The sequence below is a fragment of the Tachypleus tridentatus genome, chromosome 3, assembly GCF_004210375.1.
Source record: "Tachypleus tridentatus isolate NWPU-2018 chromosome 3, ASM421037v1, whole genome shotgun sequence".
NCBI classification, from domain to species: domain Eukaryota; kingdom Metazoa; phylum Arthropoda; class Merostomata; order Xiphosura; family Limulidae; genus Tachypleus; species Tachypleus tridentatus.
This window is the reverse complement of record NC_134827.1, coordinates 9,519,917-9,664,095: the sequence shown is the minus strand read 5'-3', so window position 1 is coordinate 9,664,095 and position 144,179 is coordinate 9,519,917. Positions and strand designations below refer to the sequence as shown.

At 32.8% G+C, this 144,179-nt stretch overlaps 4 protein-coding genes across 19 annotated transcripts; 2 read left to right on the top strand and 2 right to left on the bottom strand.

Annotated features, from left to right (window-relative positions):
• Positions 1–5,300: 5,300 nt before the first annotated feature.
• LOC143246320 (cilia- and flagella-associated protein 299-like) lies at positions 5,301–18,748 on the top strand. 2 transcript variants are annotated; one of them, XM_076492854.1, is made up of 7 exons: positions 5,301–5,435; positions 7,034–7,143; positions 8,481–8,611; positions 9,459–9,549; positions 11,777–11,919; positions 16,344–16,473; positions 18,287–18,748. In XM_076492854.1, exons 2-7 carry the CDS (start codon positions 7,036–7,038, stop codon positions 18,383–18,385), a joined length of 702 nt encoding a protein of 233 aa, XP_076348969.1. In that variant the 5' UTR covers positions 5,301–5,435; positions 7,034–7,035; the 3' UTR covers positions 18,386–18,748. The 2 variants fall into 2 exon arrangements, with proteins under 2 accessions (XP_076348969.1, XP_076348970.1); XM_076492855.1 differs by having other exon boundaries at positions 5,311–5,435; positions 7,021–7,143.
• An 8,932-nt stretch (positions 18,749–27,680) lies between these two features.
• On the bottom strand, positions 27,681–44,116 carry LOC143246319 (uncharacterized). The gene is made up of 9 exons (XM_076492853.1): positions 43,541–44,116; positions 39,735–39,886; positions 37,405–37,432; positions 36,800–36,927; positions 32,154–32,251; positions 31,342–31,384; positions 30,006–31,112; positions 29,277–29,334; positions 27,681–28,909 (listed from the first exon to the last, which is right to left on the bottom strand). Exons 1-7 carry the CDS (start codon positions 43,652–43,654, stop codon positions 30,518–30,520), a joined length of 1,158 nt encoding a protein of 385 aa, XP_076348968.1. The 5' UTR covers positions 43,655–44,116; the 3' UTR covers positions 27,681–28,909; positions 29,277–29,334; positions 30,006–30,517.
• A 7,002-nt stretch (positions 44,117–51,118) lies between these two features.
• Positions 51,119–92,094, top strand: LOC143246316 (phosphoinositide 3-kinase adapter protein 1-like). Of its 9 annotated transcripts, none has more exons than XM_076492837.1 (15): positions 51,137–51,277; positions 54,136–54,635; positions 58,035–58,176; positions 58,429–58,698; positions 60,948–61,138; positions 62,342–62,420; positions 63,835–63,975; positions 65,094–65,228; positions 67,943–68,065; positions 69,395–69,570; positions 75,690–75,816; positions 77,414–77,515; positions 79,579–79,676; positions 87,574–87,877; positions 88,667–92,094. In XM_076492837.1, exons 1-15 carry the CDS (start codon positions 51,274–51,276, stop codon positions 89,464–89,466), a joined length of 3,192 nt encoding a protein of 1,063 aa, XP_076348952.1. In that variant the 5' UTR covers positions 51,137–51,273; the 3' UTR covers positions 89,467–92,094. The 9 variants fall into 9 exon arrangements, with proteins under 9 accessions (XP_076348960.1, XP_076348958.1, XP_076348959.1 ...); XM_076492836.1 differs by having other exon boundaries at positions 51,146–51,277; positions 67,940–68,065; XM_076492838.1 differs by lacking the exon at positions 51,137–51,277 and adding an exon at positions 52,353–52,822 and having other exon boundaries at positions 67,940–68,065.
• On the bottom strand, positions 91,504–143,626 carry LOC143246318 (protein FAM149B1-like). 7 transcript variants are annotated; one of them, XM_076492847.1, is made up of 16 exons: positions 143,213–143,626; positions 138,003–138,091; positions 123,607–123,711; positions 121,823–121,925; positions 120,603–120,748; positions 115,325–115,444; positions 112,898–113,065; positions 111,705–111,825; positions 107,396–107,453; positions 104,020–104,182; positions 100,710–100,926; positions 98,257–98,412; positions 97,467–97,568; positions 95,599–95,665; positions 94,806–94,988; positions 91,504–93,992 (listed from the first exon to the last, which is right to left on the bottom strand). In XM_076492847.1, the coding sequence occupies exons 1-16, from the start codon at positions 143,219–143,221 to the stop codon at positions 93,952–93,954; spliced, it is 1,848 nt and encodes a 615-aa protein (XP_076348962.1). In that variant the 5' UTR covers positions 143,222–143,626; the 3' UTR covers positions 91,504–93,951. The 7 variants fall into 7 exon arrangements, with proteins under 7 accessions (XP_076348962.1, XP_076348964.1, XP_076348963.1 ...); XM_076492849.1 differs by lacking the exon at positions 143,213–143,626 and adding an exon at positions 143,031–143,140; XM_076492848.1 differs by lacking the exon at positions 143,213–143,626 and adding an exon at positions 142,824–143,083.
• Between the last annotated feature and the right edge of the window lie 553 nt (positions 143,627–144,179).

The following is a 144,179-nucleotide window of genomic DNA, read 5'->3' as shown; positions in this document are numbered from 1 at the left end:
TGCATATTTATGAGACATGAAATTAATGGATATATTTTAATATTCAGTGTTATTTAGAACAGATTGTCAGTAGTGCGTATACATATATATATATATATACATTTCTTTGGAATATTGAAAAACCAGTGGTAATCGCTTACGTTTATGCTGGACACTGAGCGTGTATTTTAATATACACCCGTCATGTGCTTCCAATTTACTAACAACTATAGAAAAAGAATTATCAGGTAAATAAGAAAAATAGGGAACTTTCTTTGAAAAATTTCCTGTGAGTTTCGCATTTACGAAAAGAACTAGAACTGTTCTCGCCAACATTGCATCATACACACACACACTCATATATACATGCAACGCTTGAAAATTATGATTTAGGGATATTTAACAATAATATATATAAATAATAGTATAAAACAAGTTTAATTTGACAAAACTCTCCTATTATCTGCCAAAAAATACAAGTTTAAAATCATAACTTTTTCAGTGTCTTTTGTATATAGAAACCATCATCCCTAGTCCTTAAAATAGTACTAGTTATTATATCCTTGTATATAGACTCGTAGAGAATTTTTAAGAAGGGCAAAGTTTTCCAAGTAGGGAATATCTAGTGTGATATTGTGAAGTGAATAGAAACTTTATATACATATGCTAAACGAATAAATAAATAATTATATTTTCCAGGAGAGATAAATGCCCTTTGACCCACCTCCCCCTAGCGGATAGCCATGCTCATACACACATCTGCTATAAGTAAGAAACAAAGAATAAGTCCCAACAGCTGTCAAACACGAAGTAGGAATTTTGTCATTCCATCATCCAAATATTTCAAATGTGTTGTCAATTATTGTGAGTAGAATGGATTTTCGTTCTATGTGATATTTATTATTGTGAGTAGAATGGATTTTCGTTCTATGTGATATTTATTATTGTGAGTAGAATGGATTTTCGTTCTATGTGATATTTATTATTGTGAGTAGAATGGATTTTCGTTCTATGTGATATTTATTATTGTTGTTCACTTACCGCTTTTTTTTTTTTTTTTTACACGTTTCGAACTTGTTCTTTTATTCGTCAGAAACGATTGTTTGCTTATTTTGGCCAATAAATACCTGATAAGTATGTGGCAAAGATGCAACTACAATAGTTGATGATTCTGAAACTGTAAATATACTTGATTTACATAAAAAAATTCATTTTCCAGTCCCGAGTAAGCTTCATGTTATATGGTTTATTTATCTCCAGCAGAATAAACTAAGCAATTATAAGCCTAACGCGAAGTGTTTATTTTTGGATTCAAGTAGTTCTAGAACACTTAACAAACACTTCAAGTTTTAGTCCAGGTGAGCCTTATGAAGGGATATTTAATATGTATGTAATTACTCTTGCTAATAAGATTGTTTTCTTGATATGCTTGCAATAGTATATATATTAAATACGAATAAAATTCGTTAGCTAATGTTGCAAGACCATTTTTCACTGCCCGTTTCCTACGCAAGTATAAAATAGTTTAAATTTGTGAAACCTAAAGAGTGGAATTATATATAAATGTCGTTGACCAGCTGCTTTCTGTTGGTATCGATCCAAATAGTTGTGTTATCCAGTTTACGTAGAACGTTTAAATTACAGATACCAATTTAATAGTTAAAAAAAACAAAACAGAATTTGTACGTTTTAGAACTTTCACGCAAAACTACACAAGGAACAGAATCATCTCTAATTTTGATTTGGTAGACTTGAGGAAAGGCGGCTGGTCAACAACACATTACCGCCAACTGTTGGGCTACTCTTCTCTTACCGAATAATGGGATTTGAAAGTCACTCCTATAACGCACTTATGTGCTGGAAGGACTGAGCGTGTTTTATATAGCAACGAAACACGAATCGTAATTTCTTAAACTCGCAGTTCGATCCCTTCATAGAAAAAAGGCTTAATACAAAGTTACATAATAATGGGCTATTTGCACTCTTCCACTGCGGAGAATTGAGCCAAGTTTTGTTTCGTTATAAATCCGGGCCCACTAGAAGACGAGAGAAGATAAAATTAATAGCTATACTCAGTGACTAAATCATGAGACGCCTTCAGCTGTAACCTTGCTCTCTATATACATAAAAATAAAAATTGCGTCAAATGAGCTGCCAGTTCGTGTGCAGAAAAAGAGCTTCGTTGAATATAATACATATTAAGTGTTTTAATTATTTAGTGAATGTTAGTACAGATTTTAAAAGTAAAAATGACAATCAGATTTTTTTTTAAATTCTGATATAATCACGAGTTTGTATCTAGTATAGAAAATATGTTTTATAAATATTATTGGTAAGATATATTTTGATAACCTAAATGAAAAAAAAAAGGTTAAAATGTTCACTATTTCTTAACTGAAATTTACGGATAGCTTGACTTTCGTTAACTGTATCTATCAACTAAATAACTATTTTCCTTTCTTTCTTTTTTGTTTCTTGCCCTTGTATAGAGGTTTTCACATTAGAATATTTTTTAATAGTCAACACCTTCCACCAACAACTGTTAGACTATTCTTTTACCAATAAATAATTAAATATACCGTCACATTATCACGTCCTCCCTGCCTGAAAAAGGCGAGTATTTTCAGTGACTGGGATTTGAACCCGTGTATTGCAAGTCGAACTCTTTAATCCAGATATCAGGTATGTTGAATCTTTATACTAACATTTTGGTTATATTTTCCAATTAGTTTATCAATATTATCAGTGTGTTCCCAGAAAAGCCTTATAGCTGTATTTAAGAGCAAATTATCATCCTCACTTCAGTGTGAAAGCAATTTTAATTTCAGTTGGATAGAGAACGACTGATGTTAAATATCCTCACACGTTTCGTTCCGAGTCCGTTCTCTAGTTTTTCTCTATTACAGCTCATACATTTGTTGTTCTAAGCCTGTAGTGTGTCCTTTATATCTCTTGAGAGTTATTATTTTATAGCCAAAGTGTTAGTCTTTAGTTTTTGGATCAATTTAATAGGATAAAATTTATATAATGTCACATATTATTGTTATTCTTATTTGAAAATGTTGAAAAGTGCTTAATTACAAATAAACAAACAAAGCCATAAAATGCAAAGAGGTCGTATTAAAAACAGTAATTACAAAATATTGCTTTTGCAAATATTATTAATCTTATTTACTTTTTTGAGAATATAATAATAATGACATTAAATAAAATATATTATATTAAACTACAACAATATATGATTTTAAAAAAAGTACCCATAACATTAACACAACTCAAATTTGATTTACTTCAGACAATTGATCTGAAGGAAATGAATCATACAAATGTAGTAGCAGATTATTTTTAGTTATAAACACTAAAAACACCTATAACTGGCTCCATAAGCAAAATCTATGCTTAGATCATTTATATTTATTCACTGAAGATAATCTATATATCTACTATTTGTCTCTCTTTGTAAGTCTGGCATGACCAGGTGGTTAAAGCACCCTACTCATATTCTAAGGGTCACGGGTTCGAATCCCCGTCACACCAGACATGCTTGTTCTTTCAGCCGTGTGGGCGTTGTTATATTACGATCAATCCCACTATTCGTTGGTGAAAGAAGAGTTAGCGGTGAGTGATGTTAAATTAGGGACGGTTAGGGCAGATAGTGATGTTAAATTAGGGACGGATAGCGCAGATAGCTCTCGAGTAGCTTTGCGCAAAATTAAGAAAAAGAAAATTGGTATTGTATTATAATTGTTGTTAAACAATCGGTTATTTGTTTTCTGTATTACAATTGTTGTTAAACAATCGGCTATTTGTTTTCTGCCCAACATACTTTTCGAAACCCGGTTTTCAGCGTCGTGAGCCTGTAAACTTACTGCTAAGCCACTGAAGACTAATTATAAATGACATTTATGTCATTGGCTTAAGTTTAATTTTCGATATATCGTATCCATTTCATTTAGATTATAATCCAATGTTTTGCATTATTTATTCAATCTATTTTTACATCTATTTATTGGTGAAAATTATTTTTTCTCGTTTTTCTTCTTTCAGATAAAATAATTATAAAAAATATAATTATGTTGATTTGATGTATTCACATTATGATTTCATTCTGAGATTCCATTCTCTGTTTGCGACTAATAAACAGTATTTCATGCCATTTTCAAAATATTTTGTTGCCAGCGGTATCTTTAGTATTTTTTTACCATTATTCTATGAATTTACCAAAAAACAAACACGAGAAATTAGTAAAATAAATAAATAAAACTTTTAAATAGTTGAAATATACATAATATGCATATTATGTGTTATCCCGAAATTTAATGATAAAGGAATTTTTCAAAATTTTCGTTTAGTCTTGTTTCTATGCAGTTTCAATATAAAAACGAGGTACAAAAAACCGTTTAAATTGTTTCATGCTGGTTACCAGGCCCGGTATGACCAGATGATTAAGGCAATTTGAGGATCACGGGTTCGAATACCCGTCACATCAAACATGCTCACCCTTTTAGCCGTGAGGGCGTTATAATGTGACGCTTAATCCCACTATTCGTTGGTAAAAGAGTAGCCCAAGAGTTGGAGGTGGGTAGTGATGACTAGCTGCCTTCCCTCTAGTCTTACACTGCTAAACTAGGGACGGTTAGCGCAGATAGCCCTTGAGTAGCTTTGCGCGAAATACAAAACAAACCAAACAAAATCTTTAATAACCATTGTCTTCAACTACCATTAAATGCGTCCAGTCTGTTTATTTTTATACAGCTTAAAATTCAATCATGTTTTTAGATTTTCAAATTGCTTAAGATTTTCCTATACAATTTTTTCTGTTACTAAGCAGAGTTAGCCGATACTTGCGAAGAGTGTTGTTTTGTTTTTCAATTAAACACAAAGCTACACAGCGGGCTATCTGTGCTGCCCACTACGAGTATCGAAACCCGGTTTTTAGAGTTGTAAATTCAAAGACATGCCATATCCAACTGGGGAACGGTTCCAAAGAAATCGGTTTATCGTAAAATTTTATATGGTAACAGAAATGCTATCAATAACACACACATTATATTGTAATTCTGTTATCGCCTTTAATTTGTATAGTCTGTGTGTGTAGGAAAGCGTCATATTCGCTTTTATTATTATTTTTGGCCCCATATAATCAAACCATTTGAAGCTTTGTACTGTCAGTTTAGGTTTGTGTTTTAGTGAAAACCCCTGAAGAAGTTCTAAAATTAGTCGTTGAGTGTTTAATTAAATAAAAACAACAATTTCATATTATAAAGTCGTTTATATCTGCTAATAATAAATTGCTAAAATATTCCGATAGAGGGAAATACTCGTTACCATAACAACGTTTTTACTGATTCAGACAACTTCCTATAGTGCTTGAAAAGTTATTAACCTTAACGTTAAAATCACGAGAGTGAAATTCAACAAAAGCGGATCTAATATTGAAACTGAAGTTATTTAAGGTGAGATTACATTTGTTTAAATCATTCGCTCAAATTTTCAAGGTATTTTCAGAATATAAGCCTAAATGAGTGTCAGCGCAGAAATCACATATTAAACAAATTTTGTGATAGTAATAATATGTTTTTGAACTTCTCTTCTTTACTAAAATTTCGGTGCAGAAATGAAAAAAAAAGCCTATACATCAAAATCAAACAAAATAACATGATGTTTTTAAACTTACAGTGAGCATCTTACACAAATATCTTCACCAAGTTAATTAAGTCACAAAAACAGTAGTTAGATGTGCCACACGTTTTTTGTGTTGAGTTGGTTTTTACGGTAAGAAGAATATATTTTTATAAAAATACACTAAATTTTCGACTTTTGTGATTGTAATTTTTAAGCTTTTTTTATGTTGATTTCATCAAGAAATGTATTTTACATTAGTGTATCTCACACTTTTACTTAAATTAAGGCAAGAAAGAACTAGCTTTGAAAGGTTTATTTCAGGATAATATAAAGTATTTCCAATTTTGTTGGCAAAACAAGTTGTTTTTCTTTTACACAAAGTTATTACACATTTATTTTCATCTTTGCATAACAAATCTCATATAATTAAGTACAATGAAATTCTAGTTTTTTTCTTTTTTAAATTTGTGCAATCTGTAGCATCTCTTTTTTAATATCCATGAAAGCAAAATTTTTTCTGTATATATAGATAGCCATTTACTTGAAACCATTGATGTTTCCTGTGATAAGCATTTACCTACTTGTTTGGCTTTATAGATACATATATAATTGTTTTAACTTTTTGTATATTTAGTTGTAGGTAAACTTAGACTTAAAAGCTCTGTCTAAGCAAAGTACTTCAAATACTTTGACTTTTAAATTCTTGATGATCTTTATTAGCATTTTTCTGTATAAAAGACCACTGGATTTCAAAATAAAAAATAATACTTTTGTATGTTTTTAATTGTTCATGAAGTATTTCTGATGGTTATCTTTTGTATGTAGATCTAGGCTATCTCAAGTTTTATAGTTTCATTTTTTTTGTCATAAGCCAGTTGCAACTGTGGGATCAATGTAACATAGTCTTTGGGAAAGTTAATTTGCTGATTTGTTTGTGTTTAGACTTTTTTCTTGCATAAAGCTACAGTGGTTGTTGTTGGACTCTTAGGAAGGAAGAACAAGACTTCACAAAAGCTGGATCAGTTTTATCATTTTGTTTGTTCACTTTGATTTACATATTTGTTTACTTTAATTTATCATGCATACTCCAGAACATTTCAGCTCTGTAAATTTTAATTTTGATTTTGTTCACTTTAACTCCAGTGTGAGAATGTGTTACTTTCTTTTTTTTTTCTAAATTAGCAATTTTTTTGTAATTAGTATAAAACTATATCATTTAATTTGTATATAAATAATTTTAGCTTTAAAATGTATGTACATGTATGTATTGTACTTCAATTTAGCCACATCACTAGTACACCCTAGTTATAATAAAATATCTTAAGTATGTATCAATATTCTTATCCCACAAACTTTTGAACACGTTTCCAAAATAAACTGGTTTGTACATTATAAGATGTTAACTTTATTAATCAGTTTTCTTGTTTAGAGATGGAAGATGATGTTCATGTTTCTTCAGACCAAATTGTTACAGAATTCAACACTTATGAGGAATTTCTTGGTTCTCAAATTACGTCTTTGGATCTATTTTATCTGGAGGTAAAACACAGTTAAGTAATCTAAAGGTCTATAAATACTATCAGATCAATGAAAGTAATATTTAGAAATTTGTTTTTTCCAGAATGTAAAAAGAAAAGCAGATAAAGTTTATATATGTGTAATGTTCACAGATGAAATGCGTACATGTAATTACAAGTAAAAGTATTTTGTAGCAGATTCTTAGTTTGTTACCATTATAACTTTCACAAGTAAGAATTATATTAAGCTGTTGTTAGAACTATGTTTTCTTATTGAATATATAAGCATAAATATTTTTTTAGAAAATACTGCACTAACCTGAAACACTATCTCATCTGAAGAGAAGTGCACAGTATATTGCAAAGATTCCACTGTTTTAAGCAACTTGTATGTTCAAGTAAAGATTTCCATTATTTAAAAGAGTAGTTTTAAATTCACCTTTTTATTTAGCTGCCATTTTTAATTTATTCAAGAAGAATCTGTCAAGTAAGCAAAGTTTGTTAAGTTAATCACTATTTGGTTAAGGTTCCAAGTTGACATGTTACAAATTAATGGGATAAGTTAAATGCTTGATACATATATAATATATGTGTATATATATATAAAACTTCTTAAATAATGTGTTAGTATTGGTTATTGGAAACCATAGGTAGAATTTCAGATAATGTCATTAGTTCAAACTAATGAAGTATTGCATATACATATTCTGTGAAGACAGAAGTATTGTTAAATTTAAAAATAAAGATCATATGATATTAGATCACCTAGTACAACCAAGTTTGTGAACCTTTGGTAAATTGTTGAAAAGAGCTGCTTAAGATTTCACTGACCTAATGGTGTTATACTCCCTATTATCAGGGATGCTTTTTTATTTCCAAATATTATTGATCAGTATAGAGAACATAGGGTCACTGACAGTCTGTTTAACCTCTTCAATTTTGTTTTATTTTTATCTGGAAATACAACATTGTTAAATTAATCTGGTTTAGTGTTGACAATTTATTTATTTCTTAAGTTATCCAAAATAAATTTCTTATTCTTGCTGATTTTTAGAAATTTCCTTCTCAAATTATATGAATAGAGACTTGTAAGGCAAAGCTTGTTACATGGATTTTTACACTAGCAAGATACACATCACTTTACTTAGGTGTTTTGACCAATAGATCAAATGGAGTGAGATATTGTAGTTACCTTGCCATATGTCTAGTTTCGATTGAAGTGATTTAATCAGGTTATTTACATTGTATAGAAAATACTTAGAGCTTCCACTATGGAAGTAGAAAATTATTAAATCAGTAATTCATTGTAAAATACTCATATAACAACACTAGTTTTATATATGTATTTACTGATGTTAGGATGAAGAAGTAGCTAGGCAGCTCGTAGAACTAGGGTATCGAGGCAGTGGTGAGATTCTTAAACGTGAAGATTTTGAAGCCAAAAAACAAGCTATAGAAGCCAGCAGATTAGCCAATAGAATGCACCAGAAGTACGTGCAAACAAACTGTACACTATTGTAATTTTGCACTTTATTTCATAACTAGTTTAAATTATTTGTGTACATAATGAAAATAACTAATTTAAAATATTAATCATAATAACTACATTTCTTAATGAGTGAATTTCATTGTTCAAAGTCTTGCAGAAATGTTTTTTCAGCAATCATTTGTGATCTTTATATAACACAGTAGTGTATGTATATGATTTTTTACCTAACTCAGCAAAATATGCTATTATGGTTTTGAAACTAACCTACCAGATTCTTTATCATGAGAAAAAAGACACTTTAATTATCTGATTTTTTACTTAATACTTAAAAAATACTATTCACACAAACAAGTATTGTGTTATAGTAATTATCTTTGTGAACTAACCAATATTTTATAAAGATATTTCTAACATCAACATCATGATGCTATATGAAGTTACTTTTAAGACTTGTTAAAACATATTTTTAAAATATTTGCAAATTCATTGCTTAGAAATGTGTTCATTAGAAATATCCATAGCCTGGAATAAATGGCATGAATAATAATATCTTTACAGCAAATCTAAAAGGAAAAAAATAATAATGCACTGATGTACCTCTTCCATATTTTATTCACTTTAAAAAATAGCTATAAACATAATTGTGACATTAGTATCCCTACTAAGACTACAGAGATACTTTTACAATACAGTTTACAAAATAAGAAGGCTCTGGTGAGTATGATAGAATGAAAATTTTTAGTATAAGAATTTGACTTTAAAGAAAATAGGTGAAAAGTAGAAAATTTATCATTTGTAAAAATTAATTTTTTTCTGTTTTCTTTTAAATTATAATAAAAAATGTATAGAACACTTGCAAGTGCTGGAAAACAGCTGCAAGATACTTTTCTTAAGGCTTTGGCTGACAGAGAAGATGATAATCGCAAAGGAAACTTAAATGTAAGATAAGTTATTTACAAGACTAGCAACTAAATATATTTTGTGTTAAAATAGTAAATGCATGAAATCAACTATATTATCAAAGTGGTATTCATTTGTTTTACTGTGTTCTAGATATTGCCCTTTCTGTTAGTTGACAGCACAGAGACATTCAGAAGCATAATTTTTTAATGTTTATAGAATATAACCAACCTCAAGGAAATGAGATGTTTCATGATTTTGATCATTATTAAACTTAAAAGGAATTCACACTGTCAGAAAAATGTACCTTAAAATTCTGCTCTGTTTAACAATTACAAAGTTCAGTAATTCACAGGATTGCTTTGATATAATATGTTACAGAGACCTTCTGCAAAATATTTTCATATGTACTCAGTATATATTTTTGACATATATTCATGCACTAGTGAATGCAACAGTGAAGCTAATGAACCAATTATTTATTTCTGTGTACACATTTGCTATTCCTTGCATGTCTGCCTTTGAGGCTTTACACATGCCACTAGCCTTGAGCTATCTCCCACCTAGGACATGTTGTTATATGAACTGTGCTAGTGCATGATGTAATCAGTAGCCCTTCACTAATAGGAGGATGACCTGTTTTTCATGCACAGTAGATCCACATAAGCACTTGAACTAAAAATTAACCTCATTCTTGTCTTCTGCACTGTTTTTAGCAGGTTTGTTTCTTTAGGTTTAAGCTTTTGAATTTCATGAAATTTGTGTTGCCCTTTCGCACAGTTACCTTTTTTTAGTTTAACTTTGATTTGAGGCTACATTGCCATTAAATAATTCAAAAAATCAGTTGTTCTGGAAAAATGCTACAATGATCATGAAGTGACAATAACTTGAAAATCCTCCCAAGGTTCTGGCAACATTGCTGGTACTACACCTACTTTGTCTGTGGCCACTAGAGGCTTGTTGACTATGGAAGACATCACTATTATAGTTCATAGTTTTGTGGGTTTTTTGATGCTTTTCCTACCTCTCTACCTGTAGAAAACCATTTTCCTCTCACATACATTTTTTTTGTGAATTTGATTACTCAGGTTTGTTCTATACTTTACTTTTTTTATATATCTTTTGATTCTTCTAATTTCTTATTACATGACTCAATGATTATTCCATTTTTTCTTCTGCTACAGGCATACAAGTCCATGTTTCAATATTCCTGTATTAACTTAGCTCCCATGCTCAAATGGCTTGCCCTCCTTGATTCCAGGATTCCTTTTCTGTGGACCATAGCCATTCTCCTTTTATGTTCTTAAACTACCAATCCCCAGAGTCTATTCTATCTTCTTGAGGAACTGACCTTCTGCCTTCAGTAACATTCTATAGTTCCCAGTTTTTACATCTTCTTCGTTACCTACCTTCTGTTCATCTCCCATCTGAATCGCTATACCATCATCCTAATAGTTTTTTTACATTTCTACAGTTGACTCTTTTGATGGTTTTCATCTTCAGCTTTGTCCTTACTTATTTAGTTTGTCTGTTGTTGGCACCTTTTGCAATGTGGCACCTTTCTCCTATTCCTTGACACCTTGAACTTTCCATCTCCCATTTTTCCTTCCTCTATTGCTTTTCACTATCCCTCTGCTCATCTTGGTCAACTGATCAATTTTTACCAAGTTGTTTTTGACTCAAACTCCTCACTTGATCTAACGTTTTTAATTCTTGATTTAGTCAGGTTCAATGCTTACCTCTCCACACATTTCTCAACCCTACTCCCTATTATTGGTGTGCATAAATCTTGCCTCCTCTAAGAATTAAGTTAGTTTTTGTGTATAAGTGCTTATGTAGATTTACTGTTCATGGAGGAAGTGTGCTCTCCTATTGATGGAGGGCTATTGTTGTACAATAATTACATCATACACCAGCACAGTTCATGCTGTTACACATGTTTTAAGTGAGACATAGCAAAATCTGAAAAGCAGATGTGCAAACAATATCTAATCTGTTCAGTGAGGTAAACATCTGTCAGAAATACATTTCCACATAATTAAAATGTTAATTTTGAAGTGTATTTTGTTGAGTTACATTCATTTTAAGAATTTTTAGTATTCAATAAAAGTCTCATTGTGAGACCATGAAGAAGTAGTATATTCTTTAGATATTTTTACATTATTGAAATCTGATATAAAGTAGTTAGTTATAGTCAATGTAATTCATGTAGATGCCATAATTTGCAGAATATTGAAAAACATTCATAAAATACCCATTTTTTCAGACTATAATATTTCTTCGAACTTATAATACTAGAGGGCAGGAAGTGTCGGCTTATATTGATTTTGCTCACAGACTCCAAACTGAAGATTGGGAACTATATTTTTCTGGAAGAAAAAAAATCCTTCCTAAAATTTCAGATCTAAGGTAATTAAAAATATGTTTTATTCTTTGAATGTTCTTCACTTTTTTAGTGACATGAATTTCACTAAACATTCTTGCCTCCTGATAAGAAGCAACTGATATTATTCAGTTCTCTTACACTTTTAATTTTAAGTATTTGAATCTTGTGATCAAAATACTAATTAAAACCTTACACTTATTAATTTCCATATGCTTATTAGCATTTCATTACTTCTTTGAGGGATGTGGGTTCGAATCCCTGTTGCACCAAACACGCTCGCCCTTTCAGCCGTGGGGGCATTATAATGTCACGGTCAATCCCACTAGTCATTGGTAAAAGAGTAGCCCAAGAGTTGGCAGTGGGTGGTGATGACTAGCTGCCTTCCCTCTAGTCTTACACTGCTAAATTAAGGATGGCTAGCACAGATATCTCTTGTTTAGTTTTGCGCAAAATTCAAAACCAAAAACAAACAAGCATTTCATCAGTAAGATACAACTTTTTCCAACCCAGCTTTTTAGAAAATATGTGTTAAATGAACATATGTAGAAAGTTCTTAACTTTGTTATAATTTTCATATGTAAATTTTCTTATTTTACTAACCACAGAAGCTATGCAAATAAAAATTTATTAGATGTCAAAAAAAGATAAATTTCTTAAATATTCAAGCCAAAAAAAAGTAAAATTTTATGTTTTAATAATAGGAATCATCAAACAAAATAGTAAGAAGGTTAATATTTCTTTAATGTATTATTTAGGGTATTAAAACCATATTTCATTATTTGTATATCTTATCTGTATAAACAGGAACATTTATAATATTATGTAATGTTTTATAAGTTTTTGTTTTTCTAATATCATTCAAAGCTTTTACTTTCTGCAAGCATTTATATTTATTAATTATATATTTAAATCTTTGTGTTTTTAGGAAATTTTTTAGTTCTTTTTAACACTTTTCTTGTTTTTGCCCATAAATGTCTGCTAGCATATACCACTACACTAATGTAGTGTAGTGTAGTCAGATTCAATGCTTACCTCTCCACACATTTCTCAACCCTACTCCCTATTATTGGTGTGCATATTGTATTGTTTATTAAGTAAACAACAAATTACTTATCTTTGATTAAAAGCGTAAATACGTCTCAACTTATTTTTCATAGCTACATATACACATATAGATATAAAGATTACACAACAGTTATGTTAATTTTGATATCTGTAGGAAAAAAGCACAGTATGTTATTAATCATAATAATCCTGACATTCATACAATTGATTTATAATGTAACATATTAATTAGTACCTTCTTAAAATTTTTTATAAGACTTAAGAACTCAATATATATACTGTGTATATACACACACCTAAAACATGGTGCAATGGTGAGGGTGACTTTGTGGGAAAAGTTAGTAGTCAAAGTAGTGATGGAAGGAGTGTTTGCTGTTACCTGCTTCTAATGTTTCAGAGAAGTAAATAATAGATGGTCATTGGCTGTAAAAGTGTCTTATGGGCTGAAGTTCAAAAGTCATGGGTCTATGTAGGAAGCTGGTGTAACTTAAGAAACTGCTCTTCATATTGGTCTTATTGTGGATGCTGGAATGGAAACTTCAGCTCAATTCATGTGTTTGCAATAGTGTAAAACATTTTTTTTAATTGCATTCCTTCATGGAGAGAGCTAGTGCACCTTCTGAGATATATAAGACATTTGTGTGCCCTTTCCTAACACTGTGTGTATGTTGTTTTGTAGAAAACATAGTAATTTTTTTAAGTGCAAGGATGTGGTATCATCTACAAACGTAGTTAACATTAACTTACGTCAAAGATAGTAAATGCTCAATAACAGTAATAATAGGGGGTGGAGGGGGCTATGAACTTCCATATAACATGCCTTTGTTTGTTTTAAATTGGCCTAGCACCTAGGAGTAGTTAGATAATGGACAAGCACACAGGCACACAAATCTGTGTACTTTATACCTTAGTTTTATTTATTTGTCTTTTACCTGCAACACTGTTTCTGTCATTGTTTTAAAGGAAGCTAATGATCGGTTATGTAAACATCATTCCCTTTCAAGTTCAGTGCATGTAGGGTAACAGATGATAAGAGCAGGTGCCCAATTATTGTAAAGTTTCTAATGTTACTTTTGTTTCTTAAACGGGGTGATGAGAATTGTTCTGGAACTTATTGGTCAGTTAATCTTACTTCCAAAGTAAGAAAAATTCTAGAATCTGATACAAGAAACTTAATGAAATAACAAAACTAACATGAATTCCCAAAAGGGAAGTCTCACTTTACAAACCTTCTATAACGTTTTTAGAGGATATTGCTTATTTATCTGGGCCATGGAAATGGTATAGACTTTGTGTATATAGCTTTTCAAGAAGTTTTTGATAAGTTACCACATTAAAGGTTAGTTAATAAAGCACATCAGTAGGGGTTGAGGAAAGACTAGTTAATTGGATTGTAGAGTGGTCAGATGGGAAAAGTACAAATGAAGTATCTCAGAATTATGGGTCTTTATTATTTCTTATTTATATTAATGATATTAATAAGGGTATAATTAGTAAATTAGTAATGTGTTTTATGATGTTAAACGTTTTTTTATAGTAAATGCAAGTTAGTACATTCGGATTATTGTAATTTGGATCACCTGTATAATATAGATGGAACAAACTTAGTAGAGTGACTTAAAAATGCTTTTTACATATAAAAAAAAAATTCTTCACCCAAGCCATTGGAGCAGTGCTCTTACTAGTAGTAAAGCTAATAGAATTTTAAGTTGCATTTTGAGGCATATTCATTACAAGTCAAAAGAGGTATTATCTCTGTGCAAGTCACTAGTTGTGCCTCACTTGGAATGCTGTGTATAGAATTAGTCTCCTTATCTAAAAAAGAATATTGACTTATTGGAAAGGGGCTCAGATGATAGCTAGATGGTTTTGGGTTATCTTGTAGGAACAGGTTAAGATCTCTTTTTTTTTTTTTTTGAGAAAAGAATGGTAAGAGGTGAGGATCTTATCTAGAGGATTGATAAAATAAATGCCACTGACTCCTTTGTGTAGTATTCTGAAGATAATAGGATGACATGACACATGTTTAAGATTTTAAATAGACAAGTTAAGCTCCATTTTGAATAGTTTTATTTTTCTAACAGAGTGATTGACTTGTAAAGGGAGTTGTTGTTTGTCATTGGTAGTAGAGGGTTGTGCTTCACAAGACTTTAAGAAGGGAATTGATTATTTCTTGAAGAATAAAGGGTGAATTTAAGTGTTAATCAGTGATGACAAGAAAACCCACTTGTAGAGAAAAATATATATGTAAAAACGGCTTATTTGGGTTGAGAAAATATTAAAAAATATATTCAAACATCTAAGCATGCCATCTACATTCCTACACTCAGTTACACAACCCCATTCAAATATGTGGTCAGCTATCAATCAGTTACCTCTTTCTTTCTTTGTGAACCTGACAATGACTGAAGAAGATCAAAACGTTGTTCGCTCCTCTACATAAAAATTTTCTTAACCCAAACGAGCCCTTTTTACATATATAATTTAAATTTTTATTTTTCTCAAGAGCCAGTGTGAAAGGAGAACCTCGAAGGACCAAGTAGTTCTTTGTTGTCCATATGTTGTTGGCTTGCTTTATAATTGCACACACATATATATAGCATGTTTCATAAGTGATTATCTTACATTCTTTTCATGAAAATACCAAGTGAAGGAAACATTGTATATCATTTTTATTTTCCACCAGAAACTGGACACATAAAATACTTAAATTACTATATAATTTATAGAACTGCAAGGCCTAGAAAGATATTGTTCACTTAAAACATTATGAGATATGCTTTGAAATAATCCCTAAGGGGGAAGGGATAGGATCTGTTACTTAGATAAACATCAAATACTGGAGAATTGAGGTTATTGAATGCATTTTTAATTGTTTAATCACTTCAGAAGGCTTGCACCTGTAGGTTTAAAACTATACATATAGATATATAGCTCCCTCAATACCATACCACTTAAAAATATTAGTAATGCAAGTAAAATAACTTCTTGTACATTTCTTAGATAATTGTTGAAACTCTGATTTATTTAGAAATAAACAGGGAACAAAAAGAAAAACAGAGCAAAATCTTATACAATTCATGAAGTTTCTGTTTGTCACATTAAAACTAAAGTTTTATTAATTCTATGCTCTGTCTTTACTATTATGATTTTACACTGTGTTGTAGAACTACCTGGGACTTTTCCATACATACAAGATAGTTACATGTAGTTTTGTGTGAAAAATCAAGTTTGTAAAACCTGTCAATTTTAAATAATTCAAATATTTCATGTAATATATGAATATATTTGTTTAAATCTGAACACTGAATAATATGCTCATAGTTGTATATACTTGTAGTTTTGTTGTCTAAAAGGTGATAATTTTTATTCATTACGATAGCTACTACAACTGGAAAACTCAAAGAACAACTTTCAGTCCTACTCCTTATTACCAAGTGATTACAGACAATCGTGATGGTATCCTCTTTAAGAACAAAAAAGATAGAAAAATTCTGAACGTTGATCCTAAGGTAGTATAGTTTAACATCAGTTAATAATGTTAAGAAGAGTCATACTGATTTGCAGTTTGTTTGTTTTTTCAATCCATATGTAGCCACAATAAAAGAGAAGTTTTCTGTTTAATACTTAAAGTTGCAGAGTTTCAGGACTCTTAGAAAGGTTGTGAAGCCTTTTTTAAACTGTATTGTTAGTTTGAATATTACTTTAAAATATGCTAAACACACAAAACAGATACCTAACCATTCTGAGGTGCATTAATGCTTGTAAAATCTCATAGTAAAATAGTGTTTTTGCTCGGTAAAATTTAATAAGCTGTATAAGACATAATTTAATGGAAAGTCTGCCATCCAAACAGTGTGCATGTGCTGTAATATTGGGGGGTAAAAACAAGATAACAAAATGATATCAAAGCTATAACTAGATAAACACCTTTAAATGTTCCTTAGATAACTGGGTGGGGGAGTCTAGTGCCTCTCTTGTCCTCTTCTTTTGTAAATGTTCCTATACTAGATACCCACTCTTTCTTTATGTATATATATCACTTTCAGAATGTTGCATCTTTGTCAGTCACTGCATGTTCATTATATTTTCTGTATTTTCGTATGTATCTAAGTACTAATGATTCACTATTATTAAATTCGTACTACTCTGTAATGGAGGGGGATAACTAGTGCGTCTCTCTCGTCCTCTTCTTTTGTAAATGTTCCTGTACTAGATACCCACTCTTTCTTTATGTATATATATCACTTTCAGAATGTTGCATCTTTGTCAGTCACTGCATGTTCATTGCATTTTCTACATTTTCTTATGTATATAACTACTAATGATTCTTTATTATTAAATTCATACTACTCTGTAAAAAGAATATTAAATTATTTTCTTTGAGTACTGCACTCTAGTGGCTCATTGGTAAGTCAGTAGGTTTTTAATGCCAAAAACCAAGTATTGATACCTGTGGTTAGCACAGCACAGATAACTTATTATATATGTTTGTGCTTATAAACAAAAATATAAATATTTTAGTCCACGAAGAATCATGTAAATCTTTTAAATTATAATTCATTTGTCTGTGAAAGTTTATATGAACATATGCTGCCAGAATAGTTGGTCAATGTTTTATATTATCTGTGCATGATGCTATAAAGAGATTGTACCTTTAAGATCCTGTATTACATCATTACATTATTTAATCTTGTATGTGAAGATTAGTAAAATTACTTTTCTGTTGAATTAGAAAATGACTTTTGGTGTTTGATAAAACTTTACTTATTCCTTGAGGATGCATAGTGATTTCAAAATTTATTCAAAATATGATTTTATGTAAACCATTTCTCTTTATCCTATAATATGCATGTAATTATTTCTGAACAAAAATATATTCTTGTGCTTGTACAAGTATTCTGATAATGTTTTGTCATCAGAACCCCATTTTCAAGAATACTTATTTGATAAACTAAAGATACAAGCACAAATTATTGAATATGCAATTTCTTATTACAATTCTTAAGTTCTAAAAACATGTAAGTCATTAAGTCATTGTGTGTGTGTCAAAATTAAATACAGATTTGAGGAAGAGCTTACAAGGAATTACACATCCTGTAAATTTATAACAAAAACTATAAAAACTTAGTTTGATACTATTTGACCCACATAGTTTATTTTTTTAAACAATTCTTTATCCAATTTATAATTACAACTAACCAATGTTTTATTACATTAATATTGTAAAAAGGTATGGTTTTCTGATTTTAATTTGTGTGGATTATTTACAAACGTGTGTACTAATTTTGTTTTTTAATGCTTTAAATTATTTTTATTTTACAGGCCCAAAGCCCAGGAGAAGACTCTGTACGTATTTCTGTTAATTCATCAATATACCTTCAGGTGGCGCTGTATGATCACTTTAGTAGGCAAAAGACGTAAAAGTCATTTTACCAAATTTTGTTCTCTACTTTTAACTTGAATTAAGTAGTTCTGAATTATTATATCAACATGAAAAATAAAACAAGACAAAAAACGTTAAAAAATTAAGAAAACTAAGGATAACAAGTAGACATTGTTAAGTGATAATAATAACAAACAACAGAGCTTTTTTTTATTTACAAACCTCTTGAAGAGGCCTCATAATCACATATATTACATACAAAACAAGTAGAAAAATCAAATACACAGTTATATACAATTGAATGCACCTAATACTGTCTGTTATTGCTCATATCAAAGGACACACAATAATGTAACGTTGTGAACAAGGACGAACAAGTTTAGAATAAAATTGAAAGAAAGAATTGACATCATTACGAATAACATACCTGGAATAATCAAAACTTATTTTCTTTCTTAATTGACCCTTATAAAATGACAACAGATTTAAATGGATATTTTTGGCTAAACAAATTTTCCTAACAGTCATAATACAATATTTAGCTAATGTAGTCAAAAACATACACTGTAGGCTGTCATCTTTTCTTAATCCTTCTAGGAAGCCTTGTACAAGAATTCACCGTTTCTGATTCATTGGTACTGATTTTTGAATGATAAAGGAAACAGTGTCGAAAACTAATATCCGTAACGGTTGAACCATTGGAAACAGGCAATATAAATGTCTCACTGTTTCAGTGTCTTTACCACAAAGAGTACATAAACCAGTATCATGTTTTTGCATGTGAACAAGTTTATTGGTCGTCATTAAAGTATTGTGATAAAATAAATAATCCACATCAGCAAAAACAAAGCCTTTAAATGGGTGATAAGTATATTTATATATTTTTTCCCAGTTAGTATCTATTAAAATATCTTTCCATGCAGTAATTCCTTCAGTAGCGGGGATAGAATTCTGGTATATTAACTTCTTTTAACAGGAAGATCATTTAAGTGGATAACATTTTCGCCATCTGAATCTCACATCTCAAAAATAAATTGTCGTACCTGTAATTGGGGAATTTCTCTTTCAACCAAGTCTTTCCATTCTTCTGAAATAGCATCATATAACTTTTTGTAATACTATCCGACTTGAACAGGTATCACACTTTCAGATACATCCTGACATAACTCGATAATAGTTTTTAAGGGAAGCCAACGAGGGACAAATTCGTAAGTGAAGTCCCTTCAGCGAATTAGTCTCGCGCTAATAAACTTTTTATTATAGAATGTGCTTAATCCCATAGTGGAAACAAAAACATTGAAAAACAGTGGTCGCCGGAAAACAATTTCTGTTATTTGGAAAGATTCGACGACACCTAACGAGCGTTTTACAAAACTCTAATACTTCACAATAAAATGTAGGAACATTCATCATGTGTCATGTCACAATACCACACATCGTGCCCAAGATTTAAATCACCATAGTTGCCTAAAATATGGGCAAATAGGATAAACAGAGATGGAAATGTGTTAAAATCTGATCTGAAGAACCATTTTAACCTAAACGCCGCCTTTTTCATCTTGACATCTGTTAAATTGAGACCATCTTTGTCTTTTGAAGATACCAAAATTTCATAACGCACTTTATGTACTCCACCATCCCATATAAACCGTAAAATATCATGTTTAATTGTCAGATAAATTCTGTTTTCCATCGACAAGACCATAAGATAATACCAAATAGTATTGGAAGCTAACGAGTTCACAACAATAACTTTGCCTTTCAATTACAGACTCCGATATCTCCAAGCAACCAATATGCGTGTTATTCTCTGACACGATACTTCCCAGTTGAAGTTCAGATCATGCATTTCTGCCGCATTTGTATGGAACTGAATACCCAAAATTTTTAAAGGGCCATTTCCAATAGTCAATTTACCCATTTTTACTTCCTGATTATCAGCTAATGAGCCCAACCACATACCTTTACTTTTTTCCCAGTTTACTTTGCTACCAGATGCCCGTTCATAATCATTACACGTTTCTTGTATGGCAATAAGAGAGTCAACGTATTAAATTTTGCATACATTCCGGTTCTAAAGACTTTATCTTTTTTAAATAACACTAAACAATACAAGTGTGTTCTCAGAAAAACTTATTAAGAACATGTATTCACACTAGTGATTTACGACATCTATAAGTACGTTATTTTTCTATGTTTTCATTATTACTGTTACATTTATATTAAACATCTAAATGATGAATTTCATCTTACACTTCAGGAGTTAGGGTTATATTTTGAGTAAATCGCTATTTGTTAAATATAGAACATCAATCCAACATGTCACTGCTGTTATTACTATCATTGTATTCTTCTGAGTGGGAATTGTACCTCATGAGAAGAGAATATTAATTTAATATTTTATTACAAAACATATCAATTCGTTTATGTTAACAGACTGTGATCCTTCAATATGCAAACTGCTGATACAATTTCCTTGTTTTGGCCTACTTGTGGATTTGCAATACAAATTAGCAATTAACAAATTCTACTGAAAAGTTTATCAAATAATTTAAATATAATTGTTCCTTTGAACGCAAGACCACATTAAGCTATTTGTTTTATCTGTCCACGAATTTATGCGTTGTTATTTCATAAACGCGGAAATACACGAAGTCACGAATTTTTGGGCAAAGAATCATAAGGAATCAATAGACATGCTGAAATAAATAACGAATAGATAAATCATACAGAAGTGTGTATATTCAAAGAAAAAGCACAGAGGAAATTGTTTGTTTGTTTTTTTGGAATTTCGCCCAAAACTACACGAAGGCTATCTGCGCTAACGGTCTCTACTTTAGCAGTGTAAGACGAGAGGGAAGGCAGCTAGTCATTACCCCAACTCTTGGGCTACTCTTTTACCAACGAATAGTGAGATTGACTGCACATTATAACGCCCACATGGCTGAAAGGGCGAGCATGTTACGGGGATTCGAACCCGCGACCCTCAGACTACAAGTCGAACGCCTTAACCAATCTGGCCATGTCGGGCCTCACACAGGAAATAAAAATCAGGTTGACAGCTAAAATTTTTGTCTCAAGTCGCAAAAAAATTTGAAGAAACCAGCACTGCAGCTACTAATATGTTGGTTCGAAATTATTATTATAAATTACTTTCTTAATCGTTTGATTAGAGTTAGATATTTCATAATACTGACAAGATTAAAAACAAAACAAAGCACAAAGCCTGAAGGATATTAACGATAATAAATTCGTCAAAACAAGATATCCCTTCATTTGGTTAGTTCCATGTGTGACACCCCTCATTGACACAGTGGTATGTCTGCAGACTCTCACTGGTCGAAACAGGGTTTCGATACCTGTGGTGTGCAGAGCACAATTAACCCATTGTGGAGCTTTGTGCTTAATTCCAAATAATCAGTCTGCTACATACATCTTTATTACTTTAAAAGTTGTTTTTTTCTGTTTCTTAGATCGCATGCTTATACCAGCCGTAGCTAAAAAAGTTTATTTCACTTCGAAAGAATAATTAGAAGTCACATTTCTTGAGCGAGTAGACTTTCTTCGTTGCATTATCTTTTCCCTTGCAGGTCTTTTATTTTTCTCACTTCTTTCTTCTATCTATTAGAACCACTTTCATTGAAGGCCTTGAAATACGCTTGAAAAATAACTTCACGTTCCTCACGTACTCTACCAAAGCTAACGAGCTTCGAATTTTAAGAAATATCAAACAAAAGTAATGATCGTCAACTGAACAAAATGAATCGAACTCAACTAGCCCGGCAGGGCCAGGTGGTTAAGGCACTCGACTCGTAATCCGAATTCGAATCCCCGTCACACAAACATGCTCCCCTTTGGCCGTGGGGGCGTTATAATATTGGTAAAAGAGTAGCCCAAGAGTTGGCGGTGTGTGGTGATGACTAGCTGCCTTCCCTCTAGTCTTACGCTGATAAATTAGGGACGGCTAGCGCAGATAGCCCTCGAGTAGATCTGCGCGAAATTCAAAACAACGAACTCAACTGTATGTTTTTCTTCAATTTTTTTTTTTTTCATTTGACATCGTATCACTGAAAGGGAGGCTAAATGCAGAAAGTTGGTCAAAATGAGTCTAAACTTATGAAACAGATATTTTGCAAATAACTGTAAGAAGTTTCAGTATAAAACTAGACTTGAATCAAAATTTCCTGGAGGCTTTAAAAGTTTTACTGAGAACAGTGGAATTTCGTTGAATATAAAGTTCGGGGGAAACTTTTAGGTTTTATTGAAGCCTGAATTCAGGTCATTACCAAATGTCCATAATATCAGATAAAGCAAAATAGATATTAAAGTAAAATGAATTATTAGAGCTCAAACCAACAGGATAAAATCAATAAAATCTTTCCTCAGCTAATGTTAATAAAATTTTCACATAAGTAATTGAAAATGTAATCATATACTTACAATTGAAATTGGAGTGTTCTATTTAATTTTAAATTAAATATATTTATTGAGTTTAGAGTTACTAGATAAAATGACGAAATCAGAGGTACTACAATGGGCTGGTATTCTCACTGTATGTTCTAGCTTCATAGCTAGTTTTAGCTGCGATAGTCAGGTCACGCTGTGAGGATGCCTGATGGTCATATTCCTCAAGACTTGTTATATGATGAGCTAGCAACAGACAAATACCATTTAAAGATATACGCAAAAGCGATTTAGCATCAACTGACATCAGTCTCGACTAGTGGGAGTCCCCCACTGGGACAGCGGTAAGCCTACAAATTTACAACGCTAAAATTAGGAGTTCGATTACCCTCGGTGGACTCAGCAGATAACCCGATATGGATTTGCTATAAGAAAACACAGAGAGAGAGAGACCTGCTAAGGAGAAGAGCGTTTGGTTCTCTTCCATTAGCAGTGGGCTAAGAGGTCATGGTTGTGAGATGAGGTAGCACAGAAAAGAATCTAAGACGTAAGTCCCTCCCTGAAAAATTTAGGCATATTGGTTACATATTATTTTTTAGCTATTACATATGTATATAATTCATTTTATATCATTTAATAAAAAATAAATAAAACTCCTATAAGTACTATTACATTCGATTTGACTTGTTTTAATGACCATTTTATAAAACATTTAAACCAATTTAAGCTTTTTAATTTATTTCTCCCTCCCGAGCGGCACACCTGGCTACATAACTGAAAAGAACCCGCAAAAAGCTGAGAAATACACTACCACCTACTCCATCTCAGTAGTTTATCTTTAAATGTGATGAATGTACTGGTTAATACACTTGCCGGATACGACTTTTCAAATACCGTAAAAAAGTACCTGAACGAATAAAACCCTTAAGCGTGCGCAGAAAAAAAAAGAAAAATTATTGACTCTCGATACTTACTACTAGATACGTATTTGTATTATTATATATATATTGTAAACATTTTCTATAAATATGCATTTCACGAACAAAGACTCTTCGAATCTCATTTTTGTAACGTAAACTGACAAACTTTTTTATAATTTCACCAGCATTATTGAACTTTTCAATTTTCCATGGTGGATGGAACTCATGCAGCTTTTTACTAAAATAAACAATCATCTTTGATACATGATGAATGTGTATTCATCACTATAATACATTGGAATATTACGGTTATAGTTTCAGACTGGTAAGAACGAACTAGATCAAAGTGTTAAAAGCAAATGAATATCTGAACATATAAGCAATATTTTCCAAATTGGAAGAAGGAAATGTTACATTTGAAGCTTACAATTAAACAGTTCTGAGAAAAATGAACATATCTTATTATATAACTTGTCTTGTTCTATTATTTTTTATTTACTTAAAATGTCCTGCCCGACAAAACAAGTAAGAATGCATATGACATGATTCAAAGGAAATTTGTTTGTTAAAATAATGTAATCAGTCATCTATGAAAATATATTACAATACACAGTACCTTTATTTTTCAATACTTAACAAACTAAAAATACAAGAAGTAGTGGCGGATTTAGAAGGATAGAGTGGCTGACCACATCCGTTTTTATATTGTTTGAAAATGCTATATTGCGTGTTCGAAAAATGTGTCATTAAATAATCCCCTAAATTCGCCATTGACAAGTTATTATTAAAAATATAACTGCACTGATCCTATGATTAGTTGTATTTATGTAATTCATGGTGAGAAATAATATTTTATTTAATATGTTTATATCTTAAATAGTTGAAATGAGAATTCTGATGCCATATGTTACTTGTTCTAAACACTGAAATGAAACTTTCATTAATCTGTTCAGTACCGTAGACGAGATAACTCGTTCAAGCCGATTGGTAACAGAATGCCACGGACGAGTTAATTCGTTTTCAATAATACCTAACTTCAACGCTAGATGTCAGCATCATACGTGCATTTGACCTACTTACAAATTGTTTCACTTTCGATCCAAAATGGCGTCACGAAAAATGTTACAAAATGAAGAAGCATTAGAGTTGTATTTTGAACTTGGTTCGGAGTTTGAAGATAGCAGTGGCGATTCAGAAGATTCGGATTTTGAAGATTTTTTGAAAAATACGGAAATACAAGGCTCAGATGTTAGTGAAGATGATGATAACTGGCCATCAACCAGCACTGGTAAACGAGCGATAACACCAGGGAGTAAACGTAAAATTGCAAGTCGTGATAAGAACAGTTCTAAGAAAACGTGCACTAATGACAATGATTGGAATGCTGAATCCTTTCCTGCTCCAGTTATAAACCCCTTCTCAGGAAATCATGGTGTCCAATACGACGATTTGAGCCAAGACTCAAAGCTCTTTTATTGTTTTCAAAAGTTCTTCCCTCCCACAATTGTCAACCATATTGTAACAGAGACCAATAAATATGCGGAAACTATGATGGCTCGCGCTGATTTGAAGGAACATTCTAGAGTAAAATCATGGAAGCCAACTAATGAGAAGGAAATTTATGAATTTATGGGTCTGATGAAAACCCTCTTCGCCTCACAGAACGTTACTTCCCAACACTTATTTCCCAAACAGAAAAGAAAAAGTACCCCACTAGAAAGTGTGCTCTGACAAATCCACGAAGAGGGAAAGCAGATGTGAATGTACTGATTGCAAAGTGGCTCTACCCCTGCTTCAAAACATTTCACACGAAAGTGAATTATTAAATGTGTCATGTATTTCAATACCCAAATATGATATTTTGTGTATTATTGTTTCATGTTTTGTACATATTTCTTTATTTTGTGTTATACTACAAGTTTGGCTTAGAGAAAAAAATAGTATATTTTGCTTATTTCCTTTGTTTTGGAATTTCGCACAAAGCTACTCGAGGGCTATCTATGCTAGCCGTCCGTAATTTAGCAGTGTAAGACTAGAGGGAAGGCAGCTAGTCATCACCACCCACCGCCAACTCTTGGGCTACTCTTTTACCAACGAATAGTGGGATTGCTGTCATAGTATAGCACCCCCACAGCTTTGACGGGGATTTGAACCCAGGATCATCAGATTACGAGTCGAGTGCCCTAACCACCAGGACACGTCGGGACCCCATTCGCATTTAGGTAATATAGTTGATACAGCCTGCAACACCTAGAAAAATAAATTATGTGGATACATTAAAAAAAAAACATATTTGAAGAGAACGTCACTACTGCTGTGATTGTTGAGTCTAGCACGTTAACAAGGAATATTTTTCGTTATTAAGTTAAATTAGAAGATAAAATATCTACCAAATTGCAGGTAACGAATGAAGCGAAAGCAAAATAAGTTGAAAATAACAAAATATATCAATTATTCTTATGCAAAAGAATAATATCACAAAAGTGGATTGTACGTGTAAAATATAAGCTGCTTATACAAGTGAATTAAAACTTATTTCTTTGTCTATGTAACAAAATCTCTATCGTAAATGATGCAAACCTTTTTATTGAGAAAGAGAAGGTATGGTAAAACGGTTACCTTAAATTTAAATGTAATTTTCATTAATTAACTTAAAAGTCATCAAAGAGTAAAGGGTTTCATAATGAATCCGATTTTATTATAAATACCATTTTTAATAAAAACAAAAATCTGGCAGAGATTTTTTTTAGATATTTCAAAAATGCAATTCTTATAGTTTGGACCACTTTACTTATAAGGCTAGATAAAACTAACCCAAAGATAGGGAAAATGCCTCTCATCTAATTTATGACAACTAAAAATGCTGAATTTAGAAATTTTATTTAAATCATTTAAATTATCCCCGCAAGAACTCGGGCACCCCGCCAATACAGCGGTAAGTATACGGATTTACAACGCTAAAATCAGGGTTTCGATTCCCCTCGGTGGGCTCAGCAGATAGCCCGATGTGGCTTTGGTATACGAAAAACACACACGCAAGAACTGGAAATTACTTATTCATTATCTATGACTATGACGCAAGGAAAGTGGTTATTAATGTGCGCCAATGATGTATATTACGACCGAAAAATATAGTATAGATATACGTAATTGGTGGACGTATTTCTTTTACAGTATCTTTGCCTGTAATTCCTCAGTGCTTGAAACTAAGAGATAACAATTTCCCAAAGTTTCTAATCTTCAACCACAAAAGATTCAAAGTAATTACCTTAAATCAAAATTGTATGAATACTAAAAATGGCAACCGCAATATGACTATTCGAACTCGCACCTATCTGTCAATGTGCTTTTTACATGGGATCATAGGAACAATAGTTGTCATATATTCTCCCTAGATGTCAGCACGTCCTACCTAACAATACACAGATGTTCAGCTGAAAAGAGTCATTTTATCTCTACTTCCTCACAACGTAGGCCCGCCATGTCCAAACGTGTTAAAGCGTTCAACTCATAATCCGAGGGTCGCGAGTTCGAATCACGGTCGCATCAAATATGCTCGCCCTTTCAGCCTTGGGGGCGTAATAATGTTACGGTCAGTCCCACTATTCGTTGGTAAAAGAGTAGCCCAAGACTTGGCGGTGGGTGGTGATGACTTCCTTCTAGTATTACACTGCTAAATTAGGGACGGCTAGCGCAGATAGCCTTCTAGTAGTTTTGCGCGAAATTCAAAACAAACAAACAACCTCACAACATTGTAAAAAATAATCAACAAAACTTCAACGTTCTTCTTGAGGTTAAAGACGTCCGCTTTTGCTTTTATGTAAATACGCTGTTAAAAATACATGTCATTATCAAGTTTTAAAGAAAAGAGTAAAAGAACTACAATAGAAGGGATCCTGGTGATTCTCTTGCCTTACGACGTTAAAAATTGGGGTTTGATACACTCGCTGGGAAGAGTGAGTAGCTTTATGCTCAGCAATAAATAAGTAAACGAACAAACAAATCGTAATTGCGCAAAGTTGCTTATCGACCAAAAATATTTAATGAGTTTAACGTCACTACAAGTTCGCAAATCCACAGTTAATACATCAAAATCCAAACTACATACCATTAGGATAATTTTATTAATTAACATTTATTTGTATTTTGATATTACAATATTTGATAATTGCTGGTTAGTGGAAATTATTAAGCGCTGACTAATAGAAATGTAGAATTCAGGTGCTGTTCATTTTAATCACATTACCTTTAAAGTTACGTAAATTTGATTGCTAGTACAGTTCTTGAAAAATCACCACCTTCCATGGTACGTCAAATAAATTTCTGAAATATTAATTAAAAACTATCTAATGTTCTTACCAAGATTTAAATTTATTATTGAAATTAAAATGAATTTCTGGATATGGAAAATTTATTAAGCATATTGTTTTTAATTCGTAATATGGCAGTTTAAATTAATATATCTCGGAAAACGAAAAGTGTTTGTTGAAAAATTATATACAAAATAAAATTTCACGAAGATTTGTTTATCGTTGGTTTTTGTTGTTGTTTTTGATATTTTTTTATTAAGCAACATGAAGAAAATCCTAATAAAAGTATTTTTATAACCAAGTAACAATAAATAAAACTCCCATTACTTCCAAACACATTTATAAGCACAATTATAAATTATTTCTGAGATGAGAAAACCTTATTAAATATATCGTAACTATGACTGTAACTTTGCAGGCAATGTTCATAAGAATTGCCAATCATTCATAACTGGCGTCAAAATTAAAACAAACCACTATTTTTATGGCTTCAAAACACACAGTGATTCTCTATCATTCTAAAGAAAAAGCAAAATTTCAACAATAATAACGTTAATCACTTAAGTCTACTCCATAGTAGGTTACACCTGATGGATATCAGGGGGTGGACGGTAAGTGCGAGGGAGAGTAACACTAGAGTGTTGAACAATGCATTCCTCGAAGGTACGATCCTTCCTTAAAGGCTTAGATGAGGACTTCTTAACACTTTGTTTTTCAATGGTTTCAGGTGGCCAAAGCAAATCCTTGTTCCTACGGCCTGGTAAAGGAGATCCTCCAGCAAATGGAGGAGTACGAGAAGGAGGTGTTGATGGACGAAGATTCCAAGCACTGGTAATAGCACCAGTACGAGAGGTTGGAGTTGGTGTGACACTACCTTTATATTCTTCAGGTTTTTGGGGTGGCCAAGTCTTAGTCTTCCCATGATTGACTGAAGAAAAAATACTAATATAACACCAAAAAATTAATGCATCTAAACACTCTTACAATAAACTGTAATAAATATTGAAACAGATGCATACGCACATAGTATAAATGATTTAGGGATGATGCTTTACAAAACAAAAATTCCATAATTTCTCCAAATGTATATATATATATTTATTATTGAAAAGCAACCACTTTAGTTGTAATAATAACACACACACATACATATATAATGCCTAAACATATATGTACTGCTGAAGTTTCATGTAGGCAGTCTTGTAGTAATGTACATCTAAGGCTAACTACTGACTGATGTATATTAACATATACTTTACAACGATGTAAAGTCATTAGTCAATTGGTATACTTACTCTCCTTAGTCCATCCAGACGAGAACCCTATTTTTGGTAATTCTTTTGAAGTCGGATTCTGCATAACAAAAAAACATATATAGTTCGTATAGAAATTTGAAATAATATTATAATATTATTTAGGAACAGTCTGATATTTTGCTGTTGTTCTTGAAAATGCATTAATTAATTTTTACATTATGTAACGAATGGAAGAATTTTTTTCTTCTGAAGACGCTGTTAAAAGAAAAACAAGAAAGGTTGCTTATAATTTCTGTTTTATCGTGTATAATAGTCTGAAATTTTATTCATTTCAATTACAATAAATGCATATAAAACAGAAAGGATTTACTCTATTATTACGCCGTTATATATATAAGACTCTTTGATGATCGAAAGTAAATTTCTAGATAAAAAGTTAAAAAATCTTGCATATTACAGCGTAATGTAATGAAATTATTGACAAAATATCAAATTAGCGTAGTAAAATTTTGAAATTAATGTTTGAAAACGTTGGTTTAAAGACACCGATCTAAATAAAAATTTAAAGGTATCAAATTAGAAATACGTATCCTTTTTTGTGTTTAAGAATTCTAAATTGATTTACCCTCATCGTCTTTGGCTTTCATTGTGTTGCCTTTTATAAAATGTCAAATTGTTTTCTTTGTCTGACGTACGTTGCCGTGACTATGAGCTAGTCATACGTTTAACTTATAAAAAATAAATAAAAGAAGCGAGAGAGAGATTTACCTGGGGTGGCCAAATTCCTTCCGAGGTTTTAACTTTATAAGGTGGTGTAGGTGATGCAGTTGGACTAGGTGACGTCCCAGTCGTTCCAGTTTGACTTGATGGACGGATTTGTTCCTGCATTTGTCTCCAAGCAGGTGTTGAAGTCTGAATGGGAGAAGAACTTTGCTCAACATCTTTTTGGTAGTTTTTCTGAACATCTTTAGATGTAGGAGATGATGGGGTTACTTTTGTATGAATGATAACAGTGGCCGTGGAATATGACATTTTTGATGGTTGGTCATATTGTGAGTGTGTGACAGCTTTAGTAGCTGAAAAAGTTGTTTTTTGTGGAGTAGTCACGTGCATAACTCCATCAGTGATGGAGCGAATGGTTGTTTGTTTATAATTAGGTTGAGCATGTGTAGTGGTCGATTGTGGATAAGTTTTCTGATCGGTAACGGTAGACGCTAAGGTTACTATTGGTTGCTGGTTCGATGATTGAGGAGGGTGTGCGTCAGTGACGGGGTCAGTGGCTAGTTGCTTATGCGTTGGTTGTGTAGTAGGTAAGACAGAGATGGTTTTTCCGCAAGGAGGTTGGCTGGGACTTGAAGTAACTGTATGCGTGTTTGATTGTTGACAGGATAATTGAATGGGGGATGTAGCAGCTGGGGAGTCTTCGATTGTTGATATGATGGTTCAGTGGGATATGAAATAGCCGAAGGTACGGTTTGTTGTTGATACGTTCGTTGCACACTAGTTGTTGTGTGTTGATACCAAGGTTGAGAAACACGAGAGGACGTCGTATTTTGTGGTTCATCGAGCATCTGACAAGTTGCTCTTTGTTGATAGTAGTCCGGTATAGTTGTCATCTGGTGAAGTAAAGGCTCGTTGTAACTACTGGGAGAAAAGGGTCGTGGTGTTTGATAAAACTGTTGTTGCTGCTTATAGGTAGGAACATGTTGACCAGAATAAGAAATGTCTTGAGATGTATACGAGGATGAACTAATCTGAGGTTGCTGAGTGAGATAGGAGTAATAAGTTGGGGATCTTTTACCTCCAGGTGGTGACTTCAGGATCTGACTACGAACTGGAGGTATAGGCTTAGGCGGAGGCGGCGGTGGCTGTTTTCTGCGAAATTAAAGGGCTTACATTATAAAAATTCGGTTACATTGCACAATGAAAGATATAACACTTTATGCTAATCGTTAATTAACTTTTACTTTCTTTTAATATCTGTATGGAGCAAAGTTTATACGATATACATAACTATACAACCAGTTTGTTCTACGAGGTCAAATAAAAATTGTTATTAACTAAATATTAAGTCATATTACATTGTACTTAGTTTGTATCTTACTTTTGTACTGGAGGTGTAGACGGGCCATTCATATAGTTTATTCCTGGAAAGACAACAGACAGTGAAAGATTGTTAATAGTAAAATATTTCATCTTCTCTTAAGTTTCAACTTTAAAATTTCGGATATCACTTGAACAGCTCTATGTGCACCTTTATAAAGTTACGCTTAGACAATGGAAGCTAAACCGTTTATAAAGATAGCAAATTGGTTAAAAATTTAAAATGGTGAAGTAAACATTTTGGTGGGACGTATACAATAAATGACTCTGGTGGTTCATACTTTAATGAAACCAATGTATTTAGTCCAGATTGTGTATGTGTTTTTCTTATAGCAAAACCACATCAGGCTATCTGCTGAGTCTACGAGGGGATGCTAGCCCTGATTGTAGCGTTGTAAATCTATAGACTTGTCGCTGTACCAGCGGGGTACCAATTTAAACTGACTGTATATAAATGTATTCATTAAAAATTATAGTTTTTTTTTTTCACTTGTCACTTAGTTTAAGTATGCTATATATATATATGTCATAGTAGAAAACTTAAAGTGTTCTCTAATTCTATTGATTAACGGTTTATTTCTCATTCGTAAAAGCTATATAGAGAAAAGGATCTTTAAATTCACAGGTGAATACAACACCTTCAGAGATACTAAAACGAGAGTGAAACTTATAAAAGCTTCTATATTTATACATACAGTTGATTGAAAAATCAAGCAGATATATACATGTGTACGTTTAAAAGCTAATGTCACCAAATATATTTAAAATGCGAAAATATACTGTTTATTTAAAAAATATATAAGATATTCTAACCTTTGGATTTTTCCTGTTGCAAGGTCTGAAGAACAGCTGATCTCTGGATAACAGGAAGAGGAGATACTGAACCTGCATAGCGAGGCTTGGTATCGGATCTATTGTGAAGAGAATTGTGAAATATGAGAACAGTCTGGCAAATATATATAATCAGCAAAAAATTAATTAACGGTGAACATCAGAAACGTTCTGTTATGTCTAAATGGTGCCTTTGGAAAAGCTGGTGACGTTTGTTGTTACAGTGACAACACCTCTGAAACTATTGTGCTATATATTATAAAAGTTTGTTCTAATGTCGTCGGATCACTGTGTTTGGGAATCCGTAAACATCCATATGACTGGTTGATTTAACTGAACTATCTGCTGTGTCCACCGAAGGAAATCAAACTTCTAATTTTAGCGTTGTAAATCAGAAGGCCTACCACTGTCCCACCGAGAGACGTAGGGAAAGGAAAAACACAAATATGTGCTATTGCTTTGTTCATTGAAGTGTTTCATAACACCAGTACCTGGTAAAGTGAAAAACTGTTTGTTTTTTTTTGAATTTCACGTAAAGCTGCATGAGGGCTATCCGCGATAGTCGTCTCTAGTTTTGCAGTTTAAGACTAGAGGGGAGGCAGCTAATCATCATCACCCACCGCCAACTCTTGGGCTACTCTTCTACCAACGAATAGTGGGATTGACCGTCACATTATAATGCCCTCACGACTGAAATGGCGAGCATGTTTAGTGAGACGGGGATTCAAACCCGCGACCCTCAGATTACGAGTCTAGTACCTTAAACACCTGGCCATGTCGTGCCGGAAAGTGAGAAATAACCCTACAGAATGCTAGTGAAATGTCTTAAGACAAAGAGGCTGTAGAATTACTGATGGTTATACTGTTTAAAAAAATCATAAATATTTATGCTTTTTTTTCTTCCCAAATTCGTTTAAGAATATATTGTAATTTCTGTTCTGGGCACCTTATTCGAATAAATCACGATAAATCCTTATTTGTCACAGTTTAAAGCACTATAATACATATACATGTAACGCATTTACTGTTGTATATTTATTTTAGTGCCTACGCTTTTTTCATTATAGTTTTCTTTTGTGCATGTAAACATATATTTTTGACTGTGTATTGCGCAAGTCCTGCCTGTTCTCAACAATTGTGCAAGGTTCTTGAGCATGAGAAGCAACAATACTTGTCTTACAAAAACGGTGGTGTACTCGATCATTGTTGAAAATTCTATAAATCCAAAATTTCGGATATTTAAAATGGTAATACGTTAATATACGTAGCATAATAAATCGGGGACTCGTCCGAAATAAATTAAAATACATAACATAATAAATTGAGGACTCGTATCTGAGATCTTAATCAGACATAAAATTAGTTTTAAATTATAATTCAAATACTAATTTAATTTATATTTATTAGTACCAATAAGATCTGATCATCTGATTGTCAAGGTTTTAAAATCATCCTCCCTCGAAGACCGAGAAAAATATAAGATAAATAAATTGCTCGAAATTGCTAACATTTTATGATTAGAAATTAGAAAATTAGTGAGAAAAAATGAACTGAAAAGATCTATTGTTGAAATATTAGTCGATTACGATTTATTGTCTAAGGAAGCTTTATGGGGTATACTCTAGTGTTTCCACTAGCCAGTCAGAGTTGAGTGATAAAGATAAGTTAGAAATCTAATTCAAACACAAACAAATTAAGCTTGAGAAAGTTCCAAATGGTGTGCTTCTGAGAAAATTGAGACCACCAGATGTACCAGCTTTCTGAGGACGGAGCTGTAGTTCATCAAATCGTTGTTCCAATAGCATATTATTCGGAAATATTGAAAGCTGCCCATGAACATCCAGTGGAAGATCACATAAGCATCAACAAGATATGTAACAAAATCATGAAACATTTCTTTTAGTCAAAAATTTGGTAACATGTTTCTCACTTTTGTAAAACTTAAACACTCGTATATGTCAATTGGCTAGAACACCTAATAAAACAATTTTTGTTACTCCTTCAAAAGCTATTCCAACGTTAGAAGAACATCTCAGTCATATAATAAATTGACTGTGTTAAGCCAAAAAAATGTGTTTAAGCACTTTCACGTGATGTGTAATTTTATTATCATAAGGTTATTTGTATTAATTTTGTTATATATTGTCATGATTTTTGAAATTGTATAGTTCTTTGACAACGTATTGTATTTAATAAATAGTTATCAGTGTGTGTGTCCAACGCCAATTTTTAATTCTCTAATGAGGGAGGTCTAACAAATTTAGTATTGTACATTTATTTTAGTGCCTACGCATATATGTTCTGTATCGTTTTCTTTCTTTTTTTTTTGCATGTGACCTATATTTTTGACTGCGTATTGCCCAAGTCGCACCTGTTCTCGAAATCTGTGGACGGTTCTCGAGTATAAGGAACAATAATACTTGTTTTACAAAAACGCTGGTTTGCTCGATCAATGATAAAAATTCTAAAAACTCGCGTGATTGATATACTGATATAAAAATTGACGCGCAGAGGGACAAAGATTATTATAATTGGTCAGCTACAGTCAGTGTGTCATAGGCCTAGAAAGCTGTAATTTTGATTAATTCCTATTAATCGGAAAACTATAGAATTGTACTAGAAACGTTTGTAGATTTTGAACATTTTAAACCTTTTAACTTTATGAATTACGTTTGAACTTCTACGAGGACATTAAATATCATCATCGGTAAAAATCAGCGGCGTGAGGCCAATCATGCTAGCTAGCTCAAGCGAAGTGTGCCATCATATCAACTCAGAAGTAATTTGCTCGTGACGGACCTGGATCGTAGATAAAATATCAAGTTTTAGATAGGATATAAGACTCAGTATCATTTGCAATAACTATTAGTAGTAACCGTTATTATAAATTGTATTGTTGTTTGTATTTTAAAGTATATTTGTATCAAGAAAGATAATTGTGTGTATCAATGTTGTTGGTAAATAACATAAATTTGATGCATATTAACAGTTAATTAACTACTAAATTCAAACTTTAAACAGCAATACGTTAACGTAAGTAACATAACAAATCGGACACTTGTCCGAAATAAATTATAACGTGTAACACGCATACATAACATTCACGTCCAACAAACATGTATTTAAAATCATGAAATAGAAAATTCGTTTCGCAGTAAGAAATACAAAACTGTCAACAGTGCTATTCGATAATAGGAACATTGTTTTCACACTTGAAAGTTACTTATTACGCTCTTTACTGTTCTTTTTTTAAATTAACTGATAGAATTAAAATATTTACTGCTATATTTTTGGACGGTAAATAAAAAGCAATTATTGTATATTTAGAGTTTTGATAGCTTTATTAAACATGTTATTACTCCAAATATTCTGGCTTTAACTTAGATCGTGTACATTACTTATCAGGTCTGTAGCCTTCCGTTGTATTGATAATGATTCTGAATTTAAACTAATTTGATACATTTATATTTATTTCTGAACTTATCCGTCCAAAAAGGTTATGATAAAATGGTAGGGAAATATTATGTCGAAAGTAACTAAAAACTAGAACTGCGTAAAGGTTAATATGTTGGCTTATAGTTAGGCACAATGATTAATAGCTCTACGTTATAATACAACTGTACTTATTCAAGTACAACGTACAACAAATGCGATTTATTATCATGATGATCTTACAATAATAAATGGTTTATTGAATTTTGTACTACTCAGTAATAATCACTAAGTCTGGTTTTGCTGTTAAGCGGAAAACTACACAATGTGTTTGTTTGTTTGTTTTGAATTTCGCGCAAAGCTACTCGAGGGCTATCTGCGCTAGCCGTCCCTAATTTAGCAGTGTAAGACTAGAGGGAAGGCAGCTAGTCATCACCACCCACCGCCAACTCTTGGGATACTCTTTTGCCAACGAATAGTGGGATTGACAGGTCACATTATAACGCCCCCACGGCTGAAAGGGCGAGCATGTTTGGTGCGACGGGGATGCAAATATGTTATCTTTGCTTGCCAGTCACGAGAACTAAAACTTAATTTTTAGCATTATAAGACCCCCAGGCTGATGAGTATCTCAACAAAGAAATTTAGTACTTCAAAATATTATGAACTACTTATGTTGAGGATAAAGTATGTGTCTTCACTGATTGTTGTGAATACATATTTACTTGACAATACCTGGTAAGAATGCCTTGACATTGCTTTACATTTGCTGATTTTATATTTCACGAAAAATTATGTTAAAACCCATCTATTTATATTTAGTTATTTTTGTAAAGGTGAATCAAGAATACCCACGTACACTTATTAATAATTAATTACTATATCACTTGACATAGCTGCATATGGCCCGGCATGGCCAGATGGGTTGAGGCCTCGTAATCTGAGGGTTGCGGGTTCGAATCCCCGTCGCACCAAACATGTTCGCCCTTTCAACTGTGGGGGCGTTATAATGTAACGGTCAATCCCACTATTTGTTGGTAAAAGAGCAATCCAAGAGTTGGTAGTAGGTGGTGACGACTAGCTGCTTTTCCTCTAATCTTACACTGCTAAATTAGGGATGTAGCGTAGATAGCCCGCGTGTAGCTTTGCGCGAAATTCAAAAAAAAAAAAAAATTACGATTTTACAAATTAGTTACCCGTCAAAACCATCCGTTATCACTTCGGCGTGTTGTGCCAGAGTGTCAGCTATGTTTTCTTTCGAATACAAATCCATGGGTGAGTTGTATGTTGAGTGAAATACAGCTTTTACTGTTCGTGGTTCTTCCTACAAAATAAAATAAATATCATTGATTGGTTTTCAGACAAATGAATCAAAATTAGATATTAAGATATTTTAAAATAAATCAAGCTCCCCCTACAAAATCGAAAATTTTCAAATACAAGTAGTAAGTGTCTGATATAACGTATATTTCTTTTTGTTTCTTGGTAGTTAAGCACAAAGCTACACAATGTGTTTAGCCTACCACAGGTATCGAAACCCGGTTTTTTATCCAAAGACATACCGCTGTAAGGAATGTACTTTTCAAACCTAAAAATACACAGATTACAATAATGCCCCTCTAACAAATGAACTTCTACCATAATTTATTGATATAATAATTATATATTATATATATATCTTAATAATTCGTAAGTTCTCTAAACACATAAATGCGTTTAGCAGAATTACAGTAATGTAAAATAAATAACAAATTAACAATAAGATATTAACTAGGAGAAACGTGTGCATTAAAACACTTACTTCTTTCGGTTTATTCAAAAGATTTTCTCTGAAACAGAAAAAAAAAGATTGTAAAACAGGTAGTGAAATATTTTTACACTAACACTTTTTTTTAAATTACTGAAAGTTATTACGAAAGCGCACAAGGTGTCGCAAACAATGAAGAATTACAACTACATAGTTGTTTTATTATTAATACAATATATTATTACAGAAATAAATGAAAACCGAATGAACTGCAGCATTTTATATTTACTTTAATTAAGCATGAAAATGTACAAGTGGTTTTTATGTTACAACAATTTAATCAATATACAGTTGAGAATACTGTTCTAAATGCTCCCACAACTAACTCGAGTTATTTGACCACCTGATCTTCTCAGCTTCCGCATAAGCTTATTCATTCTCAATAATAATCATATAGGATTTCATGCAGGTCAAGTCATGGTTGCGAATGTTCTAACGTCTCTCTTATTCTCCGGGTATCATTTCGCCACATTTACCGCATGCTTAAAATCACTGTCTTGGTGAAAGATGAATCCCTTCCTATCAAGTCTTTTTACTGAGGGAATGATATGATACATAAACATTAGACTCTACCTATAAGCTTTTATGATGCCATCAGTTTTGTGTAGACTTACAGCCCCACTGGCCGAAATACAGTCCACACTTGTAGTGGTTCCTCCACCTGATTCACTATAGCTATTGTGAGTTGATCGTGACACCGTTTCTGTTCTTTGCTATCGAACAAACAGTCGTCGGTGTTGTCAAACAAATTTAATCTATAAAAACACCAACTTTGATCATTCTATATTTTGACGCCTTTTGCTCATTTCAGTCTTTTGGTTGGTTATCTCTTCTAAACAATGGTTTTGAGCGGCTACAAGCCCAGTGAGGTTATTCCGAGCTGATGTGTTCTGGCAGTAAGAGATTGGGTTTCACCTCGACCGCCTTTATTAACAATATTAATAGTTAAGAGTTTCCGAACATGAAACATGAAACATCGTCTGAACCAGTACAACAGCTTTAATGAATTGCTTAAATGAAAGATTGATGTAAATTAATCATGCCAACACATACTTGAAACAAGATACACAATGCTATATATGTGTGGCAATTTTTTTAAAACACATAGTTAATCATTTCAAAATTGGTTTAAACTTTACCACGATGTTATTTTGTATTTTTAGGACGGAACAAAAGCACCCGAGTTTCCCTAATGGGCCGCCTCAAATGTGCTAAACTCTCACTTTACGATGGGAGAGTTATGACGAAAATACTCCTCTTTACCGCTCACCTTTTTTTTCGCGAACAATAAAGAATCTTCTTCTCTGAGCAAATCAGAACGTGGATGTCTACCCAAGCAGTGGCGTATTTAGGTAGGGGTTAGAAGGGGCTCAGCCCCAGGACCAGTGGTCTTAATGGGGTCCCATTTATAATTTTATTCTATGTAAAATTACATGGAATGGAGAACTCATAAAAATTAGCTCCTGGGCCCATACAACTTTAAAACCATCACTGTACCTAAGAGTTATGCCCACTAGCTTGGCTAGGATGGTCCATACATGTGAAAAACTGACGCGTTGGCATAAGCCAAGAAGCTAAAGTTATCCGTGTTGCTCTGAATGACGTGACTCAGGATAAGCTACCAGCCTACCACCTCACAACCACCACCACCCATGAGTGCAATGATAATAACTATTAAGGTTGTGGAAACAGGTAACAGACATTTCGAATTGATGGAGACGTATTGTCTAAAACAACCTTAGCTATTTAACCAAATATCTGATACGTGTCAAAGGACTATTAATTAATCAAACATACGTATCAAGACATCAATGTTTCTCAACATTGAAAGAATAAATTGTTTAGAAATTTATGATAGCTTATCAAAAACTACTATTGACATATTAAGAGTGATTAAATTCGATGTCATTGGTTGCAAACGCAAAAAAAGATAATTTCATTTCATTTTAGTAGGCCCGAGGTGGTTAAGGTACTCGACTTGTAATCTGAGGGTCGGGGATTCGAATTCCCGTCACACCAAATATGCTTACCATTTCAGCCTTAGAGGCGTTATAACGTGACGATCAATCTTACTATTCGTTGGTAAAAGAGTAGCCCAAGGTGGGTGGAGACGACTAGCTGCTTTCCCTCTAGTCTTACGCTGCTAAAGTAGGGATCTAACGTAGATAGCTCTCGAGCAGCTTTGCGCGAAATTTAAAACAAACAAACTTTCCTCGTTGTCAGATTAATGGCAAGATATTAATGTTACCATTTTCACATTGCATCCAGCATCGTAAGAACGATTTACTGGATTTTTTAAATGATTTACAAAGATAAAAATTTACCTTATTATAAACATTTCTAATCGGTTTCCACATTTTTGGATAGCTTCCTGCACTTGATCGTGGATCATATCTTGCACATTTACATGCCCTATTTGTATCACCTCATCTCCCTTGTGCAAACCCGCTTTCTCGGCCATACTACCCGGAGCTACCTGAGGAGAAAAAAAAGGTACAATCACATTGATACTTGTATACACTTGAATAATCAGCAGTGACACCTGTTAACTTAAATAACTATACATATAGGAGATATTATATTCTTTAACGTATTAAAATATGATATCTGCGATCGCCTAAGTTTAACTACGTGAAAGGTTAAATACAATAAGTAACACAAATACGTACGTATTATAAGGGAAAAAGTGCTATTGAGATCAGCCGTATTCTACTTCTGAATACGAAAATAATACAGAAATCATTGTTAAATTCACATAACTCCGCATAACAATTTATACCACAAGGGAAAAATACGAATTTGCTTAAAAATATTTATAAGAATACAATCATTAGAGTAATGTATGAATTCGCCTTTTAAGCTATCGCTAATTATTGTTAATGCGCCACTAGAGACAACAAATTTATTGTTTATATATCTTTGCAATCTTATCTAATCATTGTGCTTTACCAAGTTTGCTCATTTTTTCCATTAATTTTTTTAAATTATTTTCTATTCGCATGCGTTTATATATTTTTGTTGTTTTTGTTTTAATTATGACTTTAATAGTTTTCAGATAAATTATGTTGGTTTGGTGTAATTTGTTCTGAATTTAGTGCAAAGCAACACGAGGGCTATCTGCGCTAGCCGTCCCTAATTTTGCAGTGTAAGACTAGAAGGAAGGCAACTAGTCATCAACACCCACCGCCAATTCTTGGGCTACTCTTTTACCAACGAATAGTGGGATTGACTGTCACATTATAACTCGCCTACGGCTGAAAGGGCGAGCATGTTTGGTGAAATTATGTTGGTTTTGTATATAATTATCTTCATGATTTTGAGCATCATAATAAAGTATTGGAGAGCGCGTCTAATTTTATAGTACAATTGGTTTACTGCTGCTGTGTATAAGTAGCCTTTAAGCTTATAAAATAAAAAAACTGTTTAGATAAAAAAACAGATAGCCCAATTTGTAGCTTTACGCTTAATAACAAACAAACAAAGTTTAAAATGTGTATGCACCTGTTTCGTAACAACCTGTAATGAAACAGTCTCGTAAATTTATATTGTGATAAATACACTTTTTTTCATTATGTTAGTGCCAATCCGTTGGTTATTACCAGCATTTCACGTGTCAAGGTGGAGATATGGCTCACGTGCAGTCGTTTTCTGGGAACAAAAGAAAGAGAAAAATGTGGCACAAAAAAAATTAGATTAGGAAGTTAAACACGACGACGAAAATACAACATGAGTCAGTCTATGCGTTTCTGCCATTACATGAAGGTCACTTTGTACGTATTCCTCCTCCCCCCTCCAGTACACAACCAGAAATAGAAGTAATGTATCATACCCGAACTTCTTCCAATATATACAGCTGTCTATTAATATTATCCCAGCATTCTTCCCAAATTATCTTTAATCTGTACAGTCCACAACGCATGTGTATTTCACTGAGAATAATAACAATAGGTAAAAATCAGTCTCAAATAATTACATTTATATCAGAGAAATAATTCGTTTTGATCTCCTGTTGTAGTTGTTTTCTGACAACTCCGTAAATTATGTCAATAACCGTTGAGAAAACGCTTGGTTAATAAACACCTTGTATTCTTTCGCACACTATAATAAACCGGCTCACACTTCAAGATGTTGTTAACACCTGAATTAGAAGGTTTTTTTTAGATTAATGCTTATGGTACTAATAAAAAAAACACGAACTTTTTTCGTACACTTAAGTTTATCACTATTTTGTTTGTTCATTTTATTTATTTTTTGCGTTTAAACGAAAAGGTATACAATATGTTTGCGTTCTGTTTACCACGGGTATCGAAACCTGATTTTTCGCGTATCGACTCAACTAGCTTACCGTTGAGGCGCTGAGTCTCTATGTTAGTATAAAACATAAGTAGTATATTGTATCTTCCATGTTTGTCCATATAAGTTCTTAACTAGATGTAAATAAGTTTCATCAACGCATTTCCTCTCTATTCTTATTTACATATACGATTATGTTTACGCTTTGTTCTTAGGAAACTTTAGAGCATGAAATCCACTATGATATCACCTTTAATATGTACTTGCGTTTTTAATGTGTACTTTCCTTGTAACAGCCTAAGAATGGTACTCTTGGAAGGACTGGTGTTAATAAATAAAACGAAATCATATTTGAAGTACTTTAAACGAGAGATCGTTCGCATACGAGGTCCCAGTGACACAGCAGTAGATTTACAACATTAGAAACCGGGTTTCAATAGCCGTGATAGGCAGAGCACAGATATCCCAATGTGCAGTTTTGAGCTTGATAACAAATTATTTTAAGTTTCAGTAACGTCGATGACGAAAGAGAAAGACTGGGGTAGGAAGATATAATAAAATTTTAATTTTTCAAATACTTAACCACGACTCTAGAGCAACTCGCGAGAATCTGTATTACCAGAGAAAACTATGTTATTAACCACAGAATAAGTATAACATTTATCAGGTTGTGTGGTTCCATAAGATTCTGGTTTATTTTAAGCTTTTGTTACACATATCTAACGCCACAAATTGATAATATCATAATTTTTCTCTCACTTATAGAGGGCGTGTGTGTTTTCTTATAGTAAAGCCACATCAGCTATCTGGCGTGAGTCTTGACGAGGATAGAACCCCTGATTTTAGGGTTGTAAATTCTTAAACTTCCCGATGTCCTACCGGGAAGTATGCCATAAGAAGTAAGTAAAAATGTATTATACAAAAACGATGTACTTACCCAGTAGCTCATCAAAAATGTATTCGTTACAATTAGGGGTAGAAAAAATTAATTTTAATTTTTTTCACACGAAATCTTTCAGATTTATGAAACATCTTTTTTACAATCTTTATGGTGTCAGGTATTATACAACGGTTTCTTTCTCTATGATAGAAGGTTTTCGGATGGAAGTTCGTGATGACGAGAAACCTACTAGAAATAAAAATATATCTCAGAACGGCTGGTATGGGTATTAACACTTTTATTAATAAAGCAGAGAACAACGTTTCGACTTTGTTAACCTAAAGATGACCTTAGAAGGCCGAAACGTTGTTTTTTGCTTTAATAGTAAAATTATTAATACCCATACCAGTCGTCCTGGGATATATCATAAGAATTGGTTTTAGGGGCTTATAATTAGGACAATGTTAAGACCCATGCCAGTCATCCTGAGATATATTATAAGAATTGGTCTTAGGGGCTTGTAATTAGGACAATGTTAATACCCATACCAGCCGTTCTGAGATATATTTCGGATGGAAGGTTCAGAACCTACGCTTTAATTATGTTGCGTCCTTGCTACTGTGTTCGTGTGACAAAGAATAATTAAATTCTACGGGTTTCATATAAAAAAGTAAAGAAATAACGTTGTTAAAGCACTTCTATTTGTCGAACATTTAAAACATCCATAACCTGACGTCTTTCAACCAATATCCATGCTTTAATAGCACATAAATTCCAATTTGTAAAATTATAGGTCAGACTTGAAACGATGAACAGACGAGAAAACCCAAATTTATTCGTTGATTTGTAATCTAAACATCAACTGAATAAAACAAAATTAATTATAAGAGTAACTTAAAGTTATTCAAGGAGTTGTTCAAAACTAAGAACGTTGACTGTAAAGTACAAGAATCAAACCTTTAGTATCATCACGGGATGATCCTGGTCCTTTCCTCCTACGACTCGGAATCCCCACGCCTGTTGTGGATCGGGTCGCTTCATGGAAACCAGAAATGGCCTTTGGAACGACATTTTGAGTTCAGAACTTAGATGTATAATGGGCTAGTGTGTCCAGTCTTTGTTGAAAATAGGATTTCAGTGAACGCAAGTTTCTCGTTCGTTCGTAAACGCTTATACCTTCTATGAGTGGAGATTCGGACTAAGCTGATTACGGACCTTCGTTTTTCGGGGTCTGTTAAAAAATCTCGCGAAATATACTTCGTTGGGGCGTGTACAAACCTTCTTCAAGTGTGACGCAAGTTTTCTAAGATTAACCAAATATCATGCCAGCAGACTATATAAGTCTGGAATAAATCCAAACTGACCAGAAACCAAATTTAAAAAAAAAAATGTTTAAAATAATCTAATCATATCATAAGGCACACTTAGGAATCGGGGATTAAATAAGAATAACAAATGTTTGTTTTATTTCAAAGTTTATGTTTATATTTACTATCTGAAGTGTTTGGCAGTTCTCTAGACATTTCTAGGGCTAGTTTTTTAGTAAAATCCTAGGTGATGAATCTTCCTGAGCGTTACCTAATTTCCAACGTAACTAATCTGTTTCTATCTTGGGATTTATTCAAATCAGTAAAATATGTTATATAATGCAGTGTAAAGTTACATGCTATACAAACTCTAAAGATTTAAATATTAGACAGCAAAAATCCACGACTGAGCTTTAAAATTAAAATTAAAGGATGACTTAGCACAACTTATCAATATAAGTGGAAAAATTCATTTGCATACCCACTTTATATCACGTATTCAAATCAGTAAAATATGTTAGATAATGCAGTGTAAAGTTACATGCTATACAAACTGTAAAGATTTAAATATTAGACAGCAAAAATCCACGACTGAGCTTTAAAATTAAAATTAAAGGATGACTTAGCACAACTTATCAATATAAGTGGAAAAATTCAATTGCATACCCACTTTATATCACGTATATACCAATATGACAATACCCAGTTATTTCAAAACACATGAACCTTTTTCAAACTATAAAAATTCCGCAATCACTACTATTAAACAAATACTCTATTTTTTTATTTTTTTGTGTTTAAATGTCTTCTGGGTGACTAGTGCCAATTTTCTTTTCAGCTGCAGCACTATCAAAACATATGTTGAAATTTTTCTACAAAGACAATCAATAAATACAAACAATAATTTGGAAAATACTCTCTGTAAAACGTCTTTGTAAAAAAAAGTATGAAGTTGCTTGAAAATTTTCACGTATTTTTACATAATATGGTGGTCTTTATTTTTGGCGAGCAATAAAACTATATAAGCTGGTGGTTTTAAAATTACACTTGTTTGTTGCTTAATTACAAAAACTTGGGAAGCTAAGCTTACATCAAACTGCTTCAGAAAATGGTGGAGTAATCCGTTTATTTTTACCAAAATCGCTATGTAACATATAATCTTATGTTAATGTAACACAGATGGCTTTCGTCAATGAACTGTTTAAAGTCTCTATTTCCCACATGAGTTTGTAGCTCTTCAACATTCATCCTTCATAATCAGATAAGTTGAATGGAAGCAACATAGACCTGGAGCAAATTCTTAAACGTTTCTCAATATATACTGGTTTCCAGAGTGCATGAACTAAAAGCATAACAACTTCCTTAGAAAGTAGAACAGAAAAGTGTACAAAGTGTACCTGTCAAAGAAACGAAAGGTTCCTACTACAAAGGATCTGTGACAAGAAGATTTACATTTGAGTTAAAAACAAACTGAAAGTTGAATCATTCAAATATGTAGACGAACCATAGCTGGCCTTTTGGAAATAAACATGCCTTGACAAAAATTTCCATAACAAATATAAACCAGTATATCCTAACATTCCTCCTTACACTTACAAAAACACGTTTTATTAGCTTATCCTAATTACTTAATTATTTTTGTTAAACAACTGCGACAAGATAAACAAGCACCTTTCAAAGAACGCCTTTATTTTCATTCTTAGTTTCTCGTAAGATTGAGCGGTTAGTAACTATATGCCGAACCTTTTTTATATCTTTGTTGAAAGAAGGTGTACACCTATAGGGATAAATATCGTTGAGGCTAGCGTGACTTAGTCCACGCGAAGTTTCGAAGAAGTATGTCGACTTCTATTTTCGGTGACTTCATTCTTTCGGATCGTATTTCCAGGAGTGAATCACCAGAAGATTTCACGTAGCTTTAAATATCATTATTTACGTCTAAACAGACTTGATTTGTTTTGTTGAAAAACAATGAGATCAAATTTGATAGTTATGTTAGTTCAACATAAATAGATTTGTGAGCCAAATCTCAGTTACATGTCTGTAATTTTTTCAAGACGTATCTTTATATTTTTGAGACATATTTTGGACAAAACGCATCACATTAGAACAGTTTTTAATAGTTTGGTTTCCAAAACATGACGCTAGATTACCGAGATTTCTTATCCAATTACTTGATAGCATTAGAAACAGAAAAAAAAAAAGAAATGTCCGTTTTCTTTTCGCAGCTAAAAACTAGATATGAAAGAATTGGTAAAAACAAGAAACCCATTTTATATCAAACAATAGTGTTCGTGCTATAATTTAATAGGGATTTTAGTTTTAACCAGTATGAAGCCTTTTAACTTTACCTCATAAACAACAGATATTATTACAAAATAAAACTAAATCCTTTTTGCTCTGGAGCTAGCAAGACTTTAAGAGTATGTGGATATTTCTGTCTTATTTTAATCAAAAATAAAATATGTAGAGCAAATGTTTAACCTATATAACCCCTTCAGTGGCTCAGCGGTATGTTTGCGGACTTACAACGCTAAAAACCGGGTTTCGATACTCGTGGTGGTCAGAGCACAGATAGCCCATTGTGTAGCTTTGTGCTTAATTCAAAACAACAACTTAACCTAAATAGCTTAAACACCGACAAACTTCGAACACTCGATACTATGGAATGTCATTTATCTACTCCAAATCAGACAACTGCTTTCCCGAACATAAACGATACTGTTTTATTTGTAACGGCCAAAATCAAAAGCATATTCATAACATTAAATATTATAACACTCCAAATTATGAGAACATAGAAAAAAGAACATCAAACAAAACACATAATATTCAAAAAACAAAATGATCCTTTGAAAAAAGTGAACATTTTGTATCAATTTTCTAACTTTATAGCACCTAAATCCTTTATAAACAATTTTTCAATAGTTTCGGTTTGAAACATAAATCAATTGAAAGTCAAATTAACAATTATTTTCCTGTTTAAAAAAACGTTGTTAGCACAGAGTAAATAATACTGTCCACTGAACTTACGGCCCGGCATGGATAGGTGGCTAAAGCACTCGACTCATAATATGAGGGTCGGGTTCGAATCTTCGTCGTATCAAATATCTTCTCCGTTTTAGCCGTGAGGGCGTTATAATGTGACGATTGATCCCCACTATTCGTTGATAAAAGGGTATCTCAAGTGTTAGCGGTAGGTGATAATGACTAGCTGCCTTCCCTCTAATCTTACACTGATAAATTTGGGACGCAGATAGCCCTTGTGTAGCTTTGTGTGAAATTCAAAAACAAACAAACCTACCGTACTTTCACCCTCTATTGGTCAAATGATATAAGTTACAAACAAAAATTCAATCAAGGCAACTTGTGAAAAATGTAAAATCGTCCTTTTAGCTTTGATGTAAATTCCATACAGAAATACGTATACATCAAATAATATCTGTTTTTTCGTAATTAACAAAAAATTAAACATATTACTAATGTACTACAGAGATTTACGAAAGGAGAACATTAGATCTTTTATGTGAAAATATTAAATTCATTATAGGTACGTTTCCACCGTGTCTCTATCTTCTAAGGAATTATTGATTCGACCTATTACATTGTATTTAAAATGTTATTGAACATAAATTTATTTTGCAATATACAAATTGGAAAATCTTATAACTCTTGAAACTTGGCAAAATCCAGTTAAAGTTCATTTAACAACATTTGTGTGCATATTAACGAACTAAATAATGTTTAAAAATAATTCAGTTATCGAATGTTACTGAAATTCAACAAGTCAAGGCAAAAATTCATAGAATTTTCGAAAATTGTCATAGTACATTTTAAATTATCATTGCCTAGGAACGACTAAGGATAATGAGTTAAGGGCTATGTGATTCTGTTATTTTCCTGTGTAAAAAATGTAGAATTTCGAAACCATTTCTGCGGTAAAATGACTATTAGGGTTTTTTTATTGCTGCAGCAAGAAGCGAAACGTAATCCAACAGTTTAATTCAGATAGTCATAGCCACTGTTGTTTCGTTCTAAAACAAACTGTTCTTGTAGAAGTATTTAAAACGAGATGAACATTATCTGAAGCTGTTATCTAATAAAACATTCGTCATGAATTCATGTGCTACTTTTTTCGTCCTTCTCAGTGAGGTTGGGGCTCATTCCATTTACACGAAGAGACAGTATCACTTTAGTGATGACAGACCAAACAACCGTAAATATATATATATATAATATACATCCGGCGTAGAACAGCAGCTTTTTATATCCCAACCCAACTTCACAGTACTGATAAGAGCTCGAGAATATCATGTGATTTTATTTTTACAAAGTTGTATCATAATTATAACTACCATTTAGCTGATTTAGATCGAATGTTGACAAATACTGGAATATGACCAAAACACTTGGCTAATTTTCAAATGACGCAATCGTCCAATATTTTTGTATTGCTTAATTTAGTTATAAAGTTTTAAGGGAAGTCTTATAAGCGCATACGTGCTTTATACAAATAAAGGGTCCGGTTGCATCAGCTAAATATTGACTAAAGAAAATAATCTTAGTAAAATCGTAAAGTTTTTTAAATATATTTTGAAGGTAGTTTTTATTTTGTTTTATTTTACAGTATGTATATATCTTATTGAAGAACCAGCTCATTGCCTAATGCAGGATTTCTATCTTGATCACCACATCTTACAAATATCACAGTGATCTTTACCTGTTTCATGTTTAGATTTTTTATACATTACCAAATCTATTTTACGGTTTTGTCTTGTTCGTTTATAGTTAAGCACAAAACTACACATTGGACTACGTGTGCTCTGCTCACCTCGAGTATTGATAACTGGTTTCTGGCGTTGTAAGTCCGCAGACATAAAACTGGGGGCCACTTTTATCTATATAGTAATTCTCGATTGCACCTTCATATATATATATATATATTGTTTACTCTGTTTTTTTTCTGAACCTGCCCTACGATATTTGAAAAAACAACCTAAAATTTTATCGTGACCACTCCGTGAAAACGAGAGGTAAAATATGTTTTAGGGAGTCTTAGGTACGATTAAATCAAATTCCTTGAACACTGCTATTCACATGTAAAAAGCAACATTAAACAATCATCATAAATTCAAGTTCTGAAAAATTTTATATCTGACCTCTCACAAGACTTGTTAAACAGATTACTGGGTCTCTTAGAACTGTATCTCCAAATTTATATGAAAATTAGCATAAACATCTCAGGAACCATTTAAAATAAGCATATTTGAGTTTAAAGTGTCTAGTTTTTATATTGGAATACCTATGAAAATTACATCATTTAATTTGTTACTGATCTATGCTTTCTAGAGATAGTAACAGCTAATTATATTTTATTCTTTAAACAAGTCGATTGAAACGATTATTCGACTTTTTCCTAAGCCAGTACCAAGCTATGTCAGACATTACGGTTCAACCTATACGTGGAGTCATGTGTTATATACGTTATTGTGTATTTGATACTCAGGTGACAATCTGGGGGAATAGGTCCCGTTTTGAGGGTATAATAGACCTTAATAATGAGGTCAAGCAAGCTTTATCTCAAAGTCTGGAAGAAACAAGAAGAACTTGTTCCAACAGCGTTAAAATAATCAGCTATAGGTAAACTTTTCTCAAGAGGCAATAAAAATGGAAACTTAAGTCTATATTATGAGTTTTCAATGCTTCGTACGGGTATTTAAATAGCACTATCATTATTTCTGAAAATCTCCCCCAAAAAACTTATAAAGATAAATAAATATGTTTTTTTTTTCAAACAACGAAAGTTCTCTGTTTTTAAACACATTTGTCTTTTCTGTTATCGGGCCCGGCATGGCCAAGCGTGTTAAGGCGTGCGACTCGTAATCTGAGGGTCGCAGGTTCGCATCCCCGTCGCGCCAAACATGCTTGCCCTCCCAGCCGTGGGGGCGTTGTAATGTGACGGTCAATCCCATTATTCGTTGGTAAAAGAGTAGCCCAAGAGTTGGCGGTGGGTGGTGATGACTAGCTGCCTTCCCTCTAGTCTTACACTGCTAAATTAGGGACGGCTAGCACAGATAGCCCTCGAGTAGCTTTGTGCGAAATTCAAAAACAAACAAACTGTTCTGTTATCAGGCAAATATTTCTTAGCTCCAGGTTCATCAATGTCAACCTCTTCGGCTATTCAAACACATTTTTCCAAGCTATATGTGGACCAAATTGCGTATGGGTTACTGATTTTGTCAGTTAAACGATTCCGAATGATAAGTGAACTCCGTGAAAAAATATTACAAAAATACAATGAATATTGTAATTAAACCCGCCAATTACAGCTGAAGTACTATTTGTATACCATAAATAAAATAAGTATTTTTTCCCAATGTTATTGTCAGTTCTTTACATGGAGTATTGTAACAGATGACAACTTGTAATTACATATGATGTGATATCTAGACTCCACCGATAATGAACGTTGTAAAAACTAACCTGTAATTTGTAGGTTAAACTAGTACAAAATACATGCTAATGTAGCAAGTTAAAACTTTAATTGTTTATTTTGAAATGCTCTTGAATGTATAGAAAGTTTAAAACCTAGCACACAAAAATTACAATGTTTTAAGAAGGGAAAACATTTTCAATTACTTTTTCTCTGTAGCTCTGTGCTTAATTACAAACAAATAAACAAAGTGTTTTTTTCCTGAGGTTTCAAATCCGTCACCAGTAATATAAAATTACGTGTTTCCTCAGAAATAGGTTTATAAACACGTGAACGTTGAGTGCATTTGGAACCGAAAAAGAAACAAACCTTTAATTTTACTAGTACCGTACGAAATATTCAAAGGTTTGAACATTCTAGAATTCATATTATAAGTCAAGTTAAGCAGTATTTTCTGGCCTACATTTTGCTTATATAACAGGTTTTACGATAAACTTGTTACGGCATTTCAAGTTTTTATGCCTTTAAAAGTAACTTGTGTTGATACTTATTATTGTAGAACATTTTCATGGCGTTGATTTTATGATCCAAAGGCAGTAGGATTAGAAACTTTGAACACAAATTGTTTAAATAAAAGACAGGAGAGCATTTGATCTATTAAAGAAAACGTATTTGTGAGTTATTACCAAGGGTTTGGGTAAAACAGTATAAAACACGAACAAACATCCACGGAGCATTCTCGAATTGTAAGACCGTGACAGAACTACTCTGAAATTTTACCGAAGTTCCCCATTTGCTCATTATTCATTCTACAGGTTGCACCACATAGTATTGCAACACTCGTAAAGAAGGTATAAACTTGTTCATAACTGGAACTAGTCCTTGATTAAATGAGCAGCAACAACACAGACACGTTGTTCAAAAAGGAAACAGCACACTCGTTGACTTAGATGGGTGAGTAGTGCTACTGTTTTTATGTTTAAATTTAAAGCTTTCTAATTTGCTTTAATAGCTAAACGTTACTTTAAATATTTATAATTTAATGGGTCAGGTGCAAAGGTACTAAAAAAAACAAAGGAGATCCTGGCCAAGATAACACAAACAAGGAGAAACCTCTACTTCTCTTGAGTAACCATAAAAAAATCCATGGCGTTCAGTGAAGTTTCATCATCTTGTAAAAAAAAGAAGAAATAATTTAGTAATTTTAATAATTTAAGCAAATCTGTATTTTCTTACTCTGAATATTTTTATACGTCTTTAAAAGTACCATAGCTTAGTCAGATGTTTATTGTCTAATTGGTATATCGCTACAGTGTTGTATAATTAAAATTGATATGAATTCTATCGTAAAATAAGGTAGCATGAACTTGTTTAAAAGAAGAACCTAGGTGTTGTTAAACGTTTTAGATTTTTCGTTAATTGTGTTTTGTCTTCTATCATAAAGAATAAAAAACATTACCCCTAATCTACTGTTGAGTCCCTGCAATTTTAATGAACCAAACATCACTGAGAGAAGGTCTGACTTCTAAATTGCCTTATTATTCTCTATTAAGTCACTTGTAGATTATTTAACGTGGACATTTTATTCACGTTTTTCATCATCCTAAAACTTTTAGCACGTCGGATTAAGCCATTTTCTTGTACTCTGAGGATTAGATGACCAGTGGAAATTATTTCTGAAGACTTTTCAAATCATATGTTTAACAGTTAAATTCTAAACTAGATTAAAACGCTTCTATAGCCACACATAATGTAGCATATTTAAAAGGTTGAAATTTAAGGAAAGCGGAATTTTTCGACTTAATTTGTGTGTATTTTTAATGCTTCCTCATTATTATCCCTAATGTCATAGTTCATGAAAAGCATTATACTCAACGAGATTTTTGTTCGCACTAAAACTAAACAATTCATAGTATTAACTTACGGTTAATAAACTAAACAAACTTTGGTAGAATAACTAAAATAACAACAGCCTTTAAAAATTACTTAATTTTATATAAAGTTTATTTTATTTTCCATTCATATGCCCCCTAGTGTCACGACGGCAGGTCTGCAGATATGTAAAGCTAGACACCTGGTTTGGTTTTCTTCTTTCTGAATTTCGCGCAAAGCTACACAACGGTTTTCTGCGCTAGCCGTCCCTTAGTTAGCGGTGTAAGACTAGAGAGAAGGCAGCTAGTCATCATCACCCACCGCCAACTCTTGGGCTACTCTTTTACCAACGAATAGTGGGATTGACTGTAACTTATAACGCCCTCACGGCTGAAAGAGCGAGCATATTTGATACGACGGGGATTCGAACCCACGACCCTCCGATTACGAGTCGAGCGCCTTAACCCACCTGGCCATGTTGGGCCACCTGGTTTCGATACCCGTGGTGTAAAACACAGATATTCATTGTGTAGATTCTGCTTAACTATAAACAAGGAAACAAACCGTGCAGACCTGTACGATGAGAGGGTGAATTCTCTCAAACTGATGTCCTTCACTAGTACAGCGGTAAGTCTACTGATTTACAACGCTAAAATCAGGGTTTCGATTCTCTAGGTGGGCTCAGCAGATAGGTCCATGTGGTTTTGCTATAAGAAAACACACACACACTCTCAAACTGAAGAGTTCGGGGAATCTGATTTTGGTGTTTAAAATTGTAAAGGGAATTAATTGACAATGTTGATACATTATCTTTTTTTTCATATTTAATAGTGAGAATAATAGGCTTAGGGGACACAAGTACAAATGCTGGCAAGGTAGGAATCACTTTCAGCTAAGACAGTTTAATTTTTTTTAACAGAGTGGTTGGCCTTTGAAATGGGTTGCCTTCGAATTTTGTAGAGGCAGTAAATTTAGTTGAGTTTAAGAAAAATCTTGATAAAACGTGCGAGTTATAAGGGCTAGCTTTAAAGTTGTTTTACTTAAGTTAATTTAATTTAGAGTGTGGAACAGCCAAAATGGTCCAATAGGTCCCACGTTGTCCGAGAATGTTATGTGTATTCTGCTTGATATTTTTATGGTTATTTGCCAGTTCTGAAACAGACAAACTGAAATCGAAGTGTGGGCCATGGTATATAGTAGGTACCATAATTTCTTGGCTGACCCTAAACAAACATTGCTGATAATAGATAATAAAATGATGTTTAACTTTGTTTTCATTTTACAAACAGCTTAAATTATCGACGTCATGAGTAAAATAAGTAATTTATAGTATGTTTATATTAAAGTGATGATTGTATAAAATGACCAAATATTGTTTTTAACTATAACTCTTTTTTCGAAAGTGTCTTTGAGAATCATACAGGCTTACACTTTATCGAACAATCATTAATTAAACTTTTATCATCAACACACATGCATGTGTTTAAAGAGTAAATACTGTAAGAAGGACGATATTTCTTAAACTTTCTATTGTTGTTATCGACTACAAACATAAATAAAACACATTTTATTTTGCGAAAATAAAATAAAAACCAGTGTTGTTTCATTAAAACAAAGCTAATATCTAATTTTTCTTCAAATAATCAAATATTTATTTACACTCAAGCAGCTCATCTGTTGGTTTACTTGAAATTATGTGCAAAACTACACAATCTTGTCCATTATTTTGAACTACATCACTCATCGCTAACTTTTGGACTGCTTTGGTCTGGTCAGATAATGGGATTTGACAGTTACTCTTATAGCGTACCTACCACCCCAAAGAATGGGGAGCATTTTTGTGCCAGTAATGTTTGTTCTCAACTTTTATGTAGTTTCTCATCTCCAAAATAAAATAATTCCAGAAATATGTATGGTTTATCCTTTGCCCCTCATTTCAGTTACTATGGATCCTCCAGACGTTACCATTGTGTTTTGCAATGACGTTGAAGAGTGGGGCGATTATCTCTCAGACTGTTTACATCATGTTTTAGATCCGTTCCTAAACGTGTACCAAATGCGTGTTGAATGCTTGTTTTTCCCTCTTCCTGAATCTTGTGTGTTGAATGTGAGTAAAGCCCAGGTAGTGTTAATCATAATGTCTCAAAGGTTCTTGGATTTTCTGGAAGATATGCCCAGAGCTTCTCAGTTGACATCCCTCCTAAAACCTTCTCAGACTGTCGCTGTGTTGTGTGGACTTAAAGATCACGATATAAATTTCCACCATAAGAAGTCACTGGTGACCTTTGATTTGTGGACTCGACTAAAAGTACCAAAACCAGAGGAGAAATATGTACGTAATATCATTAAAACTGTTAGCCTAATCTTGGAAGAAGGAAGAAATCAAGGTGAACGGATGCAAAAGCTTTGCTTTGAATTGTGGCCTAAAGTAATTCATGAGGTAATATAGCTTGTAAAAAGCCTGTAACGTGTATTAAAGCATAGGGCACAGAAGTTTAATAATTCTATATCTATGTCCTAATTAATGACATTTTAAACTTATATTTCAAATAATCTTAATTATATTGTATTTTACATTTATATATATATATGTGTGTGTGTAAACTTTTGAAAAGAATAAGGCCATAAAATAAGTGTGAAGGCAGTTTATAAAAGTTTTATAGTGCCATGATGTTGACTTTTTGAGAAAAAAACTTAAACATTACGAGTTCACATTATAAGTCGGTGCGTGTTTAGTAACGAAAACTAAATTGTCAAATGGACGGTGAGCACTAACTATTGTAATATTCTAGGTTCTTTTATTTGAAAACGTTAAACATTAGAATCATTTGCTTGACAAATATCACATTTAGAAGTAAGTCTTTGATAACGTCGTGTGCAGCGGAGTTCATATCAACTTGAAATAACTTGTACAACAGATTATGAGTTTTTTGCTAAATAGAGAACACTTTATATATCACGTATCACAAAAAAGTACTTATAACGGAATAGTTATGAAAGTGATGTAATACCGTGCCTTGAATGTAACTTATGTTGTTGTTTTTTACAATACCTCACATTTCAGAGATATTAAATATATCTGTATATCGGTATTAATGGTTTTGACGACTTCAGTATGTCACTTTGTAAAAAGAAGCGATTATCTTCTATCAAAGAAACCGATGAAGCCTCAGCACTTGAGATGCCTTCCTGTCTTAAACTAAAATTCTTTAACATGTTATGATTTCAAAATCAACTCAAAATGCGCAAATAAGCCTCTACACTGCATGAGTTGAAAAACAGTTTCTACACCACGAAATCGCTAAGCCTACTCATGTTATTTAAGTTTGTTAGAACTAATATCATTCATCAAACTACTAACTGTGCAAATATTTGTTGTAAAATACACCACCACTTAAAGCACGAGTTATTTCCTGTATCTAAAGCCTTTTTCTTGCGTTTTATCACTTAATTTATATATATATATATATAATTAATTATATATGTAAAAAACGGCTGGTATGAGTAGAGAAAGCACTATGTAGAGGAGTGAACAATGTTTTGACCTTCTTCGGTCATCGTCTGGTTCACAAAGAAAGAAAGAAGTAACTGACCTATAACTGACCACATGTTTAAAGGCGGTTGTATAATTGAGTATAGGAATGTAGAGGGCATGCTTAAATGTTGAATATATTTATTAATATAGGTATAAAGGTGTTCCTTTGTATTAGTTTATTTTGAGCTTGAGTTGTTATATAATTTTGCGTTTGTTTGTGTTTGTTTCTTTAGTATTTGGGTGTTTTTTTATGGTTATGCTGATGTCGAGAAAATAACCAACATTTGGCAAAACCTTGTAACAAAATATGACATTCCAGTTAACACCAAATTTATTCAAAAACCAGGCACAAAAGTAAGATATATACTATGTAAAAACTATACTGACAAACACAACACCAACATTATTTATAAAATACAATGTGATAACTGCCACGACTTCTATATTAGAGAAAGAAGTAGAAAAATGGAAACCAGATTCAAAGAACACAAAAAGTCACCTTCACACGTTTTCGAACACTGCAAATCAAATAAACACAACATAACCATAGAAAACACTCAAATACTAAATAAAGAAACAAACATAAACAAACGCAAAATTAAAGAAGCCTTACTTATACAACAACTTAAACCCAAAATAAACCAATATAAAGGAACACTTTTATACCTGTATTAATAAATATATCCAACATCTAAGCACGCCCTCTACATTCCTACACTCAATTACACAACCACCTTCAAACATGTGGTCAGTTACCTCTTTCTTTCTTTGTGAACCTGACGATGACTAAAGAAGGTCGAAACGTTGTTCGCTTCTCTACTTAAAATTTTCTTCTCAACCCAAACAGCCGTTTTTTACATATAATATTTTTCTACAAATAGATTTTCTCGTCATCACGGAATATATAATTAATGTTCTTGGTCTTTATTCATTATTTTGTTCACAATAAATGTGTGTAAACTTTGGCATACGTACACCACCAATTCAACTTTTTTGTACTGTACATCTAATGTTGAACTACCCAGCCAAAGTCAGGTGCAAAACTAGGACACCAAGTTAAATTAGACCCCTAACATAAGCTATGTCTGTTCGGTCTATGGAGCGAACTTAATAGCATCATTTGATGATCTCTTCAAATAAAATATAAAATGAACGTACTTTGTGACACATTTATAAGTTTTTAGTGATGTTTTAAATAGGATTTAGATCACTAGTCTCATGTTATAGTGAATAGATCACCTTTCATTAAATGTAATCTTTTCTATCCTTGAACTAGCATATTGTTCTGTCGTGAAATATATGAATAAGTAGTATTAGAAGTTTCATAGAGAGTTTATCATAATTGTTTCTCTTGGCCGTAATCTGTGAATACTATTATATACATATTCTACTTTGCAAACACCAACGACGTAAGGAACTGATAATTTCAACCTGAACAGTACCTTATGCGACATATGGCAAAGGAACCAGATCAAGGATATCTGAAATCCAGACACAGTCATTCTTAATGTAAAACAACTGACCAGAGAGAAAAAAGTAGCCAATAGCACTCGCTGTCTCATATAGCTCACCCACAGAGTGTTTAGCGGAATATCGCGATTCGAACTTTGGACCTAGAGATCAACAGCTCGGCGCAATAATCACTAGATAACGACTAGCTCCACCACTATACGATATAACGATGATGGAAATCGTCAAAAATAAAAACATAAAATTTACTGTAGCCTTTATTTATCACAGTGTTACCAAGGTTACCGTACTTACTTTTGAAATACTCATCAGAAGGAAGTAAGCCACACAGCAGCACCCTGCCACCCATTATCTAGGTTAATTGATTGAGTGTTACTCTGACAAGGCGCCCACAAATTAAAATACAAGGAATATTTTGTGATATCTTACAGATTCGAATGAGGGTCACCAACACAGAGTTCTAACTCAGGACCAACCCACACTCTTAAGATTTAATGCGAAAATGTTATCCAGTTTAAGTGACTGTGTATTAAAAGATCAAGGGCTAGAGTTAAACTTAATTATTTTTAATAATATGTAACATTAGTAACTTTCGTTCAGTTATTTAAAAGTATTACTTACAGCTTAACCCAGGATACATTTTGTAAATGAACGAGCATTTGATATATCAAGATGATTAAAAATCTAGCTCCCACGAATATACTGTATATAATTCAAACAAATAAGTTGAATACACATACACACGAAGTAAATATAGCTTAGGACTAATTAGTGGATATCACTGTGTATATTTGCTACCAGTTTTTGTTTTGATTTTTATTAAATATTTACCAGAGGTCCAGAGAAGTTTTCGTAGTCTTAAATACACCTGTACAGGAAGACCATGACTTCAGAGTTATTCTAATAATTAACGACAAACAACAAGAAGTAAAAGCAAACCGTCGAAATCCATTCACGTTTCTCTTTTATGTTCCTGGTGAGTCTCTGATAATCCTAAGTTCCATGTACCAAACGCAATACAAAGTGGAAACGTTGTATTTGAAAATGCTATATAGAATTCAGATTGAGTAGCATCATTTTTTGAACTGCTAGTGTAAATATTTTTATAAGCAAGTAAAAATTCATGTCATTATTCAATATCAAGACTAAGCAACTTATTCTACGAGTATATTAGTATATCCTGATTTTATTTACTTGAGAAAAATATCTATGGATACTGTTCTTTCAGCTACATTCGCTTCTACGTCATCAATGATATCGGTCCATATTTGGTGTAATACATGTTATTACGGGAAAGAAACCTTGTACTACCGTTCCGCCATGGCTCAGTTATATGAATTATTACACAATATCGTTTCGCCTTATGAGTTCTTACGCCAGAGTCTCAACAAGACAACGAACTTAGAAGCTGACCAACAGCTAACTCAGATTTTCAAGAACAACCTTCCCTCAAGTGGTTTTTCTCTGCTGACTCCTACTTCCGGACCTTTCCTCAGAAGTAGGTTATTTATTTATATGTTAAAACTCGTAGTCTCGTAAATCGCAGCTGCCCTTAATAATTTATGGTGAGGTAATTGTTCTGTTGACCACACAGCATATAAAGAGCAATATGTGTTCCGCCCACTGTGAGTAACAAACCTCAGTTTTTAGCTCTAGACTAATCATTGACCCATCAAGGAAAACAATATTTTAAAACAGTTTATACTGAAACTGTAATTTTTTATAAGACAACGTAGCAATTATACATTGTAATTATTATATCAAAATGCAATAAAGCATGCTATAAGTATCTATTTTTCATTGTCTCAATATAGTAACAATGTGATAATATAAGAAGCTTATTTTTAACTAATAACGTAAAACAACAATGTATTGTTTAGAATATTTACTGTGCTACAGAAATATCTAAGGGTGGCTTATTTGAGTCACCCAGTGGGACAGCGGGAAGTCTTCGGATTTACATTGCTAAAATCAGGAGTTCGATTACCTTCGGTGGATACAGCAGATAGTCCGATATGGCTTTGCTCCAAAAACACACAGACTGACTTATTTAGTAAACAACTATCACCGTTAAACTCGATTATTTATGATAGTAATAGTTTGTTTGTTGTAGAACAAATCCCGCATTAGATTTGGAATAAAGTCTTAAAGATATTTTCAGATTAAACTGGGGTTGAGTAATAACTGTCAAGTTCTTGGTTACATCTAATGTATATAACCAGCACATATCTCAAAGTTGAACATTAAGATACAAAAAGTGTTTTACTTTTCATTAGAAAATTCAGAAAAAATCCCAAAAACTTTATAGAACTTATAAAATCAGAAAAATATTAATCACTTACCTCACGATTACCACCTGTAAAGGTCTGGCATGGCCACATGGTAAGGGCTCTCAACTCGCAATTTTGGAGTCGTGGGTTCTAAGCCCCGTCTCAACAAGCATGCTTGTCCTTTCAGCTGTGGGTATGTTGTAATGTGACAATCAATTCCACTATTCATTAGTAAAAGAGTAGCTCAAGAGTTAACGGTGGGTAGTAATGATTATCTGCCATCCCTCTGGTCTTTGTTTTTTCACTGCTGAATTAAGGAAGGCTAGCGCAGATAACCCTCGCGTAATTTTGCACGAAATTCAAACAAAGCCAATCATCTTTGGAACGAATATCATCTCTCTAACTTCCAGGTCTCCTGGTAGAACAGCGGTAAATCTATGGATTTAGAACAATAAAATACAGGATTCGATTCCATGCAAAGAACAAAACATATAGCCCCAATGTGGCTTTGCTGTAAAATAATCAAGAGGGCCTATTTTTAGTACATATCTCATAATGTCCCGCCATCACAAATGCATTCTTAATGGAGGTATCTTGCTATTTATATCTTATCTCACATAGCGATACCTAATAATAATAACATTCTTTTATACGCCTAACACACTTTGTTTTCTGTTTCTTATACAGAAGAAAACATTTTTACTTTTAATCTTCTTACGACATAAGTTTACGACATAAGTTACCCTGGCTATTGAAATGAATTTAAGTACAGCAATGTTTAAAAGTACATTTTAATACTCGTGTAGAATAATTTTTAAATTTCATTTCTAACTGCAGCTGCACATAACAAACAGCTTCATCCACCATATTACAAAACTTAATTTTAATTATCTATAAAAGATAACGCTTTTGTATAACTATATACGTATGTTATTAATTTCTTGAAAATATAATTAAATATCATTATATTATCTCTCAGTTAGCATTGGATATCCCCCAGATGTACAACGCTAGAAAACGGGTTTCGATGCCCGTGGTGGGCAGAGCATAGATACCTCATTATGTAGTTTCGTGCTAAAAGTTAAAGAAATAAACAAATAGTTACCATTGCATGCCCTCTCCCCAGTGGCACAACTGTATGTGTGCCAACTTATAACAGTAAAAACCGGGTTTAGATACCCATGGTGGGCAGAGCACAGATAGCTCTTTGTGTAGCTTTGTGTTTTGCTGCAAACAAACAGCATCGCCGCCGGTGTTTTATATAGAACTAGAACAATGAACTTTCTTTGGTTCCATTGTTCGTTTTATATTATCATACTCTGTTCAAGTTAAAGTAGTCTGTTCTTAAGCGGTTGAGTCTATCATTTATAATACGAACTTTAGTATAGGCCTGATAAGGTTAATTTGGTTTTGTACACAACATACGCACAGTAGGTGTTTATATAGATATGAGTTTAAAAACTTTATCAACTGATAGGTGAAGATGAACTCCCAACGTTGCTTCATTTCTCTGCTTGCTATGGGATGAAAGAATTAACTTCGGCTCTCCTAAATTCTCCTGGATCTGAAAGAGCTTGTTACCTTGGAAATCGTCAAGGACTTCTTCCGGTTCACATAGCACAACGAGAAGGACACAACGAAATTGCAGAAATGTTGGATTCATTTCAAGTAATTGCTTCAAAGAAGCCCTATATACGTTTTAATATATATTTATATTTTCTTATTATTAAGTTTTAAATAGTTATCATTTCTCAATTATATTTGCATAGGGTTTAATATATAATATTATGATTCATAGAATAATAAATTTTTTAAGCATACAGTTCTTTTCTTTTTTGGCTAATTCGACTGTTGTTTAGTTCAATGTTTTTTAAACAAATTCCTTGTCTCACACCTTTTTCTTCTTTAACCTGTTATTAATTCACATCACAATCCACATTCTTGCAGTGCTCTAACATTATATAATTATGATTGCAAATAATTAGAACCGTTTCACAGAATGAAACGAGTGATAAAGTTTTCTATACAGTGTTATATTCATACATGACCGCTTAAAACTACCAATTCTAAGAACTTATGAGTGATATTAAAAAAGATGTATAACGATATGTCATCAACTCTATGTCTGTTATATCCAATGTCAAAGGTGTTTCGGGCAATATCAGGGTTCATCAGGCCGATTAGGATATGACATGCATAGTAATGGTTGCAATGCTATTAATAACATCAAAATGTGAGCTACGTTAAGTTGGTGACGTGTAATTTACTTAACCCTTCAAAAAACGAATATTGTCGTAATTAGGGCTTATTAAGAATCTGATCTAGATAGTGTGGAATTTTCATTTTTGCTTTGTAATAATTCTGCTTAATGATAAAAATAAAAGTAAAGAAAATAACAATTAATTTGTAGGCATATTGAGTAAAACTTAGTTACGATTTTCAGATAAATTTCCAAGTAGGTTTTAGAATAAAGTTACCACAAAAGACAATAAAAAGGTAGCACGAACTGATCAAAAGTACATCAAAGATAAAATGTGTTTAGTAAATTCTACAGTAGGCTACTTTCTAACAATAATATTATACTTTTGGACACGACTTAATACACTCTATGCATACCACACATTGGTTATAAAACATCGAAATAATAAAATAGTTATTTTCCAAACTTAAACATCACGAATACATTAAAAAAGAATATGAGGGCTAGTAAAGAAGTGTATTTGTTTTAAAATTTGATGAAGTTACAAATATTGTAGTTAATTACAAAACTTTTTATAAAATGCCTTTTCCTTTTGGTTTTAAATTCTATAGTTTCTGTCATAACACTAATTATTTTGGAAATAACATGTGTTTTCCTCAAATAATATATAGAAAAGAGAAGAACGTGAGTTATGCCAAATCGCCAGTTTTGTTCCAAAAATGATAAAATACGAAGAAAATGATATGAATAGTAAGTTAACTTTTCAGCTGTTTTTAATATGCTAATGTTCAGCTTTAATAACTATTTTTGCTTAATATGTAGCCTTCAACCGGTATTTAAAATACTATATCTGAATGAAGCTTTCACGCACAAGGTTTTATGAAAGAATCATCATTTGAACATTGTCATTTCCTCTAGTGGTACGTTTTAACAATAATATATTGTCGGGACCAATTCATAATTTTATTTACTTAACAAAAGCTTTGTTGTTTTTTTTACTTTTATTCTATAAAGTGTAATATTTTACACAACATGTATAAATTATATTTGTTAGATTCAGTGTTTTTCTACTTTAAAACATACTTAATAGAATATAATAAAAAACATTTAGTACATACAAACACCTTTAATCATGTTAAGAAATATTTAGAATCTAGAGCATAAATATGTTCCAATAGCTTATTGAAATTAACAAATAATATTTTGAAATTTAGCTAATATAAAAGTTGATGTGTCACGCTTCATTTCTCAAAGGTCCAGCATGGTCAGGTGGATAAGGCACTAGACTCGTAATCCGAGGGTCGCGGGTTAGAATCCCCGTTGCACCATACGTGCTCGCCCTTTAACCCGTGTGGGCGTTATAATGTTACGCTCAATTTTACTATTCGTTGGTAAAAGAGTAGCCCAAAAGTTGGTGGTGGGTTGTGATGATTTGTTGCCTTCCCTCTAGTCTTACACTGCTAAATTAGAAACGGCTAGCGCAGATAGTCCTCGAGTACCTTTGCGCCAAAAACCAAACCAATCACTTCTCAAAATAGAAAAAGATATAAAATTCAAAGTTTATTTATCTAGTTATAATAGTCGTAATCTGAGGGTCGCGGGTTCGCATCCCCGTCGCGCCAAACATGCTCGCCCTTTCAGCCGTGGGGGCGTTATAATGTGATGGTCAATCCCACTATTCGTTGGTAAAAGAGTAGCCCAAGAGTTGGCGGTGGATGGTGATGACTAGCTGCCTTGCATCTAGTCAGAATTATATTTTTTTTACAATATCAAAATATTTCTGATACAAAACGTATTTTACTAACGTGGCTAGCAAATGTACATCATAAACTCGGAAACATTTCGTACATAATACTGCTATTTGAATACCTCCAAATTTAGAAAAGTACTGTGCAAAGTGGTGTAAGTAAATTTGCTTCGCGTTTATTTATTTTTGTATATGTTTTATTATAGCAAAACTACATCGAGCTATCGGCTGAGTCTACCGAGGGCAATCGAACCCCTGATTTTTAGCTTTGTAAATCCGTAGACTTACCGCTGTATCAGCGGGCACTCACGTTTGTTAATAAAAGTTCCATTTGTTTTTTAGTTTTTTTACGAATATGGTTTTGAATTTTAAATCTAACTTGAAATAAGCTATGTAATTAAATAATGTATGTTTTAGGTTCCTTCCAAAACTGTCCAACCTATGAAAATAAATTCGATTTCTGCTCATTTCCTGATACTTCTCGCGATAGTTATGAGAAAATGAATAAATATAAAGATTACATGCTGATGCAAAGACTTCCAGTTCTGCACCAATCAGGTTAGGAAACGTTATTTTAACTAATGACAGATATGAAATTACTACAAATTAATTTAATGTTTCAAAATTAAATGTCTTTTAATAAAATAAAATGTTAACTATTAATCAGACAAAATATAAAACTAGATGAAAATACTGAAAAACGTTTACCTTTATTATCTCCTGATTCAATTAGCAAAACATTTCTGAACACATTCACAGCATTTGCCCCCTCCCCAATGATACAGTGGTATGTCTGTGGACTTATACCGCTAAAAACCAGTTTTTCGATACCCGTGGTGGGCAGAGCCTTTGTGTAGCCTTTTGCATAACAGAAAACAAATAAGCATTTAAGGCTTAATTAATTACTTGCATTTGATATAATGTAACTTCTCTGTGAAATAACCTTTTATAAAGACACTTAAATAGCTTATGATCAATTTGTTACTATTTTTTCGGAATTATTGGTAATATAACACCCATACAGTTCGTTATTCAAATGTTTTATACAGCATTATATATTTTTGCTCTTTTATAAAAACTATACTGTAACGTAAACATAAGTTTATGCAATTTTTACGACATGAAAAGTAGTGTGGGATCCATGGATCCGCATTTTGTAGAGAACTTGGTCTTTTTCATTTCTTAACCTGTTACGAATGACATAAAAATGAGCAGAAATTTAAAACTGTAGTATTAATAGACAAAGAACATTATAGAAGTTAGTAGTATTACTTATAAGAGCACTTATTGTTTTAAGGACGACTTAGATATTTATAACCTTTAGGGCATCATAAGAGTACATGCGTTAAATTTGACGGGCTAGAGACCCCTAGGATCAGAATAGCTGTCCTTAATTTTTAAACACTGACCAAAAGGAAGACAGAAAGGCAGCAGCATCCTCAGCCAAAAGCTTTTTGTGATTTTTTTCAGATTTGAGCCAAGTATTGTGGCTGACTGTTACTCTTATAATACGCCCACAACTGAGTAACCAAAGAAGAAGGATAAAACGTAGAAAGTCGTGGTCACTTACTAACCACAGAAATATTAGATAATTTTGAATGAAAATTACTGTAAATTTTAATTATTTATTGAAACGTACTTTATTGGAAAAACTATTTAACCGATATTTCTTTTAGAGTCTATATTGAAGCATCCAACTCACCAAGATCAACCAAGATCAATTCCTCTGAGCTCACAGAATAGTTTCACAGAATTGGGAAAATTTGGAGAATACTTATCAATGTCTACATGTCGTGTTCTGCAGCAATCAGGTAAAGAATAATGTTGAAAAATTATTATAATTAGTTAGAGAGATGTGTATTTAGTCACACGATATTTGGAAAAATAAAATGCAAATCTGTTAATAATTATAAAATACCATAACTATTGAACAAGTTCGAAAAACTTCACTTCTCTTTAATTTAATCTTCGTTTTGTTTGTTTTACGTTTATACCAGACGTTTTGTGTCGTTTTGTCACTTTACATTTTTACCAGACGTTTTGTGTCGTTTGGACGTATGGGATCACAATTGAACATTTATTGCATTTCATGTTATGATAAAACTTACTCTTTATTTAATTAACTAAGTACTGATAACATTTTTAAAAGACAGACAAAGTAGATGATCATAAAAAGAAAATCTACAAACTGTAACACCTGCTTCCATTTTTATGCAATGTTAAATTACGTGAAAAAAAGAACATTAAACAAAGTGGCAAATTACCTCTACCGAGTTATAAATTGCGACTGTTGTTGACTTTCGTATTGTTTGCTTGTTGTATTTTTTAATTTCTCGCAAAGCTACACAAGGGCTATCTGCGTTAGCCGTCTCTAATTTAGTAGTGTAAGACCAAAGGGTAATCATTACCACCTACCGCCAACACTTTTACCAACGAATTAACCGTCACACTATAACGAAAAATTGTAACTCAAAAATTGAAGCTTCTTCGACGCGACGAAGATTCGAAACCGGCACCCTTAGATTACAAGTCGAGTGCCTTAGCCATTCAGCCATGCTACATTTTTCTCTAATATTTTCTTTCTTTATTTCTAGTCAAAAGTAGTTTAATTACGAAATCCAACTAGAAGAGAGATTTTCATGAAGTTCTCATACGTTTGTTATTTTTTAAATATCAATGATATATTTGTAAGAGGAATATTATCAGTCGTGTTGTATTTTGTTTCCTAAAAAATGGCGTAATATTCAGGATCATATAAACTACACGTATTAGGTTTATGTAAAATACCTATTTCGAGCAGCAAAAATTCATAGATTTTTTTCTACATAATTTCAAGAAGAATTGTACGTTCATGATAGTTGTCACTGTATGCTTATTTTTCAAATCTATTTTGAATTCTACACGAAGCGGGTAGAAAGAAATTGCAGATGAGAAAACTCTAGACCATAAATAAGGGCTCTAAAATAAAGAAAGTCTATATGAACAAAATAAGTTGTAATAGTAAAAAAAAATATGGATTCATCTTTCTATTTAAAATGCATTAACTTCTTTTACGTCATAGGTTGTTTAACATTTGTTTTTTGTTGCAGTAGTCGTAATTATTAATTAATTAGTAATATTTTAGTTGCAGATAGGTAGAATTATTTTTTGACTCGGTGAAACACAACTCTGTTTATTCATAAGCTTTGATTTTGTTCATTATTAAGAGTTTTCTAATCATCAAACTTATAAAAGTATAATACAATAAATAAATACAATAAATCGTATTACCCCTAAAATGTGTTACTTGGGTATCTTTTTAATATTTATTTATTTTTTTACCTAATTTGACTTAAATATCAACATAGGTTTTGTGATATTCATCCACACACAAAAAACAAGTTATGAGAAATGTTTACATCTCAATATAAATTTGATTAAAGCATTTAAAAATATTCATAAACTACCTGTAAGTCAAACTGATATTCCAATATTAAGGGCTCGGCATGGCCGGATGGGTTAAGGTGTTCGACTCCTAATCTGAGGGTTCCAGGTTCGAATCCCCGTCGCATCAAACATGCTCGCCCTTTCAGCCGTGGGGGCGTTATAATGTGACGGTCAATCTCATTATTCGTTGGTAAAAGAGTAGCCAAAGAGTTGGGGGTGGGTGGTGATGACTAGCTTCCTTCCCGCTAGTCTTACACTGCTAAATTAGGGACGGCTAGCACAAATAGCCCTTGAGTAGCTTCGCGCGAAATTAAAAAAAAAACATTTAGATTTGTAAACACAAAATTAAAGTAAAAATAAGTAATTCTAGCTCTGCAAAGTATCTTCGGACATTCCAACATAACAAATTAAAAATATTAACCTGATCTAATAAATAAAATAAACACTTTAGTGTAAATAGAGATCCCCTAATGATTCGAATTATTGTCAATACCATGAGAATATAAGCGTACCTCTCCATGACCATCTTGTGTCTTATGTTTTATCGCCACACAATTGACGTAATAATTTATAATTAATAAGGTCAACTACGCCAGGCTGTATGGAGTAGCGAGTTCGTTTTTTGTCATTTGTTTTAAATGCTATTCTGTCAGTTAAGCTCTTCAGATTTTGCGGCCCCTGGTGAGACACTGGTAAGTCTATAGACTTCTAACACTGGTTGACACAGCAGATGCCCCTGTTTTTTCCAACAAAAACAAACTTCATCCTTTTTTTGCTCATCCACCAATTGTTAAGATCAAAATAAAAAGTATTTCTTAATCAAAGATTTTTTTTTCAATTTTCCTGGTAATATTGAGTGTCGGTTCTTAAGAACGCTGTCGTGTTTAGCTGAACATTTACCAGTTTCATTCTTTAAATCTACTTCCACTCTTATCATTAAAGTAACTCGTAAAAAAACAACAATCCAATAAAAACTTTAACGGAAAAGAAAGAATATTGACAAACATTTTCAGTAAAACAGAAATGTCCTTGGTCTTCCTAGTTAAAGTATTTTATTCTACTTAATTTATAAAAATTACATTTTTGTTTTGCACAGTAGATCTTCAACCACATCAGAAATTACTTTTCGAGAGCTTTGGAAATGAAAATGAGGGAGAACGAAAGGCAGTAACATGTGAGAACAGTATTTTTTACACACAGTGTTCAACTGACGACGTTTCACGTGAGTTACAGAGATCCCAGCTAATGTTCGTTACGATATTTTTAATTGCTAAACACATTGTATTTGTATTGAGTAATTCTACTGGAATTAATTAAACTAATTGTGACTAAAAATATTCATATGCTTCTTCTGAGAGAATGGTTAATATTTATCTACATTTTTTGTTTACTGAAAACTGAAGTCAGTGGCGGATTTAAGATTGTACGGGTCCAGAGGCTAATAATTTTTGTGGGCCCTACATTCCATGTAATTTTACATATAATAAAATTACCAATGGGCCCCCACTAAAACCATGGGCCCTGGGGCTGAGTTACCTTTAGCCCCTATCTAAATACGCCACTGATTGAAGTGTAATGGAAAAAAAGAAATTCGAAGTTTTAGAGACCAAACGTTTTCGTGTTTCATAGATGCAGGTGTTGTAGTAATTTGATATTTTTTTGTCAAGGAAATTTTCAACAACTTCGTTTCGGTCTTATGTTTGTCTTCCTTCGTTTTATTGCACGAACAAAATTGGTTCGGTGAATTTCTGTCAAATTTTCCATGGTTTTCTAAATGCTCATTTATACACTAGATAGATTTTAGGAAGTCTCTAGGTAGTCAATAAGGGTCTATAATGTTGTATTTACAACATCAGGAAACATTTTAATGGTTTTTTAATGTAACGACACAATAAGAGTGTCTAAACGCTTCACTTGTAAGTAGAGTTCAACACGAAACTCCAGAAGTTATTGTCAGTGTTACAGAATAACACTTTGTTCTACTTCGCCACCAACAAATGCCTATTTAAAGGTTGACTAGCCTGCTTGTTTTTCATAAGGCTTGAGTTAGGAACTTATACACGCTTCAGGTGAAGCAGAAATACTAAAAATAAAAACTCCTAATAAATTTTGAAATTACTATAAAGTAATAAGTGACAAGTAGAAGATTGGAGTTACGTGTCCTAACTAAACCTTGTTTTGACAAACTATTGAGATAGTTGGACGACGATTACTTTAATTGCATGATTCCTATAGAGTAGAACACTAAATATAAATTCAAAGAAAGGCTCTATACAAGTTTTAACAACCCGTCTGAAGGCTGGTTCCATATTAAATTAGTTTTTCTCGTCAATCTAACAGTTCATTATATTTTTGACTAGCTCTATGACTCCGTTTCGTTTCAATTCAACGGCATATATTCATGAACAACGCTTTTACTCTTTCCTGTTTTGTAGATAATGTAAATAAAAAGAGAATATTCTTTTCGCTTATTTGCAATTGTGTTTAAGTCTTCTTATGGAAGCATACTATTTGTATGATATTAAATTTCTTAATTATGGGGCAATTTTAGAGGGAAAACTAGAAGAACAAGAGACGGATTCATCTCAGTATAGTGAATGTTGTATTAACACATCTCAACAAGAATTGATATCCATTATGGAGGTGTACGAAAACGTTACAACCATGACTGAAAGTGAAATGAAAGTAAAGAAGTGGAATAAGAGAAATGATATGTCTTCAACCAAGGTAAAAATGAAAATTTAATTACTTACGCTAATAATATCTTGGGAATTTTTCGTAATGGAATATATATTGGAGCTTCGAAAGATGAAAATAAGAAAAGAGAAAATAAAAACTTTTTTAACATTTAATAGGGAAAATGTGAACACTATGAAATTAGCCTAAATACTAGCTGGTCAAAAGTTTAAGACCATACTGAAACAAAGCGTTAATCGGTAAACACGTAACGAAATTTAGTTATTTGTGTTCATGTATTAGCGTTGCCAACATCTTCCACTGACATCTCCTGTATTACATTGGGTAAAAACATGACAAAGGCGATAAAGTTGACAGAGTTCGAACGTGGCAGAATTGTCGAGCTGCAAAAGCAAGGTCTCTCTCAACGTACCATCGCTGGTGAGACTGGACGTTGTAAAACTGCTGTTGCAAATTTCTTAAAAGACCCTGAGGGATAGGAATGAGAATCTCAAGTGGTTGGCCCAAGAAAATTTCGTCGGCGTTGAGTAGGAGGACTTGACGGGTTGTCCAACAAGACACCAGCCGATTATCGAACCAGATTAAGGCCCTTAAGGACGCAGAATGCAGCTTAAAAACAATAAGACGGAATCTACGAGAGAAAGGCTTTAAAAACCGAAAACGTCTTCAATTCAAAGGCCACGTCTCCTTCCACACCACGAAACAGCGCGGTTAAACTTTGCTGAAAAGCACCAAACATGAGGCGTAGAAAAGTGGACGAAGGTTTTGTTCTCTGATGAGAAAAAATTTAACCTGGATGGTCCAGATGGCTTTCAACGTTACTGGCACGATAAAAATATCCCACCGGAGACATTTTCTACACGACACAGTGGAGGAGGTTCCATCATGATCTGGGGTGCTTTCTCATTCCATGGAACAATGGAGCTTCAGGTTATACAGGGGCGTCAAACAGCAGCTGGCTACATTGCCATGTTGGAGAGAGCATCCTTATTGACCGAAGGCCCTTCCTTGTGTACAAATGACTGGATCTTTCAGCAGGACAACGCTGCAATCCATAATCCCCACAGGACAAAGGACTTTTTCATGGCGAATAACGTGATTCGTTTAGACCATCCAGCGTGTTCGCCCGAACTGAAACCCATTAAAATGTTTGGGGTGGATGGCAAGGGAAGTCTATAGAAATGGATGTCAATTCCAAACAGTGCATGATTTTCTTGAAGTCATCTTCACCACTTGGAATAACATTTTAGCCAGCCTTCTGCAAACGCTTATATAGACCATGCAAGGGAATGTTTGCAGTTATTCCCAATGATGGCCGTGCAACTTACTACTGATACCTCTTGTTGGGCATTTTCTACCCTGTTTAGAACTTCTTTTTGGTATGGTCTTAAACTATTGACCAACTATTATTTAGGTTAATTTCAGAGTGTTCTCATTTTCCTATAAAATGCTAAAAAAAATATATTTTTATTTTCCCTTTTCTTATTTTCATCTTTTGAAGCTCTACTCAAATAAGTGGTTGAGTCTAACAACACAAAGTGCATATTTTTTTATTTATGTTCATTGGCCTTAAGATTTTGGCCAGCAGTGTATATATGCATATAATATAATCAAAAAGCAACTGCTAACAGATAAAACATTTTCTAAATAAAGAATTGGATGTCTTATCTTAATGAAAGTATATTTAGCATTTTAATCATTTCGTTTATTACTGCAGTACTTTAATTGGTATAATGAAATAATGTTTATTTGTTGTTAAGCAAAAAGCTTTACAATTGGCTATTTATGTTCTTCCCACCACAGTTGGCCCAGCATGGCCAGGTGGTTAGGGCACTCAGCTCGTAATCTGAGGGTCGCGGGTTTGAATCCCCATCACACCAAACATGCTCGCCCTTTCAGCCGTGGGGCGTCATGATGTTACGGTCAATCCCACCGTTCATTGGTAAAAGTGTAGCCCAAGATTTGGCGGTTGGTTGTTATAACTAGCTGCCTTCTCTCTAGTCTTACACTGCTAAATTAGGGACGGCTAGCGCAGCCTCCCGCTAGTACAGCGGTATGTCTACGGATTTACAATGCTAAAATCAGGAGTTCGATTCCCCTCGGTGGACTCAGCAGATGTGGCTTTGCTATGAGAAAAACACACACGCCAGCGCAGATAGCCCTCGTATGGCTTTGCGCAAAATTGAAACCAAATCCACCACAGCTATACAATCCCGAATTCTAGCGTTACAAATCCTTAAACTTTCCGCTGACCTAGCGAGAACATGTAAATAAGAATTCAATATAAATATCGCGAGAAAAGAAGAGTTTCACTAATGAATGATCTTTATTTTTATTTTGTTCATGATCGTTTGTAAAAGGCTAAGGAGTGGGTGTGTTTTCTTATAGCAAAGCCACATGGGGCTATCGGCTGAAACCAACGACGAGAATCGAACCCATGATCTTAGTCTTGTAAATCCGTAGACTTATCGCTGTACTAGCGGCGGGCAAAGCCCCGAAGTCGCAAACAGAAAATGATAAAGATAAACACATGAATCTATAGCAGGGGAAAATTTAGAGATGGCTGTCCCATTCTTACTTACCATCTCCTGGAAAAGTTTGTGTACATCAGCCTACTAGTTTTTGAGATAGGCGCGCGGAAACACTAACAAACACAAACGTACATACATGCGAATTTAATTGCAATACTCTCTCCCCTTTATGAGAGAGAGAAGATAATAAGAGTGAAAAAAAAACTTTCTCGTAACTTTTCTAACAGTTGTTTTCGATTTACAGCTGTGTTAATATTTATCAGTTTGCTTGTGTTCATTATAAAATAAAAACTGTTTGTTCGTTTTAATTTTAACTTCAACAAAGTAAACGTTATAAGCCGTTGGTCTTACCACTGACAAATACGAGGAAAAATAACAACACAAAATCAAGTTAATGTGTGTATTTATTGTTTTTCACATGTCTTTTGAACGATCATTTCGAATTTAAAAGTTTTCGCCCCCCAGCCGTCCAGTGTCTAAAGGTTCATTTACAATTCGAGGCTCGATATCCGCGGTGAACATAACTTATATAATTTATTGTGCACCATTCACCAAAAGTGAAAACCAAATCGATTTTTATGTTTAAAATTTAGTTCCGTATTGTCCGAAAGACTTAAGACTAACCGAAAAATTATGCTGTCTTATAATTTTTACGTATGCTTTCATTTAAACCTACAGATAAATAAATCGAGATACCGACAAGAAGACGGAAAGGTAAAAAATACCAGGAAGCAACATTCGAACGTATGGTTTGACATCCTCAACACTTTTACTGGAAAACTCAGGCAAAAAAGGCACTCGTAAGGTATTAATAATTTTATCTAAGCGCTGTAGTATTTTTTTAATTTTCTCATAGTAACTATAAAACATCTTCACGTCAATTTGGTTGATTGTTTTTGATATAAGTCCAGTTCCTCTTTCTATGAATAACTTGTGTTCAGGGTTACGAATAAGAAGTGAAATTCTCCTTAACTGGTATAACCCAGTAACACATGCTGATGAAAATGTAGATTGAATTGAACCTCCCTTGAACTTAGACTTCAAGATTAAGCAATTTTTAAAATACTAAGGTTATTATTATTTCAAGGTTTTTTCTTTCCATTCTTGAAGTTGTCTTCGTATCTTATTTGATATTTACTTATATTAAATTCTCTAATCGTATTACGAAATTGAGTTGAATACGTTTACAATAGGCTCGGCATGGCCAGGTGGTTAAGGCACTCGACTCGTATCTGGGGATCGCAGATTCGAATCCACGTCACACCAAACATGTTCACCCTTTCAGTTGTGGGGGCGTTATAATGTGACTATTATTTAGGTTAATTTCAGAGTGTTCTCATTTTCCCTATAAAATGCTAAAAAAAAATATTTTTATTTTCCCTTTTCTTATTTTCATCTTTTGAAGCTCTACTCAAATAAGTGGTTGAGTCTAACAACACAAAGTGCATATTTTTTTATTTATGTTCATTGGCCTTAAGATTTTGGCCAGCAGTGTATATATGCATATAATATAATCAAAAAAGCAACTGCTAACAGATAAAACATTTTCTAAATAAAGAATTGAATGTCTTATCTTAATGAAAGTATATTTAGCATTTTAATCATTTCGTTTATTACTGCAGTACTTTAATTGGTATAATGAAATAATGTTTATTTGTTGTTAAGCAAAAAGCTTTACAATTGGCTATTTATGTTCTTCCCACCACAGTTGGCCCAGCATGGCCAGGTGGTTAGGGCACTCAGCTCGTAATCTGAGGGTCGCGGGTTCGAATCCCCATCACACCAAACATGCTCGCCCTTTCAGCCGTGGGGACGTTATAATGTGACGGTCAATCCCACTATTCGTTGGTAAAAGAGTAGCCCAAGAGTTGGCGGTGGGTGGTGATGACTATCTGCCTTCCATCTAGTCTTACACTGCTAAATTTGGGACGGCTAGCGCAGATAGCCCTCGTGTAGCTTTGCGCAAAATTCAAAACAAACAAACCTTTGCAATAAACATTATATTATAAAATTTAAATTATTTTTCTAAGATCGTGCTGAGATAATTGTTTTCTGTAAGGAACTCTTGTGTTAAATTTCTCTTTGAATCTGAACGATTTTAAAAAAGGTAAAGTTCGCGACCCATTGGAGCACGTGATTAGATGTTAAACCTGAGACACAGAAGGGGTTATCTTCTGCTGCCTAGAATATAATTGTGTGTAAATATTAGGAATTTTGCATCAACCCGACCTAGAGCCGGCGTAATGTGTTTTCGCGCTTTGTGTAGACGTTGACGTAAGGCTTACCACCCACCCCTCAATTATATTTCCGTGAATCATCTGTAGGCAGCAGGAACGTTATGTTTATAAGTGTTTATTTTACTGAAATATTAGGTTGAGGAATAATTCGTGAGCGTTTTTAAATAATTTCATTCAAGCATTACATGCAAGACTATACAATACTTCAATGCATGAACACATTACACCCAAAACATTTATTATGATACTTTATTTCATGTAATACCTAGGTATATAGTATGCATTGTTTTAAACGAAATTGCAAGAAATTAAATGCGAAAAGCAGTTGATGTCGAAAATGCTCGATTTTGTTCACTTGACATTCCATTTAATGAGCTGAAAATGAAAGCAAAAATTAAAGACATATGAAAATCAAACACACCATCTATTAGAGCAAAAAATTATCTACCAAATGACATGAAATATTTTGCGAAAGCGTTTCATTTATGAATATATTTTTTTAACTTGAAAAAACGCTCACGAATTATTCCTCAACCCAATATGTCGATTCTGCCTGAAGTGGAATTTTTCGGTCAGGGAGCAGCTGGTAACCAGAATCAATTTTATGATATTCATTCTTGTTGTCCCCAAGAACGTAACTCCCTGAGCACGTGGTGCCCTTTGATTTCGCCGACCCATACACAATCTCTTCTAAAGTATATTTAAATATAATCATTCTGTTCATGATGACGAGAAAACCACTTGAAGTGAAAATGTATTCTATTGTACTTAGGTTTGTAGATAGAACCTAAATTGAGATAGAGTAGGTTTCGCGTAAAATTAAGAGTTTTCATCATATTAAAAGAAAAAGCGACAAGGAAGGGGGGCGTTAAGAGTTTGTTTGTTTGTTTTAATTTTTCGCACAAAGCTACTCGAGGGCTATCTGTGCTAGCCGTCCCTAATTTAGCAGTGTAAGACTAGAGGGAAGGCAGCTAGTCATCACCACCCATCGCCAACTCTTGGGCTACTCTTTTACCAACGAATAGTGGGATTGACCGTCACATTATAACGCCCCCACGGTGAAAGGGCGAGCATGTTTGGCGCGACGAGGATGCGAACCCGCGACCTTAAGAGAATGGAGAAATATGTGTTAATAAGGCCTAAGAAATCCCAAAACATGGTATAACTAATAGGATTAATTAGTATATAATTTTAAAGCAAATTAAACAAGTACAATTTCACCTGCAAAACTTCGTGATACGCAAATTAAACTGGTCAAACTTTTCAAAATGTTTTAAGTAAGAAAAATTTATGTGAATTATTATTTTATAACTTCCTTATATGCATTTTTATTGTTCAGTTTCCGGGCGTTTATAGATGCTAATTACGATTTTCTAAACAGATATCGAATAGCAGTGACAAGTTGATGCCTCAGGTCATTAAAATTGTGAAACCAGAGGATTTCGTCAATACTACCAACGAATATTCCAATGTATCAGAGACAACCAGTGCAGAAATAACGTCAAAAGGTAACACACCTTTTAGCCCAAAATCGAAAGTTTGCCGAGTCAGCGATATATCCTGCTCTAGCTGTCCTAGTAAGGCATTACTGGCGAAATAATTTAGTTTGTTTTGCGTATTCTGAAAACACATATTTCATACGTAACTGTTAATTAAAATAAGTAATTTATTACGAAATCCGAAGTATTAGTCAATCAACCCATCAAACGCTTGAAACTATGGTAACAAAATCGTTTCTAACACATTTAATGTTTTTAAGTGATATATGTGCTTGTCAATGCGAAATGTATTATAAATTGCGAATGTCTCAAACAGTTGTATATGAAAAATTATTTATCTAAAATTATTCACTACTCTTAGTGTTGTTGCCTGTACACTAATGAAGGGTATAAAGAGGAGCAAACTAACGTTCATTCCGTACCACAGAAAGGTGTAAGAAGGGAATTTCGTGATTGCCTAAGGCACCTGGTTCAGCAAGGTAGAACGCTGATTCCAGAGAATTTTCTTTCGTTAAAAAATACCATAATAAAGTGAATTATTCTTAACCCTAAGTAAACGTCTGTACGGAGGTGTGTAAAATATTTATGAACATAAAGGCATATCTTTATGAAATACGTTGAGTTTGTAATTCTATCGCTTCTAAAGATTGGTCTTTCTTCATTATTTTTTATCTTCTAGTTTTTTTTACTGTTATAATTACGCTGTGATTTCGTGGTGCTATCTTACATTAAAATGTTTCATTTTATTATGGACTGAGACAACAATCTGATCAAGTTTTGTATTGAATATGACATTACCATAATAACAATAGACAGATACAATGCATGCTTAATAATCTTTAACATGATTTTTTAATGCCTTGGATATAATAATTGTAAAACAAATTCACAAACTCAATTATTTTAACGTGCCCTATTTAGCATCACACATAATGTATAAATCAGATGATGTCGAGAAAACCCACTTGTAGAGAAATATATATACAAAAACGGCTAGTCTGGGTTGAGAAAATATTTTACATGGAAGAACGAACAACGTTTCGACCTTCTTTGTGAACTTGACGATGACCAAAGAAGGTCGAAACGTTGTTCGCTCTTCTATGTAAAATATTTTCTCAACCCAGACGAGCCGTTTTTGCATATATAATAATCTATAAATGATAAAGATACTAGATCTTGGGGAACTTCTTTTTTATTAATATTTATGTAATACCCGATGCGAAATCCATATGTTAAATTCTATATAGGTACTGGCAAGATCAAAACAAAAGTAGTGTTGATATACACTGCAATTTCAATGCTTTATTATACGAGTTTGGCTCGGCATGGTCACGTGGTTGGGACGCTCGACTTGTAATCTGAGGATCGCGGGTTCGAATCCCCGTCACACCAAAAATGCTTGCCCTTTCAGCCGTGAGGGCGTCATAGTTATAATGTGTTACTAAGAGTTACTAAGAAATAGATCAGTATGCGAGAAATTTGACGGCGAGAAAATTGCAAATCGAGGAACAGTTTTTAATCTATGAAAGTCACAAAATGTTGAATTGGAAAATTTTGGTTTAACTTTTCTCCGTATAAATTTTTAACAATTTAATTTTCGTTACAGACTCAGAATCAAGTAACTTGTATAGTACAGTTTGCTCTGAGAACGGCAGTGGTGGTTGTTGCTGTCCTGACACTAATGAGGGTAACAAGGTACTGAATGCTAGTACGTCCATTTCTGTATTTATTAATATGTTCATTAACTTTTTTAGATTTGTGTAGGGGAAAAGTAAATCGGGAATTTTACGTTAATTGTAACTATATGTACGTCAGAATTGGTGTATAATATAATCTGGCTAAAATAACTCAAGAAAAGAATACTTATTTATAAAACTCAATTTTGAAATTAGACTATATTTAAATCTAATATTTAATTATTTAATTATCGATGTAATGACTTGAAAAACATTGAGTTTTAGAACAGCGTAAAAATTAGAATGGTTAATAAAATAATAAATATAATTTCGTAAAATTTATGATAAAACAGGATTACAGATTTTACGCGATATTACATACTTGCGAAACAGATGCATTTCATTGTTAAATGTTTCCGTAATTATGATAATTACTATAGACACCGAAAAATCAATTCCTCAGTAATTAACCGTGTTATGGAAATACTTGAATCATATTTTATCTTAACTCCGTATTTTCTGATTGTAACGAACAATAGTCTTCGATACTCTTTAGGAGGAAATTAAGATTAGTAGCAGCGTGCATCGTACAAAGTCTATGAATTCACGATCAAGCAAGGATACAGCCAAACCCTTTTTGCTTCTACAAAAACAAACTTTTTTTACAATCTGAAAATAACACTTGTCCAAGAGTAGTAACTTAACAGAGACATAGACACATTCCCAACTGTTATGAGATAAGAATTCAAGCGTCAAAAAACAGATGTAATAGCAACATAAAAATTATCTCTGATAACAGACTATCAGAAATGCGACAACACAAGAGGAAATGTCGATATCAACTTCTACACAGTGATAACACCGCAACGGTACGAACAGCATGTAATGTTGTGGATTATTTCATATTGTTGTTTGTTCGGAATTAAACACAAAGCTACACAATGGGCCACCATGTATATCGAAATTTGGTTTCTAGTGTTGTGAATACACAGACATACCGTTGTTGCCACTGGAGGGGGACATAATGAAGTAAAATATATAATTGCATTTTCAGACTGTTGGACTTAACTTGTACACCTCTAAGAAGCATGTTATTACAGAGGTTGAGTGGCTCGTATTAAATTACCTGTTTATTTGTTTTAGAGCGATGTCGCATTGGGCTAAATTCTGTGTTCACCGCAAGTAATCAAACCCCTGATTTTAGCGTTATGAGCCCGTTAAATTACTGTTGCCCTACCTGGAGGTTGTTAAGTTTTCATATCCAAAGCGCACCACTCCTTTCTCGTTGCTTTCCATAATTCATATATTGCACGAGGACTACGGCTTCCCCAAACCTTTTTTAATAGACTGTTTCCTCAAAAATCTATAAGCTCTGCTCTTGGCAACTTGACCAGAATATTTTCGTATATAATACCATGAATACCCGTTTCATTCTCCAGCTGTATGGAGTACAGAAGAATTGAATATATAATGAAGCAACTTGTGAATGCGTGACTTATATCGCTATTCCAGTTGTAATTATTGTCCCTAGCGTAAATCAGCATACAACAAGCAGACTATGCCCTATCATGAGTAATCTAGCCCAGGAAATTTAGCATTGTAAATCCGCAATTTTGTCGTTGACCTATCCGGGGCCCTATTTTCCAGAGGGAGGTCCTTTCTGGTTCTGTTGCATCTTCTTGTGTATGGCACGAAGACGCCTTTTACCATGGACCTTTGTGTTCGTAGAGTGTCAAATTGTTTTCCAAAATATGATTAAGTACAAGAGATATCCCCATCTTGGAAGTTCTTAGTCCCCGATCTGAACACATTTTTATGATCAAGATATATGAATATTTAGTTGGAAAGAGTTGTTACATAACTTTCTAAGAGAGAACAACTTTCGGTAGTGTCACACAACCTACGAAACACCAACAATATTAAAATGTAGCACTTATACATGCCGTTCCACTATGACTTTATATCAGTTCTGGTTGATCCCGTGATTTGCATATTTGAAATCTTTTTATCATAACCCTCTCAAATCTCTGTATAATATTCATCTGTTCTGTTGTTGTTTTTTTAACGGTTGATCCTGGTGGATTTTTTTTCACAGAATCACAAAAAAGTGACGGATGTGGCTCAGTCTTTATCAAGAACTATCGCAACAGTGTATTCTACTGTGAATTAGAAAGCGAAAGAAACAAGTTAAAGGTCAGTATACAAATCTTTGAGAGTCAACCACTTATTTCATGTCTTACGTTTTTATTTCGTTAATTTCTCTAAGTTGGAATTATATTCTGTACACATTCGCAAAACTGCTAATTTAAAGTTTTTATTTATTCACGTCGTTCAAATAATCAGTCAATAAATATGAAACGCAGACGTTTTCGTGACTACCAGTGCTAGGTTAGCACATATATGTTGCAGTGTAAGACAGATTTAATGAAGTTCTCAGGTAACTTATTAGTGATATGGGGAATTTATTTCATCAGGTCCTGTCTATTATTGCTGATAAGTTGACAAAAAGCGTTCCACCAAATAGTTAGACACAAAATGTTCTAATGCTTACAGAAATTTTAAATTGTGCTTTATGTACTACGTAACTATAGATTAAGACATAGAAGTAAAAAAAATGATGAAATCTTCAAAAATGAGAAAAAAAAAGATTCCCAGAATACGTGATACTTTACAGGTTTGTCATGCTCGATTTTCCGTATTTCTTTAATGTGATTTCATTTATAAGAGGCCCAGCATGGCCAGGTGGTTAAGGCACTTGCCTCGTAATCCGAGAGTCGCGGGTTCGAATCCCCTTCGCATCAAACATGTTCGCCCTTTGAGTTGTGAGGATGTTATAATGTGACGGTCAATCCCACTATTTGTTGGTAAAAGAGTAGCCCAAGAGTTGGCGGTGGGTGATGATGACTAGTTGCCTTCCCTCTAGTCTTACACTTCTATATTATGGAAGGCTAGCACAGATAGCCCTCGTGTAGCTTTGCGCGAAATTCAAAAACAAACATTTATAAGTTACCTTTTTCAACATTATTATATATAATTATATTTTAAGAAATCGTTATTATCTCAGAAAAATAAACAAGGGTGATAATACTGCGATTATTTCCTACAGCAAGACTCTAACATACGTGTCGTGATTTCAAAAGTATTAAATCTTTATAACATGTAAAAATATATTTATCAGATATTCATCCCTATTGAAACGTACCATACATTTTAAAGGAGACACTCGTGAAGGAAGTTAGCCCTAAACGTTAATCTTAAGATTTTTCCTATAGGTGTTCTCGCCATTTATTGTATAATTTCATTTTTTATGATTTTGTAGCAGCATTTATTTAGCAATCAGATTAGTTTCGAAAAAAGTAATCGGAAAGTATACGCTTAAGAAACACATGCACAAGTCAAAATTATAGATTGACAAAGTAATAATAATTCATTTACGTTGTTTCTATGTTATGGTACACAATCATTTCACCATCATTTGCCCGTAAAGAATTCCCACTGTTAAAAGTATTGTTTCAAATGAGCCTGTAAATATACTCCAACACTGACAGAAAGCAGATTAATTCGTATGCGACGTCACTTTAAAAGAAAAGGTGAACTTGATCAATAATATATTGTTTTATTTAATTTCTGTAATGCATATTGGTATATACGAGACATTACTACTAGAAATAAGCGACCTTATAGTGCAGTGGTTCTCAACCTTTTCTGACTTGCGGCGCACTTCGACAATCTGAAAATTTTCGATGCACACCTGGAAAGCCTTAACTATTATTTTAGGTACACGTTATACGGCAAGCGTTAAAAGCCTTAGAACGAAAATCACGGCCAAAGCAAGCGATATTAATGTCATCTGCATGTTGACAATACTATCGCCTCTTTGGCCGTGAGTGTCGTTTTTAACGATTTTCTGGTATAGCAGAAAAATCAAAACTTTTTATTTTTACATTTGTTTTTGTTTGTTTGTTTTGGAATTTCGCACAAAGCTATTCAAGGCCTATCTGTGCTAGCCGTCCCTAATTTAGCAGTGTAAGACTAGAGGGAAGGCAGCTAGTCATCACCACCCACCGCCAACTCTACATTTGTTTTCAATGTAACGCTTGTGCCTGCTTCCGAGAGCAAATCAAATTGAAGCGAGGATCTAACGTAAACAAACAAGCTCGCATTTAATCATCGACTGTAAGAAGCCTCTCTCTCTCTTTCTGGTTTTAATTTCAGTCAATGCTGAAAATCCAATTTCGCAAAACCACGAAGATGCAAATGAAAGCAGAACTTTAACTGCTTTTGAACTGATTGCAGGATATGAATTTTTAATGGAGATCCAAAACTCATCCAAGCCCTTTTCGGGAAACAATGACTGATAAGATTTGTCGTTTCATAAATCAATGAGCTGTTCTTCCTCCTCAGTTGTAAGATTTGTTGTCTCGTTGATTCTGAATGGATGGGTCACCCAGTTATATTCGTCGACAGCAAGTGATGGAAAGTAATGTTTTAATGCGGACTGTAAATCGCTTAATGTGTTCAAAATTTGAGGGACAATTTTCTTCTTTGACGGACATTTGTTAACAGAAGGAAAACAATCAAGGACTCCTTTCGAGATCTTATTCTTCCACAGCGTCACCTTTTCATCGAAGGCCTTCAGTTTGGACGTTGCAGTATTAATGTTTTCAGATGGTCCTTGGAGACTTAAGTTCAGAGAATTTAATTTGTCAAACAAGTCGGAGAGAAAGTGAACCTTCAGCCACGAGATCTCATCATGAAAAGAAAATTCAAAACCTGCTTCCTCAACCTCCAAGTAAGAAATTACTTCACTTTTTAGTTGGACAAGACACTTTAACACCTTTCCTTTCGAAAGCCATCGAACTTCAGTGTGATACAGTAGCTTTTTGTAGTCTGAATCCATCGTTTCACAGAGAAGAGAGAAAAATTGAGACTGAAGTGGCCGAGACTTGATGAAATTCACCACTTGAATAACTTGATTCATAACAGACTGCAAATCTTGCGGCAAAGATTTGGATGCGAGCGCCTCTCTGTAAATCATGCAGTGAACAATCCTAATGTTTGGATTTTGTTCGCGCACCAGAGTGACGAATCCATTCTTTTTTCCTTGCATTGAAGGACAGCCATCGGTACAAACGCTGACACAGTTATTCCAATGTATTTGAAGAGCAAAATGTTTTAATTCACCAACTCAAAAATGTCTTGGTCTTTCGATGTACTTTTTAAATCTTTGCAAAATAAGTATTTGTTTACAATTTTTCCATCGTTTATGAATCAAACAAAAGCCAGAACTTGAGCTTTTCCACTAACGTCAGTAGATTCATCAACTTGAAGAGACCATAGCAGAAATAATTCATCTTCAGATGCTTCGAAGTGTTCGCAAACTTGATCTTTCAAATCCGATGACAAGTCTACAATTCTGCGCGAAATTATGTCATTGGACAGTGGAACTTGCTTAACCTTTTGGCGGCATCCGTTCCAAGCATAGTTTCAACGATGATTGCTAACACTGGCGCAATGACTGATTCGACCTCCGTATGCGCTTTCTTGCGTTTTGCCAACAATTGAGCAACCTTATAACTCGCAATCAATCTTTTTTTGGGCAGCTTCATGTAGTTTACAAGCTTCTTTGACTGTTCATATTGTTGAGCCGCGAGATTCTCGAAGTATTCTTTTGGTTTATCCCTCACAGCTGAATGTTTTGTTTCCAAGTGTCTCTTCAGTTTGCTAGGATCAAGCGCCTCGTTCGATAATGCTGCATTACAGAGTAGGCAGATGGTAATTGAGAATGTTCCGATTCCAAAGCTATAAAACCGTATTCGATATATTTGTTTTTGTACTTTTGTTTGATTCCTTGCTTTTGATTCAACACATTCTCCTTTGCAGCACCAGACTTACTTAAATATTTTTCCATGAATAAATGATAAAGCTAATTCATACACGATAAGTACGAAGTTCTGCAGTTGATATAAAATTCCTACCTACAGTGTAGCAGCGTAGCTTACCGCATAATGAGAACGTTTTTCAAAAAGCAGTTTGTTTGAGTTGAGAAAATATTTTACATAGAAGAGCGAACAACGTTTCGACCTTCCTCGGTCATCGTCAGGTTCACAAAGAAAGAGGTAACTGACCGGAAGCTGACCACATGTTTGAAAGGGGTTGTGTAACTGAGTGTTGGAATGTAGAGGGCGGTGTTAGATGTTTGAATATATAATTTTATTTATTTTATTATATTAATATAGGTATAAAGGCGTTCCTTTATATTGGTTTATTTTGGGTTTAAGTTGTTGTATAAGTAAGGCTTCTTTAATTTTGCGTTTGTTTATGTTTGTTTCTTTATTTAGTATTTGAGTGTTTTATATGGTTATGTTGTGTTTATTTGACTTGCAGTGTTCGAAAACGTGTGAAGGTGATTTTTCATGTTCTTTGAATCTGGTTTCCATTTTTCTACTTGTTTCTCCAATATAGAAGTCGTGGCAGTTATCACATTGTATTTTATAAATAATGTTGGTGTGGTGTTTGTCAGTGTAGTTTTTACATAGTATAGACCTCAGTTTTGTGCCTGGTTTTTGAATAAATTTAGTATTAACTGGAATGTCATATTTTGTTACTAGTTTTTGCCAAATGTTGGTTATTTTTCTGCTGATGTCAGGAATATATGGTATACAGCAGTATATGGTTTCGTGATTTTTTGATTCGTGAGATATATTTACTTTTGTTGGTTGATTTTGCTTTCTGTCTAGGTGTGTGCGTATAATGTTTTCTACGGTTTGTGGAGGAAACTTATTGATGTTGATGAAGTATTGTTTTACAAAGAACTACATGACTTACAAAAACAAAAAATGAACCTAGACCATCAACTGGCATGCTGGATTAAACCAGAGATTTTCGGACTTATACAACGAAACATAAACCAAATCAATACTAAGAACGACAGAGACAAAAAGATCTGCCACAACAAAAAACTAGAAAATTAAGATCCAAACAACATAAAAGACACCAACACGACAAACCGTTGACTGACCTCATAATTAACAGATCCGATCGACAATTAAACACAGACGAGATACATCTACTTAACAAAGGACTAATCTTCGCAATAGCACCTAGGTACATTCCAGCCATAGAAATCAAAACATGTTTAGAAGATCTAGCCAGGAGACTTGTGATACTTTCTACAGAGAACAAAAACATGGAAACAACCAACAGAAAGAAGACAACTTAGATAATGTTTTCAAAGAATTTTCTCACAAAACCATCAACATAATTTCACAAAACAGAAAACTAAAAAACAACCTTGCAAAAAGAGACATTAATTCCATTAAAAACCTAAAACAAGACAAAAACATAAAAATTCTGAAAGCAGATAAAGGTAACGCTATAGTCATAATGAACACGAATGAATACACCCAAAAAATGAAGAACATCCTATCAGACACGAACAAATTTAAACCAATACACACAAATCCAACAAAGACACACAAGACGCAACTGAACAAATTACTACTACAAATGAAAAAAGCCAACACAATTTCACAAACACTTTATTCCTACCTACGTAAAACTGACTTACGCACACCACAAATATACGGCATCCCCAAACCTCACAAACCAGATTGTCCATTACGACCAATAATGTCCACATATGAATCGTTTAATTACAATCTTGGTAAATACATAGCATGGGCATTCTCCAAATATGTAACATCAGCCAGCTCATTCATCAAAGACTCTTTTAATTTCAAGTCTAACCTAAATCAACTTAATCATAAAGCCGTAATGGCCAGTTTCGATGTTATATCCCTCTTTACAGAAGTTTCAACCACTGAAGCCTGCAAGATAGCCTTAGAACTCTATATCCGAGACCCTAACCCAACTATAGACATTCCCAGTAACCAATTAGCAACCCTCATAGAATTCACCACGATAAAGACAAACTTCATGTTAAACAACCAAAATTATATACAAACAAATGGCCTAAGCATGGGCAACCCAATATCACCAGTTATAGCCAATATTTTTATGACACAACTTGAAACACAAGCAATTAACACAGCATTACATCCACCACTATACTGGTACAGATATGTTGATGACACGGTTGCGGGATTCAAATCTACAGAACACATACTTAATTTTTTCAATCACATTAACTCTATACATCCCAACATTAACTTCACATGTGAACAGGAAGAAAGCAATCAAATATCATTTCTTAACCTCAAAATTACAAGAACCGACACACAATTCAAAACAGAAATCCACCGCAAAATCACCCATACTGGACTATACATTCCTTGGAACTCAGCACATGAAACAAAACAAAAACTCAACATACTAAGAAACCAAATAAACACAGCCATAAAACTATGCTCACCAGATAAAAGTAACGATGAATTAGACAAAATAAAACAATACTTCATCAACATCAATAAGTTTCCTCCACAAACCGTAGAAAACATTATACGCACACACCTGGACAGAAAGCAAAATCAACCAACTAAAGTAAATATATCTCACGAATCAAAAAATCACGAAACCATATACTGCTGTATACCATATATTCCTGACATCAGCAAACAAATAACCAACATTTGGCAAAAATTAGTAACAAAATATGACATTCCAGTTAATACTAAATTTATTCAAAACCAGGCACAAAACTGAGGTCTATACTATGTAAAACTACACTGACAAACACCACACCAACATTATTTATAAAATACAATGTGATAACTGCCACGACTTCTATATTGGAGAAACAAGTAGAAAAATGGAAACCAGATTCAAAAAACATAAAAAGTCACCTTCACACGTTTTCGAACACTGCAAGTCAAATAAACACAACATAACCATATAAAACACTCAAATACTAAATAAAGAAACAAACATAAACAAACGCAAAATTAAAGAAGCCTTACTTATACAACAACTTAAACCCAAAATAAACCAATATAAAGGAACGCCTTTATACCTATATTAATATAATAAAATAAATAAAATTATATATTCAAACATCTAACATCGCCCCCTACATTCCGACACTCAGTTACACAACCCCTTTCAAACATGTGGTCAGCTTCCGGTCAGTTACCTCTTTCTTTGTGAACCTGACGACGAAGAAGGTCGAAACGTTGTTCGCTCTTCTATGTAAAATATTTTCTCAACCCAAACGAGCCGTTTTTCATATATATTTCTCTACATGTGGGTTTTCTCGACATCACTGAAAAAGCAGTTTGATTGTTTGATGCATCATTTATGACGTACGAAGCGCTTGTTGCGCCACAATTAAACTAACAGTCAAACCGTTGTAGTCGAGAATGAAATTTAAGTATGAACTTCTCAGTGCTCGAGTTCAATGAAAACCATCGAATGTTTTGGAAGGTTTCGGAGTGTCTCTATAGTAGCTTTTATTAACTGATGTGTTCGACTTGCTTGTAAAATCCCAATAAAAATTGAATGTGTTTCAAAAACACCGCGGCACACGGGTTAAGAATCACTGTTATTGTGCCAAAAATGTTGTTTAGTTTTATCGGACACTTAACGTTTCGCTTTACAGCTTCTTCAGGAGCGTTCAGTAAAACACAAACTATAATTGTCAATGCAACTTTGAAGCTTTCTACTATCAGTTTTGGTTTGTGTATTAAATGAACGCTTTTGAAGAAGCTGTGAAGCGAAACGTTGTTCGCTCCTCTACATAAAAATTTTCTCAACCCAAACCGGCCGTTTTTACATAAACATTGTGGCATTATAAGGTCGTTTATTTCTGGTAATAACATGTTTCAGTTAAACTCCTGAGATCTGTTGTTTAATATTATTATTTAATGCTGTTATGATAAATTACATTAAACATTTTCAATTGCAGGATATCATTTGAACAGTTTTAAAGAAACGATATCTGTGAAAGGCTTTATGATTTCTTAATGATCCTTTAATGTACACCTCTGTAACTAGATTTCTTCTCATCATAATTTTAAAACATAGTTTTGTACTCGCTAGAGGTCCTTTCCTTTGTTAATTTTTTTCTCTAAGCATACAAGTACTTATGTGTTGTTTCATTCTATATTCCGTGTTTAACGAATCCTCTGTAAAGGTTGTCAATTCAGGACTTGCCAATGGCGGCGTCAGATCTAGAGCAGATATGCCCTTACCAAAAGAACAGCCTCAGCAGTCTGAAAACAGTGCAAATTCAACAGTGATAATAACTTCAAGGAGAGAATCATTTGACCCCGGTTACGAAAATGTCTTTTTTCGTGCTGAGAATCCAGGCTTTGAAAAAGATCAATGTTCTATTAAACCGACGAACGTGGTGACATCATCGAGAATTTTAACCAATCACGCAGCAACAGATGAAAAGCAATTTCCTAACCCCAATTATCACCAGTGTGAGAGCAAAAGTAAGTTGATTTATGTTGTTGTTGTTTGTTTGAATTATGGTACTGGGGGCAACACTGCCCAGTGACTTCGCAGTTTGGGCTCGAAGTCGAATAGTTGCGAGCTCAAATGTGTTGTATCCATTACCCCAACTGTTTCGGTCTACCCATATGCATGATGGATATCAGCTGGTTGTGAATCTGTGATGGCCTAACATCCATTCCAGGGAAAAGATGTCGTCACTTTTCTCAACCGCTTGTGCCAATTAAGTCATAATTTAACACTGAAACCTATTTACCTTCTTGGCAAGGACAGAATTGACATCACCTGACATTATAGTACCGGCCCAGCATGGCCAGGTGGTTAGGGCGCTCGACTCGTAATTCGAGGGTTGCGGGTTCGAATCTCCGTTACGCAAACATGCTCACTCTTTCAGCCATGGGGGAGTTATAATGTGATGGTCAATCCTACTATTCGTTGGTAAAAGAGTAGCCCAAGAGTTGGCAGTGGATGGTGATGAGTAGCTTCTCCCTAGTCTTGTACTTGTAAATTAGGGACAACTAGCGCAGATAACCCTGTTGTAGCTTTACGCGATATTAAAAAACAACAAACATTATAGTACTCTACGAGAATAACAAAATAAGGGCGAGTAATTTTGATATAGACATACTGTAGGAAAATATGTAATACATATTCAAGCTCTGTTAATTAATCTGTGATATTTTGATTCAAATCTTCTTTATTTGAAATTACATAATGTAGCATGTATATATTTGCTGTTGATTGATCTTTTTTATTTCCGTTTTTGTCAGGTGTACAAGTACTTTTGGACGACTTGCTAATAAATCAGAAAGGGTCGATTTCTGTCCGAGATGAAAATGAAAATTTGACAGCAAAATCATCTAGTAACTCAAACAGAATCAACACAAAAAATTCAAGGTGTAGAAAAGCCAAATCGCAAGTTAGGCCTAGTGTAAAAAAACAGACTTGTTTATCTTCGAACTCCAAACCGCATGGTTCGTCTGAAAGTGGTCACAACCATTGCTCATCTTCACAAAATGAAAACATATATGAAGAAGTAGTTACGCAGATTTTTCCTGTTGTTTCAAATGGTACATTACACCAACACCATTCATCGCAAGCCGAAAATGTATATATAGAGCCTACAACACTAGTCTCCTCTAAGTATTTTTCAAATAATGCATTACACAAACACTATTCGTTGCAAACCAAAAACATACATAATCAACCCATAACACTAGACCCCTCTGGGTATTCTTCAAATACTTTATCAAGGAATTATTCCATGGATCACATTAACTATTTCCCAGAATTAAGAATTCCAAACACCTTCGACTTTCAAAATTCATCTGCCAAAATGAGAAAAGAAAATTATAAAAACTTCCTTTCTTTACCCGACCTCCTGGGGTCAAGGGAGGGAAATGTGGCTCTTAGCCATTCCCCTTCAGCGCAATTTCAGAGTTTGCTAAACGTTGAATCCACAGCTAGAGGAAAAAGTAACTCTTTTAGCGGATGTCTTGCAGAAGCCACTACACTATGTAAAAAGCATATTCCTCTCAAAAATGTAAAGGGTTCAGAATGTTATATATAACCTGTTTCATTGTATTTCTTTTAAACTCACATTCTTGTGTTATACGTTAAGGGGTAACATTTTTCTAGCCTTAGAATTATTAATGACATTTTAGCAGGGTCCGATTAAGACCTTTATAGGTCCTAAGCACAAAGTATTATGGTACCCTACATATATGTGATTTAAAATATAAACAGTATTAAATCGTAAAATAAGTTTTTATCTTTCGAAATCAAACAAACTCGGATATATGCTGTAATTAAAATAGCTTCTTTCTGAATTTTCTGATTACAAAATCCTGGATAATTCGATAGAAGCCGTGTCAACAAAGCATGTTTGCTTCTATACACAGCAGGGAAAGTGTTGACACGCTTTGTTCTCCAAGGGTTTATTATTATTTTCAGCTGAAACAAAGAACGTTCTGTGGATCAGTTAATAAACATCAATCTTAGAAAAATACGCAGTGCAACATCTACATTTGGAAATACGTTGTATTCTGTCTTTAACTAGGATATCGTGGATATTAATGTGCCCCTGTTTGTTTGTTTTTTGGTGCCCTAAGTACGTGCTTAGTCTGCGTATTGGGTATTCTAGGGTGCGTTCTAGATCCCATTAGCCAACACATTTTTATAAACTATTATTCATCAGTTTGCTTATAGATCCATCCATGGATTATTAGTTACAAAGCAGTGCCGGAATTACAGGGAGTAAACACACATTTGCTTAGGGGCTTCCATTTTCAATCACCCTAGGAATGGGGGGAAAGCTCCGGTATTTGCAGTATTTCACGGAGGTCTCAAAGATTCTAAATCTGACCCTATTACAGAGCCCCTCATAACGTAAGTCACAAAACACATGGAAACAAAAATATATGTGGTACCTAATACTCATTCCACTAACTACTGTTCTATGAGTTTTACAAAGAAAATGGGCGATTTCATTTTTCGTTTTTAAAACCAATTCTCGTTAAGCGTCGAAACGGGAAAAATCGTAATATTACCAAAGATGATACATTGCGTGTGTTGAACACAGCAGCGCCACAATCGGGCGTTTTCCTCATTTCGTTTAATGAAGGATCGACATGCTCTGGTAGCTAGTTTGAAGCCTGTAACCAAACTTGCTTGCCTTCTCAGCCGTGAAGACGTTATAATGTTTGCCTTTTCAGCCGTGAAGACGTTATAAAGTTATTGTCAATCACACTTCTAGTTAGTAAAGATAGGGGTTGATAGTGTTAACTAGCTGCTTTATCTCTAGTGACAGTCTATTACTTCTAAATCAGAGACGGTTAGTGTAGATAGATATCCAGTAGTTTTAAGCAAAATTAAATGCACATTAATAAAACCTTTCCTATTGTTTTAATATTACTAACCCGCTCTATTAGTAGTTTTTACCGAATTGCTACTATTGTGGTTTAAGTATTATCACCAATAAAGTTTAATCAAAGCAAGATATCTGCATAGATCAGAACTAAACATTAACCTAGCAAATAATGTAGCTAATTTAATGTATCGTACTAAGTACAAGTAGGCAATGTCATAAACTAAAACTGATAATGACCAAAGTGTATTTACTTGTTACTTATTAGCAAAATTTTTAGCCCTCCAGTTTTGAGAATTAAGACTGTAATAAAGATGTTGAGTGCATTAAATTAATATGATTTTGGAGCCCCGCAACGTCCTCACTGTCCATGTCGCCAAGTCCGATTAGTTGATTGGTTGATTTGGTGTTTTATGACACAAAGCAGCTAGGCTATCTATGCCACCGCCCGATCATGCTCTATTAAAATATACCAATTGAAAGTATCTGTTAATCTTAACCTCCTTTGAATAACAAGGCTTACACAAAGAAATTAGTGATTTATGTTATACAGGATAAACTAGGGCATAATATTACGACTTAAATATTAAACATCAATGGATTAGTTTAGAATTTTATTCTTTGATTATTAAACTTTCAGCAACGCTCATGTTTTCGTCATTCTCATGTTCAATAATTGAAAACTTAACAACAATAAGAACATCAAACATGTTGATTTTGTTAAGGAAGCTTTTTGACGTATTTAATAAATTAAAAATATGAACTTTTTATTTTCAGTTTCTGGCCAATTTCCTTTGATACACAACTTGTGTTATAACATTCAAAAAATATATGCTGCACTCATGTGCCGAGACTAAAGCAACTAAACACATTCCAATACCAATAAGTTACGGAAAATAATGAACTTTCTGCTTCAGGAACTTTCGCTTTTGTGTGTTACATTAAATATTACCTATTAATAACAATATGCAACGTGAACACATCGAAAGAATGGGGAAAAAAAATCCGATAGAAATATTCAATCACAAAATAAACTAAGAAATTAATTTTTCGCAACATATGTAAAAGTAAATTGCACAAATCCCCACCCCCACCCCTAAAATCAAAATGAATCTGAATAATTACTCATTTAAATTAGGTTTTCACAATATTTGGTATGATGAACAAAATGCACGATTGAACAAATGTTTTATATCGGTTAAGCTTCAATGATAACTTAAATTTTTAAATGTAAAAACCATGTTTTCATGTCAGGCTATTAACGTAACAAAAACAAAATATTATATTTTAGAGATACTTAAGTTTGTTTTTTTTCTGTAAGTTGCCCCCCCTCACACACACACCAAAAACAAATCTAAGGAATTCGAAACGTAAGAACCTCAAAACTTCTAAGTTTCTTCAAATATATCCTTAGGAATTACACTACCAATTCTATCACATAATCATTTATATCATACTGGCTATTTGATTTGTTGTATTTACATTTATTCATTGTTTTACTAGCTATCCATTAATGTTCATGCTCAGTTACAAACTTGTTTAAGTTCCTCCTATTCTGCCTTCAGAATCAAAACTCAAACTTTCGTAAAATTCGTGTTGTCAATAGTCTTTTATCTTCAATGGAAATGATTTATTATTTTATGAGTTCCCACTGCAGTAGTAACATCTTATTTGCTTCTTTTCAGATGATATCAATCCCCAAACAATTATTTTATAGTAGACGTTGTGATTTGGTGATGTTAACGTTTACAATGTACGTCTTTCTACAACTTGAACCCATGAACCAATTTTTCCATGATTCTAATTTAACCATTTTTAAAATAGCTGTTTGTTTCACAATGATCAGCTTTTTCCATCAACTATTAAAACGATTATATTGTCAACAAAACTTTTCCTTACAGGAAAAAAACCTCTTACCACACTAACAATTCATTTACTAATTACAATTAAACACAGCCATACGCAAATGCAGTAAAGCTTGAAATATTAGTAACATAAAATTAGCAATAACCAATTACCTCACTGAAATACATACAAAAATTGAATGTTTGACTCCAAATTCAGGTCAGCAAGGTCACAAAACAAAATGGCAGATATTAACATGTTGTGCATATAGGGTGAAATCATGGTAGTTTTAAGTTTTTTAAATAAATGCTTTACTAACAGTTGCTAATGAATTAACTTTCTAGCTCAGTGTTAAGGCACTCACCTTTAATCTGAGGATCGAATCCTACACACAAAATTGTAAAAGATATTTAAATTACTACACTTGTGTGCAACTAAGTCAACTCCAATTTAAATTTTAATTAAAGTTTATTATCCCATTGATATTAAATATGCTGTTCAAATTAGAATCTTCTCTCTAGAACCTAAACATTTATTTAAATTATACCACTTTTCTAGGAATGTGAAATGTTTTATTGATGAAATCAAAAACATATATAAAAATATACTATTCACTTTCACAAACTTACAATCAAACTTTGCAAGATTATTTTAAAGTTTTCTTTTTGACACATACTTATCAATCACTACAGGTAATAAATATACACCCAGTGAAGTAACTTAGAATACATTATCCACTGAAAGCTTCTTTTACAGAAAAAATACTTATTGAAGTTCAAAATTTGATATTCTCAAATTTTGTGCTAATAAATCAACATTCTGAGAACATACATAAAGAATAATCTTGAATGTTTTTAATGCCTTCTACAGCAGGAATGGAAAATCCCTGTTTACAAGAGAAACAAGTTCTGCATATGTCCACAGGTAAAAACTATAGTTTTGACAGAAAAACAAAATAAGGCTTTCACTCAATTTATAAATGTGTAGATAAAACCAAGTAAATCCAGTTAAATTGTCAAATACTTTCTAAATTTATACACTCCTTTTCTCTTAATGAAATTTCCTCATTTGACTTTTCCATCACTATGAATTTCGTACAAATTGTACAAGCTGCTTTCTCATGTCTCTGACTTCTCAGGTTAAGAATGATCAGAGTTACTATTATTTCACAATATTCTAAATCATGCAACGAATTTGAATTTTAAATATAAAATAAATCATTTTTTAAATTTTTTTTAAATATTACAATAACTTAAAACAACATTATAAAAATACTGTGATGTCCTGTACATCAAAACAGACTAGTATCACACAAGTTGATGGACAATCTTGACCATTGCAACCTCATAATTTTTTTAATCTTCCAGGAAAAATACGATGTTGACCTGCATAAAGAAAAAAATTTAAATTACTAATAAGAAATTTAATAGACAAATTTTGAATCACAAGAGGAATAAAAAAAAGCAAATAAAAAAAATTTTTTTTCTTATTGATATTTTGAAGAATACCAAAATTATTTCACTGTTATGCAATTACTCTTCTTCAGAACAGTGTTTTAAATGTCAATTTCAAACTTTTTCATTACTACATTAAAAATAATACCACAGAATTAAAAAAGGCTTAGAGTGAAAAATAATGTTTTATACACCTTAACAAATTTTAATAAAATCAAAAAAGATACTCTGTGGTAAAGAAACACATAACACTTCATTCTTATGACATACAACCATAAATATTATAATAAAATCAAATTCTACCACTGAATTTTTAGAATAATCATATTACTATCAGGTAAAAAAACAAAACAGCTGAGAACAGAAGCAATTTTTTTATTCAAATTAATCACTTATACCAAAGCATTTAAAAGGAAATTTAAGTGCAGAAATCTGACTTCATTTTATCAACACATTTAAAACAGTACCTAAAAATATTTCTTCTAACTTCTGTTTGGCATAAACACAACCAATAAGACAGACAATAAAAAACCTTCAGTTTTTAGTTATCCTACACTTTATTAATAAATATATAAGCATGGGCTTCATGACAGATTCAAAAAACTTAATTTTATGTATCATGATACTTACTTGTACCTTTTTATTCCCAAAATAGTTCTCTCAATATGATATTCTTCTCTTGAGGCTAATTTTGGATGTAATCATGGGGTTTATTGTGACAGTTATTTAAATTTATATACTTACTTGACTTCCTGGTGCCTGGACTGGTTCTTCTCTTGTTAGGTTCTTTCTCCTGCTGTTTACTAAGTATGAGAGGTGTAACCAGAGGTGTTAAAGTAATTATGTTCTCTAGACTTTTCCTGTCTTTCCATAGATCAGGAGGTGATACATTATCTTTGTTCCTGTTCACTCCTGTGGAAGGACCACCTGTTAAAATAAAGTTCTTTATTTATAAAACTTAACACATTTTAAATTTCAGCACTTTTTTAAGTAGCAGATTCTAGTTTTTGTCTCTCTTTAATTTTTTTTTTCAGAACAAATAATGTGAGTGTGAAAATATTTAAAGAACATCTGGATGAAAGTTATGTAAATTCATGATTAATGAAAAGTTATTTGTGCTTGTATAAAAATACCCATATAAACTGCAAAACACAAAATGTGAAACTGCAAGTTTGCATGTATTTCCACATGGACTCAACAAATCTTCCAGGCAAATTTGGTGAAATTTCATTAACATGGGGTGAAGTAGTGTTGAAAAAACACCAATAAAATCCAGAAAATGCAAAGCTGAAAATTTTGTATGCATCTCCCCATGAACCCAATGAGACCCCATATCATATTTTTTGGTGAGGATCTATTCACACCCTGAGAAGTAGTTATATGTACATAAAACAGATAACAGACAGTACTATTTGTATAGATTTTAATCTTTTACACATGCTTCAAAAACACAGAAAGTTGTTAACAGTTTTCAAACAAAATATGAAATGTCATTATTTGTATTAAACAATATGAAAACTGGATATGAATAACTTACCATCAGTCACTACCAGAGGCTGTAAGGGTGGAGATCTCTGATGTGACACACTTTGTGGTACATTGCCCTAATAAGAAAAAGCAAAATACCATTAACAGAAAAAACTATTGCTAAAATCATATTGAAACAAACATCTTTATGTGCACTTAAATTTCGTAACAAAATATTCCGATTTGTTTCTATACATCTGATGTAACAAATTAATACCAAGATCTATCCATTCTCACCACAAGATAAATATATATACATATAAACTTGAAATATAATATTTTCTTTCATAGTACTTTGTGTAAGATCTTATTAGCATGATTCATATTAATACAGAAAGTGTTCCAATAACCATTCTCAGGGAAAAGCATGATCTCAGTACATGCATAGAACACTTGCACTACAAAGATATTATATTCACTGACATTAGTCAAGGGCAAACCAAGGCCCTCCACACAGTACCTAACGTTCCTTTGGTACCAAAAACCTGTGCTACATGATTATGAAGACTTTATTATTATTTTTATTTGTAACATTCTTGAAGCCCACCCAATATGAAATTTAGGTTGCAAGAAATTGTTTTGTTTTGATTTATTGTCATAGAATTTTTAAAGCACAGTGTTTTATTTTTAGCATCCAAAAATTTTGTGCTTTGACTTAGTGTGCTCACATTTTCCACTGGTTCTTCTAACAGTTGGATTTGCATATGTTGAAAAAAAAATGTTATTTTGATGTAAACTTTTGTTACAAGTATTTTTGAAAATCATCGGAACATTTTGTACATGGCAACTTGCTAATGTAAAGGCAACTATGGTCAATATCTTTTGTCATCTTTTAATTATATAATAATTTCTATCCAATTGTGGGGAATTGTTCACATAACAATTCAGATCAAAGTATATTGCTCATACCCCAGTTTCACAACAAGGCTGGAAACTCTATCATTTCTCATCTGTTGCTAGTCATGGTTCACTCCCTACATTCATCTTGCAATAAAATGACCAAATAGACTGATAACAGCTTTGAAGTACAGATTTTTTTTTTTTGGTCCCAATTCACTGATGTTAAGGGTTTCTATTGTTTTTACCTTGGAAATATACAGGACAAAATGTTACAGATATATTCATGAGCTACTTCTTTTCACAAAGCTTGGGTCTTCAGCTTTTACTTTCTAATATGCTTCATAATATATTTATATTTCATTTATGTTAATTGCTACACTTTACTATTTCTAACTCTTTTTAACCTTATGCCTTATGCTCTCCAATCAAGTGATCTTGAAATTATGTGCATGTGTGTGTGTGTTTTTGAATTTCACACAAAACTACACAAGGGCTAACTGTGCTAGCTGTCTCTAATTAAGCAGTGTAAGAGTAGAGGGAAAGTAGCTAGTTATCACCACCCACCATCAAGTTTTGGGCTACTATTTTACCAACAAATAGTTGGATTGACTGTCACATTGTAATATCCTCATGGCTGAAATGGCAATCATGTTGTATGTGTGTGACTGTTCCAGTTTGAATTAAACTTACACTGTCTTTCAAGAAACACTATCAGATTTTAGTAAACTAAGAAAATCTTTTGTTACTAGAATGAAAAAAACACTTGTAATCCTACAAACTAGTTAAAATAATTTTAAAGTCAAATAATTTCTTAGAATGTGGTAAACTACCTGTACTGGATAAAAAATGTAATAAAAAATATGCTTTATCTGAAAACATAAATTGCAATTAAATGATAAAATCCAAATAATATCCAAAAACTATAAATTTAGTAGTGGGCTACAGAATACTAACCTTTCTGAAGCAGAGATAAGTTTTCATATTAAAATGTACTGTTTAAAAAGCATTAGAAAACTAACAGATAACAATAACATTTACCTTATTACTTCTACTGGTGCTAGGGCGTGAGTGTGAGAAATACTGCATTCTATCTGCTGCAGCACTACTCACTCTACTACAAACACCAGGAGATTTGATACCCTGCAGAAGAACATTAATATTACACAAGTTGGACCTTTTTAACTCCAGATCAGGTGTTTTATAGATTCATACTAAGTGATTGTAGCAAGATACGATAAATTTGTACAAAAAATAATAGCATCACCTACACACTTCGTGATGATTTTCCATTAAGTCCTCACTATTTTCAGTGATACAGCAGAAAGTATTATAAATACATTAATACAATAATATTAAAAATGTCCCATAAGCATGTGATAAAGTATAAAAGTTTAAGCAAGCAAAGGTCAAATGTTAGCCATATCTTACATACACACACTCACTTATATACACATCTTATAATTTTTTAGTAGTAAACAACAGGCTAAATGTTTGCAAGAATTGATACTGAGAATGCTAAGAGTTCTGTGAAAAGCATTTCAGCTTAAGTTTCTATTTAGAATAATACTCTTGTTTAAATTAATACAATTTATGGGAAGTGATAGATAAAGGTACTGGAAATAATGGAAATATGATTAAGGGGTGAAGACAGCAGTTGTATTAAATATAATTTAAATGCAGAAAATTGTAAAATGGCTAATCTTTTATACTATTTGTAGTATTTTAACTGTTCAGTAAGAAAGAAAAAAAGTCCATGTTGTAGGCAGAAAACATGCATAGTGAATTTACAAAAAAATTGTAAAAGTTTTAAACGGAAAGGGCCACTTACATGATGCAGTTGGTTCTGATCAGATGTGGTGAGAGGAGGAAGTAATGAAGGTGTACAGTTCTGATCAGTGCTGTCTTGATGATGTAAAGCACTGGTGGGAAAATTAAGTTGTATCACTCCAATATCTGGTAACACAGACTTTTCCTCTTGTACAGACTAAAATAAAATAAAAGTCTGTTAGATTATAGCATTCCCATTTTACTTACATTTGTTTTTATCTTCTTATCTGAGAACAAACAGTGGTAAGATCTTAATTTAAAATATGCAAAATTTGAACTATACTTACAAATGTACATATGCAAAATGATTTTATAAAAGCAGATGATACAAATTTATATCTCACTTTTTATATGACATCAAGAAACATCTTTTCAATTCTTCCTTCCTGAAGACAGCTGACTTTGAATTATTAAAACAAGATGTTCTTCCATGTTCATTTTGTCCTAAACAATTCTCTATAACTATAATATTATATTTGATATAACATGAATTGATACGAGAAAAGACAAATTTGGCAAAACTACTAAAGTTTACATAACCTGTATTTTAAAACACAAAAGTATTTGTTAAAAATTAACCCTTTCACATCAGAGAAGTGTCACTGCTATACTTTGATTTGTTTTGTTTTCACAGGGGAAACTTTAAGCTATTTTGCAAGAAACTTAGAATACACTTACTAAATACAATCTAGATGAGGCTTAAAATATCATATAATTTGGTTTTTATTTCACTTTCTTTTACTTTGTTGTTTTTATGAAATACTATTTTAGGAAAAACACAAACACTTCCTTTACCTTAAAATTTAATTATTTTTTTTATTGTTGATTGGAAAGTTCCACTATATATATATCTAGGCAGTTTCAACTTGTTTGGTATTTATAAATTTATTTCTTTTGATACTTCATAGAATTATTTTACTGATTGCAGTAGGCACCAATAACCTTGGGTAATTGTTTATTGATTACTTAATCAAAATTAGTATTTTTAATTACTAAATAATCAATTAGTTAATGGGATACTATGGATAAACTAAGAATTAGACTATCAAATAATAATAATAAGTATCTAGGTTTAAGTTTTTTAATGTTTTTGTCTTTTCAGTTCCTTTCATTTATGAACAGTGTGTTTGAAAGTTGGAAATTTTCTTCAACAAGAAGTTACAGTTTTTACACAAAGGTTGAATGAGTAACAAAGAAAAATTTAATACAAAAATTAACACAGTAACAGAAATATAATGTTTGGAAAATGTTTTGTGATAATCAGGTAAAAGTAGTTTACTTAGACATAGGAAGATATATGCACAACATGAAAGACAGAAGTAAAATATTTGGAGATTTATCATGGTTTAATAAAAACATCTTGTTGACATCTGGTTCTTTGTTTAAAATTATATTTTTATTTTTCTGTAAATATACTATGTTTTTTTTTTAAATTATGTTTACTGTTTAGCGATGTGGTAAGTATGGTAAGCAAGTGCAAAATATTCTAGTCTTTATTGAGTATTATTTTTGTGTTATTAAAACAACATACAAACATGATTTTTTTATAACATAAAGGCAATATTAACTTTATTTGCAATGTTCATAGTAAAAGTTAAATGTCTCCATTTTATTTTCAATAAAACATCATAGTAACCACATAGCAGTGATGTTTAGCTGGCAGTAGTAATTCAATCATCAAATGTAATGGTTGCATGGAAAACAAAATTTGTAGAAATAAAGTATTATAAAATAAACAAGCCCATCAGTTATCAAACTACACTAATTGCTCAGTTCTAGTCACCGCTTCTGGCCATAAATTATTACAAAAATTACAGATAAAACTAATAAATGTTTATTGGTAACTTACAACTTAGCCTTACAAAATATGACTGCATGACTTTTTGCAAGGAGTTGTCATTTTGAAGTAAAAAGTTGAGATACTGATACATTAGCTGTTAGACAATGATACAACAGCATATCCATGTAATGTGCTAAAAATAACTGCATGTTAGTATATACTATACCAAATAAAAAAATAAGGGTCAACTCAGTACAACATTGAATCCATACTGAATAGTAAAAAAGCCATAAGCTTTCTAAGTTAATACAAAATAAGCCACTGTGGCCATTCTGTAGTACTTGACAGGTATGTGTATATAGCTTATTATATGTTCAACCTAGTTATATTTAAATGTTACCTATAGCTATTTTTAAAGTTATGGGTGATTAACAATGACTTAGTCCACATGAGATTCAAAGAAAAATTCTTTAAAAAATGTGTAACATTTTTATTTTATAAATTTACAAGATATCAATTCTAAAATACTTTTGACCTAAAATACTTGAAATGCAATATTAACAAATATTATTTTTTTACTTAAATTTTAGAAGTTGGTATGCAGGTGTAAAATTGACAACTAAAACTTGTTCTATGGTCCAGAGACTAAAATAGTTCATTTCAGAGCTCATTACCTCAGGAAGTGTAGTCTGCATGTGGAGCCTGCTAAGTTCTCGACTTCTGATGCTACTTTTTTGTGGACCAGCTGATGGAGCTCTTGCTAAATGAGAAAGGGATGGTGGAGGTCCAAATATTGTCTTGCTGGATGTAGGTCGTGAAGTTCGAGAAGATGACCCTTTATGAAATGTCACCATACTTGATCCAGGTCTAGTGCTGACTCCTGAATCTGGACTGAATATGATAAGAATATACTTGAGATGTTTAATTACCAACTAAGTAGTGAATATAACTCCAATAGATTTTATTATTTAAATAATGATACAGTATCAGTACCAGATTTTGATAAACCTCTGTTGTTAATTTAGTTTTAAAAACTACTACCTAAAGTAAATCTCATTAAAGTACATTCTGTTCAAACTTCCTTTTTTATTAATAGTTCTGTGCCATCAGTGAATCCACTGTAAAATGCTTTATGCTCATCTATTAAAACTTTAAAAGAAAAAGGAAAGAGGTTATAAATTTTTTAACAATATTTCTGAAGGTATGTGTTATTTTAAGAAATTCATTCTCAAAATATGGGTATCTTGTGACTAAAAACAAAGCATTCACAAATGCACAATCACTTTTAAACAATAACCATCACTGCTTACTAAGTGGAATCTTTCAATGTGTAATTCCTATAAAAATATTTTAATATAATAATTTTTCAAATATTTGTTTATATATTAAAAATTAAAATTGTGAAAAAAATAACACTTTTTTAAGTCTGGTACACATGACGAGATACCACAATATTCTGCCACATGCATTAAGTCCCACTCTATTTTGATGTCTATTATAATAAGATTTTAATACCAAATAAAACATAATAATTTTCTCAATAATTTAATGCATTTGTGACACATTTTTTAAAGCTATTTATTTCCAATGTGAACATTGTTGTTGTTAAGTACAGCAAGTTACATTCTACAAAGGGTTAAATATGTTACACTGAAACAATTCTGGGGCCTCATATGTCGTGACAGTCCATGTCACCACTGCAAGCCATGTATCTTACCAATAGCCCTACAGTGTAGTTTCATTTCAAAAAGCTACATTTAATGCTGTCACATCTAAATCACACCACTCTTCCCCTGCTTGCTTTACATAATCCATTTAGTGTAGTAGACAGTGATTTCCCAGTACTCTTTCCAACAGTCTTATCACACAAAAATCTATAGGTGCTGCATATGGTGATCTGAGCTTTATTTCTCCATATGGAATAACATGAATAAACACTTCATTCTTCAGCTACTTGGAATATGCAATGGTTGAATGGAATGTATGACTAGAAGCCTTATCTTGGTAAGCCCATATGATTTCAATGATCTTCCACGTAAAGAAATACTTTTCTAGCCTTCTCTCAGTACCATCTAATATCTATATAGATAGATAAATGAAATTGAAAGATAGGAAAATTTTTAAAAATTGCAGTTTGATAAAAGGCAGTTAAAATTGCCAAATCTGTACTATGTTGTAGACATTACAATAAAAGAAATTTCATAAATTATTTTTTAAATATATAATAGTTTGAATATGCAACAGTAAAATTATAGCTGCACTTAGATAACATATCAAATATATAGCATTTCTACAATTTTTTTAAGAAGTCAAAATTTGTCCTTGGACAGTAGAAGATAAATATAAAATGTCACAAGTTTACTGGTTAATTGAAAAGTCAGATAAAAATTTATGTTTAAATTTTTCTTTGCTATTCTTACTTTGACACACAAATTTTTACATGATATAAAAAAGTGGAAGTGCAGAAAATGATCATGTAGCAGTGAATAATAATCAGGTAATTATCCACAGAAAGAAAAATTTTCTCGTTTAATGTGATTTTCAAAGAGCAGAAAGGAATACAGGCATCTAATAACTTCTCAGTACTTTTCACAGAAAGACAACACTACTACTACGAGTTACTTTTTTTTATTAATGTTCAAATAATATTAAGGAATTATGTGCTGCTTATAAACAATATGTGATCTTAATTTCTTGCTTTGAATAGCCTAAGGCTAATGAGAAGAGGATGGTATTTTCAGAAATTGGTTTAGACCCAAAAACATAAAGACTATAAAAATCAGACTATGCCTTCATAATATCAATACTGTGATAGGTTATTTACATTAAACTCAGGATCACAGAGAGGTGATGAAAAAAAAAGGGGGTAGGTCTGACAAGACAAGAGGTGATTGACAACTGGTTCAAATATTTCCTTTTGAAACTAACAAATGAAAACTTCCATAACATTAAAATTTAACTATGTTTTCATACCAAGTTCAGTTGTATAAATTGATAATATTGTAGTTTCATAAAATTTTGAATTTAGCTTTGTAAAACATTGTGATCAATACAATTACCTACATGTATCAGCAGCATCAATACTTGTAACTTTTAACCTATATATCTTAGGTTTTACTGTACTGTTGGCAGAGGTATGTAACCACTATAGACTAAAATGTAAGCCACATGAGAAAAGTTTTACATTTTATACCTTCTGCTTCAGTTATAAAAATCTATTTTAATCTATTTTAATTTTATATTTATGATTCTAGTTCATTAGGACCAGCTACATTCCCACAACTGAATAATACTTTTAGAAATTAAACATTGTGGTCTTGAACATCTATATTTACTCTTAATTTGTTTTCCTAATTCTTTAACATATGAAACAAGTAAACAGAGGTTAAATCTGACAAGCAGCATATAAATTTTACTATACAGGCCTTATTTCTACAGAAGCATTTCTTATTGAAGTACATTTTACCTTGTCTGCACTCTTAGTTCATACCATAATTTTATTTGTCTGTCGCTTATGCTGTCTTTTGTTTATATATGTACAAGTCAATATTTTAAATTCCCTTGTAATTATGAATTTTTATGAAAGGGACTTACATAATAATCAAAAATCAGTGTTCAGGCCTAATAACCTATATGATGTTTTAAAAAAAATTAAATCCAACCTGGATTTATTGTTCATTTCTTTAAAAAAAATTAATTTTATACACAAAATACTAAATTTAAACTTTTGTAATTAAATCCATCAAATTTGAAACTTTTAATAAACTGTGAAATTACCTGGATTCTGAAGTGAAAACTGACAGTTATGATGCTCAAGATGCAATGGCTTAGTTGACTAAAGCAGCTGCCTAATAAACTAAGTCACACATTCCAAGTTCTTCCTTCTTATATTTTCACTTTTTCATAAACATTTATGATTTTTTAGTACAAAGGTTTACTAAAAAGAAAAGAAATAATGGTAAAGACAGTAAGTAAATATTATACCTGAATTTGTGATCTGCTCTAGTTTGTAAGATTTTCGATGATACTGTCAGTACTCCATCCAAAAGGTCCACAGGAACGTCACGACCTGTTTGAGCTGTAAAAGGACGCTGCTGCTTGTCAACAGGAGACATCACAGGTGGCAGATATTTTGGAGGGTATGTTTCTGTAAAAAAATAATTTCAAAGAGCACCTATGCAGCCCCATCTAATCATAACATAAATGTAAGCTCTCTGAATAGAAAATTGAGATATTATACATGATGTGGTCAAACTTATTTAAACTGAAAACATGTGTGATAAAATTTAAGTAATATTATACCTAAATTACTCAGATCATTTGATGCAGCCTACATGTTTTAATAATAATGCACTGGGATCATGATCCCATAAACACATTTTTCCACAAGTCCTGTCTAAGAGTGCAAGGTGATTATTTGTAATTTATATACTAGTTTTGGCTAATATCACAAACCTGAAGATTTTTTTTTTAGTACAACTATAATCACAGCATGTACAGAAGCAGATTCCTACATGAAAGTTAATTCATAACTAAGTGTTTTATAAGATTACTCACTGAATTCCAACAGTGCTAAGGTCTGGAATATTTCACGTTTTGAAATAACAACAGGAGTATTCTGGTAAAGTTATAAAATATTTTCAGTACTCTGTTCACTGAAGTAGAAAGGTTAGTCTAATTCACCCTTCAATTACAAAACATGTAAATTAAAAGAGAGAAAAAGCACATAACAAATAGAATAATTTGTCCAATATTTTATAATACTTGACATTACAAGTCAAACTTATTTGTAATTCAACCTTACTTTCACACAGCCCAAACTACCACGCAATATCTATGAAGGCAAACATGTCACCTTATATAAAAAAATTGAAAGTACTTCAAATAAAACTGTTCAATCATTTCTAACAGTTAGAACTCTACTTTCTTTATGTTTGCTGTGATTAACTTTCAAAGACTAGCTTCTGTTGTCACTGTAAGCTGCATCTCCTGCCATCTTGTTTGTAGCTTGTGAAATGCAGCTCATGATCAATTTCCTTCACAGGATCACAAAATAGTTTAGCATAAGTAAAACTTATTACCAATATTGAATAAATATTTCTTTTCATACTGATTTACTACATGAACAAGTTCTTCATTTGAAGAAATTACACTGCCAGTGTACAAAACATTGTTTTGCCAGTGGCAACTATGCTGCAATATATGCTGAAAGAGCACATGCTTATGAATGCTAAATACTGGTATTTCTTGTATGCAATGCAAACTGCTATAAAAAAGTTAAAAGAAGAAATGCTTTAAGGATACATAACAATAGCCATTACATACTAATTACAGTAATTAAACAACATTTTGATTTTTTTTCTCAAGATTCAGACATATTCACAGTATTTTTTTCTACATTACATGTAACTGATAAAACATAATATTCATGTACTGATGCAGTGATGTGCACATATTTCCATTTGCTATGCTTAAAACAAATTTGTTGAAATAAATTAGCCCCTGTAATGTTATTTTAATTATGAAATTTAATAATTTTTCCTATCACTCATTGACTTGTGATGTTGGAGGTGCACAAAGGCAAGAACATAGAATAATTATACTTTACTTATTTAATTGAACAAGTACATGATCAGCTGATTGGACAGCCTTCCTATACTAGAAAAACAAATCGACTATAATTACGAACTTACTAAATGTAAATTTATGAAATGTGCCAAACTTTTAGTAAACATTATGTATCGTAGGTATGCATAAAATTAGATGCATTAATAGAATATTGATATTAAAGTCAGAGTGCAAAGGGATGTTCATAAGAAAAACAAAAATAATTTTGTTCATCCAAAAGTTTGCATACCACATTTGTATAGCTTCTAGAACCTCCTAAATGAATACCTATCTAAAGTTTTTTTCCATATCCCCATATATCTGATATTTTCTCTAACATGAACTGTCACAAAATAAGCAGTGTAAGGTAAAACAAAACATTGATAACACAGAAATCAAATACATAATACCATGTTGAATGGCACTCTCTACAAGACTGGGACATGCACACTTTGAAACCCCCCCTCCCATGCTCCTAACAATAACTAACTTTTCGTGGATCTTAAAAACAAATGATTTGTAACTTTAAATACATTTATAACTAATAACCAATTCCTTTTCTCACAGTTAGTTTTATTAAATATATTGTTTATAAAGTTTACAATAATTTTTTTGATATTAAAATTATGAAGACATTGGTTAAGGACAAACCTAAATCTCTCAAGTTAGACATACAATTTAGTCTATTTTAAATAAACACAGATTTAGTTTTATGGTGTATAATGTGTTTATTTATTTTGTAATATATTTAAAGTAAATTTGTTGTACAATATTGTCATGATTAATTTGTTACATTTTAAATTATTTCAGTTGTTGATCTATGCAGTATTTTTCTGAGAAGATTATTAAATATCTTAAGTCTTCAGACAAAAAAAGTCTCACAGAAAAACAAGATATTCAAACTAAATTGGTCAAAAAAATAATAATAATGATTTCTATGAGAAGGGAGAAGACAATACATGATCTAATATTTTATTTTCCTGCATATTACTTCACAAAACAAGTACCATAAAACAAACCACTTATTTCATACTCCCTTTGCATACAGCTTTGTCCAGAAATATAACTATGGTCACATGGTTAAATTTAATACCACATGAAAGATGAAATAGGGACTTAAAAAAAAAAAAACAACTGATAGAGTTTCAATAACATACAAGTACAGCAAACTGTTAGATATTAAATTTAAATCCTCAAAAGGTATGTAGTGTTTTCCCTTTAACTCACTGAACTTAACCTATGAGACAGTGTCATGTAAGTTGCATGCATCCAGTCCTATGTATTCTAGATAACAGAAATAAAAATATATATATAGAGATAGAACAGGTATATTTAACTTAGCCTAAATATTAGAATTGATGAATTATTTGAGACACTTGAGACTGGATTTTCAGCACTATATAAACAATTTTTAAAATTCTTGTTAAGGAAAAACACTGTTTTATTAATTTTGTTTTATTTTAACTATCAAATACTTAATTCAATTGTTTTTTTCTGATTGTGATGTTATAAATTATGCAAAACAAAAACCAACATTCACTTACTTCTTGGGAAACAATTATCCTCCAGTACAAAATATTTTACAGGAGTGTTCAGCTAATGGGTCAGGATATAAAATCATACAAAATAAAGTAATATTTTGAACAAATAAAATATTTTATCATAAAAGCAGGCCATATTATATATCTAAATTTCCAGTTTCATGAAATATTTAGGTGAAACTAAAAGCATATTGCATACAATTATAACTTACCATTTCCTTTGCTGCATTCATCATTATTGGTATCTAAACCTTCAACCCAAGAAAGGACCTGAGAAAAAATTGTAACAGAATTATTTGAATGCAAATTAAAGAACAGATTTTTTATTGCCTGGCTGAAAATAACAAATTAAGACAAATACTGAATCTTAGCCATAATTAAAAAACAAGTTATTTTCCCATAATGAAAATGTATTTCTGATAGACACTTACCTATTCTCATATAAATAGTTATTCATTTTTATTGCTGCTTTCTATATGCAAACTATTTTCACATGCCACAGTCCTTCAGCTCCCATTTATTCCAAGGCTCAATGTGGTTCAACTGCATTTCATAAGCAAATCATCATATAACAACCCTCCACCAACACAAGTGTGTGACACACCCTCCTGACTCATGTGACCCCCTCTATTCAATTCTAACAAAGTATCACCAAGTTTTGGCAAAAAATAGAAGCACCAGTTTTGGTAAGTAGGAAAAGAGAGAAGTGTAAGAGGAGATAAAAAAAAACTATCCAAAATACATTTTCATTATACAAAAATTATAACTTCCTATACAGTATATTACCTCCATTCACATAAATAGATATAATTCCACATTGAATAATGGTAGGGACTAGAGCAAGAGAAAGGAAGTATCTGAAGGACACCCTAAAAGAGTGGACCCTCACAAAAGAGGTTCAGACATGGAAGACCATATGTAACAGATATACTCTTTGCCCAGTGTGGAAAGAGGTGTCACAGATATATGCAGAAATTGAGAGGAACACATCCAAAAGGGAGAGAACAGTGCTAAAATAAGGATCCAAAACCACAGAATATTGGAAAATAAATCCCATAGAGTACATCAGCATGGATGAGATTAAAACGATATGCCTTTAGATGTAAAGCAACTAGGGCACAATGGACCCTACCCAGCAAGTCAACTGCATCCAAAACCCAGGTGCTAGGAACTGGCATCCACATGAGGGTAGAATGAGGATCATACAGCTGGTAAGACAACCACAATCTAAAACCCAACCACAAGAAATCAACAACCATCTGGAAGTAGGAAAAGGATCACACTTCCAGCAAGTCAACTACAAATCAAAACTGGCATCCATGTGGGAAGAAGGAAAGAGGATCATACCATCTTCACCCGAAGTTCAGCAGATTGAAGGAAATTGTGTACCCCGATGAACAGGACACATTATAGCAATGTGATAAATTGTTTGACAGAACTGATACCCTGACAACCAGATGATCAGTGGAATAAAGATGTCTCTGTAATGTAAACTATCTCACTCAAAACATATCTTACATAAACCACCCCAGTGCAATAACACCCTCAGTACAAGAAACTCAAAAAATGGCATAAGAGGAAGAACCATATTAATCTGCATGTTCCACCACAGTACAGAAACCAATGCTATTTTCATTGGTCCACTCAAGCCAAATATTCTCGAGAATACTAAAAGACCAAATTATGTAAACAAAAAGACCTAAGAACCAAATAAGGGGGTAAAAAAAAACACTACAGGTTAATGCTCCCAAACTGGCCCAGAAAGGCGAGAAGCCAAAGATGATAAAGAAGAAAGTAAATGGGCTGTATCAATTCAGGATTCTAACATCTATGAAACTCCAGCAAATAACATGAAGTGGAGAAAAGAAGTTTCTCATAACTCCCTGAGGACACAAGATAGCAAATTAATCATTCCTAACAAAGCATCTCTACCCAATAAATCCCCACAACAAACCAGTAAGGAAATTTTAAAAAAATTACAGAAGACAATCTGACTGAGGTTGACATCAGCAAAATCCCCAATTTATCCAGAACACTTGTAAGAGTAAGACAAATCCAAGAAAACTGTGTTCTGCTTAAAGTGATCACAAATTCCAATCTATAATACCACAGATCCAAAAGGGAGTCCATCCACTGAGAATCTTAACAGACCTCTTCCTAGCACGAAAAACTAGTTTCACAATTCAAAAAAAATGTAGGGGACAAGGCATAGCCATCCTGTCCATAACCAACTAGCAAATCTCCCAGCATGAACAGCAATATCAGGAGGAGGAGGAAAACCAAGTAATCACTTGCCATGTTTTTTTGTAAACGTTTTTTTGTTAAGTAGTTTACAACTATAAAAAAAAAGATAACCATAAAAACTGTGTTCAAACTCATAGCACAAATAGTGAATAACCACAAAACTCCTGTTGACAGAAACCCATGCTGAATGATTTGAGAAAAAGTGATTACAATATCTGAATGAGGGTGCTTATACACAATATCTAGAAAGAGAGAGGAAGTTGGTGAAAATTTTTGCAATTCAGAATTTGCCTAAGGCTTTCAAGTGGGGTATAAAAGACTAGAGCAATCATTTTCAATACTTAAGATGGGCAAATAGTAGAAACCCTGGAGAGTGAGAAATAGTTATATTGTCAGCAGATGGTATATATGTTATAGAAAACAGGAACATGGGCATAAGAATATATTAAAAAAAATCAACCATGAGTATTACATTCCTGGATAAAAGACCATATAGGAAAAAGAACCAAGAAATAAATAACAACTCTAATCTTTATTGAGAATACATGACTAATGGAGGAGCTCTTAAATGCAGGACAACAGGAGAATGCAATGGCCAATAAAGACAAATTACTGGATGTAGCAATACAGATAGCCCACTTGACACTAAAGTCACAGGAGTAACACCTGCCAAAAAAATAGACCAGTGGAGGAAAAGAACCAACTATAAGTCAAAGTTAGAAATGGAAGGGTAGTGAACTTGGTACAAAACAGTGTCTCGTCCCAGAGCTTCCAAAAAGAAAAGAAGCCACATTTGTAGGGATAGGGTCAAAGAAAACAACTGCCCCAAATTGGAGGTGAGGAAGCAAGGAAGATATCCCATGAAAATCTTCAATAAATAAATAGAATGCTTCAGAAAAGAGGCAAATAGCAGCCAATACCAGTAGTAAAAGTGGTGAGGAATGACAAGGCTGAAAAATGTGGTTAGGGAGAAAGGAATAGGGTTAACAAATTCTGAAGTTCTTGAACAGTGGTAATGCTTTAGGGTTGACGTAAAATTCCTTGATACTACTTTTTTAAAAGTGATATAGCATTGCCAAATATTAAATAAAGTAGCCTCACATGCCACAATTTTGAAATCCTTCATACATACCTCAATAACTAATTACAAAAAAATCTCGAATCATGCTAATAGGTTCAAATATATCTGAGTTTTTATGCTTCAGTTCTCAAAAATTATCAGAATTAATGATTAGTTTGATTTTCAAGTCTCTATGCCCCAAAAGTGCAATGTTATCTTCATTATTTCTATGGTAAATGTGAACGTTTCATAGTGCTATATGCCAGTTACATTAAGCTCATATACACAAAGAAGATAAAGTCCACTTAACATGACAAGCAACAAAGAAAGATAGTTCTAAATTTACTGTCATTATTTTCTTAAAATGATTAGGTTTTGTTTTCTTTAATTTTGTGCAAAGCTACATGAGTTATCTGTAATCCTTTAGAATTTATTATAAAAATTTTTGTTTATTCTTGCCTGTTTACTTCTTGTACAAACTGTTTGCTTACTTTACTCGTTAAATGCTTCTTGTTAAACACAAAGCTACACTTTAGGCTATCTGAGTTGTTTGGTTTGTTTTGAATTTCGCACAAAGCTACACAAGGGCTATCTGCACTAACCCTCCCTAATTTAGCAGTGTAAGACTAGAGGGAAGGCAGCTGGTCATCACCACCCACCAACAACTCTTGGGCTAGTCTTTTACCAACAAATAATGGGATTGACAGTCACATTGTAATATCCCCACAGCTGAAAGGGCAAGCATGTTTGGTGTGACAGGGATTCAAACCCACAACCTTCAGATTACAAGTCAAGTGCTTTAACCACCTGGCTGTGACGGGGATTCAAACCCGCGACCAATGTAAATTTCTTCCAGATGTTACTTAAATGACTATACACAGATGAACAATTGTATTGATCACAAAAAACACATTAACATAAAACACATTAAATATCAATATGCTTTGAAAGTAAAATATTATTATGAAAACCCATCACATTAGGAGCACAATAGTAAAAAATGTGCTATTATTTAAAATTTTAAGAAAGTGATCAAATAAGATAATCAATATAGATGTGTACTTAAATGAAAAATGTGTTAGCCATTAAGATAAACTCATAGAAAACATTAAAAAAATTGTTTCTTCCACTTGTACATATAGAAAAGTTTAGAACTACAGTACTTAACTTTAAAATACAGAGTTAAAGGAGTAAATAAACAATAAATATTGCCTTACATCAGGCCATATTTTATTGGCCAGTTTCCCAACAATTCTCTCAACCAAGCCATCTAACTCAGCACGACTAAATTTTGATGGAGTGTTTTTTACATCTAAAGTCATATCAGAATTGTCATTCCTAGAAAAAGTCAGAAAAACTAAAATTTATCTATATATAATGCAACACTGGTAAAATAAGGATATAATTATCATGTATACTTAGCCAAACTTTTGAAGTCAATATTAATGAAACTGTAACATAAAACTTAACTCAATTATACAATTATGAATTGAAATGAATAATGTTGTCATGCAGATTCAAGCTAAATGATAATGCTTATTTCATTATATTACTCAAACTATTTCAAAAATCAATCATTCCTAGCCTATACTTGTGCAATAATTTATTGTTTTATTAAAATAAGATACATAAATGTTGGAAATGGTAAAAAAAAATCTTAATTTTAATGCATTACGAGTTCTCATAAGTAAACGTGAAATATTCCAAACACTGTAAAATTAACCTAGTTGCTTAGGAAGAAGCTAAACAAGTGAAGCCATTTGAAAGTGACCAACCATCTTAGACAAAACTACATTAAAATCTCAGTTTCTTAAAAAAAAACAAAAAAAAAACAATTTTATTGATATAAAACACAAAAATGTTTATAAGTATATAAAGTAAGAATGTGAGCAGTTTAAACAAAAGCAAAGGGCAAGGAACATAGCCAAAAAAATGTGAAGTTATTGTATACATATTCTACAAGATGAAAAATATTTAAACTGGAATAATATTCCAAGAATTATTCATTTTTTTAATTAAAAAAATGTATAACCTCATTAAACTGCTATTTCTAGTAGGGTTAATAGTAAAAATTGTTATGATGATTAATAACTTACGTGATTGTGTGTATTTAAGCTTATGGTAGAGAAGTTTCCTCCTCAAGAGATTATAATGTGAGTACAGTCACGAATGAAGTTAATTTTACTTAAATATTAAAACACTTAAATAGTTATACTGAATATATAAACCTGAAAATGGCATGTATGCTGTTCAAGGAAAACTTTGTACATTTTTCTATCAAGCAAATAAACAAACAAGCATTCTGAAAAAACAAAAGAAGGGAAGCTACAGAAAAAGAAGAAACAAATTTTATTTAAGTTATTCACTACATGCTCTTTATGAATCTAGTAGAAATTCTTTCACTTTTTACCCAGGATCACAAACAAGGAGTTCTTGATATTCTCCGTCCTGAATTAACACTTCCTCCATGAAATCATTTCCTTCTGTCACATGAAAATCTAAAGATAAGCAGTCTTGTTCACTTTGCTCTTCTGAAGGAAGTTCTATTACATTTAGGTGTTCTCCTTGGATTTCCAGTCTACAGAAAAATATATGTGGTTTACAATTGTAAGGAATTGCACTTTCAAAAAATACAGCTCAATATTAAGTTTTATTCAAAGTAAGCTACCTCCATCAATCAAAACTAAGTATATACTGTTCTTATATTATTACTTATAAAAATTAGATAGAATCAATAGTTTCATCAGTTAGATACTATCCTTGTTAGTGATATTTTTAACAATAATCTCAATATCATCTCATGAGATCCAGTCAGTTCAGGAGACTTAGGTTAGTCCTAAATCCAGATACTAAGCTGAGGATGCAAAATAATAAAATATGAAACATGATAAAACAGATATATTAAACATTCTAACCACTACCATCAACAAAGGTAGCAAATTATCCCCCTTTTTTATGGAATACATAACTTAGTGGTTTGTTTTGTGATCTACCGTATATTTAATGTTACTTGAAGACATTTGCAGTCTTTCCTACAATCCTCTTTTGACCAACAAAAATTCATGAAACAGATATAATAGTGTAACTAGAATAGCCTGACATCTGAGATAAACTACTATGTCACACAAGTATTTAACTGCAGAATTGGGAACATATGAATCAAACAATAACATTAAAAATACTTAATTGTGTAGTATGAAGAAAATAGTATATTACATATAGTAAGAGGTGTGTAGAATTGACATGGACTTTTTCACTACATTATAACTTTTTTTTGAGAATTTTTGGCCCTCTTATTGATGCCTTCATCAGGCAAAAATGAATATTAGCACTCATCACAGGTTCAGACCCTGAGACTAACCTCATAACCACTTTGTGCTTGTTATAGTTCTCATGCTATTACGCTTAAATTTGTAAGCATATATCTATTAAATTTTGCAGATTATCAGTAAATATTACAATGCTTTCATCAAAATATCATATTTTTTATTAAGTCTTAAGGTCTGTTAAGCAATGTTTTTCTTATGCCTTTTTTTTCACATTTTGCTGATCCAATATACAAAGTAATTTTTATTTTGAGATTAAGAACATTTTTATGCATTAAAATTTTACAAATTTCACATGAAAATCCCTATAATGTCCAAATAGTTTTATTAAATGTTTCTTAAGAAAACTTTATATTTTATGTTATTTTGACTAACAAATCTCTGTACAAGTCCAGTCAATTTAACCAATCTAGTAATCCCATAAAAGATCAGGAAAGAAATATAAATTATTACTTTTTTTTATTCTATCAATAAGAAAATTATTTTAAATGTTTTAAAACTTAAAGAAAATATCCTATTATTCACATTCAGTCACTAAAAACAATAATAATTGATTTTCATACATTTAACAACACACAGTATTGTAAATGATTAAAGAAAAACATGACAGACATACATGAGGTTGTAACCAATGTGTAATTACAATTAAATGTTCAACTTATAATTAGTAAAACATGTTATGGAGTACGTAAAAGAAAACTGAATAGGTTTACAATACACTAGTATTTTGTATATCCTTTCAGCACAACTATTCACCTTTTTTTTATATTATCATAAGTGTATCAATGTATAATGAACAATAAGATTGATTAAATACCCTTGCCCTGACACTCCTTTTCAACATTACATTAATTTATAATGGATAAATTTCACCTTTGAAAACCCAGAAAAGCCTTTTCAGACCCAGAATAATTAATGATTTAAATAGTTTTCTTTGCAGTGTGAGGAGAAGTCTCAACCTTAATGTGCCCATGATATTTGATACCAATCAATTGCACTTTACAGTTATTAACCCCAAACATGAAAATGCCCTATTTCTCAATGCTTCCAAGTGATTTGGGACTAAATTTAGGGAGGACTGTCCCATTATGACTTCGATCTTGTGTAAAATTTTTGTTTACATTGGTCTATTAATTTTTGAGATACATATGCAGAAAGACAGACTTAACTGCAATACTCTCACCCCACTCCAACTGAAACTGATTTCTACATCGTTTCTCCTAGGAGCAAGTGTGTTATTCTATACATAACTCACTTTCAAGATTAGTACTTTTGTAGTTTTATATACATTCTGCTGATGTTGCACCATCTAATGGATCAGATGACAACCAATGACAGTGTAAACTATCAATATGTAACTGTATTATATGTTGTCCACTTTGACACAAGAACTGAGAAAAGCAGTCTCATAACTTTTGAATCTTATGCCTATTTTTTAAATGTTTTCATAATTATTTCAAACACTGTACATCATATTCCAATATAAATATATTTAAAATCCTCATACTAACTCATCAGGAATATCAACAGAGTCCAAATGAGGCTCATCTTGAACAAGGTTTTCACTACTTTTCTTAGACGGAATAAACAGTACTTCATCAACAGATGGCAGCAACTGCTTCCCTAAAACCCTATTAATTACCAAAAAAAAAGAAAAGTCGATATGTAAAATTTAAATGTGAGAATTAGAACATTCCATTTGTACTCTTCGTTTACATCAGCAAAGAAGTGACAAAATGTGGCACTCATCTAAAATTCTTAAAGAAAACAGAGAAAGAAAATGTATGGCAGTTAAAGCTTTATTATTTACCAAAAATAGATTTTTAACAGATATACATAACAGCTTTTCTCACTAGAGCAACTGGCTCCCTCTATATTATTCTATGTGTACCTCACTTTCAATATTAGCCTCATAAGAAACAAGTAGGGAGGAAGAGTTGGAAGTATGTGAAAGGAAGTAAGTATCTCTTGGAAATCTATTTTCAGTGTAAGAAAATGGTAAATTCCAATATAATACATATATCTTCTCACATAACAGCTAGAAACCTTTGTTATGTAGTTGGAGGGACTGGTGCAGTATATAAAACATGAAGCTTCCATGCATGTTTTGTAAAAGATGAGAAACACACTTGCAGGAAACTGAACCACATCTGAAACAGGTATGCTTTTCATCTTCAAATAAGTGGAGTGTCATAAAATGGATAACATCAAGACTATTAAAAGAAAGAGCCTCAGAAAACAAAATACCAGCATATACCCAATACAAACTATACAAACAAGGTTCGTCATCCCATCCTCAGTGTTACAAACTAGAGTACTATCTAAACTAATGATAGTATTGTGATTAAGGCAAGTAGACCATGAATAATATACATACACTAAACCCAACTGTAAGTAAACAGTGTGCTACATTACAAGCAACCAGAATTACAATGAGAAAGTAAGCAAACTAGAACATCCAAGTAAACTTTCAAATCAACCATAAGAGACAGGTAATGAGAGACAAAAGTATGGGGAGTAGTAAATATTTCTACCTGGATGATCTCCTCCAGATATCAACAAAAATAGAACAGCTAGAGACATAGTGACTTGATGAACCTGATCAAGACGACATCCTTCCAAGAAGGAAAATTAGGCCAATCAAATATGCTGACAAACCCCACCCCTACAGGTGATGGGTAGAAAGTCATGTAACACAGAAGGGTCTCATCTCAGGGAATATACAAATACAACTGGGAAAGAAGAAAGGAAAACAAAAGGTGGGAATGGCAAATAGAAGATGTCTAAATGAGGTTGATGAAGGAGAGATGAAGAAAGAAGTATCTGCCAAAAAGCCCTAGAAGAGGGAACCAAGGCTGAACTGATCAAAATGGAGCTACAAAGAGAAACCAACACAGAGTATTATGAATCATAGATATAACTTTGGGGAGGAGACATATAGAGGAAAAGTGTAAATTTGAATGTCCCTCCAATTTTTAATGAAAGTATCTATACATGAGATTCTAAGAAGAGAGCACAGCCATAAGAGAATTTGGGGATCTAGGGAACACTCTGAGAGAAAGATCTCATACGGGATTAATAAGCAATCCACAACAAAGTTCAAAGTACCAGGAATACAGCAAGCCAAAAGCTCATATTCTGAGCTGACAGACACTGGATACAGATCTTGGCTTGCTATATTCCTGTGGAGTTGTTACAATGCACCATAACCACCTCAGAAGATGGAGGAAATGATAACATAACCAAAGGAACAGCCAAGAGTTCCAATACATTAACACAAAGCCCACATTTAGCCAATAACCAAGTCCCAAAAACATCCCAAGAATTGAGATATGCACCCCAACTTACAAGAAAAACATCTGCAAAAAGATGCATATCTGTATGATAAGGAGGTGGAATAAGAATACCAGCTATAGTATTGTCTCTGTCCAGCCACCAAGCAAGGTTGATCCAAAGGGAGGAATGAAGGACAACTGGAAGATCCAACAGATTCAAGTAGATGTTCCATCAATTGTGAAATTATCACTGCAAGGTATGCATGACCAAGGGGTACTAGAGCTTCAAAGAAAGCCAACATCCCCAAAAAAGATAGAACCTCATGAGCTGGTAGTGAAGAACATATAGGAAAGAGCCTTGATGACCAACTGTTTCATTTCCTGAATACAGACAGTGGAAAAAGATTGGCCTGATTGAAGTTAGAATTGAAGAAACCTCCCAAGTAAACAACAACTGGGTATAGGAAAGAATTTACGTCTCCACTCTCATTAACCAGTCCACATGTACCACCTCCTCCAAAAGTAAATGGGTGTAGATAGTAGATAACAAACCTGAAGAAGCCAGAAAAAGACAGCTGTCCATATAACAAGAATATCAGAGTCTCAGTGAATGTAAATGATGAACAAAGGCTCTTACAATCCAACCAAACACATAAGGGGCCAAGGCAAGCCCAAAAGAAAAAGCCTGGAACTGGAAAACACATCTCTTGTGACCAAACCAATGAAAACAACAAGAGTAAGATGAGATGGGAATGCCAATATATGAAACTGCTACAACAAATGTAGTCATCCACAAACAAGAAGTGAATATTCAACAAAGGGTCAAAAATTACTCCATGGTAAAATAAGGAGAATCCTGAATTTGAGACTGAAAAAATTAATGATTAGTTTCCAATCCTGAGTTTTCTTGCAGACAGCAAAAGGTCCAGAGTAAAGCCATGGCTTATTGGGAAATACAGAGTCTATAATGTATTTGTGAATAAGGTGACTTACTCTCTCAGACAGATAAGTACTGTTGACTAATACTCTGGAGGAGAGAAATGGATAGGAGACAAGGAAAGAGAAAGTGGCAACCAGAAATGGAAAGAGAGACCCTCTAACAAAACCTGCAGAACTCATGGATCAGTGGTGAATGTTTCCCAAATGTTGATAAAACACTGGAATCTGGCTCCCACAGTGTAGTCACCAATACTGCTGAAAATGTTTGTGAAAAGAAGAATAAAAATTTGGGGAAGGGTGAGAATATCAAGATGCAGGTAAAGGTTGAGGCATGGAAGGAGAACAACAGAAAACAACAATAGAATCAGGAGATGTGGAGGTAAAATTTTTGATAAACAACTATCATGGGATGAGAGGGTATTATGCAACGAGGTTACGTCAACACAGGGCCTCAAAGAATCAGGATCACTCCTGAATACTGTGTCATGCAAAAACAGTGCCATTCATAAGTCTCTGAGAAAAGACAGGGATAGGTGCACCCCAAGCTAACTGTTTTCTGACAGAAAGGAGGTATTAACAACACAGCAGCAAGAAAAGTAGGGTAAGGCCCAACGAAAAAAAAACAAAAAACCAACCTATGTTGACCACAAGAAGGATCTGAGGTCACCCCAAAATTCATCCAGAAAATGACAAAACCTCAGGATTCAAATCCCAGAGTAGTAAAAGCAAATTTAACCTCTGTGAATTCATATATGGATTTGAAAAGCAATGAAATGCCAAAGAATGTTGGTTTGAAACTCAAGACATATGAATCCCTGAACTTAACTGAGAAAAAAATCACTGAGCATGCAGTTCAATGTCCTCTGAAGGGGAAGACATCAAATAGTCTGAATTAAAGAGTTGAGAGAAAAAGGAAAGAGGCATCATAAGAAACAAATTAAACAGTCAAAATATGACAAACTTGTGTAATTAATTGAAGGAAATAGGTAAAAGGGAAAAACATCTCGAAATACACCTGAATTCGAGGCATGAAAGAATACAAAATATGCTGTCAAATCATCCTTGTCCTGAACGTTAAGAATCATAGTGGTAGTCATGGTAAACTGAGAATTCATAATTTACAAAAAAGTGGAAAATGACAGATATAAACTTAAATTTTGACTATATTTCAGAACAATTTTTTTTAATTTATATAAATGTTTAGGATGTTAAATACAAATATGCTGTATGCAAGAATTAACCAAACAAACTTAAAATTAGTTTGGAAGTAGTAAAATACAAATAATATAATGTTATAAAAATTGAAAGCAAGTGAGAAAGATGTCTGACTCATTAGCTTACAAATCAAAAAGTGAATTACACATAGAATAATACTGAAAAAGCCAACTACTCCAGGAGAGTGTATCGTGCTTTTACTACATTATCTATGCACACTAAATAAGCAATTCAAATGCATGGGGTAGAAAGACTAGTACATCAAGCAAAAGAAACTTCTTTGAAATATGTTAGATAGCAACAGAAATCAAGAAAAGTGAGAAGTGTGTATCATATCAGAATTCCAATTATAAACACACAAAGAACTATTATTCTCATCTTTTACCAGTTAAATAAAAAGCACTAGAAATTATCAGTGTTATGAAACTGAGTATGAATATATTTAAATTTAAGACAAAGAATAAAACTAGTTCTACATATCTTACAATTCTATCTAGACAAACTTGTGTAAGTGGAAGAATATTTTTAGAAAAACACATACATACATATAGATGGTATATTCATATATTATTTGGTTTATTGTTAGGATACTGATTTACAAATATGAAATAACCTCAAAAATGCCAGTTATTAGCTAAAGGTTTTGGAATACTATCAAAATGAACTCGAGAGCATTAACAATTGACATTTTCATTCTCAGTAAAATATAGAATAGTTCAAGACTTCTAGAAATAAATTTGCAAAGTAAACCATGTAAAATGTATTTTATCAACTTGGGAGTTTTGCAGCAAAGTTTAGAAAGTTCAGACTGATCAAGTTAAATCAATGTATGGTAAACTTCAAGTAAAATTTAGTATTACTTTATCTGAATTTTGATACTAATAAATTAATTAATCCTAAAGAAAAATGAAAAGAAATCAGCACTATTTGGCAATCAAACAAGATTGACTTTTCACTTCATGATTGCTCTGTACAGATGTGTTATATTTTAGAAACTTTTAAAAATTTTAAGTTTCCTCTTTGAATTTATGAAAAAAATGAACCATTTTCATATTTTTAAGCATACAAACAAATCACTTTTTTTTGTCTTGCTATGTATAAAAATTTCATTTCACATTAAAATTCTCAAATTCTAACGAAGCACAAATTTTATAATTGTTTATAACTTGCTTACAGAGTTGATATTTCAGTATATGTTGACTTTTTTTTTGTTAAATATATATCATAAAAGATGACCAACTTACCATAGGTCTACACCTAGTTTAACTAACAACTGAAACACCATGTAATAATTCAATCTTTTGGTAAGAAATAGACAATAGACAATAAAAAGTATGCACTTTTTAAAAAAAGTTTTTACCTAAAATGTGGAAAATGGTTTCTCCAGTGTAAACACTCCTCACCAAGTTCATCCTGAAGCTTCACATGATCTTTCTCACTAAACAATATGCTGTTAACATCATTTAACATTACTTGAACTTTCTGAGTTTCTTGTTGCTCAATTTCCTGTTCAAACAGATAGGAAGGTATTAAAGAAAAGTCATATAATCTTTTAACAGGTCAGTGATAAAATTTGTATGTTTTATCATCACAAACTAAATAACTGTTATATGCATAAAATGTAACACTATTTTTGCAAAACATTAAGTACTTTTTAACTGTAGCAAGTACTATATTTCTCGTACGTTTATATCATAAGCTAAAATTACATCATAGTAAAAGACTTAATGAGCCAAAAATTTGTAAATGTATGAAAGAAAACACAAAACACATCAAGGTTTTCTTAACTGACACAGAAGTTACAATATTGTGAGTTTGTTAGAAACCATAAACAATACAAGGTGGAATTAGGGAAACAAAGTAACATAAAGATGGATGATTGTGAAATTTTGGTCATTGACTAATCACCAGGCTCATCAATAAATCACACTCAATCAATTATTCTCATATGAGATGGACAATTGGATTAGTTAATCAATATTAACGATCAGAAAACGTAATTTTGATTTGTTGATTATTCTTGTAAGTCATCACAGTAATCAATTAACCTAAGCATTCTTAAATCAGTAAAAATAATAATTCAAAACTTAGCACATAGGCAAAAATTTTTTCAGCAGTGGTGGTAAAAACTCTCAGTTCTCAGTTTTGTGAAAACTTGAGTAGCATTTCTTATTGTATTTTTTACCATAGATGTATCTATCCTTCTTACGTATACTAGACAAGTTTTGGAAATCTCATCAAAAATGTTACAACTCAAAATTGTAACTTGTCATGTGCCATAAAAGTGACCTTAACTACAGTGACAGTTTTGATGGGATACTCCTTCTTTTAGTACCTACAGTGATATAAATATTAGGTGCTGCACTTACACATTCTTTCATCACAAATACAAGGCCTAGAGCAAAATCAATTTTTAATGATTATATTTTTTAATAAAACATCTACATACTATATAAAATTCCAATGTGTGCATGTGTGTATATAAATATATGATTAGTTATTAATTATATATATGTATATATTTACACACAACCATACTAAATTTCTTAACTAAAGAGCAATTAAAAATACAATAATTACATCATCTCCCCAAGAACAAGAACTTAATGTTCTCTGTGTATCTCCTGTCCAGCTGCAATCAGATACAAGAACATTGTCTGGGAACAGACAGGACCCTTGAAATCTAAAAATAAAATGAATGAAAAGAAACTGCAAAATATATAAAACTTTCACTCATCTCAAAGCAGTAAATGATATGATAGGGGCTAAGTATAGACAACACAATGAATATAGCAAATCAAAATCCCCATAAAACAATCCATACACCACAATTTAAAGCCCTCTATCTTACAGAACTCCCACTAATTAAAATATGTAAATTTACAAAGTTGTGTAAACATTAAAGAGTATATCAAGACAATTAAAATTACACAACTTTCACAACTGCTTGTTATTCAATTTGAGCCATGATGAATGCATGCTTTGATTTTAATTGAGTGACCAAGGATATGTATTCAATAAAACAAGAAATCTTACCGAGATGAAATTAGTGGAAAAAAAAACACTGAAACAGAACAAACATACCATAATGTTTCCAAGAATGGAAGTTCTCTTGTCACTAACTATTGAGTTCCTTTTTAGTAACAGTAACAAATACTGATGTAAAATATTTCAGAAATAAATATGTTAAAATAGAAGGTTTATTATTATATCTGAGTAGATAGTATGGATTCAGTTAATAAAACACAAATTTTATAGCAATTGTTTTAAAGTCCTTTGCTACAATGGAATATCTATGGATATCCATCTTTCATTACAGATGATTTAATGACTTGTTCAGATTTTTTTCTACATCAAATTGAGAAAAAATATAATTTTCCTGATGGAAAAAGAGACTATCTTGTAAAGAGGTTAGTGAATTCTTAAACATATCTTTTAGTGTTGCTGTTTGAACAAATGTTTCAGACCTTAATGTTTGTTACAGTTAATTCTGCATTAGCTGACACATGGTGCAAAACACTGGCCTGAGAGAATATCATGCAATAAAACAGATTGTATCTGAAAGCTAAAATGTCAAACCAGACTCATTCAGTATTCTTAAGACTTTATATGCATAATTTTCTGAGCTATCCTAATTATTATGAAACAATAATGAGACTAATAATAACATGAAGCCTAAATAAATGTCGAACTCAATTTGTTCTCAGATATTCCAAACGTGACCTCATGTACAACATGATTATTTCAATACCAAACATTAAATAGTAAGTTGTAAAAAAAATCTTAAACTGCTTTGAAGCCTCTGATAAACTTAGATTAAGTACTACAGTATTAATATAAGATTTAATTTTCAAATATTTTGACAAATGAAAATAAAAAAAGTATAAATTTTGTAACTATGCATACATGTATGTAATTATAGGGGAAATATTTATGATGAACAACCAACTACTCACCAAGATATACTAATCCTTCTCTATTTCTGAATGAAATTAACAATAAAAAGATAGTAAGACATAAAAAAAGGTGAGCAGATAGTCTACCCACATGAAAGGTTCAAAACTCAAACACTTACTAATGACTTTTGAGATTAAACATTCAAAACAAATATACCAACTAAATTTAACCATTAGGATGCTACCTGGATATAAATATGTGAAAAAATTTGTCAAATAACATGGAACAATATCAACTTAAACATTTTGAACAAAAAGTTTTTAGTTTTACACAGCATGCAAAATGAAGTTTCTGGAGGTATAGAAAAATGTTACTCTTGTGCAAAGTTTGTTCTCCATTGTTATAGTTACTCATAATATTAGTAATGTTTGTAAGCAGCATTTACAACTCATAAAACATTCGCTTACTTGTTACTATCCTGGTTGCCAGCTTGGTTTGTCGGTTGTTCTATTGGATCATCAGGCAGTTCTGGTAGTGGGTGATTCTGAAGTGCAGTACGTGAAATTCCACGTCTGTGGACAACGTATCAAAATTTACAACTAAATCTTCTCTTTATGTTACTCACATAAAGAGATCAAAACTTCTAACTTGAACACAAATTTAGTTCAAAAACTAAGATTCACTTAAGATCTTACACACCAAAAATTATGCCTTAACTGTTTCAATTAGATATGTTTCTTCTCAAAAAGTAAATGTTAGAATAATTAAACCACCTTGTAAAATGAAGATAACTGATGTTAAAAGTAATATTATTCTGGATTACCAATAAATATTTAAAATAAAATAAAAAGTATGTGATATTACTTTACACACCCTGTGACAACAAAATCTTCCAATTTAGGGATACATTTAAGTAATGCTATTCTCTGACAATTCTTCTTATATTCCATAAAATACAATACATAACTTTTATGGCCAGAATATGTATGAGACCTAGTAGCTTTACCTCCCTAAACAGATACAAAAAAAGGCTGAGCAATTAAAATAAACTAAATACTTATTTAGAGGCCACTTTTATTTTTCAGAACTAAGCATATCCACTTCTAGTTCTAGTAATATATGTAACAATCCACAACACCTGCTTTACAGATGGTAAAAGTACAATCACCAGCCAAAATAAAAATGTGTGTTGAACAACAACATCTACCTTATAACACTATAAGTAGTAGAAATAAATGTCTCGGCAAACACAGATACCAGTTCAGATGTGATGCACAAATCTTTGTGAAAATCTATTTGAACAGTCCCTACTATTTAATGTGAGCTGATAAGATACTTTTTTTTTTAACACATATGGTGCCATCCTCTAAACATTTACACTTAACATGATGTATATTAACCGATATGTCATAATGATCAATGCATAACATTTTTAATTTTAATCAAGACATAGTGAACATTAATCAGTTCAAGTATAATTTTAAACTCCATCTGAACTCAAACCATAACTATTTTTTTTAATATGGAATTCCCACACACTTAATTGCTACAACATCACAAAATCTTTCCTTAACCACTTGGAAAACAGAATACAGTTTAATTATTTGGTAACTGTATAGTATATAATGAATGTAATATCTTTCAAAATTACTTTTGGATTTATGTGAGTAGTACATTAATTTAATACAAGTTTAACACAAACCAAATCAACTACTTATAAATATTACACATCTTTAGAAAACCTCATTCAATTTAAAAATAAGTAAAAACCTAACTTAGTTATTAATAATTTAAAATAACTCTTCTGAATGACACTTGAAAAAATCCAGCAAACTGTAGACTACTGCTTTTATATTTAAATACTGCAAGATATATATAAAATGATTTCAGTACAGCAAACACATACACACATATTGCATTCTTAGTTAAACAGTACTTTAAAAAAAAACTGAATAATTCTTAAATGCTATTTTTGCAAACATACAGTAAAATATTATTTTGAGTTCAGAAAAAAAAATACTACCTTATGGAAAAAAAAATTCTTTATAATATTTGATCTGGTTATTTAACATGTCAAAATAATTAGCAAAATCAGCAATCCTGAAACTGCAGTCAAAACAGGTTGAATACAAAAAACGTAGTGATGAACCATCAGTATTGGTACAAGGTGCCATTACATGCTTATAAATGTATGTTGAGTAGAAAGAAATCCAATTACCTTAAAAATTAAAATATTAGTTTATTAACTACTGCTTAACCACATGTAGTTTTACTCAAACTACAAGACTAATTAATATTTAGTTACCAATCTCACATTTATGGATTCAATTAATTTTATAAACTGCAATGAATTTTAGTTTACACATATTAGTGCCATACTAACAAATGTGAATAAACAAAACAACACTCTTTTACTCTCCACAGCTAACAGGCTAGTAAGTAGTAATACACTTATTTAGGTACTTAAAATTTTAGGAAAAAATGCATTTCAAAATACTCATTATGCTGAAAGAAGCTAATGTATGTAAATATTGTCAAGTTACTTTATATTTCACTTTTAATTTTGAAGTTTGTTTTTCTGCAATATAAATCATGTACAGGAATGAAAATGTAATAATTTGACCAATGTTATACAAAAGGTAAATGACACCAAGACACAATTCAACTGCCACTAACCATCGTTTAGGCAAGAGTAGGATAAGGAATCCCAAGCAAACTACATGTGTGAGAATGTAATGCTGATAAATTCCAGCTCTAAATTCAAACTCAACTGCCAGGAACCTACATCCATGGAGGAATAGAATAAGAGATCCCAATCATTACAACATAAATGTGGGCAATAGGATGATTGGTTCAGCTCTAAATCCAAAACTCATCTGCTGGGGACCAATTTCCATGTGCAGGTAAGATGAGATCTCTCATACAGGAGGATACATCCATGGTCCACCACCCCAGAGGATTTGGAACTGGAAAGTTTTAAGGACTCTCCTCTGGAAAAACAAGGTGAGAAAATGCAGTGGAGAGTCCAGAGAAATGTTCACACTGGAGACAGTTCAGTAGGTGACCACAAAACCCTACTTTGAAAAGCTGACCAAACTCAATTTATTGAGTCTAAAAAATTGCAAGAATGAGCACCAATCCCCTTCTGTTTTACCCATAAAGTCCATGGGTCAATATGGTCTGGAACAGACATATTTATCAACCAAATATATCATGAGGAATAACTTGAGTGATCTTGTGGAACATCGTGTCCCTAGTGTGTGTGACATAAAAAAGTGTGCATTTAGTGGTTATGGAAATTATGAAATTGAGGTTAACATGGCCTTACAGTGTGTATTTTGGTAAAAATTTTAAATGATTGAAGTATAACTGAACAAGCATCACTCACCACAAAGCAGGATGCAGATCAAAACATGGGATAAGTCCCTGAAAATATATATATACATACTGAAAAAAATATGCTCAGTTATAGTTGCACCAAACTCTGAAGAATGGCAACAGGTGGAAGACAAAAATCATATGAGGAAAATAACAGCAACATGCAGATTGTGAGACATGAAAATATGTAAAGTGGTCCACATGACCTCTTAACAAATTACCTTAAAAAAAGAATGCACAGGAGATGTCAGGTAAAATTAAGGTTGACTGGTTGGTTTGGTGTTTTATAGTGTAAAGCAACTATGTTATCTGTGCCAAACATTTGGTAAAAAGTTAGAATTCAAGTAAAATTATTAAAATTCATAAAAGGAAATTAAGGTAAAACAAAGCAAAGTATAATTTTTGAATTAAAAACATAAATAACATTAATTCTAATTTTTACATCTAGTCTACAGCAATAAGAAAAAAACTACAGTAATACAATTATAAAGGACTTTCTGAAGCATAATTGTAATTATCATAACTCACCAGGATGACTAACAGGTAAGTTCAAAAAACAGTGTTAATCACCTGAAGTTGGCCTTTCCAGTCCTGGTTTCGAGTTATTTGACCTTACAGCCATTTTCTAATTTCAAATAAAACTAGATATACTTTGATTCTTAAAAGGAAATCACATTAAAAAAGGTCTATTTTATAAATTAAAAAACTTAAATAGCATTAAAAAGATTAATGGCCATTAAAAATCTAAAAACATTTCTTAAGTGGACAGTGTCACCATCACCAATAACATTGTCTAATATTACGGATAAACCTTTGGACAGAACATGTTTAAAATGGTGCAATCATTGAGAGTCGTAACAGCAGCAAGAGAGTAAAATATGGCTTATTGTGACCTGAGTGTTACACAACACATTGGTGCATCAGTCTCAAATAAAAGAAAACGATGAGTTAAAAAAACTGTGACCAATGCGTAGACTAGTTAGAACAACTTCCTCTTTCTGATCCTTATGGAAGCAAGACGGCCTAAGCACAATAAAGGGTTTTATTTGGAAAAGCTTGTTTTCACGTTGCTCATTCCAAGTCGACTGCCAACTATCATGGAGCCGAGCCTTGAATACAGGACCACAGTCCATGTATAGAACAGGCACAGCAGTGATAGTGTCAGAGCAGAAAGATTTACCTGCAGTATCAGAGAGGTCATTCCCTCGAATACTAGCATGGCCTGGTATCCATAAAAATTGGATAGAAGTAGATGTTAAAGAGAAATGGGCCAGTCGGTTTTGAATATCGGCGAGAACAGAGTGATAAATTAATGTGAAGCAATTTCAGGGCCAGTAAAGTACTAAGCAAGTCAGTATAAATAGTGCAATTTGAGTACTGCTTAGTTTCTATGTGATCCAGAGAAAGAGAAATGGTGTTAAGTTCAGCAGTGAACACAGAAGCTGTAGGGGTATTCTGTGCACAACCATCGAACCACAACAAAGCACAGCAGAACCCACAGAGTCACCTGATTTCAAACAATCTGTATAAATATGAATGGAAGGATGGTTCAAAAGATGTTCAGCAAATAACAGACAGTATTTCCAACTGGGAGTGTCTACTTTTCTCAGATGACTTAAAGATAGGTCATATTTGGAAACTGTAATAAGCCATGGTGGGATGGGTTGACCAGTGGATACAGCAATGTTATTCAAGGACAGACCCAATTCATCCAACTTCACCTGAATATGAAGGCCAAAAAATGCAATGGAAGATCATCTGTTCTGAAAAAGCATGGCCCACCAAGGAAGAAAAACACAACCCCAGATGGGATGCTTTGGTAAGGAATAAAGTTTTGAAGCATACAGTATAGACAGTTGCAAATGGCAGAGGTGCAGAAGAGGTTCATGAAACTGTGTGTATAAGCTCTGAACTGAGGAAGTGCAGAAAGCTCCAGTGAAAAGCCAAAGTCCCTGATGATGAACAGGGTCCAGCATCTTCAAGGCCAAAATCCTGGCAGAGCCATAGACCAGTGATCCATAGTCTAGTTTTGATCAAAAAGAGCATGATATATCTTTAGCACAGAACATTGATCCACCCCCCAAGTGGTGGAAGAGAGGACACAGAGGATGTTCAGTGCTCTTGTACATTTAACCCAAAGTTGCTTGACATGTGGTATAAAAGTCAGCTTACAGTCAAAGATAAGCCCCAATAACTTTGCTTCAGGAAACAGGGAGAGCACAATTTCACAAACACAGAGTTCAGGATCAGGATGAATATCCCATTGGCAGCAAAGTGCATTTAATGGTTTTAAAGAGAGAGAAGTTAAAACTGTTTGTTGTGGTCCACTTCAGTAAACAATTGAGGGCAGTCTGTAGCTGCCACTCAATATACCTCATGTTTGACGACTGATGCGAGATGTAAAAGTCATAAGCATATAGCCCGTTTGCAAAAGTAAGAGGGAGTTGTTCAATGATGGCATTAATCTTTACACTGAAAAGTGTAACACTCAAAACACAGCTCTAATGGAGGAAAATGTCGAACCCATACGGATTTGGAATTGCCTGTCCATTAAAAAAATTTTAATAAATATAGGCAAATGGCCATGTAACCCATATAAATGGAGGTCTCAAAAAATGCCATATCTCCATGTTGTATCATAAACCTTCTCAACATCAAAGAATTTTGATACAAGATGCTGTCCATGGTGGAGCACTGTCATCAGAACCCACACTGAGTGGGCAAGAGGAGGTTGTTTGATTCAAGGAACCAAACAAGATGAACATTAACCATCCCCTCTAAGGTCTTACAGCTTGTCAAAGCAATTGAACAGTAGTTTAAAGGAATCTTGGGATCCTTCTCAGGCTTAGAGAAAGGTAGGACAATAGCCTGGCACCAGGCATCAGGAAAAACATTCTCCTACCAGATCTGATTAAAAACAATCAGAAAAGCGATGCAGTGCAAGAGTGTGGGATACCTACAAAAAGTATCCTCCGTGCCATGTGATAGGCAGGATCCCACCACAGATGAGGATATCGTGGAAAACATGTTGAGATTTCAGGAATACATTGAGAAGCTGCTTGTATAATTCAGTCAGTTACTGCTACCACACAGTTGTCTATTGATGGCTACAGGCAATGGCAGGATCAAGTTCTACGAAAGCAGTGACAAAATGCTAGTTTGCTTGATCCAGCTTCCACTGGCATACACAGGTCAGGTGGCATTGACCATGGCCAGTCTCTCTCAAAATTATAGAAAAATGATCACTGTCTCATGGTTTATTGTCAACCCTCCATGAAAAGTGGGAGAACAGTGAAAGGGAGCAAATTGAGAGATCAACAGCAGAAAAGGACTGACTAAGTGCATAAAAATAAATATAAGAACCAGTACTGAAAAATGAAAGTTTGTGATCAGAGAGCATATGCTTTATGGAGCAACCCCTCCCATCAATATCAGCACTTCCCCAGAGGGGATGGCATCCATTGAAGTTCTCAAGGATTAAAAAGGGAAACAGTAACTGTTCAATGAGAGTATCAAGGACTGATTGATCATTGGTCTCTCCAGGCAACAGGTAGAGAAAACAAACAGTGATGGTACGACCCAAAAAAATACAGATGGATACAGCCTTCAAGTTGAGTGGCAAAAAAGGGTGGGGACACACTGATCAACCAACAGTGCCACCTCTCCATGCACTCATCCATCACGCAGCCTGTCACTTCTGTACAAAGAAAGCTGCTTAAAGATGACTGTATCAGAAGGTTTTAGAAATGTTTCCTGTAAAGAAAAACATACAGGATGGTCAGAAGCAATCAGTGCTTTGATGACATCCAGATCAGAACATAAACCTTGACAGTTTCATTGTATCAAGATGGCCATTTCTTTTATGTGTAGGTTAATTGAGTAGAGAGCCCTTCTTTTTATAACCAAGTCTTTTTTCTTTGTTGTCTTTATTCGAGGGAGGTCTGTTGACCTCCATGGATCATGCCCTGGGTCTATTCAGCAAGTCTTTGTTGTTGGAAGGAGATTCCAGTGACTGAGGATGTGAATGAATGATTGTTTTGCATCTTGGGGTGGGAGAAGAAGATGTACCCAAGGAAATGCCCATACTCAGAACCAAAGGAAGTGGATCTTGGGATTTGGTGGAATATATGTTAGGGACAGAGATGGGTGTTGAAATGGATTCATCAACTTTTTAACCATGGAGGTCAAAAGACTTTTCATTTGATTTGAGAACAATTCTTTTGGAGGTACAGAGATATCCATCTGCACTCCCACTGTAGTAGTGGAATGAAGTGCAGCAGCATATGACCAAGACGAGGTGGTGGACAGCAACTTTCGAGCCTTAGGGTAAGTAATGTTTTGAATAGTCTTCAAACATTGCACCTCATTTTCTTCCATTTAGAGCAAGAATGAAAGTAGGATGGTGAGCCATTGCAATTGACACAATGAGGGTCTGTTTCACACTCACAGGCATAGTGGTCCTTGCCACTACAAGGAGCACACATCAAGGAACCACGACATGATGTCTTCGAGTGATTGAACCGCTGACACTGGAAATATCTGAGAGGGTTTGGAATGTATGGTCATACTTTGCACTTAAGATAACCTGCCTTGATGGTGGCACTGGATGCAGTGATGTAAATGTCAGAAAGCGGACATTGGTTGGCATCATAATTCCATCTTTGAAAGTGAAGATACATCTCACTGCAGAAACTCATTCGATGGAGAAACCAGCAAGAATCTCTTACTCAGAATGTTCTTCAAACCCCTCTCAACAATAACTCCTCATGACAAATTCAAAGTAGCATGAGGCATAATCTCAACAGGTGTATCCTCAATCACTTTTGAATGCAAGAAGAGTTCACTGTGTTGAGATGTGGATGTTTCCACTAATATGTCACCAGAGTACCTTCTGAATGAAAAAGGGAAATACCTGTCCTAAATATTTGTCTGAAAGAGAATGTAGTGTAAGAAAATGAGGTACAGGTGTTACAGATGCTGATGATTGCTGCTCAGAATCTTCAAGACGTGGTCGTTTACCTATGGGCTCTTTTTTCACTATTTTATTGAAATTTTTATTTGAAGGATCCATAATAAGAAAAAACAATATTTCAATGCCCACTTACCCCACCCACCATGAAGTGTTTCGTGAGCACTATACCCAAACACCAGCATCAGATACAATGTCCACAACACCTGTTGAGAACATCCAACATTGGTACTTGGTTGACCCTAGTCCTAGTGGACCAGTCAATTAACCCTAGGGGGTCACCCCAAGATCGCCCATCTGCAGGAATTCAAAGCCAAAGTGGTGTGTTAGGGTTGGACCCATCAACCACCAGGATCCTCTCTTCCCTTCAAGGGTCACCATGCACAGCTAGCATGTGGGTGGATGTTTAGATCCCAGAGGAAATAAACTGAAAGAAAAGAAAAGGTCCCCTCACCATGAACAGGAATCCACACCAAGTAAAAAAAAAAAAAAGATGCCTAAAAGGATGGGAAAATACCCAGAATAACTGATTGGTAAAAAAAGACAATGATAAATAAGCCAATTGAATTAAAAGCCACACCCAACTGGCAATGGTAGAAGGAAATAGATTGTAAATAACCAACAACTCACAAGAGATAAACAGGCAGGAACAGTTATGTTGGAAAGAAGATGAGTGGGAGATGTAACAACAAAGAGCACAAGCTGAACATACAAGATCATCCAAAGGGAAGGAAGGAAAATCAATGAGGAGGAGGAATTACTCTCTTTGACTTCTGAAGTCTTGGGAAGGAAATATTAATCCAGGTAAAGGAGAAGATAAGAGAAATAGAACCAAGTGAAAGAAATCTGACCAACAATCTCTACAGTCCAAAAAAAAAAAAAAGAGAAAATATGCCTTAAGGAAAAAATCAAATATGGAACAAAAAGACAAAGGTTTAAACAGAGGAAATGCAAAACAATGAAATACGATATTAACATAATAATATAGAAGGAACGTAACAAAAGTCATAAGGTATAGTAGGCAAAAAAATTTGTAGTATTGGAAAAATAAAATGATGTTGTAGAAGGGCAGCCAATAACCTGCAACCAAGGAGTCTAGAAAACTCTAAACAAATAACCAAATAAGGAAGTTTGTAATAAGAGGAACAGTGGGAAAACAAAGTGAGAACCTATGACCCAAAAACCAAAGGCAGAAAATATTCCACTTGTGTTGGTAAACCACTATGGTAAAAGGTCAAACGAAATATTGCCAACAAAGAAGCTACTTAACATGATAAATTGGATGTCCTTCCCAAGGAATGGATAAAACCAGATGTGAATATGAGAGGTAGGAATGGTGGTTTGAACTATTTTGAACCAAAGTTGCTTTAGAAGGGATGGAGTTCAAGAAAGAAGCAATGGTAAAGGAGATTAGATCTGGAGCAGCTATGGAAACCAAAGCTGGGCTAGCCAGTGAGGAGCAATCAGAAGGACCTGACACAAAGACTATTAGATGACAGAAATTATTCCATAAAGGAGTCAGATAGGAGGATACACATAAAGAAATTTCGCTATCCAATCCTAACTAAATCCATCTACAGCCAGAAAAACTGGATGAAGCACCAAAAACCAAAACAGAGGTATCTTGGTATTAAGAATAGTAGTAAATGCATCCAAGTGCAAGCACCAACCTAAATGCATAGCCACTGAAAGACTGGAGGATATAAAGACCATTCAGTCAGATACATTTTGTCTGGCAAAAAAAACAATTCATGAAAAGGGTAAAAGCACCCAGAAAATGACAAACAATTAAGTGAATATTGGATGTGAAGGACCAAAGAAAAGAGATCCAATGCTCAAAAATAAATGGAATAAGAGCTGCTACCTCCCTTGTGGTTGATATACACCAGTGGTGCACAAACTTTTTGAGTCAGGAGCCACAAACAGACTTCTTGTAACTGTTGGGAACCACAAAAAAGTGAAGATTAAAATCGTCCCACACTTGTTTCACACAAGATGGACATCACATTTAGGAACACACAAATAATGATTACATCAAAGAGTTTGCAAATTATTCTGAGAAATGTTATGATACGTCAACTGTCACAAAGTGAGTGCGATGGATGGTGCTGCATGTCATCTACGAGCTTAGAAATGTCCGGCTTGATGTTTGATGTTGAAAGACGCAAGACTGCTTCCAAATGATCATCAGTCAGCTGATTGCGAGTGTTGTTTTTGTTCAGTTTCATATGCGAGAAAGCCTGTTTGCAGCAGTACGTGCTGCCAAACATGCTGGTGTGGACAAGTGCGTTCTCTTTCAGATTAGCAAATGTATCGGGCAATGTTTTGTAGAAGTCAAGCAAACTGTTTTCTCAGTAAATAGCACCCAGTTCATCAGATGCCTGGAGATTAGTAAGTTTGAGCTGATATTCTACTGACAGGTCATCCACTGACACACTGAACAGATCAGCAAAAAGTTTCATCAACAATCTGCATTGGTCAAAGTCATGAAACTGTGAGTTGAGGGTTTGAATCAAGGTATCTAGATTCCCAACATAAACTTGTGTGTGAATGTCCTGATTCTTCTGCAGCTGTGACTGAAAAGTGAGAAAGTATAAGAAGTTGCCTGATGCTGCTTGCTGCCGGAACAACTGCAACTTTGTCCTGAAAGCTGAGACGTGATTTGCAAGCTGACAGACAAGCTGATTTTTGCCTTGCAACTTCAAATTCAGATCATTCAAGTGTTGTGTCATGTCGACCAGAAAGTTCAAATCACCTTGCCATGCTGGATCAGTCGTGAAAATCACTTCTGTGTCTTTGTTCTTGCTTCTGAGGAATCTATCACCTCACCAATCAACTCCCAGAATCTTCTCAGCATCTTCCCTCAACTCAGCCAGCGTACTTCACATTGATACACAAAGTCAGCATAGTCTGAATCAATTTCTACAAGAAGACTTCTAAACTGATGGTGATTGAGCCCTTGTGATTTCATGAAATTAATGGTTTTCGTCACTAATGCCATCAGTGCCTAAAAACCAAGTTCTTTACTGCACGGGTTTTGTTGGTGAATAATACAGTGTAACTTCACCAACTGTCTGTTCTGTTTTCCTCAATGTTTCATCAACAGTGCTACCAGCCCGATACTTTTCCAGTCATGGCTGGTGCTCCATCAGTTGTCACACTTACCAGTTTCGTAAAATCCAATTAAACACGACTACACAGTCATACTGTCTTCTCGAATAGAGCAGTTGTCTGACCCTTCATGGAACCCATGCCTATTAGTTCCTCTGTGATATCAAACAATGACGACACACCACGAACAAAAACTAGTAGCTGTGCTGTTGAACTGATGTCAGTCGACTCGTCTGCTACCAAAGAGAAGTAGACAAAGTTTGCTGCTTTATTTGTAAGCTGCCTTGAGAAGTTTGAAATTCTTCGTTGAACTGTCATACGATTCAAAGCCACCGTCTGTAGCTTGCAAACTGCTTCTGGACACAACTTTTCCGACACAGTAATCGTACATTGATTGACAAAATCACCATCTGTTCACCATCAGTGAACGGTTGACCAGATTTCACTATCATCAACGAAATATTGTAACTGACCTCACATGCTGCACCTAAGTCTGCTGACTGCTTTGAGAAAACGTTCTGCTGATGATTCAGTGACCGCCACAGAGATTCAATTCGAGCTGTTCGTTCATCACCGACAACGTTGTATAAATCTTTATGCTTCGACTCATAATGACGCTTTATATTGGATACCTTCACCACTGCAACTGTCAAAATATACAGCAGACAAATCACGTTCTTCTGTTGTTGAACAAAACAGTATTGCACAATCCACTCATCATGAAACTGCCGGTAACCGTCGTCAACTTTTCTTTTACGATTAGCTGCCATTTTTGTTATGAAATAATATCAAAATAGAGCTCATAATAAATCTCGAAGAACAATTGGAATGCGTGAGATTTTGTAACTACGGAAATATTACGTCATTGCGCCAATGATTAAATGCCTATGCATTAACGAGATTTGCTTATTAAATTTTCTTTATTGCTCGACACAAATATGGAACCATCCAGTAACTAATCTAATGCATATTCTTCTATAACGCTTAATCTTCGCACAGACGCGAACTCTAAGCATGCAAACTCTCTATGTTTGACTTTCCCGTTTGACATCGTGGGCCACTCAGCAACTCGTCTCGGGCCAGACTTTGTGCACCAGTGATATACGCAATCAGTTTAGAATGGTCTGTATTGATCATAACCAGAGAACAACTGATAAGATAAAGAAAATTATATAAAGCTGGTTTGAAGCTCATGTAGGGCAAGACATGCCAGTGCTCTCACATAACTGAGATACAATATTCTCAGCATGAACCTTAATATCAGGGGAAATGGTGGAAACACAAAATACTGAGAGGAAAAAGTATAAGCATCATGTAACAAGGAAGGTACAGGATTATACTAAGCTAGAAATAGGGATGAAACGAAATATACCTGGAAAATCATGTTCCAAAAAAAAAAAACCTGTATTAGGCCTAATGGAACCCATATTCCTTGGATAGATGCAGCAAATTCAAATGGAGGAAAATTGCTTCATCATCCCAAACAAATCTGGCTTGTTTAGGAAGAAGTTTGGCAAAATCAGAAGAAGGTTGGCTCAAATAACAATTATTATCTCAAACAATAATTGCTAATGATACCAAAATAAATTTCCCTCACCAGAAACCTGAGTAAATATGTTGGCAGAAGATATAACCTTCAACGTGGCAACTTGCACTTCAGTATTCATAATGCAAATGTTAGTACAGAAAGAAAAACACAGGAAAATGACTAAGTTCCATAACTGGGTATAAAATCCAATAATACCACAATTGAATGAGGTACAGATGTAAACACTTTTATAGTAGGTGGGAGCATCAACACTTGTGACAAAAAAAATTTAAGAATATAAAGGGCAACACAAGTCAAGAAAAACTATGATGTGAGAAAGAAGTAAGGTACCATATAAGAATATTAAAAATGTAAAACAAAAATGAAGTATTTTTATACTTATGAAAATATAGCTTCAACCAGAATCAGTGAAAGTTTCAAAAATTCACAGACAAAGCCTTAGTAAAAATACTTTATTAAAACATGATTTTTTTTAGTGCTTGTGTGCAACAGAACTATAACTTGACTAAAAGCTTGCTAAATTTCATAAAAATACACATAGTATATTCAGTTATTTCAGGGTTAGATGGGGATTATAAGATTGGCAAATCGAGTAACTAACATGCATTTGTTTAAATAAAGTTTTTCTTGTTTGAAAATACCCAGCATACATTCTCATAATGTAGGGAACAAATTTCCTTGCTCAACACATACACTCCTAACGTGAGAAATTTTCTCATTTATATATGGTTCACAATTTATCAGTTTTACATTGTAGAATGAGGGTAATGAAATATTTTCCACTTCAAAAATAAAGATAAAATACAAAAGTGAATTTGTTATGTGCAACTGAAATAAATGGTTGAATCTCTGTAAACTCAGCTTTAATTTATATAATTAATAATGTGCATATAAATACTTTAGAAACTAGCAACTTTGGATTCAATCTGATGTTAAGTTCATAGATCAAATTTTGGCTTCTGATGTCTTAGGATTATTTGAGCTACAAACCTGTTGAGCTCTTTCAACACAAAATTTCATTTTTCTCATCAATCTCATGAAAATGGAACAAACTTCATGAAACTGTTGACATTACTTAAGACAAGTTGCATTTACTAACATATAATTCATAACTTACACATTCAAAATATCTTCTGAAGAAGCACACATAGGTATCTAGAGACAAAACTTGTAATGGTTGATTGTTTTCGAAACATCAATATTTACAACTATTATGCTCAACCAGTATAAATACCAGTTACATTACTAATTTAAAAAATGGAATTTGATATACAGTCATAGAAAATATACACAACACCTACAGTTAAAAACAAAAGATAAATCTCAATTACTATATAACAATTATGGATACATCCAAAACAAGTAATCAATTAATTTAACAGAAACTAAGATTTTAAAAATTACATTAATTACAATCCAACATATATGCACAATAAAGTATATAACAATACAATAGTGTAAAAAAAACACATTATAGCTATACAATAATAAATTGGCAAACAAAAGGTTAAAAGTACAAAGAAAATTAATTTATGTAAAGAATGTACTACTTACTTCAACAGAAAATTTTTCTTTTTCAATTGAAACATGAAGTATTTCTCTGTATGAAATAATTTTTACTATTCTTATAAATTTTTGTCTCAATTTAATATTCCAACATTTTCTTTGTGTGTGTGTGTGTGTGTGTAATGGACTTCAAAACCAAAGAAAATGGTCAATTTGCCTAATGCATATAACACAGACAAATGTAGTACTGTGAACACTTAATTGTACACATTTTTATTTCAAAATTTTAGGACAGCAATGCCACAGAACTGCATCAGCATACATGTATAATAATACACAAAAAAACTCACATTTCCAGCACACTTCTCTTAGAAATATGACCCGTCATGATGGATTCATCTTTATATTTGTGCACATCTATTATATCGGTACATATACCCTAAAAAAACAAAATTTATAAAGGTCAGCACCAAACACTTAAGCATTCAAACTATATGATGTACAGTATTACCTTTGAAAAGAAAACTACATAAAAACAAAGCATACAAAAAAACCTGAAAATTTATCCATTTTGTAGGCTTATACAATTTCCTACTTTTAATGATACTAAATTTTAATCACATCATGGCTATAGTACAAGTTACACAAGTCAAAAAACTATCTTTAGAACAGAAGTTTCCTTGCTAATTGCTAAATTACATGGATTATACAGTTCCTTTATTAGTTTATTCACACCACCCCCAGTAAATTCAAAACCTTTAAAACAAAGTGTTCATATCTTTAGAAATAAAAAAGTCTTTATCTTTTGAAAAACCAGGAATAAAATAAAAACTCTGATAGAGTAAGAGTGTAATTGTTAGGATCTATTGCTTTCCTCAATAAAGCTGCAGCTCCCACATTATTCCAAAATAATTTACAATGTGCAATAAAAAGGAAGAGAAAGAAGTCATTAGGCACATCAAAATCAGAGCTCATCTACAAAAATTTGAAGTTGACATGTAGTATGGGCAACAGTTTGAATGTTTTGATTAAACCTTAAAATTCCAAGTAACTGATTCAATGGAAAGAATTCAAACATAGAAGTTATAAATGTAGTTCTAAAGTAGAAGTCTTGGATTAGATGTTTTATGTTTTGGTATTTTATTCTCTAAGTTTGTAGTTTTATATTTCTTTTGTTTTAAGGAACTGTCATTCTTATTACTTTACATAAAATAAGATAGTGATTTTTTTAACTTTGTGGCTATAAAACAGTAACTAAACTTTTGTCATTTATTAATAATAACAAGATAAAACATTTTTATACCTGCTGATATAAGTTGTTTTTATTTTTTATACTGTCTAGTTCCGTCATTGTTTTTTTTTTGTTTCATACCTGTTAATTACAAAAAGGTGCAATACAATGATCAATATTAAAAAACAGTTAGTGGGGTGTGATAAAAAAATGTAAAGAACAAGTTATTTTTTGAAACTATCATTTAAGATGGAATTTCTAAAGAACTCAGACTTACTTGATGGAGTTTATAAATCTTGTTTTTAAGTTGTTTGAAATAAAGTTAAAACTTTGCTCTGGAAAAAGGTGCAGGTTCAAAGAATAAAACATAAGATAAGGAACTTTTTTGAAGCAAGGAAATAATCAGAGTATTATGATTTCTAGACCTGTTAAGAAAAAAGGGAATAAAATTAATTACTTTAATAAAGTGTTCCAAATAATACAATCCACTAGCAACTGATGCGATTGAGTAAGGAAAAAAAAAAAAAAAGTACATAGTAGGTGATTCTTTAATTAAATATGAATGTACTGAAGCTTTTGTCAAGTAACTAAAGAACTGAGACTAAACTTTGCTTAACACATGCTCAAGTTCAGACTGTCATACAGAAGCTGTACAGAAGTTAAAGAAGATTCCCTGTACAGCATACTGGGGATAGTTGTACATGCAGTGGTTACTCATTCAAAATGCATGCTTCAACTTGCATCACAATATTTTAAGAATTTGTTTCCTACAAATTTTAAACAAATATAACTTGCAAGTTAATTACCTTTAAAAGAAAATGCTCAACCTTGCTTTTCATTTACTGTTTGATTTTGTGGATAACTTCTCTTATAAAAATGTTACAATTCCCTTCAGAAAATGAAAATCACTCTCTTGAATAGTTTTTTTCAGGTAGGTATGTGGACAATGTATCAACAGATTTGGGAAAAAATGGAAAATGTGTCACCCAAATTTTTTTGATATAATCTACCTTTTTATTTTTTATTACTTTTTTTGAAGACATTTTAAAAGTTTGTTTGTTTCAAAGTAACAACCTAATTATGTAGATAATTTGGTAATTACAACTTGTATTTTTCAAAATAAGAATTTACACACTGTTGAAAAAAATTTGGTGCTTTGTTGCAAAAAATTGGCATTTCATTAGAAAGAAGTGATTCTATTTCAATAAAACAATTGTCAAACACATTTTTCAGTCTAATACAAGTGACTTAAAATTTTCAAACAATTATTGGAAAATACAAAAGGCATTCTTATACACAAAAAATATGACAATTCAATTCGCGTTAAGAAAAACTTGGAGCAAATGCCCACAATTGAAACATCGTTCAAAAAACTTATTGAATATTTATAAATAGCAAAGAAATTTGGGTGATTGACTTCAGATGATTACTGCATTCAAGTCTTATAATATTTCACAAAGTATGCATCTTATGCTTTTTCAAAGTAACACAACATTTTGCAAAACTCTATACCTATGAATTGGAATGCAGCATCAAAAGTTAGTTTTAAAGCTAGAGTCAGTAATCATGAAGGTGAAACATTGTCCTGGACCTGTTGGATACATTTAATTTGGATTACTACTAAAAATGACTTTGACTATCTGTCTGTGAATAAAAAAAAAAAAAAAATAAACCAAAACGTAAAATCTGAGCTGACACAAGTTTCATTTGTGGTGATAAAATATAAACGATACATGTCAAACTGTCTTAAATATATATTTATATGTTATGTCAGTAGGTATGAAAACATTTACCTTGCTTCTTCTTATTTACATTAATGATATGATAATGGCATTATCGTTAAATGAGTATATTCTCTAAATATCATTAAACCTTTGGGTATTCCTACCTGTATTGAGGATGCAAACAGTTGAAATACTATAGGATGACTTAGTTCTAAGGATGCTCAATTAGTTAGTTGGTCATTTGTTAAATTACCTTCATTATTATTCACACCAAGTGTGACACAATGCATACAATTTATTATAATTTAGATAACTTTTATTATAAATCACCAGTTTCACTTTCTATGTTACATTATATTTTGATCTTATCTAAAAAGCATTTGCATTCTCAGAAAATGTTTCATGGTTGGGCTCCTAGAATAATTCTAGGAATAAAGGATTATCTTACAGGATACATTCTCTTATTTTCACTTGATAAAAGGGTAATAAATGATCTCACCGATATTCACAAGGTTATCTGGAAGACCAATAAGACAAAGAACTCTGATTTCTTTGTGTTATGTGCTAAAGACAACACCATGGAAGAATATAAAGTTAAGTTATAGAAAAAGCAGTCTAGGCTACAGTTATGATGGTGTTAAATTTCTAACAGGGCTAATGGCTTGTGAAATGAATTGCCATTAGAAACTTTAGAACAGCTTGATAAGAGAATCAATACTTTTCCTGAAAAAGCAAATGATGTGTTTAATGTTTGTTTTCCTGAAGGAAGTGTGTGCATGAAAACACTTGAAGGGCCAAACTGTCCCTTACTGACTTTAAATCATGTTATACTTCACAGCCAATATGTAAATGATGAGACCTTGAAAACACATTTTATGGTTAATTTTACTATAATTCAGGAGCCTAAAATTTTACATCTAAATTTACTGAGAAATTATTTTTAAAAATTAATTTTTAATGAACGTGAGAAACTCTCACAGATTTATTTTGTCTTGTATGATTAAACTCACTAAAGAAATATGAAACTAGCCAATCAAAACCATGTACAATTAAATTCCTGAGTAACTTATCTATTGTAACATAACATTTTGAAACAATATAAAACCTACTGGTCCATCTAAGCTGTTCCACACAATAAATTAAATCAACTTTAAAAAACCCTTAAAGCCAACTCTTATAATTCATATTCTTATAAAGCTTTTTCTTTAACATGTTTAAATTTACTGCCTCTGTAACATCCAAAGGCAATCCATTCCAAAGGACAACCACTCTTGTAGTATTATGATCTCAATCTGTGGTCTGCTAACCTCTAGTTGTCTGTCAGTATTCTAAAAGATGTCCAAAATCGTAAAACCTGAGTTTCCATATAATATGAAAAAGTGATTATAAAGTATGTAATAAATGAAATGTTTTGTGAAAACATCATTAACTTGCATATTTATGTTAATTCTACTTTTATAAACAATAGTATCAACTTCCACAGGTGCACTTAAGCATTAAAGTCCACAAGACTGTTTTTCATCAAAGGTATCCATGATGTAAAAAATAATAATTCAAATTCACTTATTTAGGGCATATGCAAGTACTAAAAGCAAAAATTTCATTGTATTCTGCATTTTCAAACAGCCTGGAAAGAGGAAGGCTCGTCTTTAATGTTAAACTCTTTTAAACTGAAAGTTTGAAACATGTAAATACTAGTTTTCAGACTTTAATTCATGAGAGAAGATAGATGAGTCATTCATTAATTTAATTGATGCTATGAATAAAACCACACAACACACTTTCTTAAACTGTTAAAGTTTGGAAAATTGCACGTACAATGATATGCCAATTATGTGGGAAATGTTTCAGTGAAATACAATATAATGCCAGTAATAATAATTTAGTATTCTCAATGTAGTTAAGAATGGTTTTACCAACTTTTTAGGGTTTACAGCGTTAAACTATTTAATATTTCTACAAGTACTATACACATTCTCTGTCATCAAAACTGCCAAACAAAAGTTTGAAGTGATTCATTAAACAAGCGCTACTAATATTAATAGTAACAACTTAAAAGTAATAACAGTGCCCTTACTAACACAGTAACTTGAACTTTAATACTGACAATAATGCAAGCTGTAAGTTAATTCGTACTCCAAATATTATAAATGTAGCTTGTATACAAGAAGTAACAACAATACTATAACTATTGCAATTAGTAACATTATACATGCCTTAATAACTCAGTACTACCACATAATAGATTTACGTTACACATCCGTTGCCATTCGCGTTGCACTATAATCTACAGTAGCTGTTTCTTTAAAAATTTGATGTCTATGTTAAGATTATTCTGTATGCAGTATTTTCACTCCCCTAACTTTTAATTAAAGTAGCTAAACTGCCCTTATCGTAAATATTAACATTAATGTATCACTTACGCTATCAAAGCGTCATTTCTAGTTCGTTACTTTATACTTAATATCCAGTAAAATTTCCAACCAAATTGATACTAAGAGTAAATATTTTATTTTCCGCATTGATTTACGAGAGTACAAACTATTAATAAATTTTAAATAAATTATAAAAAAAGAAACGAACGCTATAGTACAGCTTACGTTACCTGAATCATTTATACTATTAATTACTGTTATTTTCACCAGCGAAAATTTATTTGAATGAACAACGACCAAGTTTTATTTGATGCGAAGTTGTTATTAAGCAAAAAGTTTCACAAAGGGCTATCTGTGCTGTGCGCACCATGGGCATCGAAACCAAGATTTTAGCGGTATAAGTCTGCAGACATACCGCTGTACCACTGGGAAGCTTTCTGCGAAAAAGCGTATCTGTTGTGATTTTATGAGCTTAATATTTCCATTGTGTTTGAATACTATATGCATAATTCCATATCTCGGGCCCCCGATAACTAAGACAAAATGGGGGAAGAATATGTTAGCGGGCTCTTTTCGTAATATTATACATCAAATGAAAGCAAATAGGGGCCAATTCAGTCTTAATTCATCGTTAAATCTGACCCCTAGTGGCACAGCGGGATATCTCAGACTTGCAACGCTAAAATCCTGATTTCGATCCCCCTAGTGGGGAGGCAAAGATAGCCCATTATATAGCTTTGTGCTTAATTTAAAACAAACAAATCAGTCCCTGCAAGTCTGAAGACTACTTTTATTGCTAAAAATCAGGTTTCGATACTTACGGTTTACAGAGTATAGATATATCGCCCATTGTATACATTTATATTCAACAACATCAAGAAAAAAAAACTATATCTCGATATAATAAGCCTCTGGTGGCTATACAGTAAGTCTAAGGGCTTGTAACGTTAAAAAATCTGAGTTCAATACCTGCGATGGAAACAGCACAGATAGCTGTTTGTGTAGCTTTGCGTATAACAACAAATAAATGATACAGAAATTTACTGAGAAATATATATGTAACCATGTTCGTGATCTATTTAACGAAGTGTAGAACACTGAGTAGAAAAGGAAGCAAAATGGTATGGCTTGAGTTTGTTTATATTTAAAAACTATTTCACTTTGTATAAAACTAAGAAAATAATTTGTTTTTATTAG

Bases quoted from the DNA above. Each gene is read 5' to 3' on its own strand.
- LOC143246319 (XM_076492853.1), bottom strand. From the start codon at position 43,654: ATGTCGTTCCAAAGGCCATTTCTGGTTTCCATGAAGCGACCCGATCCA. The intron at 32,252-36,799 runs GTAACTAATTTG...TCTTCACAATAG, and splicing joins ATAACGGATGGTTTTGACGG to ATCCGATACCAAGCCTCGCT. The intron at 31,113-31,341 runs GTAAGATACAAA...TTAATTTCGCAG, and splicing joins TCTACACCTCCAGTACAAAA to AAAACAGCCACCGCCGCCTC.
- LOC143246316 (XM_076492836.1), top strand. The intron at 58,177-58,428 runs GTGAGTCTCTGA...CTGTTCTTTCAG, and splicing joins GTTTCTCTTTTATGTTCCTG to CTACATTCGCTTCTACGTCA. The intron at 69,571-75,689 runs GTAAAAATGAAA...TTTTCTAAACAG, and splicing joins ATGATATGTCTTCAACCAAG to ATATCGAATAGCAGTGACAA.
- LOC143246320 (XM_076492854.1), top strand. From the start codon at position 7,036: ATGGAAGATGATGTTCATGTTTCTTCAGACCAAATTGTTACAGAATTC. The intron at 7,144-8,480 runs GTAAAACACAGT...TACTGATGTTAG, and splicing joins TGGATCTATTTTATCTGGAG to GATGAAGAAGTAGCTAGGCA. The intron at 8,612-9,458 runs GTACGTGCAAAC...AAAAATGTATAG, and splicing joins GCCAATAGAATGCACCAGAA to AACACTTGCAAGTGCTGGAA.
- LOC143246318 (XM_076492846.1), bottom strand. From the start codon at position 139,003: ATGACGGAACTAGACAGTATAAAAAATAAAAACAACTTATATCAGCAG. The intron at 115,445-120,602 runs GTAAAAACTTTT...GGTAATTAATAG, and splicing joins AACCATTTTCCACATTTTAG to GGTTTTAGGGAAGCAGTTGC. The intron at 107,454-111,704 runs GTAAGGCAATAT...ATTTTTTCTCAG, and splicing joins CCAATAAAATATGGCCTGAT to GTCCTTTCTTGGGTTGAAGG.